At 37.1% G+C, this 144,179-nt stretch overlaps 1 protein-coding gene across 1 annotated transcript; it reads right to left on the bottom strand.

Annotated features, from left to right (window-relative positions):
- Positions 1-25,809: 25,809 nt before the first annotated feature.
- Positions 25,810-129,733, bottom strand: CD2AP (CD2 associated protein). Its single transcript, XM_024766207.1, has 18 exons — positions 129,494-129,733; positions 95,698-95,858; positions 88,651-88,804; positions 81,310-81,410; positions 77,890-78,010; positions 61,545-61,732; positions 59,305-59,383; positions 58,815-58,909; positions 56,261-56,365; positions 54,802-54,838; positions 53,586-53,648; positions 44,804-44,969; positions 44,076-44,218; positions 37,385-37,497; positions 36,547-36,648; positions 35,293-35,462; positions 32,666-32,729; positions 25,810-28,774 (listed from the first exon to the last, which is right to left on the bottom strand). The coding sequence occupies exons 1-18, from the start codon at positions 129,495-129,497 to the stop codon at positions 28,733-28,735; spliced, it is 1,908 nt and encodes a 635-aa protein (XP_024621975.1). The 5' UTR covers positions 129,498-129,733; the 3' UTR covers positions 25,810-28,732.
- Between the last annotated feature and the right edge of the window lie 14,446 nt (positions 129,734-144,179).

Genomic DNA, 144,179 nt, shown 5'->3' with positions numbered 1-144,179 from the left:
ATCGTGATCCAATCCCTACCTTAGCACCAAAGGTATTTTTGTTTTATTTTTTAATGACTGGCCCAAGGAGTTCTTACTGAGCCTCTACGTTGGTGCACAGCCGTGGGGAATTCAGATATGGAATTCCACTTGAGGGAAACTTCCCTCCATCTGACTTGGGACAGGGTAGCCAGTTGTATTGTCCTTCTCACCCCCACATAGTCCCACACATCCCAATTCTAGTGTCTGCCCTTTACTACCTACCTTCCTGGCCCCCCAAATTCCAAGGCAAACCTCCATTTGAATATTACCAGAGATGTTGGCATGAAGGAGAAATAAGTGAAAGGAGTTTTGTTATGTCTTTTGTAGCCATGAGGCTCGAGGAGGCGATGTTGTGGAAATAGGTCATTCCATTTTGGTCACTAGTTAAGTACTGTGTCATTTGGAAATTTAAAAAGCCAGTATCATCAGACCTTTGGTTGTGTCATCAAAGGACTTTATTAAACATATTCTACGTGCAAAGCACCTCGCTCTGCTCTTTGGACATACAAAAGTGAGTGACATAGTGAGTAACAAGAGTAATTCTGTCCCCAAGGGTTTACAGTCTTATCTGGGAAAGAAAATACATGCACACAAAAAAGCTAAAAGTAAATAAACAATATTACACAGTAAATACTGACTATACAGTGAATGGCACAGATGATAAATATTGCAGGAAATCAGTGGGGAGAATCAACACTTCTGGTTGGACAGGTCAGGGAAGACTTCACAGAGAAGGCAAAAAGTGATGCAGAACTCGGAGTGCCCTGAATATATGTACACTCTCTGACATACACTGTTTCCAGGGCAGGGAACCATATATCACAACTCTGGAAACATTGAATGAAGAGATCCTTCCACACATTTTGCTGGCTGGTAGCCCTGATGAAAGAGACTGAATCCAACACTTAACACTTTCATTTAGCTGTCAATGAACAGCTCCATGAGAGTGTCTCATCCAAACTCAGGCCAAAGGTCATGGCTGTGTGTTTGGTTGTGTGTGTGTGTGCGTGTGTGCTTGAATTCACAGGTACTCTAATAAAAACAGCTAACATTTTAATGGCCAATTATTATTTGCCAAGTACTAGTCTAAGTATTTTACCTACACTTATTCATTTAATCTTTACAACAACCCTGTGAGGTAAGCTCCATTATCCTCAGTTTCTGGTTGGGAAAACCAAAGTCCCAGAAATTTAAATAACTCTCCCGAGGATTATCAAGTACTAGGTGCTCTACCCAAGAATCTGCCTTAGACACTGTTACCACCAGTTTCTCCTTGAGCCACCTGACCAAGTCATTTCCTTGGTGAGGTGTGAATGGGACATTGCGTCTGTCTCCACCCTGGGTCTTCCATGGTCAGCCTGACCCGTGCAGTTCCTTGACACCTTTCAGGATGGGGCAGACTGGGCTGTGGGTAGCAGGAGAGAAGGCTCAGCTTCTTCAAGGGATTCCCAGATGATTCCAGAGTTTCTCTGTTAGCATCCATGAGCCTTGCTTAATTAATAATAATCCCAAGAGAGAGCGTCTTTCCCCCCATCTTCTCTTAAGGAGTGAGTACGTCTGAGCAGAGTGTGTTTTATACTAGATGTGATCGCTCAATGCACAATACAGATGAAAGGCCAACCCCTCTCTCTACCTCTCTCTCTGTCTGTCTCGTGTTCAGTGTTCCCATCTGTAAAACAAGGCAATTGGACTCAGTCTTTTCTAAAGTTTTTTCAGAGTTAAAATCCTGTAACCATTTAGCTCCATGGGATTCCATCTTCATTTCAAAATGTTGACTCAGGATAAATGACATTTCTTCATACTGAAATCTCTGCATTGAGAAAACCAGGACTGTGCCCGTCCCATTCTCTTCCCTTGAAGAGACCCTATGGAGATACTGGGAAATGTCAAATTAAAACTTCTTTCTGACTTGGTTTGGAAAGGGTGCAATTGTTGTCCCAAGAAGAGCAATCCACTTAAGATGACTCATTCTCCCGGTTTGTATATTTTTCTACCTGCTGATAAATATACTTTTGCTTTCTCAAACTTTCCTACTTAGAGGAAGTTTTTTGTCGTTAAAGAAGTGAGAGAGAGACCCTACTCATTCACAAAGTGAGTCTCCCTTTCCCATTTGTAATATTACATCATTAATGCTGGGTTCTTGGTAGGATAATTAGGGGCTACCCATTGCCCCTTTTCCTTTATCCACTAATTTTCTTCTGTTACATCTGCCTGTGTGCTGGCTTTATAAAGGAGCTTCTTCTGTTTTTTTCCTGGAAGGGTTTTTACCTATAATACTGCTTTCCTATCAGGTGGCTCCTGATTTGAATGTTGAACTTGTTCACATACAATGTTAAGGAAATGAGTAGCTCTCTACTGGAAATATAATATTTCTCCTTCCTCATCACAGGTTTCAAAACACCATATTGTTGGTAGGGGTTAATCTTACATAGTCAGCCTTGGTGGCTCCTTGGTCTTGAGGTGAAAGTCCAGGACTGGAAGCCAGCAGACTTGGGTTTCTATCTCTGGCTCAAGTCTTGATTAGCTGTTACCCATCACTCCTTAACTTAAAATAAACACACTTCTGGCTCAAAAGCTCTGTGCTTTTTGCTTGACTCACAGCCAAAGAAGTTGCATCTAAGCCCAAGCCAGGCTGACCATGCAATCAATTCAAATTTGGAAGAGTTTAACATACTGGCTCTTGGATTCCTTTTGCCAGAAGAACCAGCAATGACCTACTTAGAGTCGGCCCAACTGTCGGTGACTATTCATGAGGACCTTCCCTCAGCAACCCACAGAATCCAGCCAGCTGACATCCCAGGCCACCACTGCCAAGCTGAGCCAGAGCTCTCTTCCTGGGGATAAACGTGATTCCAACAGCAATGGAGCTAGAGACCCTGACAAGACCAAGGTTCTGCTGTCCCCCTGTGGAAACCCAGCATGGCATATATAGATGTTGACAGTGGGTAGGGGAGAAACATTAGCAGCACAGAACAGCTTAGACGGGGGGGCTTCCATCCTCTCCGCACTTCATGCCCTCCTCCATCAGCACCACTGAGAGGGAAGCTTCCTTCATGCTCCCCAGAGACAAGAAGACAGGAATCTGCGCATTTCTCCCGGGGGCCCTGCGCTCCTGAAATGTATGACCTGGTCAAGAACAGACAATCACAGCTTTAATGTACAAGCAGAAAGATCCAAAAGCCTCATGACAACTGCATCGTGGATTCACTCTTTCTTGAACAATAAGCCCCTTTGGGTAGAACCCCCTTGGCAAATGGTGAGTCCCTTACCTTTAAGTCACTTTGGAATCCAGGGAACAGCTTTGTTCTCTCATCCGCAAATGCTGAGTTACAAACCTTGTCTCTCTGCAAGCTGGACCGCGTCCTTTCCTCTTGGAAAAAGACCTCTTTTTTGTACAAGGCCCTTTTTTGTACAAGGGTTGCTGCAGAAGGTCTCAGCCACAGAGGCTGCTGGAGCCGGATGTACTGGGGTCGGGGAGGAAGGTTTTCTCTACAGCTCTCTGTCTCTGTCACTCTATGTGTCTCTGTGTGTGTTGCTCTCTCTGTTTCTTTCTGTATTTCTCTGGGTCTCTCTCTGTAACCCTCAGCCTCTCTCTGCATCTCTCTGTCTCACTGTGAAGGTGGAGGTCCCAGCGTGGGTGTCTCCATCTCCCTGTCTGGTCTTCTCTCTCTAGATCTAGAGGGAAATGGAGATAGAGGATTGGAAGACTTGGCTACGCATGTCTGGGAATCTGGTGGCTCTCTTCCAACTCTGAGTTGCCATGCCATGCCGCTAAGTGCCCCTGTCTGTTTCACCCTGTGGTTCCCTCCCTCTGTTTCTCTCTGTCTCAGACCCTCCTGCAAATGTAAATTAACTTCTACAGTATCTCCAAGGTCTCACATGGATAGTGTGTAGCATAATTCCTTGATCTTTTAACACTGGGGAAGAGAGGGGGCAACAGTGGGAAATGTGGGGATGTTGTTGATATCATGGAGGATGTCCTGGGGATGGAGAACTTAAGGGGAGGAAAAGAGGGAGCAGCTGGGTAGTGCTAGCTCATCTGCTCACTCCCCTCTCAAATACACTCAGGCTGATTTACACGCATCCTCGGACAGGCCTGACTGTTTTGCAGGGACGATAAAAATTTCAGAAGTCCAAGAATTAGAAGTGTGAATATATCTCTAACCGGAGCTAGGTGAGAGTAGGTTGCATGAGAAGAATCCTTTCAACCAAGAAAAAATCATTTCTGATTAGAATTAATCAAATTGTGATTTTTTTGAAAGAAATATCACATACAGGTCATGTATATGGGGTCGCCTTTGCTTTGTACTCAACTTCCCAAGTTAGGAGTATAGCCTGGTTTGCTAGATTGGCCCTTTGGTGGGGTGACGAGAAAAATCAGAAGAAATGTCCTGTGGAAGACAAAAGGATAACTGGATTTGTCGCTAGTAGTCTGTTTTCAATGATCACAATTACTCAAAGCACATGGAGAATTATTTCGCTAAGCACAGTATATAGGCTTCGTGAAAAAAGTCAGACAGAGAAAGACAAATGCTGTATGTTATCACTTATATGTGGAATCTAAAAAATAAAAACAAATCAGTGAATATAACGAAAAAGAAACAGACTCACAGATATAGAGAAGAAACTAGTAGTTACCAGTGGGGGGAGGGGCAAGATAGGGGTAGGGGATTAAGAGGTACAAACTACTGGGTATAAAATAAGCTATGAGAATATATTGTACAGCAAGAGGAATATAGCCATTATTTTGTAATAACTTTTTTTTTTTAAACTTTTTAAAATATTTATTTATTTATTTGGTTGCACTGGGTCTTAGTTGCAGGCTGGCTCCTTAGTTGTGGCATGTGAACTCTTAGTTGCAGCATGCATGTGGGATCTAGTTCCCTGACCAGGGATTGAACCCGGGCCCCCCGCATTGGGAGCGCAGAGTCTTAACCACTGCACCGCCAGGGAAGTCCCTGTAATAACTTTAAATGGGGGTGTGATCTATAAAAATACTGAATCACTCTGCTATACACCTGAAACATGGTATTGTATATCAACTATATCTCAATTTTTTAAAAAAAGCATATGGAGAATTGTGACCTACAGCAGTTTATTTCACGCTTTTACTTCATCCTTCTCCTTTTTTATTTTAGAACCACTGACCACATGGGAACAGGCTGGTGTGAGAGATCCTCCTCTTCCCTGGCAGAGCCTGGATCCCTCTCCTGAAGGAGTCTCTAGATTGGGAGGGAGGTGGGGAGAAGGCAGTTGAGTACCATGGAGAGAGAGAGAAACAGGAAAAGGACTCCTAGTCCTTGAAATTCTCAACAGTACCATCATCCCTTTGTGATGCCCCTGGGTCTAAAGTATCCTTGTGTTTCAGGTCTATGCTGTGGATTGGAAATATATTAACTCACTGAAGGAATTATTACCACGTGAGCATAGATTCATTCATATCGGATAGAAAATGAACTCAGACAAGTACGTTTATTATCCTAGCTTTGGGGAACTGGGAATGACACTTCCCAGGCAGGCACCCCAAGGAGAAAGAGTTAAATCTGGACTGTAGGAGATGGTGACCTAGAAGTCAGAGACCTACAAAGTAGGAGAGGAGAAGAGAGATGATAGCCTGCTTCCTCTGAGTAGGGCTAAAAACACTGACTTGCAATGGCTACAGCTAGTGGACAGAGTGAAGGAAGGATTGCAAGAAGTTAGGACAAATTTGCCTAGAACCCAGACCAGTGGTTCTTTTTTTTTTTTTTTGTTTTGGCGGACTCTCAACCACTGCGCCACCAGGGAAGCCCCTAAGCTAGGTCTCTTTCAATCAATTCGTCACTTGCTCCTTCTCTTCTTCCTTCCGCCTCAGGGATGATATCCTGGCATCAGGAGAGAGGCATGCAAGGATGTGACACCAGCCACGCCAGAGATGCACAACCACGTCTTTGGACGTCTGTGCTCAGCCCCGCTTGGCCCACACTGAAACATCTGTGTCCCACTCTCCTCTCCGGTAGCCAGGTCCACAGATATCACACTGACTCTTTTTCTCAAGGGCCAAAGACTGTCCCGATCATGCCTCATGCCTGCAACTTCACGGGGGCATGGGAAACTGCCCCTTCTTCTCCGCGTGTTCTTCCTCCTCTCTCTTCCTGCTCTGGTTCGTTCAGAAATCACAGTCTTCCTCTCTCTTAAAGTCCAGTTCTTGCTCGAGGAAGCCCAGCTCTCTTCTTGGAACCAGCTGGAACATGTCATCATGCAGCTGTTTTGTATCAGCGTCACGCATCCCTGCTTCCCCTCACCAATACAGTCCCCCCGTGCCCCGGAGCACAGACTGCCCAGTCATTGGTGACCCAATGCCCATAGAGGGGACAGGACCTCCTGTGGGTGGCTCAGGGTGCAAGGAAGGCTGAAATAGGAGGTCCACAGCATGAGGGACCATCACAATAGGTGACCATGCCCGAGCTGGCACAACAGCGATGGTGCCACTCTCTTCCAGCTATAAGACAATTTGTGACTGCGTAAGACTCAGAATTCTTGCCAGATCCTTGGCAAGAAGCAGTCCCTTCAAACAGAAGACTGAGATAGAATTTCCTACAAGACAATTATGCGCGGAGGTATGACTCAGAGCCTACTCGCTGATTTAGAGAATTTCTTTATGGAAATGTGAAATTTTAAAGACCGGATGTTTATGATGGTGGAAAATGTATACTTGCTACAACCGGAACATTATGCCTGGACATGACCGTCATGAATGGTATTTATTCCTATACATGATTTAATGCATAGCAACTTGTAAGGGCTACTTCAATACGGACAAAGTTTTGGGTTTTGTTATCAAGTATATTCCATTTGCATTTTGCTATACAAAACCTTCAAACTAACGAAGACTAAGTCTCCATCATTCCATTCTTTGAACACAATGACATAATTTGAAAAATAGCTAAAATAGGAAATAATGGCTTTGGCTTATCAACAGTCAGATATTCTCAAATGTAGCGGTTAAGGACTCAATTTGCATTTCTATTGGAGGAATACCCTGGACACCTATTACTACTACTACTATTACTATTACTATCATTAATCATTTTGCCTAGCTGACCCCTTACCCTGCCCACGCTTTTCTGGAAACTGCCTACATCTTCCAGGTTTACCATGCATGCAGCGATGCTGAACGAGGGGCCTGTCCGGAGCTGACTGGGCTAGGGGAAGGCAGCTGACCCAAGCTGGGTTGACCAGTCGTCATCCCAGGAATTTTCAGGAAAGAAATGGGACTCACTGTCTTCTAGAGAAGCTGAAAAAGACAGCAGCCCACAGCAGTAATTTCCAACTTTACACAACCAAGGTCTGGTTGTCCATGTCCAGAGCCACTGAATCAGAATTTCTGGCAGTAAGGCTCAGACACTAATATTTTTCCCAAACTTTTAATTTTGAATAATTTCATTGCTACTGAAAAGTTGAAAGAATAGTACTATAAACCCTACATACCCCTCACCTAGACTGCACTATTTGTTAACATTTAGGGATGAGTGGGCTTTTTTATTAAACTCTCAAGTGATATTACTATAATGGTATTGAGAACAACTACAGAAAGAAAAATAGCACCAAATGGAGTAGAAACACCAAGAAAAACAAAGGTTATAAAGAGCATCCTGGTGGTACTCTTTATAATCCTGTATTTATAAGATCCTGTATTTCATGCCCTGGGTTCTATGAGATACCCCAGTATCATCATCATAAAATCACCTTCAGGGCTTAAAGTAGTGTGACTTAGGAGTTTGTTTACTGCAGTCAAAAGATTCAGGAATAATATGCAGAGGTGATAAAATTCTATAACCTCATCCCTAAATTAAAAACTACAACAGAGGGTTTATTGACTTGAGAGATGAAGATTACATTAAGAGGAATATATTTTTAAAAAAACAGAAGCCATGCATTCCCAAGAGAGTGGGATTCAAGAAAGTAGACCATATGTTAAACTGTGGCTTTGTGGAAGCGTGTAGCCACTGTGTTCTAACGTAGATTGTTTTGCCACTGGTGAATTAAGTCAAATCTTGCACAAAGCAGGCGCCTTACCAGGGGATTGGGGTGGGGAGGGATGAGATTGGTTTGCCCCAGTGGGGAGGAGTATTTTATTACTGATGTGGTTTAGAATCACCAGAACTTGCTCACAATAGAAGTAGACTGACTATAAGTTACTTCTATTTTTTTAGACATATTTAGAAATATGATTATCTATAGACACTACTCCCTGTTATTGGTTATTGCCTGGACCCAGGCAAAACACTTCCACTCCCAACCCCTGTGCCTCTGCTCCCCTGTCCAATTCTAGAAACACCAGGCAGTCACCAGGCTTAGAGCTGTCCCCTGATCTCATCATATTTGAATAAGAGTCTTGGTTTCTGTTTAAAAATTTCATTTATTGGGTAAAAAGACAATGATGCCATAACTCTTTATCATGTAAATACTTTTGGAAAGGGATTTGGGTCTGTATGATCTTAGGATACAATCCCTAAAGACAGAAAATAGTTTTTGCTATCTTTTAAGTTTTGCAATTTTTAAGACTAAACATTTGCCCAGAAATGTACCTGAAATCATTTCTGCGAGCTACAAATAAGCTGATTTTTCCAAACTGTAAGAATATGCATGAACTCTGTAGGGAAAATTTAATAAATCCAAATAAGTTGAGGTCCATTCAAGCCTCACTCTTTAATCTGCAAGTTTACTTTAGAGGGGAAAAGCTCAAAATTCAAAGGATAAAAGTTTCTAAGCAGAACTAAACTTTCAAAATTCACACTCAACAAATACTGACAAAGAATCCTTCAGAAGAAAGGAAGGGATAGAGATAAGCATCAATTCCAGCAATATTTTAAGGAAGGACATGGAAGGAAATGGACAGGGAGACGTCTATGTGTCCTCCCCCACCCTCCCAGTGCAAAGAACAACGCAAGGCAGACAAGCTTATGAGCCAAGAAAAATCTCTCCAAAGTTTATATTCCTCCTGAGAAAGTCTGATCTGAGGAAAATAATGTCCAAGATCAGGAATTCTTAATGCCATAGGTTAGTATTGGAAGTGCAGGATTTGTGTATCTGTGTATGTGAAGGTGTAAAAATATTCCTCTGTATTCAAGGAGACTTTAAAGCTGGTGATGACTTGATAATAAGTCAAAATTATAGATAAAACATTACAAAGTGTGATGAGGGAAAATAATGGTTAGAAAAGTGAATTAGCTTCTGTAGTTGTACTTAATCACTTTCAGGTCATGAGAAGAAGAAAATAATTCCTTTAAAGATTCCAGTTTCCTGGACTCTGATATTTGCATGGGATCAGAGAAGCAGAGAGCAATCAGTAAAAGCAAAAATATTTTCATACGGACTAGAGCTCTTATTGAATTATGTCAAGTGCCCCCAGACTACCAAATTCCTTTTGAATACTTATTCCCTATGTTATTAACGAAAGTCCAAATTACAAAGCCTTGAGAGTGTAGAATCATAATTGGCTGCTCACCTCTGAAATTCTCCCAAGGAAGTCCTTGGAGGAGGAGGAACATGGGACTACTCACTGTGGCTAGCCAAGGACAAAGTCACTGGCAAATTCGCCCCACTTCCTGGCAGCTGGAGACGCAGGTGTCAGTGGCTTTCCTTTGCCGTATCTTACAGCAAATTAGCAGGCTGAACTCCTGTATCTCTGAGCTGTCAATTTAGCCCTGAATGGTGGCTCCCCAGGCTGAGGCATTCAGGCTGGCCTTGCTCTGGCACAGGCAGCCAGCCCCATACGCAGGGGCCCTGCAGCCTGACAGGCAAATCCTGCTTGGGAGTAGCTCCTGAGGTGGGAGGGACAGAGTACCAGAGAATGGATGAGTCACACACTGGGTGACACACGCAGACCCTCACAAATAGCCAAGGCTTCCCTTTCTGGCAAGAGATCCAGGACTATAGAGGTGGCACAAGATCTGTGGTACTTGGCCATAGCTACTAACGTCCTCATGCCTAAGCCTAAGCCTGAAAATGGGATATAGAAAACTCAAGTGTCTGTGCTTGGAGCTCTGTCTTTGGCTGGCTTTCTGGTAACTAGGATTATGGTAGCATGGTTCTCTAATTGTTTCTGGATGTCCCTAGTTCAGGTACCAGGTGGCATTGCCATTCCTAACCTCCTTGTGGTTGGAGGGGTCAGGCAAGTTGCTCTGCCATGGTGACCAGCAATTCAAAATGGTAGCCACTCCATCCTGGGTTCCTGAGGAATAAGCATGGGCCCTGCTGACCTGTGATGGGCATGAGCAAAATGTGACCCTTGATTGTTTCTAGCTGTTGAAATTTGGGGGCTATTTGTTACTTCAGCATAACCTAGCCTCTACTGACAGACACAAGGACCAAGGCTCTTGGAAGACAACATGCAGAGTGATGTGTCTTTCTAACTTTGAAACACTCACAGATCATTTCCAAATTTTTTTAGCATTCATGGACTTTCTAGCTCACTGAAGGCCATGTTTCAAAAACCACACTCACATTTAACTAAGGCATGGTAATTTTCAAAACCCACATTAAGGAGTTCTTGTAACACAGTGAGATGTGCTCCTCATTGTCAATTGCTGAGCTCCCTCATCCTCATTTTGCTTCCTGGATTGCTCTGAATCTTCTAGGGAACAACCAGAGATTTGAGAATCCCCTTTGGGGTTGAAATCCACTCAAGTCCATTCATCAGATGGAAAAATTCAATATTTTCGTTGTGTATATGCCATATACCCAGTATCCCATATGTTTGTGGATATATTGATTTATGTAAATATCACTCCTGACTTCTCAGAGCTCACAGTCTAGTTGGGAAGAAAAGAAACATAAATGTGGGGAATGTACAAGGCCTCCTCAGCTAAGAGTGGAAGCAGTAAGTCCAAAGCAGGGAAGGGTTGATGGAGGCTGGCCCAGGGCCATTTCATGGAGCCTGCAGGGCCAGGTCAGGTCTGGAAGGACAAGTCCAATTTACCCTGATGGGCAAAGTTTTGCCAACAGGAAAGACTGAGGCTTGTTCATAGTTCATTTGCTCGGTAAACTTTTCTTGAGCATCTACTAGAGACCAGGAATATAAATGACGGAGGTGTTCTTGGAGATCATCCAAGCCCAACTTCACACAGCACAAAGGAGAAAACCAGCTCATTTATTTTTACCAGGGACTCTCAACTTTTGAAAAGACAAGTACTGGCCCAAATTAAATAAAGCAGAGCTCCCCAGCGTGGCTCCAATCTCATCACCAGTCGCTCCAACCTCATCATCAGTCGCTCCCTGACTCACACATTACACACTGGTAATGCCTTGTTGAAGCTTTTTCATCGTGTTGTTTCAAGTCTCTGAAACTCCAAATCAACTGTCTCTTTCTTGAGGAAGTCTCCTCCACAGCCTGAAGTGAAGCTGAGTATCCTCCTTTTGCATACCGTCACCTTATCCCTACTTTTGTAGTGTTGGCATCAGAATGTTCCCATCTGAAGGCATCTTCACCAGGGCTGCGACCTAACCCGTCTTGTCTCGCTCTCGCTTACAAATTGGGTCACATTCCTTCTCCTTTCCATTAGCCCCTCCAGCAGCCTGAAAGGCCTCTGCCCATCTCCACCCAGAGCTTCACCTGGTGACTCATTCTTGTCCTCAGGTGTCTCCTCTGCTGTCGAAACTTCCATGACCAACTAGCCTGGCCCAGGTCCTGCCTCTACACCACCATGGTACATGGTACACAAGACCGGCACCACCTCATCACTGAGGTTTCGGTTCAAATGTCATCTCCTCAGAGAAGCATCCGCTGATTTGGTAGTCATTATTTACTTACCCAAGGTCATTCTGTCTTCTTTCTTGCCAAAAATCTAGATTTGATAACTCATCATTATTTTGAACCAACTGTGGCAATACAGGTCCTCTTTGCTGGTCACTGTAGGCAGATGACCATTTGTGTTCTATGAGCCTTAGGGGAAGTCTATTGGAAGAAAAGAGAGCTTCTAGGAGAGATTTTTCTTGACAAAATAAGGGAGCTACACTAGGAAAAAAATTAGTTATCTTGCCCCTCTTCACCTACCCCTTTCTCCCTTCTGGCTTTGGAAACTGTAGGAGGATGTAATGTCTGCAGCTATGGCAGCTATCTTGCAACCATGAGGCAACAAGCCTGAGGGAAATGTCAATATGTTGAGGATGGAGGAATAGAAGGATGGAAAAAGCCTTGGTCCTTAATGACACCACTAAATTACTGAACCCACTCTGGGATCAATAACCACTGGACTTTTAAAATAAATAATCAATGCTCCTAGGACTGCTGTGACAATTAGGTTTTCTATTACTTATAGCCAAACTGATACTCTGATTGTAGCACCCCAGTCATTCTCTATCATATTCCAATATTTTCTTCATACATATCACTAGTGCAAATGATCACACTTATTGGAATATTTTGGCTAATCGTCTTCCTCCACTAGAAGGTAAAGACCATGGGGGCAGGAACCTGGTGAATTTTATCACTGCTGTATTTCCACACCTAGAACTGTGCCTGGTGCTTTGTAGGAGCTCAATGAATACGTGTTACACAAGTGGTTGGATGAATGAACACCTCTGGTGACAATTCTTTGTTTGCTAACTGTCTCTTATAGCAGATTATAAACTCCTTTAGATCAGAGACCTAGATTTTTTTTTATTTCCTCCCAAAGTAAAAGACTGCTTGGCATACAGTAGGTAATTAATAAATATTTGATGGATGGAGACATGATTTTGGACCCTTTCTTCAATAACCATACCTCCACGTAGGACACAGCTCCTGAGCATCTAATATAGGACACCTTGGTGAAGGGATCTTGAGCTGTCATCTCATGGCAGTTAAGCTTACAAGAGAATTTTATGAGTCTTAACCTGGCAAAAGATTTTAGAGATTGGCCTCGTAGACCTAACTTCCGATGAAACACTTCTAGTAATGAAGAGCTGATCTCCTCAGAAGTCAGTGCTTACAATCACATTGCAATTATATTATTCCTCAAGTGGACTCAAATAGGTCTCTTTGTGACTGACAGCTATTGTCTTGTCTTTGAAACCCTGAAAGAAAGGCCTTCTCCACATCTACACACTAGCAGCTGAACCTGGCAGGAATAAAATTACCATATTTCACTGCTTCTAAGATGCCATTGATTAAAAGATGCCCATTGCTTTGTGGACCTCTCAGAAACAACAATGCAGGTAATTAAACTCTGAATCAATGCTAGGAAACCATGGAACAATACCAGAGTGTATCTCAATTTCAGAGGTGTGACTTACAATTGATAAAATAGAAAATATATTTATATTTATCACTTTAAAATAACGAATGCAGAATTCCACAGCCCCTTCATGGGTTGGTCAGTCTTGCTGTGATTCTCTGTCAGGCTCATTCTGCCATGATCCTGGATGACTGATGAGATACATTCGCTCTCTTCAAACCGCTGATGTAACTTCCCCCCAGTCCTCACACCATCAATCTCATCTCACGTTTTACAAAGAAAATAGAAACTTCTCACCTCCAAACCCACAAACCCACCTTCACGCAGCCCCACCTTCTCATCCTTCCCTCCTGTCATGTTAGAAGAAGCATCTGTCTTCCTGTCAACACTTGTCTCTTCCCGGGACCTCTGTCCCCATCTCCTCAGATCTTCTCTAGGGTGACATTCCATTAAATTTCCTATTTCCTGCCTCATCAACCTCTCCCTCTACAATGGATCATCCCATTAACCTTCACATATACTCAAGTCTCTTCTTTCCTAAAAGACTAGCTCTCCCTCCTACTCACTCTGCCCCACGACTTCCTTCTTAGCTAACCTTCTCCTGAGAACTGTCCACAAGGGCTGTGTCCACTTCCTAACCTTCAGTTCTCTCTCAATTTTGCTTCCTCTCTCATGCCACTGCAGCCATCTGTACAAAGGTCACCGGCGTTTGTTCTCCATCTTGGTGAACCTATGTATTAACTCTGTGTTCTCTTCTTGCTTGCTCTCTTGGCAACCCTCAACTCAGTTGACCACTTCTCCCTTTATAGAAACACCATTCTTTTTGTTTTGTTTTGTAGCTGACCCTTTTTAAAAAAATTTTTTTAAATTAAAGTGTAGTTGATTTGCAATGTTGTGTTAATTTCTGCTGTACAGAAAAGTAATTCAGTTAGACACATATATATTCTTTTTCGTATTCTTTTCCATTATGGTTTATTACAGGACATTGAATATAGTTCTCTGTGCTATACAGGAGGACCTTGTTGTTTATCCATTCTACATATAGTTTGCATCTGTTAATCCCAAACTCCCACTCCATCCCTCCCCCACTCCCCTCCCTCTTGGCAACCACAAGTCTGTTCTCTATGTCTGTGAGGCTGTTTATAGAAACACCATTCTTTTTTAAAATTGCTTTTCTTTAATTGCAATAAAGAAGGGTTATCATTTGTAAACACTGAAAAAAAATTGCTAGTGTTAAGTATATTCACATTTTTATGCCGTAGATCTCTAGAACGTTTTTACCTTGCAAAACCAAAACTCTATACCCATTGAACAATTACACCCCATTATTTGCACCCCCTCCCCTGGTAACCAACCTTCTACTTTCTGTTTCTATGAGTTTGACTTCTTTCGATATCTCGTATATGTGGAATCATACAATATTTGGCTTTTTGTGACTGGCTTCTTTCACTTAGCATAATTCCTCATGGTTCATCCACGTTGTCGCTGAATAATATTCCACTGTGTGTGTATTACTACACGTCTGTCCATTCATCTGTCAACGGACAGTGGGTTGTGTGTCCTCACCTTCTGATTTCCTCTCTGGTCTCTTCTCTAGCAACTTCTGCATGTGGAGTTACCCAAGCCAGCTCCTCTTCTCTCTGCTTCACTTCCTCTCCTCCCTCCCTTCCTCTTTCTCTTTCCCTAGAGGAGCTCATCCAGTTCCACAGCTTAGATCTCCAGCCACGTTTCTTTCCTAAGCTCCACATTCACATGTCAGCAAGTCCTACAACTTCTTCCTCAAAGGAGATCCCAACTCTGTCCATTTCTATCTACCTCCATCCGGGCCAGGTCATCTTCTCTTGCCTGCAGAAATACAAACACTTTCTTAATGTCTCCCTGATTTCACCCTCGCTCCCTTCCAATCAGTTTTGCAGAAATCTGCTCAAACATATGTTCATTCGTATCATTTCCCAGATTCAAACCTATTATCATTGCACTGAGAATGAGGGCTATGTACCTCAAGGGACCTACAAGGCCCAGCTCACCTGCGACCTCCTGCTTCTCGAGCCTCACCTTGGGGCTCTCCTCCCTCTGTCCACTCTGATCCAGATGTAAGGGCATCCTTTCAGCTCCAGAAACAGACCAACCTCTTTTCCACCTCTGGGCCACTGTGTATCCTGTTTCTTCTGCCTAGGCTCACTCTTCTATGACTCTTTCTCCCCAGCCCCTCACCCCACTGCCTTCTTCAACACACACACACACACACACACACACACACACACACACACACACACACCGGTCCCTGTGAGACTGGCTATTTCTCCTCCCCCAAGGTGAGGAAAGAGAGGCACCTGGGAGCAAATCTTAAGGAGGCTCTCGATCTCAGGGCCATGAAAGTGTCGAACCTACACTTACATAAACCTGAGAAGGAGGGTCTCAAATTTTGTGTCCTAGACTACTCTCCTGTTTCACCTTTGTCCAGCCTTGCCCTCTCTGAGGTCTTAGCTCCAGTAAGCCTTTCAGGGAGGGCTTCTTTGACCATCTTCTCTAAATAAGTCCCTTCATCCTTCTACCTACCAACCCCATCATCTTAAATTAATGCCCCTTGTTTGTATCTCTCGGTTCATTTCTTTCCAATTTCTAATTATCTACAATTATACAATTATAATTATACAATAGTATAATTGTATACAATTATACCATTATAATTATCTATATCTATCTATTCATTGATTTGGAGGTTGTCTGTTCCTCCTTTTCCAGGAAAACAAGCACTGTGCTTGTTTTCAACAACAATATACAGTAAATGTTTGGTTTTGAATGCATTTAATAGCCATAGGTACTTCAACCATCCTTGAAGGTGCATGGCCTCAAATTCAAATCGGTCCCTGGTCACCTTCTTCTGCCTTCTGGGGGTGGGAGGAGAGGGAAGAAGGAAGGAGGGTAAGAGTTGCCACAGGACTGATATGGGAAATAAAGCTTCTGAGCTTTTTGAATTTTCAAGGCTGAAAAGAATTCAAGTATTACTAGATCCAAAATTTTTGGAAGGATCCAAAGAAATCTTGACAATTAACACAAGATTCAAAATGTAAAGGCAATTTGGTATGACATAGCGGCCTCATTTCTGACAAGTTATAATAAAACCTTTGTTTCATAGCTTAGAGCAACACTTCATTTTTGACAACTGCCCAAAAGACCACCAGAAAACTCCATTGATCGAGCAGTGCTAAGACAATTACACCCATTATACATAGTAGGAGAACACCAATTTGATGGCCTTCATAGGTGTCAAAAGAAGGAAGTCAGGGGAGGATATTTATAGGGTTGTTAGGTCTTTAAAAAATTTAGGAACTGGTTGAGAGTGGGCACAGTTTGTAGTCCAATGGCTTGGCTAGGTGGACAAGACCAAAGTCTTCAGCAAGTCTTGAAGAGCAAGAGGTTACTCTTGATAAAAAGCTCTTTTACAAGGTTCAGGGCTTATCTTCCAGGAATAAATATTTCCTGGAGAGCAAGGTCTTAATCTATTTTTGTGTATTTTCTGAGTTATTTCACATCAGGACAGGAAAGAATGCTCAGTTCCAGTACTGTTTAACATGGGAAGGTACATTGCTTTGAATTCTCAGCCATCTGGGGATTCCCTGGCAGTCCAGTGGTTAGGATTCCACGTTTTCATTGCAGGGGACCAGGTTCAATCCCCGGTCGGGGAACTAAAGTCCCACAAGCTGCACAGTGTGGCCAAAACCAAAAACCACAACAAAAAACTTACTTGTAAAGTTCTAAATCTCACCCTCCCAGTTTTCACTTACATCCCCTCTTCCTTGCCCACCCCTCACCTTTGCTCAATTCCATCATTTAAGTAGTCAACAACTTCATTTCCCATCTTAATCACTAAATAGGCTTTTAGGCTCAAATTTGATCTGCAGGCGATCTTGTCATCTTTCTCTTCCAGTGTTATTCTCCATCCCAGAATAAGCCTGCTGGCTAACTCTAAGAGTCTGATTGCTGGAACAGACTGTGATGGTGAATTACTCCCAGGAGCAAATTATTTCCTTTTCATTGTATTCATCAATTTACCTCAAAGCCACTTCCTGCTTTCTTTTTTAAAGGACTAGTCCTTTCAGCTCAGTTCCTGTGGTTGACGGGAAATAAACAATAAACAATCTATAATAAGAATAGAAAAGAATTTTATTCAAGCCAAACTGGGGACTACAGCCCAGGAGACACAGATTCAAGAAGCACTTGAATTGTGTTCCGCTGGACTACAAAACAGCAGAGGCTTATATAGGCAAAAACCACAAGGTTACATAAATTGTTTGTCAAGAATTAGGACTGGAACTGACAAGATGCTTGTAAAGTAAGGATTGGTTGGAGTCCAAAATGGTTGTGTAGTTACAAGGGGAGATCTTGAGACCATAAGATTGTAGCTGGCAGCTGCTAGCAGACATTGTTTCCAGAATGGCTGGTGGTGTCCTTGATTCTGAAACAGTTCAGAAAATTCAAGTTCTCAGTGATGCAGGAATGTGTCTGAAATCACATCCACAAAGGCCATCCAGCTCCATTTTGAATGCCTGAACCATAGTTAGTCCATTTTGATTTTTCAATGTATTGTCTTCTTGAATGGTTAAAGCAGATGTACAATGCATATGGTTTAACAGGCCATAAGACAGGCTGTTCTAATTTACATAAAATTCAAGTCAAATCATGTGTAAGCCAGAATTACTTCTCCATATCTCAATATATGAACATTTCTTCCACCACTGTGTGGTTTAATATTTATTGGCCCCTCCTGTGGAGAAAAAGGGAACCTCCTACACTGTTGGTGGGAATGTAAATTGATACAGCCACTATGGAGAACAGTATGGAGGTTCCTTAAAATAATAAAAAAAGAACTACCACATAACTCAGCAATCCCACTCCTGGGCATGTATCTGGAAGAAAACCATAATTCGAAAAGACATATGCATCCCAATGTTCATTGCATCACTATTTACAGTAGCCAGGTCATGGAAGCAACCTAAATGCCCATCAACAGAGGAATGGATAAGGAAGATGTGGTACATATATACAATGGAATATTACTTGGCCATAAAAAAGAACGAAATAATGCCATTTGCAGCAACATGGATGGACCTGGAGATCGTCATACTGAGTGAAGTAAGTCAGACAAAGACAAATATCATATGATATCGTTTATATGTGGAATCTAAAAGTGGCACAAAAGAACTTATTTACAAAACAGAAACAGAGTCACAGATGTAGAAAACAAACATGGTTATCAAGGGGGCAAGAGGGGAGGGATAAATTGGGAGATTGGTATTGACATATATACACTACAGTATATAAAATAGGTAACTAATAAGAACCTACTGTGTAGCCCAGGGAACTTTACTCAATACTCTATAATGACCTATATGGGAAAAGAATCTAAAAAAGAGTGGATATATGTATATGTATAACTGATCCACTTTGCTGTACACCAGAAACTAACACAACATTGAAAATCAACTATACTCCAATAAAATTAATTTTAAAAAATTTACTGGCTGCTCCAATTCTGTTTCACTTCCGGACTTATGTCCCAGCACCTTTATTCAGTGTGGATGCTATTGTTTTCCTGGAGCCCTGTGGTTTTTGGTCTCAGGTGAAGGGCTCTAGACGCACCTACTTCCCTGCCTTTGCAAGAGCTGGTGGCCTCGTAGGTAGACATCACTGACTGTGGAAGCCCTCTTCAAGCTTAGACAACAGTAACCCCCTAAAGAGGAGAAAGTACCAACTGTTCATGTACGTGGCACCAAGGACAAGAAGGTGTAACACTAAACACACTGCTTTTGTAATCTGTATCTAGAACGTTAGAACTGCTATTAAAATTCAAGATCCTAATTTTTCAGTTGAAAAAACAGACCCAAAGATGTGATGAAATTTACCCAAGTTTCCTGAGTGGGGGAATACAAGCCCAGGTTAGAATCCAAATCTCAACTCTTTTCCCCTAGTTCAAGAGTGGAAAAAACTACTCAATAGTGAATAAAAATACTGAAATTCAACTTTCCTTTGCCCTTTGCATTGTCTATAGACCCTCTCTTACAAAAACTTATTTTATAAGAAAAAGAAGACAGTTCTTATTAATTCAATTTAGTGCCATTCAGGCCCCCAGGGGGTTGTTTTTTCTCATAATCCAGGACCTTTGTTGCCATTAAGAATCATAGATAATCACTAGTTCTCACCTGCTCAAAATAAGCCCTGAGCCTTTCCCAGCTGATACCAGCCAATGTGGAACGTTTTGCTTCTCCCGAAAGCCCACTGCAGGGGCCTGGCTGTTCTGTGACTTGTTGGTGGGAAGAGCTGTGTGATGCTGTCGCACCCTGGCCTCCTACACTGCATGTTCTACATCTTCAAGTCCTTCAGGTGACTATGCCCTTTCTGGGGTAGTACTGTTCCCTGCTTCTGTGACCCTGTAGTCATGTCATCAACCACAAGATGGACATTTTGACCCCCTTTTGGAGAGAAAAGTCATCTTCTGCTTAGAATTCGAGCTGAATCTGGATTTGCTTTTTCAGTCAGGGTCATGGCACCATGGACTCCCCACTGACCACCTGCTCTGGGCTGTCATGTCGGACCCCAACTCTGTGTGAATTGTACGAGGCCCTTGGGGAGAAGACAGATGGCAAAATGAGAGAGATTGTACCATAATATCTTTAAGAAGCCCACAGCACAAGCTCACTATTTTGTGAGCTTGTTACATAAGTGACCCTGGAGGGAATTTGATCTGGTAGATATCAGAACACATTGCAGGAAAAAATGGAGCAACAGGAGCAGTTCCCAGAGAACCAAGGGCAGGAAATGACCAATCAGGTTTGAGGAAGGGCCAAGGATATGGCAGCAACCAGGAGTCAAAGGAGCATCACCATCCAACAAGGAATGACAAACAGAGCAGAATGGTTTTGTTGCTGCTGTTGTGACGTGGTTATTCTCTTAGAGGAAAAAAATGTGAAGCACCTGGTGCCCCCTTTCTCTCTCTTCTCTGAGTACACGATCAGAGGGAAAGGCTTTATTTATTTATTTGGTTGTGCCGGGGCTTAGTTGTGGCAGGCGGGCTCCTTAGTTGCAGCACGTGGGCTCCTTAGTTGCAGCAGGTGGACTCTTTAGTCATGGCGTGCGAACTCTTAGTCGCGGCATGCATGTGGGATCTAGTTCCCTGACCAGGGATCGAACCTGGGTCCCCTGTGTTGGGAGCATGGAGGCTTATCCACTGCGCCACCAGGGAAGTCACGGGAAAGGCTTTAAACTGTAGCAATGATTTTTTTTTTTTTTTTTTAGATCTCTTATAGATAAGGGAAGTGACAAGATTTGAGTGGCTTGCCAAGTTCACATGGCTACTGACTCTAAGAGCCAGTTTTCAAAGCCAGATCTGTCGGATTCCAAAGCATCAACCCTTTTCAGTCTGTCATGTGGAACTTAGCGGGGAGGGAGCTAGGGGAGTGCAGTGGCTGTGTCCCAGTTCCGGGTGAATTCAGTGGGTTGGAACCTTCTGCAATTGTTATTTGCCGCTTCTACCTGTATTTGAGGTTTACTCAAGCTGCTCCGGAGAAGCTGAACTTCATCTGACTGCCATCTAGTGGTCATTTAATCTCTGTAGGGAATCTAAGTAGAGTTTTTGTTTCTCATGTCTGCTGAAGAGCCATGAAAATCATTTAAATTTGCAAAGATGTACATCAAGAAACAAAGAATGTTCCCCCAAATCTTATGTCACACAGAGACATCTAAACAGACTATGAGATCACTGAAAATGAACTTTGTAAATTATTTAGTCTAACTCTTTACTGATAGGAAAATTTGATACTCAAAAGAAATATAAAGGATTACAAAGAATGTTCTCTACACATTATCTATGTAAAGAGAGCATATGATCAAAAGCACAGGCTTCAGAATTGGCCTGCCTAGGTTTAGCTCCATCCCTTATTAGCTGGGTGGCCTTGGCCAAGTTGCTTAACCTCTCTGAGCCTGTTTCCTCATATGTGAAAGGGTAACAGAGAAGAACAAACTGACTCCATACTGGATCTATTCCTTTAGCTCTAACCCTTGTGCTCTGTAGCCTGTGCTTACTCATGTTGGCTTTGCACCTTTTGTAAAAGAATGTTGCCTATAGCCTGAAATATACAGGATAGCCTAGTCTCAGGGCTCTGACCTTTAAAGTTATAACACTTTTCCATTAAACATTTGCAGAACAGAGAATAATATTTGTCCTGTTGGAGGTTTATAGGAACATTATGACCAGACCTATGTGCACAGCTGCTAGAACAAAGGATTCCAGCACCAAGAAGTTTGCAGCTACCAGCCACACCCCCTCCCCTTTTAGTATAAAAGAAGCCTGAATTCTAACTCAGGTAAGATGGTTCTTTGGGACACTAGTCCACCATCTTCTCTGTCTGCTGGTTTTCTGAATAAAGTCTCTATTCCTTGTCCCAACACCTCATCTCTCCTGATTTATTGGCCTGTTTTGTGGGGAGCAGTACAAGCTTGGACTCAGTAACAAGAGATAATAATAGTATCTATGACATCAAATTGTTGAGATAGTTAGATATATAGATACACAGGTAGATTTAGATGGAGATTACATGCAACAGTGCTTGGTACATGGTAAGCACAATACATACATGCCTATTTTTAGACTAAAGATAAGTTTATTATAAACCTTAGGGTAATTAAACTGACTACTTAAAGCCCAGTATAACAAATGTGTTAAAAGCATTTTAAGAGCATAATACAGAGCCTCTGGAAGCATGGCTATTTCATAATAATTGACGTGATAGTGGTTAGTCCTGGGAAGCTATTTCAACTTGAATCCTTAAATAGTTGAAGAAGAAAGAAAAGGCAGGAAGAGTGAGTGGTACCGAACTATCTTTGTATTCCCTGCACCGCACTCCCAGCAAAGGACATGCTCGGCCCTACCCCACCCTGCTCTGTCAGTATGACCACTTTTTTTAAAATTAATTTATTTTATTTTGTTGCGTCAGCTCCCTAACTGTGGCATGCATGTGGGATCTTCCCTGACCAGGACCCCCTGCATTGGGAGCACGGAGTCCCAACCAGGGAAGTCCCAGTATGACCATTTTTAACTCATCATTTCATGTAATGCATTAAGGTTGATAAATCTCCTCACACCAAATCTTTACAAGTGAGATTGGTCTGTGGTGATCGGGTTTAGATATTAAAGTTACACTAGATTCATAAAATAAATTGGGGAAGTTTCCACCTACAGTTTTGACTAGTTTAAATCAAGCAGTTAAAACACAGCTATGATCCCCTCTGGCCTTGCTGTCTTTTTTCGTGGTAGAGCCTTAATTACATTTCCTATTTATGGTGGAATTAGTCAATTAAAATTTCTATTTCTTTTTGGGCAAATATTCATTCTTTATCCTAAAGTTTCGTAACTTAACAAAAATGTGTCTTGGTGTTATAAATCTTGTCAATCCTCCCTCCCCCCCGCAGGACATAGGGATTTTTGTTTGCAAAATCAAGCCTTCGTTTCAGGACAATTTTTTTTTTTTTTTTTTTTTTTGCGGTACATGGGCCTCTCACTGTTGTGTCCTCTCCGGTTGTGGAGCACAGGCCCAGCCGCTCCGCGGCATGTGGGATCTTCCCGGACCGGGGCACGAACCCGTGTCCCCTGCATCGGCAGGCGGACTCGCAACCACTGCGTCACCAGGGAAGCCCCAGGACAATTTTTTAAAAATACATTTAACTATAACACACGCACCTATAAAGATGCTTGTGTGTGGTGCCTGATCGCTCACCTTTGACTGGTGTCAGTTATTTGCTGACTAGAGCAGAGGAGCAGGAGATAACGATAGCTTTAATTCAGGACCGTTACCTAAAACACCCTGTCATCAAACCTGTTATCTTTCCTGGGAGCCCCTCGGTTTTCAGCCTTCAAGTTAGTAGGGCTTACAGCTGGTGTGGCTTCCTTTTCAGTGCCACAGCTCCATTCTGTTGTAGAGGATTCGGGTCTAAGACCATCAGATGGACATTTCAGAGAATCAGCATCTGGAATGAGGTCTGGGGAGCCTTATGTCAGACTTCAGGCTGTCCTCATTTTGTTCCAAATCTCAAAGCATTTGGGAGGTATTTTTATTATAAATTGTTGTTGTTTCCTTATTTGAGAAACAGATTTCCTTAAATCTCTTTCAATCTATCAAGTCGATTTTTCATTCTATTCATTGTCTTTATAGTCAGTTTCAAGGGAGAGGATAAGAGTAAAAATGTCATGTCAGATTGTATTTGCATTCTGTTAATGTTTAGTAATATTTCTAAAAATGCACTATACCATGAAATGTTAACAACTGCCCTTATTAAAGAATTGAGTTACTCAGTGCACTTAAAATATAGTTTTACTTTTCATAACTTTATTCACACAATTTTCTAGGAACTGAAATGTAGCTAATAAAGACCACTTACAAGCTGATAGAAAAGAATACCACCCAATAGTCGCAAAATGAAAACCACAACACATTCTGTGATAACAAAAAAAATTATTGGCTCTATACAAAAAATATTGTTGCCTATTTCTAAATTTATTTTCCTTTTATACAAGCATATTCACAATAAAGGTGTCAGTGGTAAAAATAAAAGCAATAATTGTTAGGATTCAGAAAAACATTTTCACACCCCAACACAGTCTAGTCTCTTGAACCTTGATTGGCAAGTCGAATAGACCCATGTGAGTTCAGCTTTTACTTCCTACAATGGGGCTAAATCTGAAAATTGTTCCTTCAGACAAAACCATCTGCACAGGCATTAGACAATCTCTAAAGTCCCTCAAACACTAAAACTCTACAATCCAAAACTTTACCATCATTTGCCTGCAAGGCTTAATTTATGCCCAGTGTTTGTAAAAGCCAATAAAAAGCAAGTAGAAATTTTCAAACTACATTTTTTTTAACTTAAACGACTTGCCACACTTATTTTCCATAGTGCTGTCTTATTCCTTTCCATGATTCAAATCTTCCCGATTTCTAGAAAGCGTGGAGTCATGTATGTGCTCAGCAAGAGTACATGGGCCTTGATGTCTTCCAGACTCTACAGTGGTGCCCCCTTATGCGCGGTCTTGCTTTCTGCAGTTCCAGTTACGTGCAGTCAATTGCAGTCCAAAAGTATGAAACGAAATGTTCCAGAAATAAACAACTCATAACCTTTAAAGTGCACGCCGCTTGGAGTAGCATGATCCCACGCCGTCCAGCTCTGGATGTGAATCACCCCTTTGTCCAGCGTGTCCCGCCCATTAGCCACTTAGGAGACTAGCAGAATCACAGTGCTTGTGTTAAGTAACCCTTGTTTTACTTAATAATGGTCCCAGAGCACAAGAGTAGTGATGTTGGCAATTCAGGTATGACAAACAGTGCTTCCTTTAAGTGAAAAAGTGAAAGCTCTCGACAATAAGAAAAAAAATCACATGCTGAGGTTGCTAAGACCTATGGCAAGAATCTTCTGTCCACGAAATTGGGAAGAAAACAAATTTGGGCTAGTTGCGCTGTCGCACCTCAAGCTGCAAAAGTTAGGGCCACGGTGTGTGGCAAGTGCTTAGTTAGGATGGAGAAAGCATTATATTTGTAAGATACTTAGAGAGAAACCACATTCACATAACTTTTACTAGAGTATTTGTTATAATTGTTCTATTTTGTTATTAGTTGTTAATCTGTGTCTTATTTATAAACTTTATCACAGGTATGTATAGGAGAAAACATAGTATTATGTGAGGTTCAGTACTGTCTGCGGTTCCGGGCATCCTCTGGGGGTCTTGGAATGTACCTGCCGTGGATAAGGGGGGATGACTGTATCTTGTTTTTTGTATTATATTTACCACGACATCCAGTCGCAAGTTCAGAAACCAAAAAGTTTATGTGCAAGTTTATGCTTAAGGAACCAAGCAATGGGTGGGTAGTGGGGCTTCAGGAATGACTGTCATCAGTCTTAAAATCCTTCTGAATTCTGTGTCCATATCTTTATACTCTATTTAGTTCTTCCAAATCAGCTTTTTCCAGATGACAGAAAAATGTAACTGTGGAGAGCTCCCATGCTGAGACTAGCTCTTTGTTTCAAATGTTTAAAATCTCAGTCTCTGAGTCAATAATTCAATTTGCACAAAGTACTCTCAGCTCCATTTCGAATATCATACAAATGAAAGCAGTATCTCCTCCAAAGAAAGGGATGCTGTATTCAAAACCAAGGGGAGAGGACATACTATGCCTTTTCTCTTAATCTCACGTGCCTAATTTACATCATATCCATCACCACAGGGTGCTTTTGAGAAAAGTAAATCAGCAGCTTCCATTAAAAAAAAAATCGACTCTATGGCAAGATAAGGTACTTTATATAAATCATTTCAAATTCTCCCAATAATCCTGTGAGGTGGGAATTATCATCTCACAGTTCCAGGTAGAAAGAAAAGACTCACAAAGGTTCAGTAAATGTCACATAGGTCTAGAACTTCGAATGCTTTTATTTTACTATTTACATTGTTTCTTTTATTTGGAAAACTCAAAGTAATATAAAATAATTTTCATCATACTCTGCAATCAGCATATGCTGAAGTTAATGAAAAATAACCAATAAAGACTGACACAACTGGCAATACTATTCTTTATTTTCTTTTTGAGGGAGAAGCATGCTTTACAGCACCTGTAAACAAGTCAGTGAAGTATACTGTTTTGAGTTTCTCCATAAATATATATTATTCTTTTTTTGGAATGTTAGAATACCACAACACCAACTGCATTACAGAACAGTTACTGAAGGCAAGTCAGGCTACAACAAGGATAAAATTTTATGGCTAAAAATATTCATAGCAGCAACTTTTAAAAGATGATTTTATTAAATCAAGTCATTGCACTTGGTCATTTTATTGCTACAGCAAAACAAGGCCATTAAATTTTAACACTTCTCATTTCTGATTTGAACTGATTGTCTCATTCTTTTCGTACATTTCAAGTTTAAATGCAAGCATAAAATGTTTACCAACACATCTAGAGAGCACTTGGGTTTATTTTTTTCTGTCATCACAGTAAGAAGCATAAAAAGAGAATCCTCTGTTACACCAGGCCCATTCTCTCTTCCTATCTTCAGACTTAGATTTTGTAAGGAGGTAACAGCTTTATAGTATGACCAAAGCTTGGTGGTCGCACGCACACACACACAGTACTCCTAATATTGAAATATAATTAGGAAAATTAGTAATATTATGTTTTTCAAAGAATAGCAAACATTCACTACCAATTTGGCAATGACAGATGCCATGCTGTTCACCTCTACTCTGTAATTTATACTCATTCACTAAAAAAAAAAAAAAAAAGATTTACCCCCAAGTAAAAGCTATATAATTACATAGCATTTTATGATATGAACTTTATAAACAGGAATTAATAAAATTCCTATATCAAGAGCAAATACTGGTAAATTGCTAAAGTCATCATTTTTCCCTTTGATTTTGGTTTTCTTTACTATTTGGTCAAGGGCAAGAAAATAGAGACACAGTACTTGAATTACTTTTCAATTCTGACTGAGGAGTATACAAGCAAACACTTTAAATGTCTCTCAGTACTCATGACCATCTTGATTTTATGCACTGGTGAGAAAATGACCAACAAAAACTTTAAGAACAGCCTGAAATCTGCTGGTAACTCCCCTACCCTGTTATTAGGGTGAGGAGGGAGCACTTAATCAGATCTTCCAGTCATAAAGCTGGAGGGTGATTTCCAGGGTACATTGTTTTTATTTCTACCTGAAGACTTTCATGTTAAAATAAGACCTAATTTATTTAAGAAGAAAGAAATCATTCATTTGACAAGTCATTTAAAAACAGTAGAACCGGAATAAACAATTTGGTTCAGCAGTGACCTCATCAGAAGAGCCCAAGGACTTTAAGAAGTTAGAATGTACATACTTAATGCACAGATTTCCCCAAAAGCACTAATTTAAGTTGTGAATTTACCATTAAGTACTTATGTGTTGGAGTTTCTATTATTTTCTATTTCACTTTTATTTGAAACAATATGACAAAATTTCATTAACACAAGATTTCAGTATTTTAAAACTAAAATTTAAAGGAAAAATATTGGTTTGGGGGTTTAAAGAACACAAATAGAAGCATGATAGGTGGCACTCAAAATCTGAAAGCCATTTGCTATAATAAAGCTTAAAATCTAATTTTTTTTTCAAAAAAAGATCAAATTTTCTACTTTCAATATAAACCCACATATTTTGAGACATATTATCTGTAGATAACATTTTAAAAAGTTCAATTGTTCATAAGCGGCCGTGACGAAACTGCTATTCACCCACTTTGTGAAAATGCATTTTGAATATGGCCAACTATTTGGTTTTAAATAAGCTGTGATGTTACGTTTTGTGACCTACTAAACACTCTTTATAAAGCTGGTTACCTAAATGACAGCCCCAAATATCTCCACCAGTTAGTTTAGTCTAGTAGGTAAATTACACAATGTAAAACCTGAGTATTTACATAATGATAACTTGTCAAAGTATGAAACTGCATACTGAAGTTCTGAAAGTTCTGGAGTTTTGTTTTTCTAACATTACCATTATTAAAAATCAAATGGAGGGGCATGAAGAATTAAATCACAAGATTATGAAATGAGTAATATTTGAGCCTGTAAAATAAACAGAAAAGTACAGCAATAAGGCTGGTGTTTGCATATTATATGTGCTGTAGTTTCTAGGCACAACAAGTTAAGGGTTAAATTGACATTTTTAGTTCCTTAGACCTAATGAATTTAAAATATAGCTCATATTTTCCCCAATACATTTAACAATCCAATACATTTTAACTAAATTCCTTTATGAATCCTATAGTGCAAGCAATAAAAAAATATTCCAAAAGTTGAAGAAATTATTTTGATTAGTTCATTACAGTTATTACTATATGCACGGGTGAGTAATCTGGTTTGTAGCTAGGAAACTCCTATTTCATCACCCAGAGTATCACAAACTGCAAACAAACAGGCACATCAGTGTAATCCTGGGTAAGAAGCTAAACATAAAAAATATATATATACAAAGTTTATATCCCTTATGTTTTATGGGAAAAGTAGTGACTATAGTTACTATAAAGCTAAACTGTCCCTCTCAAATGGTATATTTTACAGATTATTCGTAAAGATATCACCATATTTATAGTATAGATCTCTTTAAAAATAATACTACAAGTTTCAATTAAAAAAAACTATTGTGAATTTTCTTTCCTTTTTATACAGATTCAGTAGTATCTTCAAGCAAACTAAACAAAAGAGTTTGCAATCCCAGCACATAAGAAATAAGGCCTCTTTTTTTTCATATTGGCAAAACAAAATATATAAAAAAAAATTCACCCTCCCCCTACATTTTTCTATAGATATAATAGTTCATATACGCATATTTCTTTATCACGACATCAGCATTTGTTATTTTTAAGTAACAAGTCAGTTGAAGTTCATAGTGTTGCTTCTGAATCCCTGGAACACTGAGAACACTGGGTGCACGTCACTTCAAGAAGACATGATTGCTATTTTCAGCTTCTCTATTTCCACCTAAATGGCAACAGATAAAATATCTTTACTTTAGAAGTTTATTTATTTTATCCTATGTCATGAAGATCTGATCATAATTTCAAGCCTCCAGATTTTGATTTCCATTCTAAAATCCAATTTCCAATGGTGTAATAAATATTTTAAAAGTTCAACAGATGAAAATGTCACAATGCAAGTTCCTAAATGACAGGTGACAACAACAAAAAAGCAGCTACAGTTGTTTCACCCAGAACAATATTAAATAACGTGAGCATTTGAAAGATCTGTGAGAAAATCAGCCCTACAAAAAACAAGAGTATCCTTGAAACCAAAATAAGAAATGTACCCGTACCTATAATTAAACAAACGGGGCAACACAGAATGTTGTTTTTTTTTAAAAGGACCAGTTTAGTTCTATGTTTTTCACTTACTGCTTAGGTGATATCAGTAAGCCACTTAACCTCACTTGGTCTCAACTTTCTCAACTGTAAACAGTATGTTCTAGATTAAATTGCCTTTAAAGCCCAGGAATATATATAAAATGCAGTCAATGTGTGAAAAATAGTTCCACTGTTAGGTAGAAGACATTCTTCACTTAACAGAAGTTCACAATTTAAGAAACGTTAGAAGAAAATTAGAAAAATTCATTAAATTTTCACAATAACTACAGAGTTATTTAACTTTGACATATTACAAATAACTAAGTTGAGGATCAAAGAGATTAAACACCATGCTAGTGGTTCCATGCCGAACTTGTACTGGTAAGGTCTAAGGCTTTAAAGGCCACAGTTTTTGTACTCTCTTCCCAATTATATGGTATTTTGATCATCTCTGACCTTGAATTACATGTAGAAACATTTAGGCTTTACCTTCTCCTGATAGCATCATCCCTCTCCCCAACAATGCATACAAATAATACGTGTTATGGCTAACTTCTGACAAATAGATCACTACTAAATGATGAGCATTTTGCTACAGTCAAAAAGTATAATTTCAATAAGCTCACAATCTCCTAAGGGATCCTAACCATTCAAGAATGGTTTGCTAATTCCAGGATCTTTCCTAATATTATTCTTTGACTAATATGATTATTAGCCAAACATGTTAGTAGCATTGGATTGAGACAAAATACCTTCAATCTTCAGCGTGATGTGCTATTATCATCTCTATTCCAAATACATTAACCACTGCATGAATTTTAGTGCGCAAGGATGCACAGAGAACAGAAAGAAAAAAAAATTGGTAGAAGAGGGAGTGCGGGCGGGATGAAGGTCAGGGTGGAGAATAACCCTGCACGCAGTCAGTAATACTCCTCACAGACTGCTGCTGGCCACATACATTTGGCAAATACTTGCATTGCTGGAGTTTCTCTTCTAGCATGTTTATGTTCATTGTTCATCATTAGTCCTCTGTACCACTCCTCAGTATAATATAATACTATATAATGTTAATGTTATAGTAGTTCAAAGTATTACTTTTAATTTGGGGGGAAATATAATTTCTCTTTTAAACATATGATCCTAAGACTCTAATGCCTTATTAAGTGTATTAAGTATCGAACATTTCCCACCAAAAAAAAAATTTATAATACAGGTCAGTGAGAGGCTAAGTAACAGCTGGTCTTGCTGGGAAAATATAATCAAATGAAATTCTTCAAAAAAGAAACAAATAATTCATTTGACTCTTTCCATGATTTTTATGACAAATTAAGTCATACATACAAATTTAGTATTGTATTAGTTCCTCTTGCTAACCTTATTACTTTATTTTCATATATGAATGTGTTATGTATAAATATAAGGAATGAAAGTCAAGAAACATTTGTTTTTAATTTTTCAATTTCTACCATGTTGCACACTGGGAATTTAACATATATTTAGAAAATATATTTTTAATATCTATCTTCTAACATTTATTAGTTTGACAAAAATTTGTTAGCAATCTAATATATATATAGCACTGTGCTAGGAGCTATGGGCAAAGATGAAACAGAAAAAGATCCCACCTCCAACAGTATAGAAGATGGGCAAAATAAGTACATAATGTGAATAGTGATATGACAGAAAATTATTACTTATTCATCTCTTACAAAACTAAACAACATGAATTTGAATTAATCAGAAGACTGGTGGCCAACTCAGTGAATGTGATGGAGCAGGGCCTTGAGAATCTACAGAACTTGGGCATGATAAGTGAGACAAAAGGAAAATCCATGAAAATACAGTAAGAGTAAAAATTCAGACAAATTAACTGTAAGGGACAATTGAGGATTAGCAAGTGAGGAAAGAAAGATAAACTAGGACCAGGACATAAGAGACCTCATTTGCCAAGTCAAGAAGTTTGAACTTCATTCAGCAAGTAATAGAAAGTTTTCGAAAGTACTGAGCAAGGGAAGACAAGATACGAATGAGAGAAACAAACAAGCTAAACAGAAGATAAGAGCATAAGAAAAGGACAGAAACAGTGAGAATAAAGAGAAAAAGGTTAGGGAGTACAGCCAGTAGGCCTACAAGTTAGTGGAATTAGAAGAGACAGAAGTCCCACATCTGCATGACCAGAAGCGAAACAAACTTTCAACACAGACAGAAAATCAGAATCTGAAAAGGTGCTATGTGTGACAGGGGACATGCTAAGTCTAAGTTCACAGTGGAACATCCAGGGAGTCTAATAGCTGGAAACTCAGGACAGAAGCTGGGAAAAGAACTAGATTTCAATGGCAAATGCACCAGAGCTAATTATGATACTCCTGGACACAGGTGAGCAAAGAGTGGATGCACAGAGAAGAGGCCTAAGCACAACACTGAAGGAACACCTCACTTAGGTGAGAAGAGATGGAGAAGTCAGACAGAAGAATGCAGGGTCACGTAAACCAAGACATACTTTGAAAAGGTGGCGATGGTAAAAACGTGAAGTGCTGCAGAAACCAAAGAGACATAGGAGTTGCCATCAGTAAACCCAAAATGCAAGGGGTTAAGGACTGAACTAAAAGTGAAGAATTAGTGACTGTAAATGTATGCTTTTCTTGTTTTTTGTTTGTTTTGTTTTGTTTTCTTTTTTGCAACAAATGAACTGCAAATGAAAAGAGAATACAGATCAAGAGGGCAGCTAGACCTAAAAGGGGGCTTTTTATTTTTTGAATCAAGGGGAAAATTGAGTATTTTCAGAGAAAGAAAGGAGAGTGCCAATAAAGGTTATGTGTCAGGTATAAGAATAAAAATGGAGTTTAGATAATCTGCCAAATACCTTCACACATATTATCTCAACAACTAAAGCTAAACGAGGTTAAGTGACTTCTTCGTTCAAATGGTGTAACTTAATCCCTAAGAGCAAAGGTTCTGGAGTCTGGCTGCTTTTATTAAAAATGGTAGCTCCACTGCTGACTTAATCATTCTAAACCCTAGCTTCCTCACTCTGAAACTGTCAGTCAACAGCAGAGAGTGAAGACGATGACATTAGCTACAAAGTAAACTCAATTCAGTGAGAAATTAAAGCCAGCAAATCTATAGCCATCCCAGTACCATCACCACCCCTGCCCCCAGGCAAAAAAAAAGAAAAAAAGTTGAACTGTGAAGAAAAGAGAACTATAGCTCAAGAAAGAAGGAGTGTTGAGTGCAAAAGATCTAAAACTAGACACTTTTAAGAGGCAAGAACCATGTTTGCTTTATTCATGAGTGTATATACCTTGTGCCCCGTGTCTATGAGAGTGAGTGCTCAAAAAACATTTGCCGAATGAATGAATGGAATGTGGCAGGGAGTCAACAAGAGATTAATTAAATGGCGACAAAGCTGTAGGGAGTGTCCACCTAAAGCAGGATAGCATAATTTGTGGCGGAACCAATCACCCAGTTGGGTTGGAAAAAACATGTCTAGTTTATGCTGACTACAATCTCAGTGCTGGAAGAAATGAATTACCTCTAGATTACTTCTCATTGCCTTCTCTTCTTCCAAATCTTTTCGTAGTTTTTCCAGTTCTTTCCTAAAAACAAAGTATTTATTATTGTTAAGTCTTTTGATTAAACAATATATATTTGACTAAGGTTAATAGAATCTGTTGCCTGATATCCCAGAACATAGGGAAAACTTTGAAAGGAAATAGCCATATTGACTGAGAAAAAATTCAAATTCTCTAGTTGAAATGATTCAATACAACAGTTAAAAAACATGGCAAAATCATGGCAAACCTGAGATAAAGAAATTTTTAAGTGAATACAGGTAATTTTCCATATTCAGTTATCATCCATTTCCAAGGCAGGACACACAGCCCAAATAATTTGGGAAAATGAATGTGAAAATATGTCACAATGCAAGGCAAATTATAATTTTTAATACAATAACCTGGACTTTACATATCTTTCTCTGTTTTTTTAATTAACTATTACATTAAAATCCAAACCAATAAACAAAAAACTGCAGCCAACAATCCCTCTTCTGTAACTCATGTTTTCATTTTTCTAGGTTCCCTTGTATATTTTTATATAGTCATTTTCCCCTCCATTTCATTTTCCAAGAGGAACTCAAGACTTTTAAAATACTCTTTGGAAAGAATTCTAAAATATCTGATAAATAATATATGTAAGTCATTAATATCTTTATTCATTCTACAGCTTATTTAAGAGCACCTATGGGCAATTTGTATGTGGATTTATTCTTTCATTATAGCATACTTGGTATCAAAAATGCAAAATGTCAAAATTAACAAATCAGATTGTTCTCTAACTGGTACCTGAGAGATGCTCAATAAATATTTACTAGATAAATGAACTTATAGTTTATAATGTGCTTACTGCAGAAACTGTGGATAAATCTGCCAAACCTAAACCAAGGTAAACTGAAGAATTCAAGAAATATCATGTATCAAATTTCCTCTCTCTATATGATATAAATGTGCACAATGTATGTTTTTTAAGTAGGCATTCAAGATAACTTTATGTTTCTATCTAAGAGATGTTTGTAGAAGTGCTCTGCGAACTACAAATACATCATGTTGTTAATCTCAATATTTTCTTAAATAAATAATCCAATGTCAACAAAGAATTGGAGGAGAAACAGTGAATTCAAAATCAGTGGTAACACGGTCTCTGGCGATGAGTATTATACCAGATTCCATATTCCATGAGATACTCTTAGAGGCCAGAGAAGAAGCTGGAGTAGGGGAGGAGCACCTGAACCCTCACCCTCAGTTTAGTTAGATTAGCTGATCTTTGATCTATTTTACCTACTGGGCTTTTGCGGAAGTATGTTTAAAATGTTAACACATTTTAAAATTCACATAATAACGTTTATAAGAAAAGATCTCTAAATCAATAGAAGATCCAAGTTTGAGTTCTAGCTCTACCACTTAAGAGCTGTGTGATCTTACATAATTAGCTTTACCTCTCTAAACCTTTATTTCTTCATCTAAAAGAAGGGAGGGGACTATAGCAGGTGATCTTTTAAATTTATTTTAGCTCTAAAAAGTCCCTAACTTTTACTTAGGCATGCCTCACCATATACCATTATCAAAAACTTTCAGAGTTAAGAGAAAGGCCTTACAAATCACCTATCCCAACCCATTTGTTTTATAAATATCCAACTCAACCCCAGCAGAAACAGTGATCAAAGTCCTCTGAGAAGAAAACCAAATGTATATATAGATACACCACAGATCCAAAATAAAATGGCTTTTCCTAATACTTTTAAGACCAATTAACCCATGTTTGACATTTCTAGCCTCAAATTATGTGTTTAAGGTTCATCTATGATATAACATGTATTAGTATTTCATTTCTTTTTACGGCTGAATAACATTCTATTGTATGGATGTACCACATCTTGTTTATCTATTCATCAGTTGATGGACAGTTGGGTTGTTTGAACTTTTTGGCTATTATGAATAATACTATAAACATCTATGTACAAGTTTTTGTTTGAACACTTGTTTTCAATTCTCTTGTACCTTGGCGAGGAATTGCTGGGTCATATGAGAACATAAGATTTAACTTTTGGAGTAACTGCCAGACTGTTTTCCAGAGTAGCTGTACCATTTTACATGCCCACCAGCAAGGCACGAGGGTTCCAATTTCTCACATCCTTGCCAACACTTGTATTGTTCGTATTTTTTATTATAGCCATCCTAGTGGGTGCGAAGTAGTATTTCATTGTGGTTTTGATTTGCATGTGCTAATGACTAATGATGTTGAACATCTTTTCATGTGCCTATTAGCCATTTTTCTATAATCAAGCTACTAGAACCAATTCTATAATCGAGCTACTACTTTCTGATTTACCTGGTTTGCCTTTTTCATAATTGGGCTGGGTTTTCTTATCCAAGCTTTCCAATTCCTAATTAGAATAACTAGAATTAATAGAGTTTCTAATTATTATGTTTTCTAATTCAAGCTTTTTTGCCTAGAGAGACACTATCAATAAAAATTTCTTTGAAAACAAACTTGCTCATACTAGAAACTTGGCAGATTACTTCTTTACTTGATATAATTTGAAAGAATTCTTTACACATGTGTTAAGTAGTGCTCAGAGAAGATAATAAGGGCTACACTTACCCATGATCCTTTTTTAGTGCTTCCACAACACACAGCAATTCAACAATCTGAGCTTTAAGTTCATCCAAAGAATTTTCTGTTTCTAGCTTAGCTTTGATTTCTAATGGAGTTAGAAAAGCAGCTGTATTTGGTTTAGAAGCACTTGAAGGTGTTGAAAGGTAAACAGACGGCTGAAAACATATAATAAACAGAAAATTTGTATTTACATTTAATATTACATTATAAATTCAAAAGATTTTTACTGCAAGGAGATAAAGTAATACTTCCAAGATAAATAAAAAAATTCAAAATCCAAAAAGCAGTTTGACGTTCATAACTGGAAAAACCACTAAACGACCAAAGAATAAACTTGTAATTACTAAGGGTTTTTGTGAGAAATGTCACGGGCTTTATTTAAAAAAAAAAAAGAGAGAAAAGAAGATCCATTAGATTTATCTTATGGTTTACCTAGTGGAACATCTAGAAGCAAGAATATAAAAGCATTATTAAGGTACTGCTTTGATCCTTCATATTAAATAGTTATTATTTAGAATATCCAGAGAGCTCCAATTAAAAGCAATTATGAAGGATTTAGTAAGTCCATAGAAGAGGCATTAAAATGGATCCATGGCCTGACATTCTTTTAACATTTCACTTAGGTAACAGCAAGTAAAATTTCAATAGACTGCTAACAGCTGAGAGAATTCAGATTAAGTGTATCTGATAAAATGAATAGCAGTCAAATGCCTTGAAATGAATTTGAGGAACAGGCATGATCTTCTCAAATATAAGATGTGTGTCAGTTGTGGTAATACTATCTTAAATTAAAATGGCAAGGGCTTAGCAAAGACTCTTAACACCACGTAACAGACGGAAGAATCCATGTATTCTACCATTCCTTCCAGTGTGTATTCAGTGCTTATTATGGTGCCAAGCACCACGTTACATAAGGAGTAAAAGAGTGATGGCTTCTGCCTAAGGAGTGCATGTTTAACGGGAAATGAAACAAATGTATATCGATCTATGCCTTAAAAAATATGAAACATGTAACATTTGTATTACTCATTTAAAATAATGTGACTCTCCTAAAAAAGATCTACAGAGAATAATGTAACTTAAGTTTAATAGTAATTATTTTATTTAGTTTTAGTAGGAATTATTTTATTTCCTGGCAGAAGAAATAATTCTTCCTGAAGGACATGTTAAATTCCACAATTTTGATGTTCAAAAAGAACGCTACAAATTATACAAATCTTAGACCAAAATGCACCTTACCTTTGGAGAGTAGCATGAATCCTTCTTAAATTCAGATGGCTTTAGGTTGGCACTATCATCTTCTTTTGGTAACTTCAGGATTTTTTCTGGGCTTTGAGTTGGCTGAATGATTTTTTTTTTTAAATCAAGAAACAGAAAACACCAAAGAAAGAAAAGGCAGTAAGCATCTAGATAATAAAGTAAGTAACTTTTATCACTGTTTTCAGCAGATACTGTTCCAGATATTCCATTATTGTTAACAGGATTTTACATAATTTCATGCTGAATAACACACTTGCATATCTTGAGGGCGGAAAAACAGCTTGCCTATTAGCAACAAAAATTTTCCCTACTTAGGTAATTTAAAAGCACAATAGTACTTAAGAGCTAATGTATTAACACTGAAGTACTACCAGTATCCCAGGCAATATACTGAGAGCATAAAAAGAAGTTACACATTTAGAGACCAGGATTAGTACTACAAAAAAACACTGACTATTTCAGGGGGAAAAAAAATGTTCTCATTCTTTCTTGAAGTGAATATGTACAACTCAATTCTAATTACTGCTTGTGGACAAGTATATTGCACAGGTCCCCTGTCCCCTCTCGACACTGTGCTCTGTGGTTATGGTCTTAGGACAACTCTGCTTCTGATTCTGTAACCTTCCATTCCACGTCCTGTGGAAATGAACAGGTCTCTTCCCCATATCTCTTAAATACAACCCTTGGCCACTTGAGTATAGTTACCTTCCTGATTTTTAAACTTCAGTGGAGCTATAAATCCTCCCTCATTCTTATCTTCGGAAGGACTCTGGATTTACTAAATTCTCTGTGTTTTATAATACTAAATGTAACTCACAGAATGTCCACCATTGAAGCGGCCAGGCAATCTTCTTCCAGGCATCTTCGGTCTATTTGCAGTGAGATGTAGCAAGTTTTCTGATGAAGCTATATCATCAAAATTTACAAGATCTGGAGAATAAAAGTAAACATATCTATTAAGAGATAACTGCACATTTTAAAAGGCAAAAAAGAACGTCTCTGATTTTTAACAAACTATAAAATTAAAAAGAACACCACCAAGACTCACAAGTTGACCTGTGCTTTTCATATGCATTTGGAAAACAACACTCACCCTCAAAAACTAACATCCTCTTTACCTGATACATTTTATATATTAACAATATAAAGTTCATGTTTTTAACAGAGACTTAGACCTCAACAAAAGTTCTTACTGAAAGATATAAATCTGTACCACAAGTTGTAGTAGTATGAAAAAGCAGTCATCTTAAGTTCTTGCTTATAAAAAAAAACATGATCTACTTCTTCAACTCAAAATTAATTACAACATATCAAAAAACTAACTTATGAAATGTGTTTTAAAGTTCGAGTAATATCCTAATATTAGAATTTTTTAAACTCAATTTTATCTGGGACCCTGCTGCTTTCCAATTGCATTTCTTAATGTAAAGTGAAAGTGTAATTTAATGTGTCTTCATATATGTATGTGCATAGTATACTGTAGCTGGGACTCGACCTGTTTATAGTTCACTGTACCTCTGCTTAGACATTATCATGTGTAGGAATCAGACGATAGTTATAAATCTAAGGCAAATTAAATACCAAGGGAAAATGCTACATAAATCATCCATTTGCTTCCCCACCATCAAAGGCTGGTTGACCTTTGATCCAATAACTTGAGTTTAAGGACAAATCTAGGTAATTTCTATCTCTGAAACAATAGTATATAATACCTTCCCTTTTTCTAGATGGTCCAGAAAACCTTGCTGAAGGAGCTGGTCTTTAATTTTGAAGCCCAGATATCTATAAGTGGTAATAAGAACCCTAAGGTTAATTCCTGGCACTTCCACTATCATTATAATTTTCCTTTGGCCCAGGTTCCAAACTAAGATTATTAATCACAGTCAATATGCCGTCACTCATTATGGCAGCAGGTATCTTTTGCCTTGTCTTCCAGGTATGGAATCATTCTTCACGTTGCCATTGCTTGGAAGTTTATAATGCTTTCTGTCAAATATTTAGATGTCCAAACTCAGAGAATTGTTCTTTCTTAAAAGAAATCTAAAGATACTTATCATTACTGCCCTTAAAGCTTACTCATCAAATTTCATATTCGAAGTAATTTATTTAGAGAATTTTTTTTAAAGGGATGGAGGACACAAAGGTAAAACAGGAAGAGGTTACCACTAACTGGCAATATACATTTTGTAACAACTTTAAGTATTTGTTGACCTCTGTTAATTCTTTTCCATCTTCACATTCTGGGATTACTTTGTACGTTCTATCTTGGATGTAGTCACTAGGCTAATATACCACAACAGGCAATCTAATGGGCTTGGATTAATTTTTGTGTTGAGTTGTTCAATAATTGTCTATAAATAATTATAATATACAACAAACCACAATAAGAAACACAGTGGCTTTAATGGAGAAAGCATTATATAATGTGAAAGACCTTGAGCTTAAACATATATTTAAATATCTCATTTGTTAATTTCATAAACAAAGAAAACAATATTTTAAAAGATGTTAAAAATATGCTATAGTTTGAAGGGTTAAAAATTGTTTTTACATCGATAAATATGTATTGACAACCTACAAAAAAAACCTTGAAAAGTACAGTCCATTTTGGCCTGTGGAGATTATTTTCAAATGCATATTTAAGCAACTTTTAAAAAGAAAAAGAAACAAACAAAAACAAAGGAAGAGATGAAGATAAATTAAAAGGGTAAATAAAAGGAAGATTTACAAAATTATACACCATGCTCATGTAAAAATGTCTTCTGTATGTCCAGTTTTGGGCCACAACACCAAGACAAGTAATTTTACTATTCTAAAACTCTCTCAGGTCCTCCACTTAAGTCATTAGGTTAGTAAAATGAAATAGTGCACATTTCTGACTCATGATATACTTGAATGCTTTTAAATTTACCTATGAGTGGTATCAGTGGATTTATATTTTACACACGGCATAAAAGGCATGACAATCACTTAACTCTTGCCATCACATTGTCACTCTGCCAGCCATTTACATGTCTACACATTGCCTAAGACATGGAATTTTTAAATATCAAAGTAAATATAAAATTTTGGGAGAAAAAACCTGACTTTTATGGTTGTCAACTAAAATAACCTTGTATCAAAAGAATATTTTAAACTATCAAGAAAAAATTTCCAATATGAATTTCATTTTATTTTAAAATGGAAAACCAAAAGGGTTAGAATAGACAGACAAACACGTACACTTTAGTAAAATTACAAAGAAAAATCAATGTGCACCACCTACTCATATTGACTATATTATTTTTATTTCTTTTATAAATTGTCATCTTACCAAAATGGAGAAAGGTAGGATAATTTCCTGACACGTAAGAAGGGAAACATGGCAAACAGGCTAGGAAACAAAATCTGGAAAGAAAAGTCAAGGATAGGAATGTCTAGAAAAAAGACTAAACCAAAAAAATTATTTTACAAAGCAGGAAAAAGGAACAGTTGTAGAATGAATAGAACCATTTTAATGTTTAGCAGACATTGCAGTTTATCTAAACTTACATTAAGATGTGTATTAGATTTTAGATTTATTCTTTTGTCTTTCAAAAGGAAAAATTATGATTAGTATTAATTTCAATATACATTAAACTAGAAAGAAGTCTTTTTTAAATTACTCACTGAACACCAAGACAACTTCTAAAAGAATGTTTTAGTACTAAAATTAGAGGTCAGAGTAATAAATCAACATATTAACAACTCATTGATATAGTTATAACTGAAATTAAACCACCTTCATTCAAAGTTTTGGTCCTCAGCACATGATAGTAGTTACAATAAAAGAGGCAATTTTAATTCTGGTATGGTATAATAGGAAAAAAAATATGCCAAATATTATTTTTAAATATCCCACTATAAAAATACAGTAGTGCCTTAAATGATACTCTCTATAATGATATTATCAAGGAAATTATTATTAGAAAATAAAAATTTTAATTACTGCTCTTATTTCCCAGGTAAATTCTACCTTTTGGGGTATGGTATTTTGTTTTGTTTTAATACTAGTTTAGATACAGGCTCGCTTTTTATAGTGTCTACCACTCAACAGGTAAACCCTGTATTCAAAAAATCTCACCATAAATTCTTTCTGGAAGAAATAAATGAATAAATATCAGGAAATTAATTCAAACAAAATAGATCAATTATTAAATAGAAATGAAGAGAAAGAATGTTGCCCTATTTAACAATGAAGGTTTTCAGATCAAATAACGTATCTCTAAAAATTTCCTTTAATCCAAGAAGAATTTATCACAAAAGATAATGAGAAAGGATAAGATACTACACTCTAAGAATACTTCATCAACTGTGCTTTCTTAATGAAATAGCTATGTTTCCACTAAGTTTTCTGTCTTGTAGTTTAAAACTAATTGTAAACCAATTTTACTTCCTGGAAAATTTACTATTTTAGAAATACTTAGACTATGTGAACTTTACAATTAACCTGTAGTAGCAATGAGACTATCTTAAACCAATTTTTGATGAAGTGTTGGAAAAAGAGAAAAAAATTAAAGCATGGTCTGATAGCTCTGCAATTTATAGTACTATCTTGTATCATATATGAGAATATTTATGAAAAATCTTAAAAAAATGAAACAAACTGAGTATTCTAGGAATGTTTTTCTTATGAACAAAAAGACTGTATTTATACACATGAATATATATGTTTATATATGGGTTTGTATACAATCATATCAGAGAGTAACGAAAGGAATTTACATCCTTAATAGATAAGAGCAGAAACAGAGTTAAGAAGTGATTAACAGTAGAGGAGGGGAAGAAGGGAAATTACATTTTATAACAACTTCCATGTCAGGTTTTCTAATAGGTATCATAGATATGATGGATCATTCAATTGTTAGTTAAGTGAGAAAATAAGCAAAACATGCCAATGACCAATTAGCTAATAATTTAAAACTCACATTTTTTTAACAGCAAATTCTACTATATCATTTTGCCTCAAATTATTCTTTTACAAAATAATTAAACTCTAAGGAGATTTTCATGTATGTTTTAAACTTTCTGAAACTTACGTTAAAGGGCTAGTTTCATATGTCATTTAAAAAATTTAAAACTTCAAACTGGGCCATATATGTAAATTAAAACATGCCTCAGTCTAATGCCAAATTTGAGGCTGTATCTAATACAGAACACAGTTTTTTTTATAAGGTGCCAACAACTCAAAGAAGAGGTAAAACACTTTTATACTACAAGTACTAAGGACATGATATTCTAATTTTAAAAAAAGGAAATAAGGAATAGTCTGAGTTGAGGTTGGAGACATAAGCTACTTGCTATCAGCAGCTATGCCTTTTATCTTAGCGAACTATTTGTGCCCAAAACACTACTGCAAATACACAGCTGCTCAGTAAATATTTGCTACTTAATATGAACTCAATTTCCAAAATTTATATTTTCTGAACTTTATAGGGTGTAAGTGCAGTACACCAAAGGCAGTGTGATAGTGGAAGATATAAAGACTGAAACTTGGAAGTCAGCTGTTAGTTTTTTGATCGTGTATGTGTCTCGGCACCTCTAAATTACTTCCTTATTTATTTAAACAAAAAAGCAAACTAGAAGTTAGAAATTTTCAAACTCTGTTCCACAAAGCCTCACATTTTTAATGAAGAATAAATAATAGCTATGGATATAAGACAAGAAATGGGACTAAAATACAAAGGAAAAAGAACTTTTCAACCACCAATAGTCTGACATTGTTACATGGTATTTAGAAATGTACCAAAGGAAATAAAGCTTGCTGGTAATCCTATATAGATAAAGTTTGGGAAAAAAAGTGAAAATTTGTTTTAACTGACTTAGATTATTTTGGTAATTTTCATGACTTTGAGAAAACTAAATAAAGCAAATGTTGAAGAATGATACAAAGTAACAAAAAATACAGAGAAAAAAAAATAAGCTCTAAATATTACCAAAGAGACTCATCAAAATTTAAGACTTCTGATAAATAAAGACTGCAGAAAATTGTGGAAATTCAAAAGATAATACCTATGGATTTTTGATATCCAGAGTTAAAGGTGTGTGCTTAAATTTTTTTTCTCTATTACTTTTGAAAACACATTTCTAGCTACATTTTAAATCAAACAGAAAACAGTAAGAACTAATAGAATTACATTTATTACCAGCAACCTCAATTTAAAAAAAATTAAAGGATATTTTTTAAAAACACTAAGTTTTTTTTTGTTTTTTATTTAACTAACAGTAAATTAGAACAATTTTCACCAAAAACATACTGGATATATTTGAGTGACTGTCTCTAAAATACAATCAGCATCTCAATTTCCAGAAATTATTGATGACTATGGCTTCATCCAGATCAGGTAGGCTCCAAATACATGATGAAAGATCTATAAGACATTCCAATTAAAAAACTGAAGGAGACTATGCTTAGGTTAGAGCTTTTGTACTGACAAACTAAAGAGAACGAAGAAAAAATCACCTAAAAAATTTGAAAGGTAATACGTAGCACATTTTACAATAGAGTGACAAAAAAAAATCTTAGTGTAACTGGCCTTCAAGTTTAAATGTAAAGAACTGTTAACTTGAAGCTAAAAAGTACGTAGACATTTTTTTTTTAAGAAAATCACAGAGAACTTTATATAAAGGGGATTTAAAGAGTTCTCTTCTTGTTTACATGATCTTGAACACTTGCTGTGTCTTTAGCTTACTTTGTTTAGATGCAAAATAGGGGAAAATGGCATCTACCTCTTAGAGTCAGTGTTAAAATAAGAATATATATGAGAAAATGCTTTTAAAATGTTAAAAAACTAAAAACGAATGCAAAGTGCTATAAAATAAGCATTACCACAAAGTAATGATGGTGCAATGCCTTTAACAGTGAGACCTTGTATCAAGACTTCTCTGAAGCAAAAAAAAGACTTTTCTGTTTCACGTATTCCATTTTACAACTGAGAAGTATAAAAAACCAGGAGACAAAGATGATTAATGGGCTGAAAAATCACTCCTAAAACTTAAGGAATAATATTTAGCTAAAGAAGTAAAGCCTGCTGAGATAGATATATACAGAGAGAGAGAGTCATAAGAAAGCCTATTTTCCAGAATTGGAAACAAAAGTATCTTGAGATTTAAGTGGGAAAATAAAAATAGTCTTCTTAAATATAATCTAGTGTTGGCACTGAAAGTCTATGTCACTCACATCTGCTTAAGTTAGATGGTATGGTCATTCCATTATAAAGGGATAGAATGATAAATGACTGATCTTTTAATATCCATCTCAGTTCTCTGACCAGTGAGAAAGTTTATGTGAACCATAAATACCTTGCCCATTTATATTCTTTCAGTTTCATTTTTCTATTTCACCTTCAGAGATTTTTTAAAATTTTAATAAATTTCCACTGTATCTATCCACACACAAATTACATGCACAACTTTCTTATTTTAAATAGTTTCTGAAAACTACATTTGCAACTTCTTTTTATGCACCACCTTTCCACATGTTAACTTACCTGTTTCTTTAGAGCTTCTAACTGTAAATGTATCTAGGTCTACTGATTTTGGTCTAAGTGGTAACTGTTCAGAATCTAGCTTTGGTTTTGATACTGGCTCAGTTTCAAATTTTGATAAAATGGTAGAAACGTCTCCATTAATCCTAAAATGAGAAAAATCAAACACATGCAAAAATCATTCGTATGTAAAGCATGACCATCTTTTAACACTGTGATTTAATGACACTAAAGAGGGACTTCCCTGGTGGTCCAGTGGTTAAGACTCCACATTCCCAATGCAGGGGGCCCGGGTTCGATCCCTGGTCAGGGAGCTAGATCCCACATGCCGCAACTAAGAGCCTGCATGCCGCCACTAAAAGATCCCACATGCCGCAACTAAGACCTGGCACAGCCAAATAAATAAATAATTTAAAAATAAAATAATAATGACACTAAAGATGTTATACCATAATACTGATTTTCTTTCTTGTCTATAAAATTATTTCCATAAACATAAACCTCTACCCTAAGACTAATCATAATAAAATAGGAAATGTAAAACAGCTTAACATGAGTATATTCACCTAGCATGAATATAAGATTAACATTTAACACAGATTACAGTCTCTACAAAAAAATATGAAAAGCAAATACTTTAAAAATTACTTTGACATTTAGAAAGGCAGTAGGGCCAATTATGTCAAAGGCAGGTAAATCAATAAACTAACTTCAAATTAGATAAAACTTACTTGGCTACAGGAGGTGGTGGAGGAACCGGTTTTTCAGGTCGCTTTGGGTACACTGTTCCAGGAGATCGCAGTAAATTATTGGCTTTGGCGGGTGGAGTAGGCTTCTTGGGTGGGACTTGTGGAGCAGCTGGTTTAGAAGGCTTCTGTTCCAGCACTGACTTTTCATCTGATTATTTAAAAATATTTACTAGGTTACTAACAATCAGAACTGTTTAGGTTTTCCTATTTCTTAAAGCTAATGTCAGGCTGGAAAGGTGTGAAACAGAAAGAGACACTATTCGTGTATATGTGCACTGTTTTAAAATTATAATTTAATAATCTTAACTATCCTTTAAAAAAAACTCTACTTTGGTGGGAAGGAGGACCACTAATAAGCTTCTGATCAACAAATAATGCCTACTTCTTACTGTCTTCCCACCACCCCCTTTGCTTTTAGGGCTGGTATTCTACTCAAATATAATCATGTATGATTTTACTCTAAGCAGAGAACAATATTATCTAGACTTATATCTAGATCATTTTCTGAAACTGAAGTATAGAGAACTAAAAATGAGTAGGAACTCTAGTGCCATTTAATGTACTTATTTAAAAATAATCATGATGACAAAAAAAATTTTTTAAGAGAAACTGAGGCTAGATTGATTAGTCACAGATGAAAAAATTACAGGCTTATATTTATAACTCTTATCATTGTATTAGGAATTTTATTAGTACCATTTCATTTAATAATTCTATGAAATAGATAAGAAAATATGCTGGGAAAAAAACATTAAGGACAATGTCATGCCATGTTAATAAAAACAATTTTATCACCAAAAAGGCATAGTTCTATACATAATGACATACTTAGTTCCTGATCTTTCAGGAACTAAGAATGGGTATTAAATCTGACACGTGTGCACACATATGAGATATTCATGATACAGCAGTCAGCAAAAATATATTATAAGGCATATATGCAAAAATAAGAAAGCTCCCAAGAGCAATACTGAGTGCTTTTCAAGATTTACTAGGTCTTTGAAAAGAATGTCTATCACAGGACCACAAATAATTTCATGAGATTTCTTATCAATCAGAAACCAGTAATTATGAATCTTGAACAAACACTGAAGGCCAGGGGCTTCCCTGGTGGCACAGCGGTTAAGAATCCACCTGCCAATGCAGGGGACACGGGTTCGAGCTCTGGTCTGGGAAGATCTCACATGCCAAGGAGCAACTAAGCCCATGTGCCACAACTACTGAGTCTCTGCTCTAGAGCCCGTGAGCCACAACTAACTGAGCCTGCGTGCAACTAATGAAGCCCACGTGTCTAGAGCCCGTGCTGCACAACAAGAGAAGCCACCACAATGAGAAGCCTGAGCATCACAACAAAGAGTAGCCCCTGCTTGCTGCCAACTAGAGAAAGCCCGCGCACAGCAACCAAGACCCAACAGCAGCCAAATGAATAAATAAAATAAATTAAAAAAAAAGAAAGTACTTGGCAAAAACCAAACAGCAGTCAAAACTGATAAAAGGCCAAATTTAAAACAAAACAGAACAAAACAAAAAAACACTGAAGGCCAGGGGTAAGCCCCTTGTTAAAAATATCTGATTTTATCTAACAACAATGAAAATACAAAATGCTGTTGTTTCAGTTTTATCATTTATGTACAGCTTCCTTGGATCGTTTGAAAATATAGCTTAGTCTTTTAAACCCTCATCATTTGGTACAAAAATCCATCTCTATATGGCTTCAAATTGTACAAGCACATCACGTAATTACACCACCAGAAGTGAAAGCCAACTCCCCAATTCTAACTATAAGCCGATAGAGCCATCATTATCAGAATTATAACAGTTAACCAAACTTATTTCTAGAAAATATTAAAAGAAAGATATTTTATATAAATCAGGGAAAATGTTAAATGATAAATAGAAGTTCACTGATTAAATGAATATACTTCTTTAACAGATATGTAAATAACAGCTTGTGGAATTCCCTGGTGGGCCAATGGTTAGGACTCTGTTTTCCACTGCAGAGGGCAAGGGTTCGATCCCTGGTCTGGGAATTAAGATCCGGCATACTGTGAGTCGCAGCCAAATAAATAAATAAATAATAGCTTGAAATCAATTCAATTCCTATAGGTTAGTCTAAAACAAAAGAACACATTCAATACTGCTGGAAATCAAAGGTGACAAAAATAAGATTCACCATTCCAGGTACATCCATAACTAAACCAACTACTACTATATGTTGATTTATTATATAACTAATATATGATGGCAGTGTGTTTGAGTACCAGATTTATTTATTTTTATTGAGGCTACATTTACCTAATGTAAAATTAACCATTTTAAAGTGAACAACTCAGTGCCATTTAGTACATTCACAATGTTATGCAACCACCACCTCTATCTAGTTCCAAAACCCTTTCATCACCCCGAAAGAAAATTCTGTTCCCATTAATCAGCTACTCCCCATTCCCTCCTCTACCAGGGCCACAAGGGGTCCAATTTCTCCACATCCTTGCCAATACTTGTTATTTTCAGTTTTTATTGTTATTACAGACATCCTAGTGGGTGTGAAGTGGTAGCTCAATGCGGTCCTGGTTTGCATTTCTAATGACTGATGATGAACATCTTGCCATATGCTTGGTAGTCATTTAGAAAAATTCTATTTCAGTTCTTTGCACATTTTTTGATTGGACTGTTTATCTTTCTGTTGGTGAGCTATAATAGTTCTTTATATATTCCAGATACTGGACCCTTTTCATACTTCAGATATTGGATATAGGGCTTGTAAATATTTTCTCCCATTCTGTAGTTTGTCTTTTTACTTCCTTGATAATATCCTTTGCTGTACAAAAGTTTTTAATTTTTAATAAAATCCAATTTAACTATTTTTCTTTTGTTTCTGTGCTTTTGGTGTCATAGCTAAGAACCCACTGCCAAACCCAAGACCACGAAGAATTACCCCTATATTTTTTCCTAAAAGTTTTAGTTTTATACCTCTTATATTTAGGTGAATGATCAATTTTTAGTAAAATTTTGTATATGGTATGAGGCAGGGGTTCAACTTTTTTCTTTTACATGTGGATATCCAACTGTGCATAGAACTTAAGTTTAGCTAGAGACTGGCGAAAAAAACAAAAGGAAATTTGGATTTAAGGAAAACATTCTTATGTTAGCTATCCAAATGCCCAAAAGAAGACATATGTAAGATACAGATGTTATGATAACTTAACATACATAAAATTATAAGCATATAATTTTTTATTAAAACAACAAAAATATATGACAGTTAACAAAATACAGCAAAATAACAAATATGCCCTATCTTATTTACTACAAAATATAGCAATACATTACTAACACTATACATACTAGGTTAATCCATTCATTAATTCAGATTAGGGTTAGTTCCTTGCTGCATGAATAAGAATTTAAAAATAAGTAATAATACTGGTACTAAAGCATGAATGATTACAAGTCCATAAATTCTGACTAAAAAGTCAAATATTCCATTCTTTATCACTGGTCGTTTGGAGATACATTAGAGAAAAACACAGTACTATGCAAAAAGTAGCAAGTATGTTCTTAACTGAATCTATTTTCCTAATATTTTAGAAAAATTCAGGACAAAACAAAATCTACCCATATTTATCTCACTGAAGTGACTTAAACTGTAATATAATGTATTTTCAAAAGCCTAAGTACAAAGTTCAAGAAGTTATCATCACAGGAACACAACTGAGTAACCACCACTCCGGCCAAGAACTGAACCTTAGCCACATTAAGTTCCTTCCCCTCATGCCTCTTCCCAGTCACTACCTCAATGCTCCCATCCAAAGGTATCTTCTAACACTATAGATCACTTTTGAATATTTTAATTTTACACCACTGAAACCATAATATGCTGCTGTGTGAAACTCTATCTCATTCATTTGTTGCTACGCTATATATATAGTATGCTGGCATATGAATATACTTCAATTTTTTTATCCATTTAACTACTGATGGACGTTTGTGTTGTTTCCAATTGACGGTCAGTGTAAATAATACTATGATAAACTTTCTTATTTGAGTCTTTTGGTGTACATATGGAACATACATTTCTTGTGAGTATATAATTAGGAGTAAAAGTGCTGGGTAACAGGGTATATAGATTTATTCAACTTTAGTTCTCAAGAGTAGATAAAACAGCTTACATTCCCACCTACAGTGTATAAGAGTTCTGAGAATCTGTATCCTCACCAACATTTCGTATTGTTAGTCTTTTTAAAAATTTCACCCATTTTGGTGAGAATCTTACTTTGGTTTAAAATTATATTCCCTTGCTGAGTAATGAATTTGAATAACTTTTACATACATTGGTAAGAATGAAGCAGGCTACTGAAAGGTATGTCCAAGAAAGTCTTCCCCAAAAGCAGGAGAAAAACTTGTGCTCCAAACTGTTGCTGTCATTACTCTCCTGAGGGGCAACATGCATGGCAAGCACTTGAGGTACCTCTGAGGAAACAGTGAGAATGACACTGCTAAGCAGATTTGAGAAAACCCATGCGGTGGCTTGGACAGCGAGTAGACAGTGAGGATTTAAACTCCATTCTTATGACTTGGGAAAGTATCCCATGAAATAATGGGGCGTCACCTAAGAATCAAGGGCAATAGGGTGATTCGTTTCATGTTTTCTACTAGCTCTTTTTTAATCCTCCTCAATATAGCAGGGCTTTTCAAAGGACATACTCTGTGAAACTGAGATCAAAAGAGAGAGAAAAGTAATGAACGCACACACTGGCGGCATACACCGTTTCTCCTGTAAGAAGGCTTAAGGCTCCTCAAGGTGGCCCTAGCCATGGTTTGAAAAAGCTCTGTTGACTCTGGAACAAGAGAGAGATAAACTTATGTTTATTTTTAAAGAAATAACTTAATCTATGCCAATAATATTCAGACCCTCTGACCTTGAAATGACAGTGGCTCTCTCCCCCAATGCCCATTAACAGGCAATGCCTGACACTTTTCTTATTTCTTGCACCAGATCTATTAAAGCCATGTCAGGTTAATGAGAACATTTTGACAATATTAAGAATTGCTTCCCTTGTTATATTTGTCTTGTTTCACTTATTTAAAAACTGCTTACATTTGCACACCTAAACTTTGAAATCAACACTTTATAGTAAGTTTTAAAATCTTTCAAGTGAAGAGTTTTGGTGGTGGTGTTAAGATTTAGAAATAAGGGGAAAAAGGTCTTTTCTATTTACTCACATATTTACTTCTGGCATTCTTCATTACTTTGTATACATCCAAATGCCAAAACAGCATCATTTTCCTTCTGCCAAAAGGAACCTCTGTTAACATTCCCTGTGTAGTACATACAGGTCTACTAGTAAAGAATTCTCTCCGATTTTGTCTGAAAGTTTTCGTTTTGCCTCCATTGCCTGAAAAGTATTTTTGCCAGGTAGAGAATTCAAGGTTGACGATTATTTTCTTGCAGACTTTATGTTTTTTTCTTTATCATTGCTTTTCATAGAATTTATGATGATGTGCCTTAAGGTGATTTCCTTTATGTTTTTTCTGCTTGGAGTTCACTGAGCTCCTTGGATCTGTGGGCTTAAAATCTGCACCAAATCTAAAGATTTTTCAACCATTATTTCTTCACATAGTTTTTCTGTCTCCTCTCTTCATTTCCTCAGGGACTCCATTTACACGTAAAACTGCTTGATATTGTCACTGAGGTCACTGATGCGTTGTTCATTTTTTTCTAGTCTTTTTTCTATATATTTTTAGATAGCTTCTATTGCTATGTCTTCCAGTTCACTAATATTTCCTTCTGTAGTCTCCAAACTGCTGGTAATTCCATCCAGTGTCTTTCATTTCAGATGCTGTATTCTTTGTCTGCAAAATTTCAATTTGGGTCTTTTTTATATTTTCCATTTCTCTCACCATCATGTTTGCGTTTTCTTCTACTTTACTGAACACATGGGCTACATTTATAATAGCTATTTTAATGTTCTTTCTGCTATTTCCATCATTTCTTGATATTTCTGGGTCTGTTTAAATTGACTGACTTCTCTTTTGGTTGCTATTTTCTTGCTTCTTTCCATGTCTGATAATTTTTGATCAGATAATGGGCATTGTGAATTCTATCCTCTTGGGTGCTAGATTTTGTTATATTATAATGTAAAGCATTCTGGAATTAGACTGATCTGTTTCCAAGGTAGGCCTTTAGTCTAAGCTGATACACCCTTTTATGGACTTCAATGCATTATGAGGTCTTGTGGCTCATGGGAACATGAACTATTTGTGAGTTCCAGAAACCCTTTCAGCAAATGTCTTCCAGCAGTTATTTCTCCAGCTATGGAAGATTTCTTTTCAGAGGTATGTAATTCAGTACTCGGCCAAAGCCTCATGGTAAGCCCTGTAGAGCTCTCTCAGTGCTCTATGCAGTTCCTTCCATTCTGGCACTCTGTCCCACAAACTATAGCTGCCTTGGCCTCCCTAAACTCCTATTACCTCAACTCTCTATGAATACTGGGCTCTGTTTGGCTTTCTCCTTTCTGCTGCCTGAAAACTGCTTCTAGACAATAAGCTAGGGGTAATTTTAGGGTTTGCCTCATTGATTTCAGTGATAACAGTCCTATGCTACCTGTTGTCTGATGTCTAAAACCACTGTTGTATGTATTTTGTCCAGTTTTCTAATTGTCTAACTTGGGGACAAATTCAGTCCCTGACACTTCATCATGACCAGGATTTTGAGCAAATAAATGTAATACAAATGCATTACCTTCCATTTTATTTATAAGATCAAATGACTGATTTCAGGGAATATAAGAAGCCATATTCTTAATTTTAACAAAACCCTTACCTATTTGATGAAGGGGACTATAAAAGAAATATCATAATGAAGATAATAAAGCCAGCAACATACTTCTTACATTTGGTTCTATGTATCTTTGTATGATGAGTTTTTCATGTAGGAGATATTATAACCAAGTACCAAAATAAACTGATCCAAGACTTGGACCTAACAACAGCTATATCACAAAGGACTAATCTGAGATCAAGAAATACCTTTATTAAATATAAATTGTTTTTGCATCTAAATTTAAAAATCTCAAATGCAAAAACAAGGGGAGTTGGGGATATAAAAACTTTCCATGCTGAGCACAGATCATGAGAGATAAAGCTATGAAGGTGTATGATATTCAGAGTCAAGAGTGTGGTTGCTACATTTAGTGAATGAAAAGAGTAGAAGATGATACCAAAAATGTACCGAATAATTTGGGATCAGTTCCTGCCAACACCAAATGCTGACCAGGATGTGGAGCAACAGGAACTCTCATTCTTTGCTGGTGGGAATGCAAAATGGTGCAGACACTTTGGAAGACAATTTAGCAATTTCTTACAAAACTAAACATACTCTTACCATATGAACAAGCAATTACATTCCTTGGTATTTACCCAAGTGAACTGAAAACTTAGTACACACAATAAGTATGCAAGGTTTATAGCAGCATTATTCATAACTGCCAAAGCCTGAAAGCAACCAAGATGTCCTTCAGTAAGTGAATGGATAAACTGTGATACATCTGGACACTGCAATATTAATCAACACTGAAAAGAAATGAGCTATTAAGCCATGAAAATACATGGATAAACCTTAAATGCATATTACAAAGTGAAAGAAGACAATGTGTAAAAGCTACATAGTGTATGACTCCAACTCTATGACATTCTGAAAAAGCAAAACTATGGAGAAAATAAAAAGATCAGTGGCTGTCAGGGGTTGGGGGAAGAGAGGGATGAAAGCACAGAACACAGGAATTTTAAAGAGATGAGACTATTCTGTATGATATTACAATTATACATTTGTCCAAACTCATGAAATGTACAACCCCATAAGTGACCCCTAATGTACACTATGGACTCTGAATGGTAATGGTGCGTCAATGGAGGTGCGCTGACTGTAACAAGTGCACCACTATCATGCAGGATGCTGACGGTGGGGGAGGCTGTGCATGTGTGGGGCAGCAAGAATACGGGAACTCTGTACTTTCTGCTCAGTTTTGCTGTGAATCTGAAACTTCTGAAAAACAGTTTCTAAAAAATGAATCTGAAATAGAAGCCAGACAGGGAACTAAAATGAGAGAATACAGTAACACTTTAAGCAAGAGACAAGGATAGGAAGTAGAAACAACAAAGGCAGTAGAAACAAAAGTATTCTGCAACAGTATTCAAGTTTTTACAGGAATATATAACCTAATCTATTAGATACAGCCACTGCAGATCTTTGTGTACAAAGAGAAGGAGGTGTTAACAATAACAAGTAATGTTTTCAAACAAAATACATATGTTGGAATACCTTTCCAAGTTTATATGACAAATGTATGCAGTGAAAATTAAATAATACATAATAAATCACTTACATGTTTTAAGTAAGAACTCACTCTTATACCTAAGAAAAAAATTTTAAATGTATTTCAACTTGGACACTATGAAAATAATAAGAGTATAACTGTTTAATGCTTAGTTTTCTTACACATTATTTGAAATAACATTAAATACTACATCCTTACTGAGGTGATGGTGTAACTTTTTCATGAATGTAAACTGGTATCAGTTTGAATAAAAATCTTAATTTCCTATTGATCTTGACAAACTCCCTCTTTGAAATCCCCAAGCACTACATAGTAAATAATGAACACTTGTTAAAAATCAGCGTGAATGACTCAGTGTGGAGATATGTTTTTCTTTACACTGACAATGAAAGGAATTATTTTTCTGACAGTAGAAGAATCTGCCTCACCTTTTTCTTCAGGCTTTGTAGGAAAATACTTCTTCTCTGCACCTGTCAGCTCAGGCTTTGGAGCTGAGGGGAAAAAAACGTTAATACATTAAAAAAAAAAAAAAAAAGTTTTAGAGCACAAAGATAATTTTACTCCTAAAAAGCAAAGGTTTAAAAAATAACATCAGATGAAAATATGGTTTAAAAGAATGAACAATATACCAGAATCACTGAGCTCAACATATAATCTTGCACCTGCCACGATCACCTTAGTAAGTGATAGCTCTGTGGTCTCAGTTCCTTCCTTATCAAATGAAGGAGTTCACATTCTCTACAATACCGCTGTCCAGTAGAACTTGCTGTGATGATGGAAATATTCTGTTTTTGTGTGGTTCAATACTGTCCATTGAGACTTGAAATGCTGCTACTGCAACTACAGAATTAACTTTTTAATTTTATTTAATTTTAATTAATTTTAAAAGCCCAGTATGACTAGTGGCTAAAAAGGCTCCAATTCCAACTTCCATAAAAATTACTTTTAACTTATGCTTGCTCTCAGATAAGGTTAGCAAACACAAAGCTGAAACTATGGAGGAGGGAAGGACTTGCATTATTCTAAAAAAAGAGCAAATCTTTCAAGGAAAACAAAAATTGGACAGCACATTTAAAAATCAGAAATTAAGGGCTAGAACTTATAGAAATAGAGTCAGATGACAAAACTCTAACTCTGGAAAACTCTTCTAGGGACTCCATCATTTATTCCACTGTTTAAAAAGGAAAAACTAAACTCTTCTAGTTTGCTTAAGCCTTATCACACTCTCTGAAGGAAGAGTATATAAAAAAATCAGTATTTGTTTGCGGCATTAAAAAATGGATTGCATCTGAAAAGGCAGAATAACTTATTAACTAGGTAAATATATTGTCTTCTTTTTTAATATATTGTTTTCCATAGATTTAAGCTTAGTCAATTTTCTTAACTCAAAACGCCATATAACAAAAATATCCAAATTATTTTCAAGATTCCTATTTTATACAGTTTGTACTTTAAAAAAAAATACTGACAGATATTAATACACGTGAACATTCAATTTTTATATATTTTTTAAAATTATATATAGCACCATAATATTTAATTTTTGCTAAAAGAAAATAAATGATTTACAGGAGACCCAATTTCACTATTTTAGAACTTAAAAATATGAAAAATAGCCATCTGAATAATTTGTTTCGTACTTACCTGGACCCTTCGCAGGTGGTGGTGGTTTCTTTGGTTTCTATTAAAATAATAATTGTGAAAACAGTAAAACACTTACATATTAAATATTTATAGTTAAAGTAAACTCTGATCATAAATGATCTAAGTTACATAAACATCTCTCCTCATCCCATCCCTGTCAAAAATTATAAAATCATAAGATTCAAACAACTCCACAAAAGGTCACAGATGAAAAATATATTCTATTAGAACAAATGCCTCTTTGATAAAATTCAAATATTTCAAAAATATCACTGAGTTAGATAAATTAAAAAAAATCTTAATGATGAGCAAAAATATTCTCTCCTGCCTTCCCTATTTTAAGATTCCTATGCACCATTTTACCACTCTTTAACAGCTGAGTTTTTTTGTCGGGGGGAAGGAGGGGTGGCAGGGAAAGGGAGAGAGAAAGAGACTTTGTTTAAAAAGAATAGGAGTAGCTAATAAATATATCTAGCTTTCACCCTTGGTTACTCAGCACTCTCAAAAAGAAGATTAAAGGCAAAGGTCTGTTTTTCAGTTTATTAAAATTCTCTTGGGTTTACTCATTCACTCATTTTTGCCTTAAAAAACTTGAGACACATTTCTAAGTATGTGAATTTCGTTTTTCCAAATTAAAAAATAACTGATAATCAATACTGCATAAACACCTAATAAAAACCAAAAAAAGAAAATGTGTTCATTAACAAGAATATAAAAATAAAGCACACCCGAAGGCTGTTGAATTAATACTGAACGAAATCTAGCAAAGGAAGAATCTCAGAGAGTGTAAGCCTTCTTACATTATCCTCTTGTAATTTACTTTAAATGAAAGACTGCAAAGGTTAGAGATTTCTGCATTGACTTAAATCAAATATAGTAGACTGTCTTGCTGGGGTGTGTCTGTTCTCTGTATAACTCTTTCCCTCTAATTTGAAAACTCAATTAGATTCATCCCTCCATAGGTGATCAAGCTGTAGAAAAGCAAAAGATCACTGATGAATGACTCAGTGTCACTTTATTCACTGTGAGACATGAGATAGATACATTAAATCCTGTAAGCAGGCAAAGCCTTCTCACTCTCCCAAAAATGCAGTGACAGAGTAATAGTAATCAATAGGACCTTAAAATAAAAATTTTCAACAAAATTAAATAAAAATATAATTTTTCTTACAGTCAAGTGCTAATTTGTCTAAATAGTATGGGCAGCCTTTTTTCTTTTAATTATAATAAAGTAATAAAGACTAGGTTAATTTTTAGTTAGGGGGAAAGGAAAACAGGAATAAAGCACAGAACTGATACATTGTTTTGTTTTACCATAATTCAGATAACTTTCACCTGATTATATAAATCTTAAATCCCCTCAGAAAATTATTGTTACTATGTAAAAAACTTGTTTTTTAAGAAATATTGGCAAAAGGTTTTTTAAAATTATTATCATCACTGAAAAAGAAAAGCTTACAGGTAAGTCCTTATCCAGTTCATTTATCTGAACAGCAAAATTGTCTGGAAATACTCCTTCTTTACCATTAAGTTCACCCTTCCACCAGCCAGCTTCTCCAGTCTCCTAAACCGCAAAATGAAGAATAAAGATAATAGGAGTTATCTCTAAATAAGAAAAAAGTTAGCAACAAAATAGGAAAATACTAAATTTCATTGTTGCTACAAGGAAAAATAAAGACCTAACAGACTTTGAGGTCCTCCTAAAAAAATATATTGCCCACACATTACTTCAAGCAGCAGTTATAAAATTAAGTTTAATTTCTTAATTAGTCAAATAATTTAAAAATTCAGGGGACTTCCCCAGTGGGTCAGTCGGTAAGACTCCACACTCCCAATGCAGGGGGCCTGGGTTCGATCCCTGGTCAGAGAACTAGATCCTGCAAGCATGCTGCAACTAAGAGTCTGCATGCCTCAACTAAGAAATCCGCATGTCGCAACTCAGAAGACTGCATGCCACAACTAAAGATCCCACGTGCCACAGTGAAGATCCTGCATGCTGCAATGAAGATCCCGTGTGCCACAACTAAGACCCAGGGCAGCCATAAATAAATAAATAAACAAATAATTTTTTAAAAAATTCACTTTACAAGGATAAAAAAGAGAGGGAAGAGAAAGGAAGTAGAAGAGGAGGGTGGTGACAGAATATAAATTTCCAAACTGTATCTTAACATTCTTTTCAATACTTTATACACCAAAAATTAATCACATTATTCATTTGCTTTAGAAGTTAACAGAATCTTCTACAATTCCTTCCAAATACCCTTCCATGAGAAATTAGTTGTTATCAATCCAATCTCCATGTGTATTAAAAATTGTATGAACTGGGGGGGGCTAGTCAAGATGACAGAGTAAGCAGACCCTGAGCTCACCCTCTCCAAAATTAAAACTATTTACAGTAGAGCAACTATCAATGCGAATGACTAGCAGAAAAAAATTTCCACAATTAAAGATATAAAGAAGGAACCACAATGAAACAGGCTGGAGGGGCAGACAGACAGTATAATCAAGACCCACACCCCTGGGGAGGTCATGCACAAAGGTCAGGATAATCACAACTGCAACACATAACAAGTGTTGGGGAAGATGTGGAGAAAAGAGAACCCTCGTGCACTTTTGGTAGGAATGTAAATTTGTGCAGCTGCTGTGTAAAACAGAATGGAGACCTCTCAAAAATTAAAAATAGAACTATCATATGATCCAGCAACTCTAATTCTTTGTATTTTTCCAAAAACAAAAACACTAATTTGAAAAGATATGCACCTTTATGTTCACGGCAACATTCTTTACAATAGCCCAGATATGTAATATGTAAGCAACTTTTGGCAGGCGGACTCTCAACCACTGCGCCACCAGGGAAGCCCTATATATATGTTTTATATGTATATAATGTATATTACAATGTAATATGACTGACACAAAAAAGAATAAAATGTTGCCATTTGTGACAACATGCATGGACCTCAAGGGTATTATGCTAAGTGAAATAAGACAGAAAGACAAATACCATCTCACTTATATGTGGAATCTATAAAACAAAAGGAATGAACAAACATAATAAAACAGAAACAGGCTCACAGATACAGAAAACATACCGGTGGGTGGCAGAGGAGAAGAGGTTGGGAGGGATGAGTAAAAGAGGTGAGGGAGCTTAAGAGGTACAAATTTCCAGTTACAAAATAAATGAGTCACAGGGATGAAATGTACAACATTGGGAGCATAGTCAATAATATTGCAATAACTTTGTCTGGTGACAGATGGTAACTAGAAATAACAGATGTATAGAAATATCAAACCACTATGTTGTACACTTGGAACTAACATAGTGTGGTAGGTCAATTATACTTCAATGAAAAAACTTCTTTTAATTACATACACTAAACAATCTGTTAAGTCAATTTAAAACAATGGGAGAAATTTCAAAAATTACTTTAAAGGGATATAGCAAAAACAAATACTTTAATATTTCTCTATTACAGTTATTACAGGACTCTGCCCACACCCCAATACTGTAGGGTTTTCTTTTTCCTTAATTTATTCCAAGTTATAAAACTACCTCATTCTTTGAAATAGCTGCATCATTTTCCATAGTATGACATGTCATAACCATTTATATATTGATGGACATTTAAGTTGTTTCCCTATTTTTCTTCTTTTTCTTTTTATATTACAAACACTACAATGAACATTAGATGGGGCAAAAAAATGCAATGAGGTAAAACAGGAAATGAGAACAGAACCCTGGCGGGGGCGGGGGGTGATATGGTTAGAGAAAAAACACAACTTGATGGTAAAAATAATTTCCAATACATCAATTATAACAAAGACAGACAATAAACATTTGCTTAAAAAACCTTTCTGATCACTTACTATGTGCCAGGTTCTCAGGTCACAGAAATAAACAAGACAAAGTCACAGCCTTTCTAGAGCTTACATTCTAGTGGGAATGCGAGACTACTGAAAAATATTTCTATGAATAAATTAAGTGATTCACTGAAAACTGAGAAAAGTCTTACCTTACTTATCAACTGTATTATCTCCCCTTCTTTAAAAGTAAGTTCATCTTCATTAGTACCCACATAGGCAAACAACGTTCTACAATATTCTTTAGCTAAAATGAAAAATGTAAATAATGAAGCTTCTATAAATTGGTTCTTTCAGCAAATACTTTTAAGCCTCTACTTTGTCTAAAGAAATGTACACTAGAAGCTTCTAGAGATGATTTCAATAATTTTGGCCAATACTATATGTTGAATTAAGTAACAATTTCATTAATCATTCATTCAAATAGTTACTACATGCCTACTATGTTCCAGGCACAGTTCTAACTGTATCAGATACATCAGTGTCCAAAGCATACAAAAATCCTTGACCTCATGGTGCTTACATCTAGGAGGATTTAACACTCCGATGAAGTAGTACAATGTAACTAATGTCTTCAACAAATCTAATAATATATTTGAGCATGCTTCATTCTTAATATGAAAATTTCATTCAAACACTTACCTTTAATTTTACTTTCAGTGTCTGTTTTTGTTACCTCCACACTCTGAGTTTTGGAACCTAGTGACTGTGTGATTAAGGGCTAGAATAGAAAGGATGGTGTCAATTATTTTAAGTTAGAACAAAGCTAATAATGTTAAACAAAATTTCCATTAACAGTTATCTAGCTCTCCCTAATGGTACTTATAGCCAGGTTAGTAATGTGACTGAAAACTGCCATGAAAAATATAAATATCTGAAAAGCTACTTAAATGATAGCCCAGAACGTCTAGTTTTTAAAACTCCTTATCTTAAGGATAATAAACATACTCTGATACCCATAATACTGTGATTTATTTTAGAACCTCTAAAATAAATAAAAATAGCATTTGAAAATTTACCATGTACCAATCTCTGAGCTAATAAGCACTTTACATACATTGTAACTTAATCCTTAGAACAATCTGCATAAAGTAGGCACTATCATCCACTCCTTTCATGGGTTAGGAGGCAGTTAGGTAACTTGCCCACAATAAAAATAATTTAGTAGTGGTGCCCAGATTTGAACCTAGAAGTCTGACTCCAGAAGGTGGACTCTTAAAACAACTGCATTAAACTTCCTTACAATGAGACAGAGTATAAAATAAAGTCTTTATACTTACTGCTGCTATCAGAATGAAAACATTTAGGTAATGTTACAACCCTTTTTAACAATATATAGTCTAGTAGGCAATTTTCCATTGTAATTGACTACAGGAAGCCCTTCATCTTGTACTAGTGTTTCCTTGAGTTCTGTCCTTAGAAGTAACACTACATTTGACCCTGGATTTCATTAGTTAAAAATCTGAACATACTGCTAATTTACCTATCATTCTGTGTTCTAGTTATCTTTTAAGATGCTCACTTTAATTTCTCCTAATTTTAACCATCATATCTTCCAATCTGGTCCTACAAACATAGCAAATGTGCTCCCTACTTTATCAATTCCTACATCAGTGATCAAAGAAAGCCTTCCAAGGCCATCCTATACGGTAACCCTGAGGCTACTCTCATTAACAACAACTCTTTAGTGGACATTAAAAATGGCAAATGAAAGATTACTGGTGTAATCATTAATCAAATAAAGTTATTCAATATAACCATAAGCTTCAGAGTTAGAAAGCGACCCCAGATCATCTAGCTTAACGTCCCTCATAATGCAGACATTGCTTCTAGACATTCCTAGCTATTACATGACTATACAGCACTATTCCAACAACGAGAACTCTAATCTCTACCTTTAAAACCAAGAATTAATTAATAATCTTAATGCCAGACAGTCACAGGGCTAGGAGAGGGCAGGACAGAAAGTACAAGTTCTCTTTCCTAAACCCAAATTATTATTACATGAGAAAATATGTAACAAGCTGGGAAAGGAAAAAAAAAATGTTGAAACTAACCATTTTAGGAGAAAACATCAGAATATATTTCACCAACCAAAACAGTCTTCTAAGTGAAATGTAACTAAAAAAGGCAAGTAAATACTAAAATATTTTAAAATCTTACGAGTTAAATAAGACATACAAATGAGCACTACAAGGGAAACAATGCTTTAAAAGTCAAGGGACAAGCCACCTATGTGAAGTACTCAATCTGATCTCCAAGGTGTTAACACCAGGAAGACTATATTCTAAAGATTGTAGCTATTTCCCCCACAAAACAGAAACTTAACAGTTTATTTTAAAATCTCTTATTAGTATGGTACATTCACTTTGATTTACTTCACAACGCCAGTGAAATGCTAATAAAAAATAAAGTTCTCCATACATCTAGGGCTAGCGATTAGATTTCACCATTGCTGACAATCCAGAGTAAAGTTAAGCAGTGCCTAATTAACTTAATATCTCACTGAGAATTCACTTCAAAATGGCCCATTTAAAGCCTACTTCAAATTGAAAGAAAAACATATAAGTTTAGCTTTAAAAGGAAAACAAAAACTTGCCTTTTCTATTTTTACACTATAACTAAAAATTCTAAAGTTTCCACTAAGAAAAGTTTGTGTAAAATTTACCCCCCAAAATCCAATTTTATAAGAATCAAACATAAACATTAAAGTAAGTCACTTAAACTTGAAAACAATTTCTCACAGTCTTCTCATTCATAATCTATTATTGGCAATCTCAAAAAAGAAAAGGTAACAGAGTTGCAAACTACCTTTTACATTTTAAGAAAAGCTTAATGAGAGAATGAATGGGGTTAATCTAAGGAAAGCTCATCATTACTACCTTCTCTGGCTTTTTCTCTTCTGTTTCACTACTGGATGTTCTTGTCCTAAGTTTCACAGAGCCTTCTTTAAATATATCTCCAAATCCAACTCCTCGGATTTTCTTTGGCTGGGTAACTGATCCAGGTGCAGTTTCGTTCCCATTTCCCGGAGAAGGTAAAGGTGAGGTAGACCCAGTCAAAACAGTTTCTGAAAGGATGATTTGTTTTTAAAGAATGACACCTAAAATCACAAAAACCTTGACATTCCCCTTTCACAGTATCTATATTCTATACCTCCTAATAAAAAATGGTATAATATGGTATAAAATGGTATAAAAATAATAAAATGACTGAGTATTAAAATATCCCAAAAAATAAGATGCACTTTATACTGATTTTTTTTAATGCTGTTTAAAACAATTTTAGGTATTCCTAATTAGTAAAATGCTAATCAGAAATCCAGGAAAGCATAGTATACCAGGTCCTTAAGAAGAGCATATCAAAATTTACAGCTCTTGCACAAACATGAAGTAATGTAAGACAGAAACATTAAAGAGATAAAGTTAATCATTTAAAAAAGTTACATGACCCAAACTGATCAAAATTAGGGTGATTTTCTGAATATAAAAACTGGTAATATTAGCAAGTTTTTATTTTAAAAAGTCCACAGTTCAAGGCCTGTCATTTTAACTCAGGGATGAAGTAATTAATAATCTAAGAAAAAAGTTCTAGAGTAATCATCCGAGAAGATTCCAGAAACATTTCAGAATGAGGGCTGAGGGGTAGGGAAAAATACATGATTTCAGTTCATTTAATTAAGCAGTCTGTTGAAGTTTAATGGTTAAGAACAACAGAGGAAATAATAAAAATGGTAGTTACCATTTATTCAGGGCTTAATCTGTGCCAGCTATTTGCTGAGCACTATACATGAATTATATCTAATTTACATAATCACCTACAGGCTTAACATTAAGCACTATTATTCCTCATTTTCAAAATAAGTAAAATGGGCAGTTATTCAGAACTTTCCCAAGGCCATACAAGTAGTAACAAAGCCAACATTTGAACTGAATTCCAGATGACCCCAAAACCAGTCCTAAATATTTTAACATAATGACTCAGACAACAAAAGCCTCTAATCACACATTTGAAACTATCTGAGAATAAGTTAACAGAAACTACTTTTATGAACTTAAGAAATGTAATGCTAACAAGTACAGTGATCTACCCTAACCACTTGCAACATTAGCCCAAGCCACATATATTTTTGGTGATATATTTTTAAATAAATTTTACTCAAGGAAAGTTTACATACAGTAAAATGAACCCATTTTAAATGGATATTACAATAAATTTTGACAAATGTATGCACCATGTAACCACAATAATCCAGATACAGAATATCCCTGTCACCCTGAAAAGGACACTTACACACGATCCCAGTCAATTCTTACTACCCTCAAGTCTCAAGAAACTTCAGATCTTCATTCCGTCAGTATAGATATGTCCTTTTTAAAAGTTTCATATAAATTAAACATACAGCACATAAGTCTTTTGTGTCTCCTACTTTTGCTAAGTATAATATGTGTTCCATGCATCAACACTTCATTCCTTTTTATCACTAATAGGTATTCCATCAGACAGGTATATCACTATTTACCTACCATTAAGAACGTTAGCTGGTTCTTCATAGATGAACTTTATCCAATTTAGAAAGTTCCCTTCTGTTGCTATTATGAAGAGTTTTTATCATAAGTGTTGAATATGTAAAAATCTTTCTGCATCTACTGAGATGACCATATGGTTTTTCTCCTTTAAACTTTTTAATATGTTAGATTATATCAACTTTTGAATGCATAGATTAAACCACATTAGTCATAATGTATTAACATTTATATATTTTGCTAGATTTGATGTGCTAATATTTTGTTGAGGATTTCTGTGTTTATCTTCATGACATAAAGTGTTATAATTCCTAAAGTCATACAGACCTAAGAAATCTGAAAGAATTTGTGGAAGATTAAATGCTTGACAGAATTCAGGAGTGAAACCACATAGGGAATTTTCTTTGTGTGAAGATTTTTTTTCTCTTTTTAACATCTTTATTGGAGTATAATTGCTTTACAGTGTTAAGTTTCTGCTGTATAACAAAGTGAATCAGCTATACGTATACATATATCCCCATGTCCCCTCCCTCAAATCCTCCTTATCCCACTCCTCTAGGTGGTCGCAAAGCACCAAGCTGATCTCCCTATGACATGCAGCTGCTTCCCACTAGCTATCTATTTTACATTTGGTAGTGTATATGTGTCAGTGCTACTCTCTCACTTCATTCCAGCTTACCCTTCCCCCTCCCCATGTCCTCAAGTTCATTCTCTACGTCTGTGTCTTTATTCCTATCCTGCCCCTACATTCATCAGAACATTTTTTTTTTTTAAGATTCCGTATATATGTTAGCATATGGTATTTGTTTTTCTCTTTCTGGACTTACTTAACTCTATATGAAAGACTCTAGGTCCATCCACCTCCCTACAAATAACTAAATTTCGTTTCTTTTTATGGCTGAGTAATATTCCATTGTATATATGTACCACATCTTCTTTATCCATTCATCTGTTGATAGACACTTAGGCTGCTTCCATGTGCTGGCTACTGTAAATAGTGCTGCAAAGAACATTGTGGTACATGACTCTTTTTGAATTATGGTTTTCTCAGCGTATATGCCCAGTAGTGGGATTGCGGGGTCATTTGGTAGTTCTATTTTTAGTTTTGTAAGGAACCTCCATACTGTTCTCCATAGTGGCTTTATCAATTTACATTCCCACCAGTGCAAGAGGGTTCCCTTTTCTCCACACCCTCTCCAACATTCATTGTTTGTAGATTTTTTGATGATGGCCATTCTGACCACTGTGAGATGATAACTCATTGTAGTTTTGATTTGCATTTCTCTAATGATGAGTGATGTTGAGCATCTTTCCATGTGTTTATTGGCAATCTGTATATCTTCTTTAGAGAAATGTCTATTTAGGTCTTCTGCCCATTTTTGCGTTGTATTGTTTGTTTTTTTTGATATTGAGCTGCATGAGCTGCTTGTATATTTTGGAGATTAATCCTTTGTCAGTTGATTTGTTTGCAAGTATTTTCTCCCATTCTGAGGGTTTTTTTTTTGTCTTTTTATGGTGCCCTTTGCTGTGCAAAAGCTTTTAAGTTTCATTAGGTCCCATTTGCTTATTTTTGTTTTTATTTCCATTTCTCTAGGAGGTGGGTCAAAAAGGACCTTGCTGGGATTTATGTCAGAGTGTTCTGCCTATGCTTTCCTCTAAGAATTTTACAGTGCCTGGCCTTACATTTAGGTCTTTAATCCATTTTGAGTTTATTTTTGTGTATGATGTTAGGGAGTATTGTAATTTTGTTCTTTTACATGTAGCTGTCCAGTTTTCCTAGCACCACTTACTGAAGAGGCTGCCTTTTCTCCATTGTATATTCTTGCCTCCTTTAACAAAAATAAGGTGACCATATGTGCATGGGGTTATCTCTGGGCTTTCTATCCTGTTCCACTGATCTATATTTCTGTTTCTGTGCCTTGATTACTGTAGCTTTGTAGTATATAGTCTGATGTCCAGGAGCCTGATTCCTCCAGTTCTGTTTTTCTTTCTCAAGATTGTTTTGGCTATTAGGTGTCTAAGAATTTGTTCATTTCTTCCAGGTTGTCCATTTTATTAGCATATAATTGCTTGTAGTAATCTCTCATTATCCTTTGTATTTCTGCAGTGTCAGTTGTTACTTCTCCTTTTTCATTTCTAATTCTAGTGATTTGACTCCTCTCGCTTTTTTTCTTGGTGAGTCTGGCTAATGGTTTATCAATTTTGTTTATCTTCTCAAAGAACTAGCTTTTAGTTTTATTGATCTGTGCTACTGTTTCCTTCATTTCTTTTACATTTATTTCTGATCTGATCTTTATGATTTCTTTCCTTCCTCAACTTTGGGGATTTTTGGTTCTTCTTTCTCTAATTGCTTTAGGTTTAAGGTTAGGTTATCTATTTGAGATGTTCCTTGTTTCTTGAGGTAGGATTGTATTGCTGTAAACTTCCCTCATAGAACTGCTTTTGCTGCATCCCACAGGTTTTGGGTCATCGTGTTTTCATTGTCATTTGTTTCTAGGTATTTTTTGATTTCTTCAGTGATCTCTTGGTTATTTAGTAGTGTATTGTTTAGCCTCCATGTGTTTGTATTTTTTACAGATTTTTTCCCCATAATTGGTATGTAGTCTCATAGCATTGTGGTCGGAAAGGATACTTGATACGATTTCAATTTTCTTAAATTTACCAAGGCTTGATTTGTGACCCATGATATGATCTATCCTGGACAATGTTCCATGAGCACCTGAGAAGAAAGTGTATTCTATTGTTTTTGGATGGAATGTCGTATAAATATCAATTAAGCCCATTTGTTTAATGTGTCTTTTAAAGCTTGTGTTTCCTTATTTTCATTTTGGCTGATCTGTCGATTGGTGAAAGTGGGGTGTTAAAGTCCCCTACTGTGATTGTGTTACTGTCGATTTTCCCTTTTATGGTTGTTAGCATTTGCCTTATGTATTGAGGTGCTCCTATGTTGGGTGCATCAGTATTTACAATTGTTATATCATCTTCTTGGATTGACCCCTTGATCATTATGTAGTGTCCTTCTTTGTCTCTTGTAATATTCTTTACTTTAAAGTCTATTTTGTCTGATGATATGAGAATTGCTACTCCAGCTTTCTTTTGATTTCCATTTGCATGGAATATCTTTTTCCATCCCCTCACTTTCAGTCTGTATGCGTCCCTAGGTCTGAAGTGGGTCTCTTGTAGACAGCAGTTGTATGGTTCTTGTTTTTGTATATATTTAAGGTAATTATCAATATATATGTTCCTATGACCATTTTCTTAATTGTTTTGGGTTTTGTTTTTTTTTTTGCGGTACGCGGGCCTCTCACCACTGTGGCCTCTCCCGCTGCAGAGCACAGGCTCCGGACGCGCAGGCTCAGCGGCCATGGCTCACGGGCCTAGCCACTCCGTGGCACGTGGGATCCTCTTGGACCGGGTCACAAACCCACGTCCCCTGCGTCAGCAGGCGGACTCTCAAGCACTGTGCCACCCGGGAAGCCCTGGGTTTGTTTTTGTAGGTCTTTTCCTTCTCTTGTGTTTCCTGCCTAGAGAAGTTCCTTTACCGTTTGTTGTAAAGCTGGTTTGGTGGTACTGAATTCTCTTAACTTTTGCTTATCGGTAAATTTCTCCATTGAATCTGAACAAGATCTTTGCTGGGTAGAGTAATCTTGGTTGTAGGTTTTTCCCTTTCATCACTTTAAATATGTCCTGCCACTCCCTTCTGGCTTGCAGAGTTTCTACTGAAAAATCAGCTGTTAACCTTATGGGGATTCCCTTGTATGCTATTTGTTGCTTTTCCCTTGCTGCTTTTAATATTTTTTCTTTGTATTTAATTTTTGATAGTTTGATTACTATGTATCTCAGCATGTTTCTCTTTGGGTTTATCCTGTATGGTACTCTCTGTGCTTCCTGGACTTGACTCTTTCCTTTCCCACATTAGGGAAGTTTTCGACTATAATCTCTTCAAATATTTTCTGAGACCCTTTTTTTTTCTCTTATTCTTCTGGGACCCCTAAAATTCAAATGTTGGTGCATTTAATGTTTTCCCAGAGGTCTCTGAAACTATCCTCAATTCTTTTCATTCTTTTTTTATTTATTCTGCTCCCTGGCTGTTATTTCTACCATTTTATCTTCCAGCTCACTTATCCTTTCTTCTGCTTCTGAGACGTCCAGCACTGGAGTTTACAGGCAGTTAGATAGAGCTGGGTCTTGGTGCTGAGATGAGGACTTCTGGGAGACCTCACTCTAATTGGTATTCCCTGGGATCTAAGGTTCTCTGTTAGTCCAGTGGTTTGGACTCAGAGCTCCCACCACAGGAGCTTGGGCCCGACCTCTAGCCTGGGAACCAAGATCCTGCAAGCTTCGTTGTGCCGTTAAAAAAAAAAAAAAGGAAGAAAGAAAAAAAGGAGCAGTACGATATCAAAGAATAAAAAACAATAAAATAGAAAGGTAAAAAATATATTAGGAAAAATAAAACTATAATTGAAACAACTGCAACAAGGTAAAATAAAACCACAGCAGAAAAAAGAAAAAAGGTGGGGGGAGGGGAGAACAAGCCAAAAGGAGAGATCACCAGTCACTGGGGTTTCCTCCCATACCCTTAGGTGTCTGTGGTCTACCACAGGTGCCTGGTAGGTGCCCTAGTTGTGAGGAGACACGAATTCCGCGTCCTCCTAGTATGCCATCTTGACTACACCTCCTGTGTGAAGATTTTTGATAATCAATTATGAATCAGCAGATGATTCTAAGGTGCAATTATCAGTTTGAGTATTTGATTATAGCCATAAAATAAACAGTTTGTTTTAGATTTAGTGATTCTAAACTTTACTACAGTCATTAAAGCATGTATCATTAAAATAAATGCATAGATATTTCAATTATCGAGTACTAATGGATAGGCTAATTGCTTTTGAACTCTAGAGTTAAACCTTCTTGATCCATAGCTCACCTCTTCCACTGTATATGCCCAGTTTCTTCACCTGCAAAATGGGATACTTCATAGGATTGTTATGAGAATTAAATCAGTTGATTCCTATAAAGCACTTAAAACAGTGCCTGGCTCAGGGCCTATTACTTTTAACAAGTTTAAAGATGTATTATTGAAAACTATTCAAGTGGGAAAGAGCATGATCACATAGAAGGAGCAAAAAATAAAAGGGCAACATAGACACTAGAAGGAAGAAAGCAGAGGGTCGGGGGAGAAGGCAGGGACAAAGGAGGAGAAAAGAACAAAAGAATGGAGAGAAAGGGTAAACAGAAGGTCTCATAATCAGACAAAACAGAAATCTTACCCTATAAGGTATTTCTAATATTTTTATGCCCATGTTTTATCCATCAGAGATTGTCCTTGCATTGCTAAGCTTTAAAAAAAATTATATTTGCATCTTATGTATGGCACTGTCAGTCATAAAACCTAACAGCAAATCTTCCTATTAAACCTAAAACTCTCCCTTCCTCCCTTTCTCATGAAATCTCTACAGCAAAAACTACTTGATGACTTGCACCTCCATATAAAATGGCTTAAAACCACCAAGAGCCCCAAAATACAACTACTTTTTGAAAAAACAAACAAGAATCATTATGTGAACTGCACTGAGTGCTAAAGAAAAATAATATAAAGTAAGAAACCTGATGAAAATACAAAGCACTTAATGGAAGCAATCCAAGTTCACTATTAAAGTGAATGGGTCTTACATTAAGGTAAAACATGTAAACCAAGTAGAAGAACTTGGAATCTACTTTAGTTGCTGGCATAAATTCCCCCTCTTTTTACTCCAGAGAAGAATATCTTTCACCATCATTCAAAGATTTTTATGATACTCCTGCATTTCCTAAGAAAATGTTGTGTTTGTGTGTTATGGACTTAAAACCTGTATTCCTTAGTTCCTAAAAAGAATCATTTAGAAAGAGCATCTGGCTCCAACAACAACTTGTAAAGACTCATATAACATATTACCAGTAAAAGCACTGAAGCCCCAGAACATTCTTCCTTACAAAGCTGCTCACCAGGAGAAGGAGTTCAAGGTGAAAGCTAATGTGAGATTAGACACCAAAGTAAATCGTGCACCACCTTAACTCCTGGAGACTAGGCTGCAGATCACCAAATTTCTATCCACCACCTTTAGCACACCCAGGGTCCATCACCATTCTACAAGGAGCCTGTGCCCCACTAGCAATAAGCATCATCTTCCTTTTCAGAGCCTGAATACTGAAATGAAACCTCAGATTGACTCCTCCGAAGAGAATGAACATAAGACACGAGAACTCCTAAAGAACAATCTGTCAGAGTTTCTTAAACATTCTGTGCAATGTATCCCTCTAGTAGCCCGGTAAAGCCCAGAGGTATACATGGCTCAAGTCATTTAACAATCCCTGTTGGGACCTTTTTAGTCTCCTCAAAATTCTGACCTCTCCACTCTGCACCTCATTCTTCTCTTCTCTCCTTTCTTATCGAAGAAATTAAAGGTCAGGTTATCTCGCCCTCAGCTTCTGGGCACTAACTCTGAAGTACCCCCAATAAATTGAAACTAATCATGATACCTATAATGTAAATCTCATGTCCTCCCACCTCCTGAGTAAATCCTGTTCTGCTGATAAGTCCCATTCTTCTGAATTTGCATCTTCAGCTTCTCCCTCTCTACTTGTCCTCTGCCATTAGCATCTGAAAATGATCAAGACTTTTCCTTCTTAAGAAAAGAAGGAAAACATTCTGGAGTATATGTTGCTACACTGCTTTACACTTACCAATCACCTCTTCACTGCTTTTGTCCAGGTCATTAATGATTTCTTCAACCCTAAATCAGGATTACATTTTATTTCTTACCTCACTTATCTTATTTAACCTTGCAGCAGCATCTGACACTACTGTCCATGTCCTCCCTGAAACACTCCCTTCCCATGATGACCACTCACTCACAGGTTGCCTCCTGGCTCTCTCTCTGTGCCTTCTTGGTCTTCTTTTTAGTTACTCTGTCTTGGCCTAGACCATAAATGTTGCTACGCAGGATTCTATCTTAGGCTGTATTCCTTTTTCACCCTAGACATCCTCCCTAGGTAATCTCATCTAACTCCATGGTTTCTTGTATCACCTAACATACTTTCAAGCCTCAATTTTGGACATCCACCCCAAATTTCTTTTCAAGGTTTCAGACACACACATACAACTGACTACCAAATATCTTCACTTGGATGCCCTGACACCCCCACAGGACTCAAAGTCAACATCTCCAAAAGTGAATTCATCATCTTCTCCCAAAACTTATCCCTTCTCTGCAAATGACATCATCTACCCAGCTTACTGACCAAAGATCTGGTAGCCTCGACTCTTCTTTCTCAGTTATTCCCCATCATCCCATCATCACAAGGTGCAGTTCTTTATACTGCCTATTTAGCACAGGAATGCTACCCATGTTTCTCCATTCACATGATCACTCCTCTAGTTTAGGTTAATACTATTTCTACCTAAATTATCAAAACATTCTCAACTGGTCTCGCTACCCCAATCTTATTCTCCTCCAATCCACTCTTGACACTGCAACCAAACCACTCTATCTAAAAGGTAATCTGGGGCTTCCCTGGTGGCACAGTGGTTGAGAAACTGCCTGCCAATGCAGGGGACATGGGTTTGAGCCCTGGTCTGGGAAGATGCCACATGCTGCAGAGCAACTAAACCTGTGTGCCACAACTACTGAGCCTGTGCTCCAGAGCCCATGAGCCACAACTACTGAGCCCACATGTCTAGAGCCCATGCTCCACAAAAAAAGAAGCCACTGCAATGAGAAGCCCGTCCACTGCAACGAAGAGTAGCCCCCGCTCGCCACAACTAGAGAAAAGCCCATGCGCAGCAACAAAGACCCAAAGCAGCCAAAAAATAAATAAAATAAATTTATATAAATAAAGTAATCTGATCATTTCTCTCCCCTCTAAGGCTTCTCTGTGACTTGACTACCAGTCCTGTAATGCCTTCTTAAGCCTGACCCAACAATTTCTCTAGCCTCAAAACTTACCACATCCAACTATACACTCTATAATCCCTCTGAATTGACTCTCTTTCAGGATCTTGAAACTGCTCTGCTCATTCTTTACCCTCTGCCACAAACCTGCCTAGGGATCTCCTACCCATTCTGAGATCTCAATCTTTAACTTCCTATGGGGCGCATTCCCTTACATCCTTCTCAGTCTGAGTTAGCTCTTTACACATCTATAGCACCCTGAATCTTCCTGCCACAAATATTTCTCATGCTGAATTATAATCACTTGTCTAATATTCTTTTCTTTCTCCATGGACCAAAAGCTTCAAATATGGGGAATAATCATGACTATGTTGCTCATCATTGTATTCCCATAAACATGCACAATATGCTCAACAATAAGCACTCAATATACTGAATGAACAAACATATGAATGTTGAATTAACTAAATAATAGTATTTATATTTAGAATTTCACTTCAACTTTTAAATTTCAGATCTGGGAATGCACTGAGTCCGTGGGAAATGCCGTCGAACCCACATATTACTGCTCTATTTCTCACAGGGGTGAAAGTACACGAAAAGACAGTTCTATAGGCATGACTGACATGCAAACACATGAGCTAAAACAGTGAGAATTACCTAACAGCCTCACCCCCATATGTTAAATAAAATAGTAAAGTAAAAAGATCCAAAGAAGAGAATTCCAGTTGTGATTTTACCACTCGGTGGTTAAATAATCTGAGTTATAATTTCTTCACCTTTAAAGTGGAGGTGACACTAACTTCAAAAATTATGAGGATTTAACATGACAAAGTATTTGAAAAGTTCTCTGTACGCCTCAAACCACTATGCATTCATTCATCCACTGAGCAACACTGCGACACTGTTTTAGAAACTAGGTATGCAGCAGTGAACAAAACAAAATCTATATTCTACTATGGGGGTAGACAGACAATAAGAAAATAAATAAGAAATAATAACAAATGTATCAAAGAAGATAAGGGAATTAAAGAATGGAAGATAGAAGCTTTTTGCTGTTTTATACAGAGTTATTAGGAAAGGCCTCACTGAAAAGGTGATTTCTGAGGAGAATCCTGAAATCAAACTGAAAGCCATTAAGGATATCTCAAAGAACATTCAGAGCAAATGTATACAGCAAGTACAAAGGCTGTGAGACAGAAATGTTCCTGACATCTTTAAAAACAGTAAGAAGACTAATGAGAACAAAGGGGATGGTTAAGTAGGATATAAAGTCAGAGAGGCGGGGGTGAGACATTTGGTGGTGCCAGATCTTGGAGGGTTCTATAGCCAATTTAAGAAGACTGGCTTTTACTCTAAGTAAAATGGACAGCTACTGGAAAGTAAGCACTTTAACATTCAGTAGGGAGGTAGTGGCAAATAACAGATTTTGCAATTATACAGGAAAAGATAACTTACACCAGGGTAGCAGCTGTTGAGGTGGTAAAAGAAAACAGATTCTGTACATTTATTTAGTAGGTGACAAAATCTGTTACTGAATCAAGTATAGAGTGTGGTATTATAAAGAGTAAAAGGTGAATCCAATTCTTTGGTCTAAGTAAAAGAAGGATGGAGTTGCCATTAGCTCAGATGAAGAAGACTGTACAGAGCAAATTTGGGTACAGAGAAAAGAAGATCAGTTTTGACCATCTTAGTTCAAGATGCCTGTTTAGACATCAAACTGGAAATTTTTGTTAAAAAATAAATTTATTTATTTATTTTTGGCCACGTTGGGTCTTCGTTGCTGTGAGCAGGTTTCTCTGTTTGCGGTGAGCGGGGGCTACTCTTCGATGTGGTGTGCGGGCTTCTAATTGTGGTGGCTTCTCTTTGTTGCGGAGCACAGGCTCTGGCGTACAGGCTTTAGTAGTTGTGGCACATGGGCTCAGTAGTTGTGGTGCACTGGCTTTGTTGCTCCATGGCATGTGGGATCTTCCCGGACCAGGGCTTGAACCCGTGTCCCCCGCATTGGCAGGCGGATTCTTAACCACTGCACCACCACAGAAGTCCAAAAATGGAGATTTTTATAGGCTTAATGTGGGGAGAAGACTTAACAAGGGATAAAATACCAGTAGATATAGTCACTGGCTTTATTAAAAAGAAGGAAAACTGAAAGCAAGTCCTACTTAGGAAATAAGTGGAATCTGAAAGGTGACAAAAAGACACTCTAAACAAGAAAGGCTAAGAATATTTGACAAAATGAAAGGGCAGTCATTTCATTATAAAAACAGAAACATCACACTTCCCTAGAGAAGCAAAGCTTTTCCTGAAATTGACTACTAAAAAGATACTAATCTTGAGATTTTATATAGAAACAACTGAGTAATAGAATCGATTATAAGTTTACCACATTCCTAAATATAATAGGGGCTTTTTTTTTTATAGCTTTTATACCACCGTTCTTCAATGAAAACTGAGGGCATAAAAATAAGTTACCCTAAGGCTCAGGTAATACTGTCAACCTACTGTCTAGAGTCAGAATTATCTTCTTAGCAGTAATAGCTAGAATTTAACTGGTCAAACCATGAACATCATCCTATATACTTCAGTTTATTTATTAAAAGAAGAGAAGAGCTCTACTAAATGTAAAGGAGTGTAAGAAGAAACTATGTAAAATAAACAAATGCAGTGGATATGGCATTCTAATACTATAAGCAAAAAACAAATTTAAAAATTTATTATGTACAGTTGGTAATTCTTATAACAGTTACCAGAAACATACACCATTTTACTGACTAAAAAAGACTATCAAAACACCAGTTATACATAGAAGATGTTATATTTTGTTAGGACACAGGAATAGTGGACATGAATTCTCTAAGTCATAATGCATAAGATATCAAACTCTTACATTAAAACTTAAAGGACTCTATGCCTTTATCACTAAAGTTCTAAAGACCTTATAAAGTACTCACTTCCTGGCATTTACATCAATCTGCAAAAACTTTCTGCCTAAAAATTAGAGTTAAAAAAAAAAGGAATTACAGTGTACTTCAACCACTGACTTCCCACCCCATAATCACAAAGCTCCACATTTAGAATGCACTGCTATTGGAAAGGGGTTAAGCAAGCAAGGAAGTACATTTTTAACAGATATGATTCTGCAAGGTTACTAAAATTCAAAGAAGGCTGAATGCTGCAAGGAATGCCCAAAGTTTTATAATTATGAAAGTAATGAACTACATCCAAATTTAAATTTGTCTTTTGCTAGTGGTTCCATATGGACTTTAAATTTTGTACATATTTTAAGGGCTCCGTTTACAAGGCATCATAAAGATGATAGAAATGTCCTGTACATTTATTGTGGTAGTGGTTTTCATGGATGTATACAGTTGTCAAAATCATCAAATTATATATTTTACATATACACAGTTTACCGTATGTAAATTGTATTTCCAATAAGGTTAATTTTTTTAAATGTCACAGAAACTAGTTTGAAGGCTCTCTCACTGGCCAAACCTGGCAGTATCAAAATAAATAATAATGGCAATAATAGATTAATACCTAGTGAATAAAAAAGAAACAACTGATGAGTCCACGCTGATTTAAAAAAAAAAAAACAACTGGGGAGAAAGCAAAATTCTTCTCTATAGAAGAATGTCAAGTAATAAACAGATGGGATGATGGAATTAGAAAATCATCATTTTGCAACTATCACAGTAAAAACTGATTCAGGCAAAATTTATCTGTGGATGCTTTAACTGCTGAGTGAGTCTGATGAGGAATAAGATATTTACATAGTCTCAAAGTACCTCCCCACAAGACACTTATCAATTAGAAGGAAAAAAACAGTAAACTTACAGTAGCAGCACAGCTTTAACCAAGTAATCAAATTTAACATCACCAGTAATAAAAGACACAAAGCACATGTGTCCTCCATACAATACAATGAGACATCATCATTCTGTAGCCCTATCAGTAAAATATAACCTGAAACTCCAAACTGGGATACATTATACAAAATAACTAGCCTAAACTCTTTAAAAATGTCAAGGTCAAGAAAAACAGAAAGGTTGGGGATCTATTCTAAACAAAAGAAACTTAAATAAATTCTCTGCATGGTCTTGTCTAGGAGAAAAAAATAGCTATGTAAAGTATACTAGAACAATTAAGAATTCTGTATATGGACTGTGAATTAAACAGTACTGGTAATATTAAATATCTTGATTTTGATAACTGTACTGTAGTTATAAGAGACTGCCCTTGTTCTTAGGAAATACACACTGAAGTACTTAAAGGTAAAGGAAAAAAGACCCCCAGATTTTTTTTTTTTTTTTGCGGTACGCGGGCCTCTCACTGTTGTGGCCTCTCCCGTTGCGGAGCACAGGCTCCGGATGCGCAGGCTCAGCGGCCATGGCTTACGGGCCCAGCCGCTCCGCGGCATGTGGGATCTTCCCGGACCGGGGCACGAACCCGTGTCCCCTGCATCGGCAGGCGGACTCTCAACCACTGTGCCACCAGGGAAGCCTTCCCCCAGATTTTTGAATAGAAATTGAGTAATAAATTAGCAAACGAGGCAAAATGTTAACAATTGGTGGTGAATCTGGATAAAGGGTACTATGGGACCTCCCTATTTTTGCAATGTTGCTCCAAGTTAAAAAAAAAAGTTTCAAAAAAAAATCACTGTACTGCAGTTTAAAGGATGGACCCATAAAGTGAGAGGTAGTGCACAAAAGTACACAGGAATGAGATCAGAAACAGAAAATTCTTAGAAGTCTTGAGTCTTCTAAGAATATGTATGTAGAGTAATATTAAGTGGTAATTTCTAAAAGTTTTAGGTTTCTCTGTTACAGAATGAGAGGGTGGTACTAGGACTTTGTAGCTCTAAACCTAGATGTCTGTGAGCTTGCTCTATCATTTCATGCCCTATTCTACCATTTCATTACTTGACTCTTTTCAAAGCTCAACACTTTCTTCAGAAGGAGAAAAAAACTGCATAAATCTTTCATGTGCAAACAAACCATAATTATGGATGAGGATAAAAATTTCAGAGAACTTTCTTTATAAGGTTTAAAATGGTAGAACTAAAAATGCATCACAAAAACTTCAGGAATTATCTCAACAATGATTTCTAGATACCTTTTATAAATTATGTTTAATATTACCATCTATTAAATGTAAAATGATTTAATTTTTTTCTCTAAAATTTTTTCCCTCACCATTGAGGACAGTGAGACTTACAAATTGCATTTGCTACACATAACAACCTTATAATGCTTTCCTATTTAATTTCAAAATACTGAAGGTACTGACAAAAAGAAGCAAAAGAAACTAGGTTCAAGACAGTCTGCAATGTTGCAAGCATTATGCTTAGAAACTATCTTGCTAGTTCACAGAACAGTCCTCTTAGGTAAAAATTATTATTCCCATTTTGCACACTAAGAAACTACAGATAAGCAAAGATGACCAAACCACACTCCATGCCATCATGGAGCCCAACATCCTAGACAGATTAAAAAACAGTAGTGTCCACTGGAATGCAATATGAAGTACTAAGTACAGAAACAGTCTGGACAACCTTAAGACTTCATCTCATTGTTTTGAATGATATATAGTTGCTATGGTCTGCAAATTTGTGTCCCTGCAAAATTCCTAGGCTGAAATCCTAACCCCACAAATTAAGAGGTGGGGCTTTTGAGAGGTGATTAGGTCATGAGGGCAGAACCCTCAGGAATGGGATTAGTGCCTTACAAAAGAGGCTCCAGAGAGATCCCTTGTCTCTTCCACCATGTGAGGACAAAGTGAGAAGTCACCAACCATGCATCAGGAAGAGGGCCTCACTAGAAGTCAACTATGCTGGCTCGCCTTGATCTTGGACTTCCCAGCCTCCAGAACTGTGAGAAATAAATTTCTGTTGTTTATGCTACCCAGTCTGTGGTGTTTTGTTATAGCCGCCCTAATGGACTAAAACAATAGTCTTCATATCTTGACATTACACTGTCTTTGAAAAAAAAGGCGATACTGGCAACCCTAAGGTTGTATGTCTATACCTCAATATCTGAATCTATCTAACCATTATAAAACTGCCAAATAATACTAGTTAATGCAAGTACAAAACCCTGAACATTCTCATTACACATACTTTTCCATAAAGAAAAAGATCTACTTATCCCTACACTACTACTTATGAATTTAGTTTCTCTTAAAAAAAAAAAAAAATTCTCCTAAATCCCACAGCAATTCACAGACGTAAAAAAAATTAAATCTAGCTTTGGGATAAAATCTTTTTCAATCGTACTTTTGAATAGTGAACAAATTTAAGATTAATTTATAGGTGAGTCTCTAAATGACAGAGATCACAAAATAATTTAAATGACATTCTGGCTGCACATGGAAAACAAAATCTATTGTGTGAATATAGAAAATAACCAGAGGAAGATTTTTTTTAAACTTCTACTATTTCTGAAGTAGTTCAGCCATCTGCAAACTCTGGGCAAAATTGTATATAAGTAGGTCTTAAGTGGAAAGAAATGAGATAACATAAGTAGTATTGTTTCATAATAAGGGTACTATACGTTTACTTCAGGTTGAAGCAGACATTGGAAGGAAAAATAGTAAATTCTTTGCCTAGATATTTAGGCAAATACTCACTTTAAGTCCCTGTCATAAAGTGCTTTTTTAAGGTAGATAAGATAAAGCTCTTAGTTCAAAAGTAAGACTAGAGTTTTTAAAAATAAACACTAGATCAAATATAAAGTTTATTTAAATCTATTCAAATTTTTTAAATAGTCTACCTGAATCATCCTGGGCTTCATGAGCTTCACCATCATCTGTTACCTCTAACTCTTTCACAAAATTTGAGGGGAACAGTCCCAACTTGTTGTTCAGGGTTCCACTCCACCAGCCTTCTTCTACCTGAAAGAGTTCACAACTCAAAGATAATAAAAATTTCTCTTAAGTCTTCACTTCCCCCACAGAAAAACTGAGCTATAGAAGTGAATGAGCACAAAGTTAGTGATGCAAAATAATCCCTTTAAATCTACAAGAAAACACAAAGGGAAAAAATATATTTTGAGTAGATTAAATCTGTGTGGATTGGATTAATCGTCTATGGGATTAATCATATATCAATAGCACTTTGCAACACTTAACAACGAGAATTTATGATCAACTGTAATCTATGAAGCAAGTAATTTTCATGAAAGTATCAGATAACCAAGAACAATGTATTAACAGCAACAAGGAGATAGCTCTCTTCTGGAATGTCACTGTTTTAAACACTATGGAGCCTCTGTCTGTAGTTATACATTATTTAAGCATCTGAAAATTTCTGATTTGGAAAAAGTTTTATGAATATAAGAATATAACTTCCTAAATGGCACAAAAAATTACTAAGTAATTTATCTATTTTACTTGAACAGTGAGTCTTAACCCAAGTATGAAAAAGAATCACTTATTTTTAAAAGTCCAGATGCCAGGCTCAACTGAACACTCCCAACCCCAACCAGAAATATTCTCAGGAACGAAACTCCTTAGAAAAATGTTTACATTCACAAATAATGAGGCTTATTATTATTTAATAATAATAAGTTATGAAGTTATTTAATGATATTAATAACTTTTAAAATGTATAATTTCTTCTAAGGATGGTAAGAGGTCTTAATAAGTAAAAATAATTTTTTAAAGAGTAAACTATTTACTATCAAAATTTACTTGACAGCAGTACATGCAATATCATAGCTAGAAAAGGCTCTTTTTTCTGTTTAAAATATTTAAAAAAATTTTTTCATCTCATCACAGTTACAAAGGAAAATTTAATAAGTTATTCATCCAACAGGCCCTATGTACAAGTCATGGTGTTAACTGATATGAAAATATTCAAATTTGCACATGAGAAATCTCTGTCCTTGAATAAAACAATCTAAAGAAGAAAACAAACAATGAGCAGATAGTTACAATATAATGTGAGAGGTGTTATAGCAAAAGTGTGAACAAAATGCTGTAGGAGCACAAAGGAAAGGCATATACGAATCAAAAAACGCTCCCCTAAAAGCAAATGGCAAAAGAGCTGGACAGTTAAGGCTAAATGAGAGTTTACCAGACACAAAGCATGTGAAAAATGTGGTACCATAAAAATAAAGGACTTATTAATGGAATATATAGCTGAAATACGAGGTGCCTAGAATACATGCTATTTAAGAGAGAAATATAAGGCAGTAAATATGAAGAGTTTAGAATTTTTAGCAGACTTAAGGAGGCACCAAAGGATTGAGAGTTCTTCAAACCAGGTGTGATGGAAATACGTAGAACAAACTGGAACGGGTACAACTAAGGGAACATCATCAAACTGTTAACTACACCTGAAATCCCAAATTGACAGCAATTGGGTAGTTAGGGTAAATAACTATAAAATTCCTATTAATTAAGGAATTCTTAAAAGGCAGGGTAGTATAGTGGTAAAGAGCACCGACTCAAAAACAAATTGTGTGGGTTCAGATTCTGGTGCTCTGCACGCCAGGCATATGAACTTGCATAAAAATACCTGAAACAAGATCACCTAACCCACATGCTCATCTACACGTAATCTTGACAGTCCTCCCACCGATTAAGTGGCAGGCTTTGTCCCCACTCCCTTCAATCTTGCTGGCTTATGACTTTCTTGTAACCAACAGAATGTGGTGAAAGTGATACTATCACTTTCAAGGTTGGATTATAAAAGGCTATCACTGTGTTCACTGAAATGCTTACACTTAGAGCCCTGAACTGCCATGTAATAAGTCCTACTATCCTGAGACACCTGAGAGCCCAATACAGTGAGAAAGCCAAGCCAAATGGAGAGGTTACATAATGGCTTTCCATAGGGAGTCCTGGTCTTTGAGGCTTCTAGACACTAGACATGTCAGTGAAGGAGCCTTCCTATGATTCTACCTGTACCCAACTTTGAACCTTTCCAGTTGAGGCCCCCAGACACCACAGAACAGAGACAAGCCATCCCTCCGTGCCCTATCTGAATTCTGGACCCACACAACTAACAAACCTAACAAAACAGTTGTTTTTTGCCACAAAATTTGGAATGGCGTGTCATGCAGCAACAGTAGATAAGCCAATCACTTATCTCTGTGATTCAGTCTCTTGTTTGTAAAATAGGGGTAAAAATTCCTATCTCCTTAAGTTGTTTAGAAACTTAAAGGAAATAATAAGTGTGAAACACTTAGAATGGTGCTTCAGACATAATAGAGGCTCGATAAACACTATTATTATTGCCACCTGGTAGAAATAAACCAGAACTGCCTTTTGTCTAAACACATTGGAGTTTAACATAACAAGTGATAAATTACATATTAGCACACAAAATCAATCTCAGTGGCAATACATGATATCAAAACATACACTCTGAAAATGGCATCTTTAGCTGCTAAAAAAAACTTTAATATTTCTTTAATGGTAAAAGCAGAGATATGAAAGGTTATTTTTTTTAATATTTTAAAATCTCATTCTAAGATACTAAGATGAGGGAAAGTGCTTTTGGGTTAATATTTGAATGTGATAATTCAAACAAGACAAAACTTTTTTTTTTTTTTTTTTTTTTTTTTTTTTTCCGGTACACGGGCCTCTCCCTGTTGTGGCCTCTCCCATTGCAGAGCACAGGCTCCGGCCGCGCAGGCTCAGCGGCCATGGCTCACGGCCCCAGCCACTCCGCGGCATGTGGGATCTTCCCGGACCGGGGCACGAACCCGTGTCCCCTGCATCGGCAGGCGGACTCTCAACCACTGCGCCACCAGGGAAGCCCAAGACAAAACTTTTTAAAACATTCTGCTTTCGTATACCTTTGCTTTGCAAAAAGTAAAAACTCCTTCTATTTTTATGGCTTGTACCTAAAGTGAATTAAGAATCAAAGAAAAGGTTTATATTCTTAGCTACTTAGATTATATTAACTTGAGCTAAAAAAAAAGCTTATTCTTAAAGTCAACAGATACAAATTCAGTACACAAATACAGGCATAGCAAGGATGAATAAAGCTTTATTTCTACAGATAAGACAGCCTTACTTTAAGTTATTAAAGATCCATTTTAAAGTCTGTATCTTAAAATTAAAAAAAAAAAGAAACTGGAAAAATAAATTTAACAAATTAATATTCTTACAAAGCATTTTTCTAATCCCCAGAGCATCAATTCCAATTGCTGCTTTATCTCTAAAACATGTTTTTGCCTTACCTCTTCACTAATATCAATAGTATCTCCCACTTTCAGCTCCAGTTCATCCTCATTTTGTGGAATGTATTCAAAGAGAACTTTACACTGACGCTTCTTGGTCTCTAAAGGAGGTAACATAAAAAAATTAAGAAAAATCATGAAAACAAACAGTAGCAACTTTATTTACATACTGTGCTTATCGTCATAGGATTTGCATGTATGAATAAAAACAGTACGTGGAAGCACTCTCAACAGCTAACCACAATCTACTCTGGCTGGCTTTCCACCTTGTCCCCACGTTACTATCTCTTCATCCTAAAATAAATTCACACCGACTACAAATAAGGTGGGCTCCCAGCAGTGAAATCTATTTATGTATCTGATCCCACTGATTATACAAAAGTAAAATACCCACTGCTAATTTTGAGACTGGAAACAGAGACAATAAAAGACACTGTTGGCACAACAAATTTATCACAGTCAAGTCCTCCAAGCCAGTGATTTTCAGACTACTTCCTGATCAAAGCTACAGATACTTCAAATGCACTAATTTAAAAGTAGCTGTGTCAAAAAAAAAGACAAAATGCACAAATCTAAAATGTATTTTATCTTCTTTAAGCTCTATTTTCTGACATAAAAATCAAACTCAGGTGAAGGTAAAAATAATTTTACTTTAGCTTTTCAAACAAGCTTTATTTATTCAGACAAGTAATGTTTAGGAAATGTAGGCCTTTAAAAAATGTAACGATTCTTTTTAATGAGTATCTTTTTAAATGAGTTAAAGTGAAGAAAGAGTATTAATTAGCCTCCTGCCCCCAAGCATATATATCAATTAGCTTTGAACAACCTAGTTATATTTTTTTCTGTGAAAACACTGAAATTTTATTGATATACTGCAAAAGACATTCACACCAAAATTTACCAAGTATGTGAACAATTTTAGAAGCATAGAGACGAAAGTATTTTTACCATGCATTTCAGAAATTTCCCCAAAACATGAAATCAGTACATATTTATAGTACAGAACAAAAAAAGTAATTCGTAATTGTTTACATTTCACAAGCCAGTGTCCTATGTCTTATAAAATGCTCTTCAGAACTTCAAATAATAGTAAATGTAAATGTCTGAAAATTGAAATTTAAACATGTACCCTCCTCTGCCCAATACTTTCATTTAAGCTGTTAGTGAACCACACAAGAGAATCAGTATTAAATCTTCTCTGAGAGTAGGTCCCCCACCATTTGTACATGGGCAACACACATTTGTGCAGCTCTTTTGCTTGCTGTTATTATGTGCAATGTTTTATGAAAGAGACAATACAACTGAGCACACACTGCAGGTGGCCAACAATCTCAGGGAAAGCCAGTGCAGCTCAGGAGGCCTGGCCGCCGAGCCAAAGCCCCCCCACCAGTGGAAGCAAAAGCTGTATCTACAGAAATGGACACCGGATGAGGACATTTAAAAGAGCTTTGCAGAATCAGAACCTTTGCCAGCAAAGACACCAGAACTTCACACTTCCCAAAGAGCCTGCCCTATTTAGCCAAGAAAAAGGAAAATCACTCCCCGTACACTTCATGTGCCAATCGGACACCTGCCAGTTAAACCAACGGGAGTCACGGCAGCAGCAAGGATGCGCTCCTGGCAGCTGTCCAGGCTGGATGCCGCGTCCTCCCACCAGAGGACAGCGGCCTGACCCCGCCCAGCAGCGCTCTGGGCCCCTGAGGCCCCGTGAGGCCCCACAAGGAGCTGAATGTCTTATTTTACAGATGAGGAAACTGACAGCCAGAGGGTGATCCACGCCTGCTCACGGGACACAACACTTGACAACAGAGTTTACTTCTCATTTAGGTGGCGGTTTATACCTGGGACATACACAAACTTGGGCACCTGTGCTTTCTGATGTATAAAAAGAATAAAGATCTTGGGGTCAGTCCCAACAGTCATGTCCTATCAATGCTCTCTTTTCCACTTAAAACCTAGTTATAGTCTAATCAAAAGCTTTGTTTTTGTTGTTTTTCCTTTCACACTAGCATAATTCTCCAGAGTCTCTTCTTCCAAAATAATGTGCAAAATTATCTGAAAAGGAATTTTTCATTTTTCAAAGGAAAATCCACATTGGATAAAAACATCTAAACAGCCCCTACTATTGCTATAAAATGTGAGTCATTTATTTAAAAAAGAAAAAGTTTTCATATGATTCCATATTTTTATATGGTTCACTCATAAGTTAAGGCGAGTGCCTATATTAAACTTATCTATTAATTGGCAACACAATTAAAGGAATATGGAGATTCTTCACATTTCAAATGGCACATACAATGTCTACCCATACATATTGGTCAATAAATATTCACTGAATTTCTAAAATGTATCAGAACCTTTACCAAGCAGAAAAGAAAATGCATGCAAGAGTAGAACTGTCAATAAAAGGATATGCAAAATTCAATTTTTTAAAATAACTATAACGAGTATTTCCTTAAGTAAACTCCATATAGCTTTTCAGATCTACAAAGAAATTAATGATAAAGTTTTGTGGGTTTCTTTGTGGTACGCGGGCCTCTCACTGTTGTGGCCTCTCCCATTGCAGAGCACAGGCTCAGCAGCCATGGCTCATGGGCCCAGCCTCTCCCCGGCATGTGGGATCTTCCCGGACCGGGGCACGAACCCGCGTCCCCTGCATCGGCAGGCGGACTTTCAACCACTGCGCCACCAGGGAAGCCCTCAAGTTTTTTTTTTTAATCAGTATTTTATAAATAAACCCATTAATAAGGAAGAGGATAAACAAAGTACAACAAAGACAGGGACATATGTTCGTCTTTTATGTACCAGTACCACTCCAAGTCCTTCACAAACATCTCCCACACAAAAGGTCATAAAAACTTGTTATACATATCATTTTACCAGTGAGAAACAGGAACTCAGCAGGAATTGTCCAAGACTGCAAGAAAGAGGCAAAACTAGAAGACACTCACTTCTGACTCCTAAGCCTTTTATCTTCCCACTGTATCGGGCTGTCTCCTTTACAGATTAGAGTGCTTTAACAAAGCTCATGCACTCTAGTCACGTTGGATCCTTACTCCCTGAAAATACCATGGACTTACTTATCTCCGTGGGTCTTCCAAGGGCTGCAATTCTAACTAGAATAGAAGTCCATACTCCCCAATCTTTACGTAAATGATATGTCCTACCTAAAGAAGAGCTTAAATACACCTTGCTCAATGACTCCAGTATAGAACTGCCCTTTCATTTGAATCTTAACTGCACATTATATATATCTCTAGTATGGTTCTTAATAGTATAAAACACTATAATAATAATTACAAACATTTATCGAGCACTTCTTATAATATTTACTTAATGTGTTAATACCTCTAAAACCCTATGAGGTATAATCATTACTATCACCCCTGTATTACAGTAACTTGATGTTTTCCTCTGTTAAACTGTGAGTTTTAAATCATTATCCATACCCAGCTTTATTTGGCAGATTTGACTGTCCATACTAACATTGCTCTTATGGTCTTCATACCCACAGGTATTATGGTATTCAACACATAAATGTCAAATAACTTCAGAAAAACCTTTTAAAAATATTTTATATTTTTTGAAAAACAAAACCAAATTGTGTGAAATTACACACTAAAGTGACCTTCCTTGTTGTTTCTACTAAAACAGAAAATCCTGTATTTTCAAATGTAGGTCATCAAAAATGGCAAGTATTTCATGGTTCTAAAAAATAGATCTAAATATTCAGATCAAACAGAGTTCTTAAACTGTGGAACTATTTCTTATTGAAGAATAGTTTTAATTTTTCCAGCAAATGCTAAAATAAAAAGCATACCACACTCAGAAGCTGGGAGGTTGAATGCTAAAATTTCAGAGATAGCAACAAAAAGATTTCTGATCCATTTTTGGTTTCATTTGGTTCTGGAAAGTATATCTTCAGATTTTATTATAGCATTTAAAATTTTCTAATATAAAAAAATATTTTTTTAATCAATTTTTTCTCCAGTAAGCAAAGATAATCATCAAGAGTTAAGAAACATTAAGACTGAGCCATTTGCTACATGGCTGAATCTTCTTTAAAATTTTTTTCTTATTCTCAGCAATAAAAAAATCATATTACTTAGGCCATTAAGTGAAAAATTCAAGCTATTCAAGATTCTAGCTATACTGCTGATATACCACTTAAGATAATCAAAATCTTAGAAAACATGATCGTCACAGTCACGAATAAAAAAAAAACTCATGTGCTTAGGGATGAAGTATCGTGTCTACAATATACTTTCAACTGATTTAGTTTAAAAATGTATTTATACATGTATATAGAGATAAAGCCAATATAACGAAATGTTAACAGCAAGCTTAGGTGAAGAATATACCATGTTTACTGTACAATTATTATTTCAACTTTTCTGTAAGATTTTAAGTTTTTCAAAATAAAATACAAAATCAAAACACCCTACCCCATTCACTTATTTGAGAGGCCACAGCTGGGGAGGAGTCATTTGAGTGAGTCATTTTCCCCTTGTAAGTCAGAATATTTTAATGTCAAAGAGCAGAGCCTGAAATAATATGCCCCCCCTTTTTGTAATGTATGCTGTAAAGATGTATAGTCAGTGACCATATTTTGATGATATTCAGAACTTTCATTATCTTCTTCAAAAATGACTCAGAATTGGGAGGCATGCTACCAATTGTTCTCTGAGAATGAAACACTGTGTAGATTAGCATTTTAGTCAACTAATTTTTCATGTATCATTTTTTTCTGTATAACTACTAGTGATCTATCAGTATCAATCTAAATGTATCTTTTACATTCAAAACAATTATTAACTAGGTGAAAAATCACTTCTGTAGCATGAGTTCCCACTAATAAGGAATACAAAGTTACAAGCACTGATGTCTTCCCTCACACATGCCTTAAGTAGATTCACATCTGGCATCAATTTTTTTCCAAAAGTAAAGTGAAATATCTACTAATATTCCATACTGTATGTTATATAGAACTGTGATGCTGAAAGATGTCATTTATTAATGCAAGTAAACTACACCATTATCTTTGTGCCTGATTTTACAAGGGTCTCAGCAGTAATGTCATTTGTACATGTTTTTGCTATGAGAAGTGTAAATAGGTTCTTTTCTGTAACTTTAGCAACTTATTGCAATCAACTTTATCCTGGAAAATTTTCTGTGCTCACTCTAGAAAATACCTGTCTTACTAAAGAGGATATCATAGTTAACTTACACACAATAGCAAAAGTTTCAATGGTTTTGTGACTAGACTTTGCAAAAAGGCCAACACTTTTTGGCTTTGGAGACTAGAGAAAAATAGCTAACAATTCCAGTCTCCAGATATCATACTATCTATTTGAACTTCTCCTTTTAGTTGCTTAGACAAAATTCAACACACATGCAGATTCACCTGTCTTGGCACACAAAGATTTGAAATGAACCTTCACAATGCAGGCTTTATCATTACCAACCTTTAAAATGTTTTTTTTTTTAAATATTAATGGTATTGATTAAAAGGGTATATACTATTATTTAACATTACAATGAACGGCTTTTGAATAACTGATCTATTCCATAAATTAAGGATATGATTCAAACTAACAGTAACAAAAATAAAAAATCTGATAAAGAAAAAAAAAAAACATTAGCTGCTTTTCCTGGAAAAGTAATCTGAAAGCAAAAACAACCTGCATCCTGTTTTAAATGTTAGCTAGCACCAAATGACCAATTCAGTCTTTGCAGCACATGTACTTAAAAACACATTATGGAGGATCCTTAGGAAAAAGCCTAAGCCTCCTGGCACCAACTATATAATGGTTTCTCTTTCTTACAGGAAAATGAATTATGACCAGGGTTCTCAAGGAAGGTAAAATTTAGAGTCCTTTCCCATTAGGAGACAAAATAACCTTGATGTCCTTTGTCCAGCCTCTACTTAAGATGAAATTTGTCCCTTTATAGCTCAGTAAAGCTAAAGAAAGTAGTAAATAAGTTTTACAACAGAGGTCACAAATAACCCTTTTGTGGGTCAAAAATTCTCCTTGTGCATAGAAATTCTATATAGAGATTCACCTGTAGGATGTGGAAATACTGTTATCTATCCCCCAATCCCCAAACAGAGTTAAAGAGTCGAGGACAACTAGAACTAGTAAACTGCCCACCCTCAGGCAGTACGCTGACAGCAGTATGGGTAATATCTAAATATTGTTTGTACATTGCATTTACTGGGAAACAAAGAACACCTATAACCCTTTATTGGTCTGTCTCAGTGTCATGAAACCTGTTTTTTATGAAAATCTGTTTTCATTTTATGAAAATAATCAAAGGGTGATATAACCCAGAAAGTGGACGTTTCCCCAAATTCATAGACAGTAGCACAGAAAGTAACAGGTTGAGATATGAGGACAATATAAAAATCATAAATAGTCTTACATTTGTGAAATGTATGTAAACAAAATTTCTTTATATTATAGACTACTTGGCACATAAGGCATTTTAGTACCAACATCAAGCACAAGGGACCACAACATCAAAGACACTGATCGAAGATAAATGTGGTTAAATACTCATTTATAACATATTAAATCAAATTGAACATAGTAGTCAGTATTCAGTCTCTCAAGGGGCTGCAGGTTGACTATGTTAAAACACTATCCGCTCCCATAAATGTAGTACTTCTTTGTATATGTTTAATGCTTTTTTGAGTAACAGTCTTTCCAAGACTAAGTTTTTGAGAACAGCAATATTACCAGTCTTTTTTTCTTACAACTTTCTCACCAGCAGTAAAATAAAACTCAAGAGTTTAAGTGATCTAAGGTTGTAAGACAGACTCAAATTCATGTCCGATTTTAAACATGGTGCTCTCTCTCTATGCTAAACTGTTCTCTTAGCATATTTACACTGAATACTTAAAACGCACTCTGCTGGGCCAGCCACCTTGGAAAACTGAATGTACATGTTCAGATGGCTAACCACTAAAGAAAACGTTTTATCAAATGCTTACATCTATACTGCTTAAGGATGAGCATTTTAGCATCCCATTAAATAAATGATATTAAAGTAAATTTAAGGCAAAGTGCTAACTATTTAATAGAGTGTGTAAGACTAATAAGAAAACAATGCCTTATATCTTAATTTCCAATCCCTACAGACGGCTGTCGGCAGCTCATGCTGGATTACCAGATGAAGACTGAATACATGGGCCAATAAGTAGTAACATGAGAATAAGCAGGAAGTTTTTGTACTCTGTTACAAAAGGTTGAGCTAATTTTTCTTACTATAACTTATGGACTGTTATAAAACAACATTCTCTTTTGATTTAAATAAACAGGAAAAAAATTATTTACATACTCTTCTTAATGTTTTTGATTTGTGGATGTGGCTGAATTCCTCCGGCTAGAAGTCCATAGGTGCTTATTCGTTGTACAAGACTTGCTACATTCCCTTGCCTTTCCCGTTTGATGGGCAAATTGTCATCCTTGGATTCTGTCTCTCTCTTAATTTCCTACAAAAGGGGAAATCAGCAAATAGGCAAATTAAGTTGTATTTTATTAAATTCTCAAATGTAAAATACCAAAACCAGGTACAGTGATTATTATATAAAACATAATATCAACAGTTTTCAACCTTTTTCTCTGCCCACACATATCTAAAGAATATAACACACTTTGGTAACAATGACTTATTAGGAGTTTAAGTCTTATCAGAACTAGAGATAGAGGTAAACCAAGTGAGGCTGAAACACCACCTCTATCCCAACACACAAAGAAACCCTGCAATCATAAACAAACAATAAGACAAACAATAATTCTAAGTCAGGGAACTGGGCAAACTTTTTCTATAATAGGCTAGATAGTAAAATATTTTAGGATTTGCAAGCCATACAATCTCTGTTGCAACAATGAACTCTGCCATTTGTAGTGCAAAAGCAGTCATATACTTAAATGAATGAACAGAGCTATGCTCCAACAAAATTTTATTTATGAACACTAAAATTTCAATTTCATATAATTTTTCTCATGTCATTAAATACTGTTCTTCACTCAAATTTTTCCAACTATTTGTATAATTCTTAGCTAGCATTCTCAGCTCATGGACACTATAAAAACAAGTGGTGTTTAGATCTGGCCCATGGGCTGTAGTTTGATAAACCCTAAGTCATAGGTCTAACAGAAGATAGGTGAATCTTCATGAAAAGAAGTATGAAGTTTTATTGGAAGACATAAAAGAAGACATATGAAAGAGAAGTCATGCCATGTTCAGTGACTGAAAACTCATTATCATAAAGATAGCATTTTCCCTTAAAACTGATGCAATGATACAATGCAACTGAATAAATATATCACAGATTTGGGAGAGCAATTAAAAAAACTGGTTCTAAATTTGTAGAGAAGAACGAAAGACCAAGAACACCCAAAATACTTCAGTGAAAAGAAAGTGAGGGGACTTTTCTTTTAACCAAGATATAAAGAAAAACTGTATGATACTATAAATTAGTGTGTACTGGCATATAAAAAGACATACTGATAATGAAACAAAATAAAGAGTCCATAAACAGACAAACTTGATTTACAACTGGCAAAAAGTGAGGGGAAAAAACTGAATCTTAAAACACATGGTGCTTATAATGCTCCACATTTAGGGAGTAGGGAGTGAAACTGGATTCCTACTTCACACATTTGATATTAAAATTAACAGTTTCCGTTCATTAAAAGTAACCATGGAAAATAAAGCAAATCACTAACCAGGAGGTATTTTTCACATATAAAGTTAACAAAGAATCTGTATCTCCAGGTGTTTATGTCTACTGCAATGTTAACTAGTTGTTACTCTCTAGCTGGTAGGATTTCAGATTACTTTGACTTCTTTATACTGTTCAGAAGTGTTTGATGCTTGCTTTGTTTGTGTTTTTTAACAAGGCATATCATTTTGCAAACAGAAAAAAAGTTTTCTATTTTGGGAAAACTGTTAAGTTGGTGAAAAATTCTGAAAATTATTAAAGTACAAATCATAGAAGACACACAAGACAGCAGACAGGCTTCATTTTTATTGGTAATGTACTTAAGGAAAAACACTTCAATTTTCTATTAATACATGACACACCATATGAAAACCTCACGGTTTTCAGACTGCACTAAATATTTTTCAATCTAATGAAAATATGAAATCTATGTAAAAACTGGTAGTTACAAACCTCAACATGCCAAGGAGTATTCATTTTGGATTCTCCGGAACATCTCATGAGCCACCTACATTTTATTTATTTATTTTTAACATCTTTATTGAAGTATAATTGCTTTACAATGTTGTGTTAGTTTCTGCCGTACAACAAAGTGAATCAGCTATATGTACACATATATCCCCAAATCCCTTCCCTCTTGTGTCTCCCACCCTCCCTATCCCAACCCTCTAGGTGGTCACAAAGCATGGAGCTGATCTCCCTGTGCTATGTGGCTGTTTTCCACTAGCTATCTGTTTTACATTTGGTAGTATATATATGTCCATGCCACTCTCTCACTTCGTCCTAGTTTACCCTTCCCCCTCCCCGTGTCCTCAAGTCCATTCTCTATGTCTGCGTCTTTATTCCTGTCCTGCCCCTAGGTTCTTCAGAAACTTTTTTTTTAGATTCTATATATGTGTGTTAGCATACAGTATTTGTTTCTCTCTTTCTGACTTACTTCACTTTGATGACAGACTCTAGGTCCATCCACCTCACTACAAATGACTCAATTCCATTTCTTTTTATGGCTGAGTAATATTCCATTGTATATATGTGCCACATCTTCTGTATCCATTCATCTGTCGATGGACACTTAGGTTGCTTCCATGTCCTGGCTATTGTAAACAGAGCTGCAATGAACATTGTGATACTTGACTCTTTTTGAATTATGGTTTTCTCAGGGTATATGCCCTCTTGCACTGTTGGTGGGAATGTAAAGTGATACAGCCACCATGGAGAACAGTATGGAGGTTCCTTAAAAAACTAAAAATAGAACTATCATACGGCCCAGCAATCCCACTACTGGGCTACCTACATTTTAAAAAGATTAAATAAAAACTAAAAAAGCTGAAAGCTATTGGTACAGGAGACCAAGAACTTGGCTTGATATTCAAATCTTATTCCTCTAGGAAAAGAATTCCAATCTGACCAAATGTGAGACAGCAGACAGGTTCAAGAGACAAGATGACCTGGGTATAAATCTTGGTTCTATCCTGTTGGCTAGCTAAATAACTAGATATTTGTGTTATCTTTTAATAAAAATTAACCACATAAACAAGTATGATATATTAATACAATGACAATGTCTCCCGCTTCTAAAAATATTAATTTACAACATATTGCTCAAGATCTAGAAACATTTTGTGGACCTTCAATATTCACTGAGACACAATCAAATCCATGAATATTAGGTATAATAAATCTTCTGAGGACAAAAAACACAAAAGGGGAAGGAAAACAAAATTAAAATATATACAGTCTACACTGAATAGGGAAAACTCAGGTTTACAGCCTTCCAAATACATTGTGCCAACTAAGATGTTATCAAAAGTATCAAGCAACTTTCAGCTCTAAGCAAAATTACAAATAAGGTAAAGTCTGCTTTAGGCTCCACCCCCTCCGCCTCTGGAACCTCTCCCTGCTACAATCTACTACCACCAGATACACACACACACACACACACACACACACAAACTCTCTCTCTCTCTCTCTCTCTCTCTGATCAACCTATTCTCTTCCCTCGTTCCTGGATGCACAGTACCTCCAAATTACTCTTTGGCTATCATCTAAAATAGCAATTATATTGAGTACCTACGAAGTGTTACTAAGGCTTCCAGTGTTTCTTCCTTCCTCTGCCCTTTGTTTCCTTTTACCTAGTCAGCCAGTAAATAAAATACATATTAACATTATAGCATCTCTTTCCTACAAACTTTGCTTCCTTTACTGACTTTGAAAATGACTCCAGGAGATGCAGTAAAAGAGGTGTCTTCACTTGAGAAAGTATCATGTATTGAGAAAGCAAACTCAAAAAAACTAAATCTCATTCTACAAATGAGGGAAGCCTCCTACACAACAGGTAATGTCAATACAAAATTGGCCAAGAAAAAAATACATTGTGGATAATCTCCATATAGATAAGAATGTACTATATTGATTTGCTTGGTTTCAGAAGGATAAGAAAGTAGGATAAGGAGTATGAAGTAGCAAATTAAAGGAAAAGACAAAAAATATAAGCAAATGAGGGGTAGCTTTAAAAAGGTTGGAGAAGATATAGTTACTCTCCATCTACTAAAGTAATCAAATATACTTAATTCTGATTACACTAACCAAAAACAGATAAAAGGTTAATCAATAAGATTCACAAACCACTAACTTCATGTTGAAATATATCTATTTTACAATTTGGTTATTTGATCATGGCCAGTACATGACCATGATCTGAAAATAGAAAGCAATTACCCCCTACAACCTAGAAGCAAAGGTCACAAAGAATAATAAAAACCAGATTAGATGGCAAGAGCTTCCTTTTACTTCTCAAATGGAATAGACAGATATCTTAATCACCAAATCCCTAAACAGAGTTACAGTCCTGCTTATGCTAATTAAAATCTGAGGAATACAGTAGTCCCTCCTTATCCACAGGGTCCCAAGACCCCCAGTGGATGCCTGGAAATGCAGACAGTACTGAGTCTTACATATACTGTGGTTTTTCCTATATATACATACCTAAGATAAAGTTTAATTTATAAATTAGACACAGTAAGAGATTAACAACTGATAATAAAATAGAGCAATTATAACAATATACTCTAATAAAAGTTATGTGAATGTCATTTCTGTCTTTCAAAAAATCTTACAAATATAATGCCTTTTCCATCTTAACTAAGCATCTATCACACACCGTGACCATAACTTTTCCAGTTTGAGGTGAGACAGCAAAACTAGTATGAATTCCTTTTTTCTTCTTCACAATTTCACAGACAGAAGATTCATTCTTACCATAGATCTTAGCAACCTCAGCACATGATTTTTTTTCTTTCCTTATTAAGCTTTCATCTTTTCACTTAAAGGAAGCACTTTACAGCTTCCGTTCACATACCTGAAAGGTCAGCATCACTATTCTTAAGCTTTGGGGCCATTATTAAGTAAAATAAGGGTTACCTGAATGTAAGCACTGCAGTACTGTGACAGTTGATCTGATAATCAAGAGGGCTACTACTAAGTGATGGGTAGGATATGCTGGACAAAGGGATGATTCACATCCTAGGCAGAAGGGCATGCAATTTAAAACTTATGAATTGTTTATTTCTGGAATTTTCTGTTTTAATATTTTCAGGCCACAGTTGACTGTGGGTAACTGAGGCTTCGGAAAGCAAAACCATGAATGAGTGGGGGGGACTACACTTATTTTTAATTTAACATTCAGGATTTCCAGAAGTGTTATATAAAACTAGTGCTTCCACTTTACAGAAGCATAAATCAGAAGATATGGAAGAGTGATATTACTAAAGAAAAGAAAAATAAGCAGGATTAAATATTTATATGATACATGTCCACTGTTTTAGCTTTGATTGAGTCAATATTAGACCCACAATTGAAAAATTAGGTTTCCAACATAACAAAGTGGTTTACCTCATTCCTAAAATTTTCATTTTGTTTTTCGGAATATAAGTGATAGTATATAAGGTATGATCCAGAGGAACTACCTTGAGTCATTAGATTTTCATTTTCATTACAATTAAATTAAATAGATATCCACAAAAAACCCTTAAGTCTAAAGAAAAATGACCAACAGGAGAAAATCTCCATAATATGAAATCAATATGTACCTTCTGAGTTGCCAACATATCAAAATTTGCAAGGAAAACAATGACAGATATAATATACCAGGGCTATTTTGCAAGTTTCTCAACTTATTCTCTCCCTCAAATATGCTATTCTCCACATAATTGCTGTCTCTCTAATTTTAACAAAGGGCCTCCCTATTTCAGCAGCCCCTCCCCAATTTGGAAAAGGCAAAAATAGGAAAGGGGGGGGAGTTATGCACATTCATTGTCAATGGCATCCTACTCCTTTCCTTTTTCTGTCACAAGAATGTTAATAAGAACCAAGTGAAGTAGAGTGGGAAAACACTAAATAAAGAACCCTTCTCTTAACCATATTCTTTCAGACACACAACACTTACTGAAGTGGACTGAAAATGCCCCCAAAGTTTATGATGGTCATACTTTTCATACTAGTTTTGGTAATTCAAGAATGTTATTTGAGCTTTCAGCCCTAGGATGAAAGAGTTTTAGGATAAGAACTGCAGGGAATGAGGGCTAGAGTACCTATGACTCAAAAGACATCAGGCCTACATGGAGACCCTTCTCTCAAAGCTGCTAGGCTCCTTGAGGTCACAGATGACAGTGACATGCAGGAAATGAGTACTGATCCACAAAGCAAAACCAGTCTAGCTTCTGACACTCAAGCTTTCCTGGTTTAAATTATTTCTACAACTTAAAATATCTTAGCAGAAAGAAATTTATTAACTCTTTAAGGGCAAAAATTAAAATTTAACTTTCCAGGTAAGTCCAAGGTAAACATTAACATGATGTATATAATAATGCCTCGAATTTAAATTTGTGGTATGAAAAACAGGATGTAAAGGGAGGAAGGGGTACAAATAATTCAGTTTAAAACATTTTCTAGGGGCTTCCCTGGTGGCGCAGTGGTTGTACCGCAAAAAAAAAAAAAAAAAAGCCTGAAACACATTATCAAGCCCCGAGAACTCTTCAAAAGGGACCAAAATTCCACTTTAAATTTAAAAATATAAGGAAAAGCAATTCACTTACCAGCACCTGAGACATCTTCTGTAAACATACTCACTTATTTTTTAAAGCACTAAAGTAAAAACACTGTAACAATAACAGATCATATAATAACCTGTAGCATCTCCAGAATCAGTATGAAGCTCATAAAAAAGCTGCTTCAAAGCTCAAACACTGGGCTTCCCTGGTGGCACAGTGGTTAAGAATCTGCCTGCCAATGCAGGGGACACAGGTTCGAGCCCTGGTCCAGGAAGATCCCACATGCCACGGAATAACTAAGCCCGTGCACCACAACTACTGAGCCTGTGCTCTACAGCCTGCAAGCCACAACTACTGAGCCCGCATGCTTCAACTACTGAAGCCCCTGTGCCTAGAGCCCGTGCTCTGCAACAAGAGAAGCCACCACAGTGAGAAGCCCGCGCACCGCAATGAAGAGTAGCCCCCGCTCGCCGCAACTAGAGAAAGCCCGTGCACAGCAACGAAGACCCAACGACCCAGCACAGCCATAAATAAATAAATAGATAGATAAATGAATGAATGAATGAATCCTGTGAAGCAACAGCTAGGAATTTAACTGAGAATGCTTACCTTAACAAAATTATCAGGAAACATTCCTCTTCTCCCATTTAGTTCTCCTTCTAGCCATCCTTCCTCCTGTAGTTTTCTCACGTTCCTGATGATTTCCCCAACTCGAATAGTTAACTCATCATCATGTACAGCATCATAGTCATACTCCACAATATAGTCAACTAAAAAAAAAAAGAAACATCTAAAGCTTAATTCATGAAATACTATTAACCATGTTAATGAACTTAAAGCTAAGGAAACTGTTTAGCAATGATCATTAATATTACAAAGGTACCATCAAAGCTTACCTGTTTTAAATATTTGGCTACATCAGCAAATCTCCTGATTGCCTGAGTATAATGCACAGCACCAGTTTTAAGCAGGAACCTCAACACAACGTGCAGTTTACATCGTCACTTTGTTTCCAATCAGCTAGAGATCCTTTGTGACACACTCTAAAGTGGCTCCCATGATCCCCATCTCTTGATATTCGTGTCCTTATGTAATTCTCTCTCCTTAAGTGTGGATATGACCTATGACTGACTTCTAACCCACAGAATATGACCAAGAGGATGGATCTGTATGTGATTACATAAGATTGTAACGTCCACCTTGCTAGGAAACTCTGTCACTTGCTGGCTCTGAAGATGCAAGATGCTTTATTGAGCTGGCCTATGGAGAGGACGGCATGCAAGCAACTGGGGAGGCCTCTGGCTGACAGCCAGCAAAAAACTGAGGCCTTCAGTCCAACAGCCCACAGGGAACTGAGTGATGCCAACAACCACGTGAGCTTGGAAGCAGAGCCTTCCCCAGTTGAGAACCCAGCCCTGATCAATACACTGACTGCAGCCTTGTGAGGGACTCAGCCATGCCCAGACTGGTGAATCACGAAAACTGTGAGATAATAAATGTATATTGTTTTAAGTTGCTAAGTTTGTGGCAATATTCTTCACAGAACAGTAGAAAATGAATACACCCTGAAATGAAGACTCTTAAGGATCCATTTCACCTCTTTTAAGTATAAGATTTTAGGTTATAATAGGACATCATATACACATAGCATTAACATTTTCACAAGCCATACCTCCATTCATCTTTTCTTCCTCCTATAAAAATGATAAGAAAAAAGAACACTCACACACTACAACCAAAAAAAAAGGAAAGGGAGTATGGGCAGACACTGCTGGCTGCCAAACCAACAGCCATTCCCACACTGACTCCTCTTCCTTCGTCCTTTCTCACTGAAACTTGATTTTGTTCAGGTATATGGAGACCCTGTACTTTTACAAATGAGGCTTCTCTCTCAGTCCTAGGGGGTTAAATCTTAACTATTCTAGACCAGCACTTCTCAAACACTAATGTACAATCAAGTCATCCTGTTGACTTGGGAATCTTGCTTAAACGCAGACTGACTAACTAGGTCCTAGGATACCTAACGCTGCTGGTCAGAGGCAAAGGTCTAAAGATAGTTGATTTATAGTTAATTCCATTCATATTCCCTCTCCCTCTCCCTCTCCCCCCCCACACCCCGCCACACACAGACTGGTTTTCTAATACATATGCGATGGATCGACTGACCAATACAATGTAAGCAGGGGTTCTGGGAAGGTTTCATTTGACCCTATAAACAAAACACAAGGAAGGAATGTACTTCTGCAGACTCTGGATGTTCTTCAGTGAGAATGTAATGGACAAAACTGCTACAACTAGTTGAGACAAGAGAAACAGCAGATCTGATTAGAAGAGAAGAAAGATGAAAATGGCCTGGATCTTTGCTAGATTCATTAAACTGCTAAGTTAACCAACCCTATATCTCCAATACCTTTAGATTTCTTGTTATAGAAGTAGTTTTTTCTTAACTTTTAAATAAATTCTAGATGGGACTGTATTTGCAGCTGAAAACATCCCAACCTGAGAAGGGAACTAGTGAGAAATTTTTTAAATTTGTGAAAATGTATCCATAACTGATAAAGCCAGAAGCCCAGAGAACTTAAGGAAACTATAACTGAGACATCAAACTGCTCTCCAGAACCCCAGAAAGGCTAGAAATTCAGAAAAGGAGTGCTCATAGGAAATGTAGAACTGAAAACAGGGAAATTAATATCTGTATGGAAGAGCTGACACCCATTATCAACCACAATAACTCTGAGACAATAATGCTATATAGGCAGGTATTTTTTTCGAAGGTAAAAAACTAAAGGGTTCATCTCACACACACACACACACACACACACACACACACACACACACACACAATAGTTTGGGGAAACTAGTATAGCTACTATGGATGAGTGATGGTTTCTTAGAAAAATGACTACTGATTTCCAGAATTTAGAGGTCTCCAGAGCAATGGGCAGCTCCCAACCTACTAATTCTAAAATAAAACTTAAGTCCTACCCACATAAACAGAGTTCCCAATTGGCTTTTTATTTATTGTTTATTCATAAATATGAATAGTACACAATAGTTAATCATGAAAGACCATGATAAATTGAAAAATTACTCCTGGATGAAATATACACCCACTGCTCCCCTTCCAGAATTATTCAGTCTTAAAGTTATTAGGTGTAGAAAAGCATAGTGCGGGGAGAGGAGGCCAAGGTTGGGAAGGAGTCTGAGAAGGTGTGAGAAGACAGGGGCCAAAAAGAGCAAAGAAGGTATCCAAAGCTGGGGGAGGGGTGGTAGTGATGCTATCAGAGCCAAAGTAGGGTGAGAAGGGTGTCCATCTATGGAGGCTCCCCTAGTGCAGTCTATCAGAACTCTAAGGTAGGGTGAGGAAGGCATTCATGCAGAGGCAACATGATATGGTGTGCCAGCAACCAATCACAGTGGTGAGGGCATCCAAGCTGAAGGGCAGCTTAATGAGAAATATCAGAGGCCAAATGGTGTTGGGGGTAGGGCCAGACTTCCATGCCGAGATGTGGGAGGGTGGAGGCAACCTAGAGTGGGGACTAACAGCCCACACAGAAGAAAAGAGTGTCCATATAAGGGTGGGGTGACAGCAGAGATAGAAGACTGATTACATCCAGGGGAATTAATCAAATAAGTAAATATATTAAGAATAATGGAAGCCAAGTTTCTCTATGAAAGGGAGTTACAAATATAAAGGGAAAAGGCTTCATTTGATCCTGTGATATTAAATGGGAATGAGAAGTATCATCATGAACTCATGGTTTTCAATATATAGACATTCACATATATATAAAACACACACACACCCCACACACACACCCCCCACACACAAGCTCTGTCCACTGAAAGGGCCTGAAACCGCAACATTCCAATGGCAATGAGCAAACCTAATGCCGAGATCTTCTAAAAACCATTTTCTACTGAAAGGAACCAGGAATCCTTGGGAAGACAGGCAATTCCAGGGCTAAGGCAGGAAAAGTACAAAGTAAGCCTGAAACATGGTGTTGTGGCAGAAAGCAAAGAAGTTCTCAAAAAAAGATAAGGTGATGCCAAAGGACACAGAGAAGTGATATCAGAAGGGCTCCTACTCACCAAGTCAGGACAATCTGAGCATCAAAGTAAATAATGACTGTAATAGAATATACCCCACTGAATAAAGTAAGAAACTATAAACAAATGTTAACTTCTTAAATTTTATAACTGAATTGTGATTAAGTAGGAGAAGATCCTGATTTGTAGAAAATACTAAAATATTCAGGAGAAAGGCATAAGTCAGGAAAAAATTCTTTGTACTGTACTTTAAACATTTCTACACCTTAATGTTTAAAAATTAAAAAGGATTTAAACATGTACAAATTTTTATCTTCAAGAGATGTAATAAAGTTCATAAAATCAGAATAGAATGCTATGAAAAAAGAAATGAGAAAATAAAAAGCATCTGAAAATGCATCTTCCAAAATGTCTTTTTTTTTTTGCAGAGGTGGCGACAAACCCAAAAACCTTTACAAAAAAAGGTAAAGGAAAGAGACATAAAGAAAATATGAAAGCAAATGTGACACAGATGATCAATCCAGACAATTCAACATCCAATTAACAGTTCTAGGGGGGAAAAAAAGAGAAAAATAGAGAATAGACAATGAAATAATACAAGAAAAGATTCCAAAGCTATATGAAACATATCTTCAAATAGAAAGAGGTCGGTGAGAGTCCAGTACAATGAACAAGTAAAAAAGTAAGTACTCACATCTAGGTGAAATTTCACAACAAAGATAAATATATCCTAGAAAGCTCTCTGAGAGAGTTCCATCTACAAAAGAATGAGAATCATATTAGGAGACTTCTCATTGGCAATACCAGATTCTAGAAGAAGAAAAATAAAAAGGCAAAGCCACTTAAGTACTGAAGGAAAATGAATTCCATACTCAGTCAAATCAACAGACAAGTATAGGTTATAACATTTTCACACAGACAAGGACAAAGAAAATTAACTCCTACATATGCAATTACATGATGTTATCCAGTAAGGACCAAAACAGAGGAGGATACAAAATTCAAGAAATAGTGGAGTCAGGCTTAGAGTCAGAAAAGTTCTAAGATAGCAATTGTGCAACAAATCTAAGGAACAAACAGTCTAGATTAAGCAAGAGACAGAAAGTTCTAGGAGGTATTTGGTGGCAAAAAGAAATGAGAGACAGACTGTGAAGTTTTATACTATCCTGAAGAATCTGGAACTCAAAGAGACAATACAGCTAGATAAGGAGAGGAAAAACTAAAGATGATTACAAACTCCTGGAAAGGCAAAGAGCTATACAATGTTGAAAATATAGTCATCATATATACTATTTGGCTGCACAGTAAAAAATATTTACGTGGTCATAATAAAAATAATAACTAGTTTCTGAGTTAACATTGAAAATCAATCTCTAACAAAATAAAAAGACTAAATTATGGTTACAGAAGAAAATATAAATGTTAACAAGCCTTCACATTATAGTATAAAGTAAAGATTAGGGAGGTTGATAAAGAGAAGGATAGAGGTACTAATATCTTCACCATACAAAGTGCTAAGTCCAGAAATACTATCTTACTTGCTGAAAAGAAAAATAAGAGTAGAACTATATACTCAGGATTTAGAAAGGTAACCAAGAGAGAAATAAAACCATATAGAGATAAATGGAAAACAGATGTGAGATTACAATAAGCTAAATCGTTACCTATCATATCAGAAAGTTAAAAAATGAAAGTATCAAACCAAAAAACAGCTATAGAAACTTGGGAAACTTGTTATTTAGAAATACAAAAGCCAAAAAAATTAAAACTGAAAGATAAGATAGTTCAAAGTTGTTTCCCTCTGAAGAATGGGAATAGAAGTAGAGAACAGTGAGGCAAGGAAATGCTATTTTTTCATTATAAGTCTTTTAATACTTTTGTATTTTTATAGCATATATAGATATTATTTGGATAAGATTTTTTTTTAAAAAAGCACTAAGTATTAAAGTGGCTTGTCCAATATTATTGCAAATATGTTTATAACTCATGATTCTATGTGTTATAATTTAAAAGTTTACTGAGTCAAAGATAATTTATTTCTCCTAAAGAAAACACCATATGGTAAATAAGGTTAAATTCTTGCCCTTTTAAACATTCATAATTAGGCTTGCAATACAATGTTAAATAAGAAAGGATATAAAACATAGGTATAGTAACAACATATTTTTGTAAAAAAGGAAGAAACAAAAATATGCATAGAAAAATATAAAGAGTTACATTCCAAAATGTTAATGGATGCCTGAAGGGATCTAAGATGCTGTTTGTTATCTCCTTTTCTTTCATCTTTAGTAAAGAATTAAAAGGGGTGGGTAGATTGGGAGTTTGGGATTGACACGTATACACTGCTGTATTTAAGACAGATAACCAACAAGGACCACTGCACAGAGGCAGGGAACTCTGCTCGGTATTCTGTAATAACCTAAATGAGGTAAGTATGTGAAAAAGAACTGATACTGAATCACTTTGCAGTATACCTGAAACTAACACAACACTGTTAATCAACTATACTCCAATATTTAAAACAAAAAAGAATTAATCTCAGCCAAAAGAGAGGTTAGGAATTGGCCCCATCCTGATCTCTAGGAAGAGTGTTTTTGTTTATTTAAGGACTCTGGAGTTCCTTAGGCACCTCTGTTTACCTGAGGACTTTACCAAACAAGGTCATTATCTTGGGGGCTTCACACCATGCAGCATCTGTTCTACCTCTGGAAGGGCTAGACACTAAAGGTCAGTCACATGGGCAGTCAACTACATCTTCTCTATAAAACTCTGGACACCAAGACTCAAGTGAGCTTCTCTGGTTGGCAATACTCTGCATGTTGTCATACATCATCACCAGGAGTTAATGCTGTTCAAGACTTCAGAGAGAGAGAATGACATCACACCTGGAACCTTCCTGGACTCTGTCTCATGCTTCTCTCCCCTTGGCCAATTTGCGGTACGCGGGCCTCACTGTTGTGGCCTCCCCCATTGCGGAGCACAGGCTCCAGACACGCAGGCTCAGCAGCCACGGCTCACGGGCCCAGCCGCGCTGCGGCATGTGGGATCCTCCCAGACCAGGGCACGAACCCGTGTCCCCTGCATCAGCAGGCGGACCCTCAACCACTGTGCCACCAGGGAAGCCCCCCTTGGCCAATTTTAATCTGTATCCTTTTACTATAATAAACCATACCCAAGAGTATAACAGCTTTCAATGAGTTCTGCAAGCCCTTCCAGCAAATTGTCAAACATGAGGGCAGTCGTGGGAACCCCCCAAATCTGCAGTTGTCAGAAGTAAGGGCATTCTTATAAACAATAACCCACACCTTGGCATTTTTCTACAATAAACATATAATAATTGGGTAAACATAAGTTACTAAAAACACTGATGCTCACTAGACAGTATGTAAAAATTGTATTTACAGAAAAGTTAAAACTGTTTAAATAAAAACTCATTTAATTCATGGGTTTGCTATACAAACTAGCATGCAGGCCATCATTCCAAGAATCAGCACCCTCCATATTGTGCAAACTCAAAAAACTCATTCTTTCATTGAAAACTGGTACATTGCAAAGCAAATTAAACTTTTATATTTCAAACTAAACAAAACTCTTCCACCATTTAAAACAATTGTGTTTGACTGACTAATTCTCTTCACTTTAAGTGCTTGCTTAAAGTGAAGAAATAAATGTTGACGAAAAGCATTTGGGAGGAAAAGAAAAAAAAGAAAATGTGTACATCCTGAAAAACACTCTAGGATGTATAAGGTATACAGACCCTTGTCTATCACTAATGGCTCTTTCTACCTGACCTACTCTCTATGAAACCCATCATTTAAGATTACACATTTTGTTTGTGGATTATTCATCTTTCATTTCAAATGTGACTACCAATGAAAGAGAAAGTAAAATTTAAATTACTTTAGCTACTTAACAGTTTATTTTTATAGTGTGAAGAAAGCAACCCAAGTTAATCACATATCATATTTTAGGATTTATGTGATCTGCAGAGTAATAAAGATTTAAAAATATGGCATCAAAAAAGACTCAAAATAAAAGAACACTAGATAATTTGGACCAACCCTCACAGGAAGACAACTAAAAAAGCTGGATGCAATATAAAAATCACCTTCTTAGACAGACTAAATTACTAAAAATATATGTTATCAGGTGAAACTGAAGTGAGAACTGGAACCCAGAGAAGTAACTACGATACTGAGGCTACTTTCGCTCTGGAAGGTATTTGCCAATTCTAAAGACATGACAGAGGCTAAGCAGCACTTTCAGCAGCTTTGCCGTTCTAGGATTTGAGAGTGGAGTTCAGGAACTATCGAGGGTGGTAACTCTGAGAATCTACATGCACACTTTGGGAAAGGACCCTAAATAACTGCACCCAAGCACCGTAGCCCAATGTTATGTGGATGACTCAAGAAACCTCATACCATTCAAGTGGTTCAAGACAAAAGAGAAGTAACCGGAATCCTCTCTGGGAGAAGATAACCTAGACATAAAATTATGTCAAGAAATATTTTTAGTCTACAACATCCAGAGACAAGGAAACATAACCAGGCACGTAAAATGCAAAAACATCATAAATAAGTACCTAGAGAAACAAGAAACAACAGAAACATTTCAATGAACTCCATATACTGAACTTATCAGACACAGACTTTAAAACAATAACATTTACCATGTTCAAAGATATAAATTACAGATTGAAAAACTGACACAAAGTTCAGTACTACAGACAGTGAGAAAACAAACTTGAACCACACAGGTATTCTAGAACTAAGAAAGACAATAACCAAAAATAGGAACTCAATGGATGAGTTTAAAAGTATATTACATACAGCTTCAGAAAACTAGCTAAAGGGCAGACAGGTAAATATCAACAGAAACTAACCAAAATGCAGTCAAGAGGGACAAAAATATAGAAAATATAGATGAGAATGTAACAGACATAGAAGATATACTAAAACAGTCTACCATGTTTAATTGGAATCCCAGAAGGAGAAAATAAAAACTATCTGAAAAGTTAATAGCTATGAACTCACCAAACTGATAAAAGACATCAATCCATGGAGTCAAGAAGTCTAAGCAATTCCAAATGGAATAAATAAAAAGAAATCTGCAACTCAACATAGTAAAATTGCAAAATATCAAAAAGGAAACAAATTCTTAAAAGGTTACCAAAGAAGCAACACTTAAATGGGCTTCTCGGCAGCAACAGCAGGAGCCAGAAAGCAGCAGTTTTGTATTTTCAAAATGCAGAAAGAAAATAACTGCAAATCGTGAAGTCTGTAGCAGAGAAAATATCCTTCAAAACAAAAGCAAAAAGATAAGCATGGGCATCATCAGAAAATCTACAAACAACAAATGCTGGAGAGGGTGTGGAGGAAAGGGAACCCTCTTGCACTGTTGATGAGAATGTAAATTGATACAGCCACTATGGAGAACAGTATGGAAGTTCCTTAAGAAACTAAAAATAGAATTACCATATGACCCAGATATCCCACTACTGGGCATATACCCAGAGGAAACCATAATTCAAAAAGACACATGCACCACAATGTTCATTGCAGCATTATTTACAATAGCCAGGTCATGGAAGCAACCTAAATGCCCACTGACAGACAAATGGATAAAGAAGATGTGGTACACATATACAATGGAATATTACTCGGCCATAAAAAGGAACGAATTTGGGTCATTTGTAGAGATGTGGATGGATCCAGAGACTGTCATACAGAATGAAGTAAGTCAGAAAGAGAAAAACAAATATCGTATATTAACGTATATATGTGGAATCTAGAAAAATGGTACAGATGAACCAGTTTGCAAGGCAGAAATAGAGACACAGATGTAGAACAAACATGGACACCAAGTGGGGAAAGTGATGGTGGGGGGGGGGTGGTGAGATGAACTGAGAGATTGGGACTGACATGTATACACTAACATGTATAAAATAGACAACTAATAAGAACCTGCTGTATACAAAATAAATAAAATTAAATTAAATTAAATTTAAAAAGACGAACAAAAAGCGGAGTTTGCCACACTGAAAGAAACTCTGAAGGTGTTTTCTGAGCACAGCAGGAAAAGAGGAACACATCCAATATCCAGAAAAAGATGCACAAAGGAAAGTAGCAAAAGAGTGGTAAATATATAGATATATAAACACTGAGTAAAATAAGAAAAAATTAACTCAAGATGGATTAAAGACTTAAACTTAAAACCTGAAAGCACAAAACTCCTAGAAGAAAACATAGGCAGTAAGCTCCTTGTCATTGGTCCTGGGGATGATTTTTTGGATTTGACATCAAAAGGAAAGGCAACAAAAGGAAAAATAAACAAGCGGAACTACATCAAACTAAAAACTTCTGCACAGAAAGGAACCCATGAACAAAATGAAAAGACGACCTACAGAATGGGAGAATATATTTGCAAATCATATATCTTATAAGGGGTTTGTAAGAACTCATACAACTTAATAGCAAAAGAAAAAAAAGAAAAAAACCAGTCTGATTTAAAAATGGACAGAGAATCAGAATAAACTTTTTTCCAGAGATTTCATACGGATAGTCAACTGGTACATGAAAAGATACTTAACATCACTAATCATCAGGGAAATGAAAATCAAAACTTCCAGCTATAAAATAAGTCCTGGGGATGTAATGTACAGCATGGCGACTATAGTTAATAAAACTATATTGCATACTGCAAAGTTGCTAAGACAGTAAATCTTTTAAAAGTTCTCATCACACACACAAAAAATTGTAACTATGTATGGTGACGGATGCTAACTAGACTTACTGTGGTGATCATTTCTCAAAACATATAAATTTCAAATCATTATGTTGTACACCTGAAACTAATATACTGCTATATGACAGTTATACCCCAACAACAACAACAACAAAATCATAAATAAGAAGATGAAAAAGGAGGAGGAGGAAGAGCAAGGGGGAGGATGTAGAAATTTTAAATATTAGGAAGATTAACAACAGCTATATAAATCAGGAGTTAAAGTATTCTAAGATCCCTGTATGGTACAGAAGGAGAGTAAAGGTAGCAATTAATATCAGATTTTTAAAAGTGAAAAAGGCATGTGGTAATCACTAAAATAATACAGTATAAAAATGCTAGACACAAACAAACAAACAAACAAACCTGACTTGCAGTTTCAGCTAAAACATGGAAGAAGCTTGGAAACTGTCACTCCCACCCTTACAAGAAGAAAAGTTAAACAAATGGAAAATCAGTGACTTCCCTTGGACGCATCAGAGAATTGAGGACACAGGGCAAACCACCACCTCAAGATACGGAGAGACAGGCATATCCAGAGAGTCACAGCTAAGATCTACTAGATCATCTCAAGTAGAAACCACTGGAGTCATAAACTGGTAAGAACACTGTACTAGTTTCCCAGGGCTGTCATAACAAACTATTACAAACTAGGTGACTTAAAACAATAAAACTATTTTATTCTCTCATAGTTATAGCTTTGGTGGCCAAAGTACAAAATCAAGGTATCATCAGGGTTGGATCTTTCTAAAGACTGATGTAGAATTGCTCCACACCTCTATCTTGGCTTCTAGGGGCTGCCAGCAACCTCTGGTATTCCTTGGCTTGCATAATTCCAACCTCTGCCTCCATGGCCCTCCCCTTCTGTGTCTCTGTCTCCAACCTCCTTCTCCTTACTCTTCATAAGTACACCAGTCACTGGATTTATGGCCAATCCTAAATCTAGGATATCATTTTAAGATCCTTAGCTACATCTGCAAAGACTCTATTTCCAAATAACGTCACATTCATACGTACCAGGACTTAGGACTTAGACATAACATTTTGGGGGCAAAAAGTCAATCTACTACAAAAACTGAAAACAAAACCTTTGATGAATTGCTGGAGGCTAAGTATGGAATAGCATGAGAGTAGAAAACTTCTGGGGACCACAGTCTCAGGGGAGCCCCCACCCTTTTGTGGGTTTTACTTCCAGGAACCCCACCAGGTTCTCACAGTGAAGAGCCTATAAAGATCTCCTTGTGGTTCTGGCAGAGAGAAAAGGGAAAGTAATCATTGTGAAATAACCAGTACACAAAACACAGACCTACTCTCCAGGAAAAAGACTTCACCAGGTCCTGATCCCACCTGTGGAAAGGGTATAAGGGCATTTCTCTGATTCCAGTCCCCTCTTACCTTTCTGTCTCACATGGAGAGGTGGAGGGGTGGGGAAATAAGAAAGACATCACAGTCCCAGGACACAGACCCACCAGTAGTTTGAGATTTAATTGTAAGATTATAGGATGCTTCCTCTTCCCAGCACCTTACAACCATACCCATGGCGCTCCATTATAATAAGTTAATTACCACTGAAAGAGTTACATAATGCAGATTCTATCTGAGAAGGAGTTCTTAGGTAAACCAAAAGGCAGCAGGGGAGACAAAAACAAGGACACTAAAGAAATTTGATGCCTCTGGCACCTACAGCTAGAACAAATATTAAAAACAGTACACTCCTAGCCAGATTAATATAAAACCTCACACTAGGGACTTCCCTGGTGGTACAGTGGCTAAGAATCTGCCTTCCAATGCAGGGGACGCAGGTTCTATCCCTGGGTCAGGGAACTAAGACCTCACATGCTGCAGGGCAACAAAGCCCGCAGGCTCTAGAGCCCGTGTGCCACAACTAGAGGGTCTGCGCGCCGCAACTACTGAGCCCGCGCGCCACAACTAGAGAGAAGCCCGCATGCCACAGAGACCCCACATGCTGCAACTAAGACCCAATGCAGCCAAATAAATAAATTTTTAAAAAAACCTCACACTAAAGACCTATTGATCTCAGCTCCTTTTACCTAATACATCATGTCCAATTTTCAACAAAAAATTACACGTCATGCTTTTAGAAGGCAAGAAAAACACAGAGCCAGACTCAAGTATACATGCATTTTTGAAATCAAACAGGGAATTGTAAATAACTATATGTTAAGGGTGATAATGGAATAAAACAGATAACATGCAAGAACAGATGTATAAGGTAAGCAGATAGAGACTCTAAGATAAACAATCAAAAGGAAATGCTAGAAATCAAAAAACACTGTAACAGAAATAAAGGATGCCATTGGTGGGCTCATCTACCAACTAGACACCACCAAGGACAGATTCAAGAAGCTTGAAGGTAGGTCAACAGAAACTTCTTGAACTAAAATACAAAAAATAATAATTTTTGAAAAAACAAAACAGAACATCCAAGAACTGTCGAACAATTCCAGAAGATATAGGGACTCCCCTGGTGGCGCAGTGGATAAGACTCCACGCTCCCAATGCAGGGGGCCTGGGTTCGATCCCTGGTCAGGGAACTAGATCCCACATGCATGATGCGACTAAGAGTTCACATGCCACAGCTAAGGAGCCCACGTGCCGCAACTAAGACCTGGTGCAACCAAATAAGTAAATATTAAAAAAAAAAAAAAAGATACACATGAAGAAAACCTCAAAGTTTTGGTAGTTTGGTAGTTTGATATAATCTGAATAACTATTTTTTAAATTGAGTTTGTAGTTTAAAAACCTTCCAAAACAAGAAATCCCAAGGCCCAGATGTTTTCCCTGGCAAATTCTACCAAACGTTTAAAGAAGAAATCTGCCAATTCTACATGGTGAGATACTACTACACACCTATTAGAATGACTAAAATACCACAAAGATGTGAAGCAACTGACACTCTAATATATTGCTAGTGACAATAAAAAACAACAACAGGTATAGACACTCAGGAAAAGAGTTTGGCAGTTTCACATAAAGTTAAACATACACTTACGATATGACTCCTAGCTACACATACTCTGGAGAAGTAAAACTTAGGCTGACATAAAAACCTAGGCACAAATGTTTACAGCAGCTCTGTTCTTAACTGCCACAAACTAGAAAAATCCCAATGCCCTTCAATGGACAAACGGACTAAAAAAAAAAAAAAACCTGGTACAGTCATACAATGCAATCCTACCCATACGAAGTGCCTCTGGTAATGCTGGAAATGCTCCCAAGAAACAGAGAAAAGGCTGAATTGCTTGATAGGTATCAATACACTGATTGAGGTCTGCAGCTGCAGTTGACTGCCATTTCAAGATAACTGAATCCAGGGTAAGAACTATTGTTAAATTTAAAAAAAAAAAAAGGAAATTTGTGAAGCTGTCACTGCAGCTGTGCCAGCATAGCGAAAATCATGCACTTTTTATTTCATACTGAAAATACAAGTTTTAATTCAGGATTGCTATAAGAAAAGCATACCTATAGACTCTAATAAGATTCAAGAAAAAAAGCAAAGCCATTACATGACAACTTAAAGCAAGAGGAAGGTGAAGGATCGAAAGCTGGAGAATTTAATGCCAGCAAAGGATGGTTTGTTAATTTTAGAAAGAGGTTTGCCTTTAAAAATGCCAAGATAACAGGAGAAACAGCTTCTGTTGACCAAGAGACAGCAGAAGAGTTCCCAAATGCCATTAACAAAATAATTTAGGGGGCTTCCCTGGTGGTGCAGTGGTTGAGAGTCCGCCTGCCAATGCAGGGGACACAGGTTCATGCCCCGTAAAAAAAAAAAAAAAAAAAAAAAAAAAAAAAAATTTAGGAGAAAGGGTATGTCTGAAAAGGTTTTTAATGCAGACAAAGGTGCCCTATTCTGGGGAAAAAAAGTCACAGAGGACATTTATTAGTGAAAAAAAAGAGAGAGAGAAACGACCACCAAGATTTAAGGCAGGAAGGGATAGGCTGACACTACTGTTTTGTGCAAATGCAGTCGGGTTTATGGTCAGGATTGCTCTCATCTATAAAGCTGCTAACTCCCGAGCCTCGAGGAAAAAGATTAAACACAAGCTGCCAATCTTTTGGTTATAAAACAAGAAGGCCTGGATGAGACTGCAATCCAGAAAAAGGACTGGGGACTTCCCTGGTGGCGCAGTGGTTAAGAATCCACCTGCCAATGCAGAAGACATGGGTTTGAGCCCTAATCCGGGAAGATCCCATATGCCGCGGAGCAGCTAAGTCCGTGCGCCACAACTACTGAGCCTGCACTCTAGAGCCCGCAAGCCACAACTACTGAAGCCTGCGTGCCTAGAGCCCATGCTCCGCAACAAGAGAAGTTTAGGGAGGGAGGGAGGGAGGGAGGGAGGGAGAAAGCAAGAAAGCAATCTTGTCAGTAAAGGACTACTTTTTTTTTTAACATCTTTATTGGAGTATTACAGTGTTGTGTTAGTTAATAACGTATATACTAACATACGTATATATGCATACGTATATCCCCATGTCCCCTCCCCCTCATGCGTCTCCCTCCCACTCTCCTTATCCCACCCCTCTAGGTGGTGGCAAAGCACTGAGCTGATCTCCCTGTGCCAAGCAAGGACTACTTTTTAAAGTTCTTTTGATATTAGACAATGTCCCCTGGCCACCCAGAACCCCATGAGTTCAACAACAAAGGCATCAGAGTTACCTACTTGCCCCTGAACACAATGGCTCCAATTCAGCCTCTAGATCAGGAAGTCAAAGGACCTTTAAGGCTCATCACACATAGTACTCGACAGAAAAGACTGTCAATACTTATCGAAGAGGACCTCCATAGAGAGATCATGAAAGTCTGTAGTGGCACCAATGAAGATGCTATTGTTGTTATTAAAAAAAAAAAAAAAAAAAGCTGTGAAAGCCATCAAGCCCAAAACAATAAATTCCCACTGGAGAAAACTGTGTCCAGTTGTTGTACATGACTTCACAGCATTTACAACAGAGCCAGTCAAGGAAATGATGAAAGAGTACAGATCTGGCAAGAAAAGGTGGAGGGTGAAGGGTTTCAAGGTATGGATCTTGGAGAAATTCAAGAGCTAACAGACACCACACCAGAGGAATTTAACAGAAGATGACTTGAAGGAGATGAATGCTTCCAAACGAAACAATGAGAAAGATGACATAAAAACAGCAGTGCCAGAAAACAAACTGACCAATTTGTTTACTGATAATCTGGCAGAAGGGTTCTGATTATTCAAGACTGCTTTTGACTTCTTTTACAAGATGGATCCTTCTATGATACAGGCACTGAAACTAAAGCAAACTGTGGAAGAACGACTGGTACCTACAGAAACATTTTTAGAAAAAGCAAAAAAAGTCACACAAAAATTATATTTCTGGGGCTTCCCTGGTTGCGCAGTGGTTGAGAGTCTGCCTGCCGATGCAGGGGACACGGGTTTGTGCCCCGGTCCGGGAAGATCCCACATGCCGCGGAGCGGCTGGGCCCGCGAGCCATGGCCACTGAGCCTGCGCGTCCGGAGCCTGTGCTCCGCAACGGGAGAGGCCACAACAGTGAGAGGCCCGCGTACCGCAAAAAAAAAGAAAAAATTTCTGTAATGTTATACCAAGCGTTCCTGCCTCTCCTGCATCCCCTTCCAACTCTTCCGTCTCTGCCACCCAAGCCAGCAAGATCAACTGCTCTTCCTCCACCTCCTCACAGCCTACCCAACGTGAAAAGAAGGATAAGGACCTTTATGACTATCCACTTCCACTTAATGAACAGTAAATAATCATCATGCCTTACAGTTAATAAACTTAACTGTTGTGTGTGTCTTCATGTGAAAAATCTCGTAACTGTACAGCAAGAAATGTATGAGACGTTTCTGTTTCATCATCATCATCACCTAAGTATTCATCATGTAGAACATCGTGTGCAAGACTTGTATTGAAGTAGAGAGCCAGTCCTTACATAGGCATGGGTGATATTTAATATAAAGCTAATGTCTTAGTTTTCTTACTGTTTTATAACTTGGCTTTCAAAGAATTACATTACCATACAGTACATCTATCTCTCTCATAATTGGAGAAACTGTATATTAGCCTATCATCACAGGTGTTTTTTTAAAATGTAACAATATTTACATACTGTATTGTGAATACGACTGCAATATTGTATGCCATCATTTTATAACAATTCATTCACTAGTGTAAAGGCTAGGCTACCATGAAGCAACCATATCAATTATACTAGGCTACCATAAAGCATTAATATTGCTGCTTCTTTATTATCAATGTATGAATCATAATACCTATAAATACGAATTCATTTTTCACATTATCTTTTCATTTTTGATGTCTAGTGTTAGTAATACCTATAACATCTACAGTGTTTTGTATCATATAAGACAATATTGACTTAGCTACTGATAGACAATTCATCTTGTAAGCCAATGACATAAATTTATATCAATAAATACAGTACAGTACTAATAAATGTATTTTCTCTTCTTTATGATTTTCTTAATAACATTTTCTTTTCCCTAGCTTACTTTATTATAAAAATGCAGTATGTAGTACATATAACATATAAAATATGTGAAAATAAACTTTATGTTATTTGTAGAGCTCCCAGTCAACAGCAAGCTATTAGTAAAGTTTGGGGGGAGTCAAAAGTTATATGCAGATTTTCAACTTTGCAGGGGGTCAGCGCCCCTAACCCCCGCACTGTTCAAGAGTCAACTGTATATGTGAAGTATGAACCAAATCTGTAAAATGTATTTATTTTTTAAGACCTAAAACACATCAAAATAACTGTTCACTCTGTAGAAGTTTATGGGTCATTTTTGTCATTCTTTATCCTCCCTGTATTTTCTAAACTTCCTAAGATGAACAGTTTTATAATCAGAAAGATGTCACTAACGTTAGTATCCCATAGTGGACTGTATATACAGAATGTTACTGTGTCAGAACCCCAAATATACAAAACAGTGTTCCTTATTGTAATGTCACTCTTTCTCAGTGAGGGTTTCATTCCAAGGTGATACAGGAGGGTATCTGATGTTTTGTCCCACAATACACACCAAAACATTTCACCTAGTTGTAGAGTCAGTCAGAGCCATGTGGGATATGTTTCAACCATAAAGGAATCATTAAAAAGTCATAAATCCCATCCGCCCTACTCTCTGATAGAATTCTATAATTCTGTTACCAAACCAAACTCAATACAAAAAAGTTAACACCAATTTTCCAATATCACCTTATTATCTTAGAAACCACAGATTCCATAAAACAAGTCATACGGAACAAGAAATCCTGACTTACAAATGCACTGTTTTTCAAGTTCCTGACTATTTGCTCAATTTAAAAGTGCTATCTGCCCCTAGCCATCTATTTAATTATAATGTCTACATTCAGATGTAAGAATTGTTAAGTACTTCAGTGTATTTTATAATATCTTCACATACAATATGCATATATACAATATACACAATATATACTACATAAATTATACAAAATGTTCCTCAAAATATTAGAGTAAGTTATAAAAGTTTTGGCAAAAAATATGTTCCAGCAGTAAATATCAGTTCAGTACAATGAATTCCTCCTTAAATAAAATTAAATTATTCTTTATTTTGCTCATCTTGCAGAATTATACTGAGTTAACTTTCATATATTTTATCCACTTTAACGAAACCTTTATTCGAAAGTCCAACTTTCATTTCAACACAGTCCATGTTTTTTCCAGTAAAATTAACTTATTCATTAAAAATCAGTTTGTTGTAAGAGCTAATTTTATATACGTTAGAGTAGCATTCTATTTGTAATTTTTCTCAGATAATCAAACTATATTTAAAAAACACTAACATCTCACTTATTAGAGCTAAATAAACCAGATCCTTCTGAAGTCAGTAAACTTCAAAATAAATTCATCCTAGATATTTGGGGCTATTTTTGCCAATATATGAATAACCGTCCTAATACCAAAGACCGAAATTGTATATATTTAACTGATCAGTTCTGCTAAGTGATCTCAAACGGCACTAGCACTTGCATGATTAACTCATCCAGCAATCCATTTCCAAAGCATCTCAAAAGATTTAATACTTCAAAGAAGCCTCATCAGGATGAGCAATGAAAAATCAACTGGAGCCACAAGAGATTACAGAATACACAAAGAGATCTGCCAATTCAACATTCTAAAAAGAGATGCTGCAGAGTTGGGTCAGACTCAGCAGCCCAGAGGCATGTGAGAACTTACGAAACTAGGCTGGTTCTTGGAGAGGCTATAAAGTTCCAAGCCTAAAAATCTCAATGAAATGGATAAATTTCTATTTTAAAGAAAAACTAATTACTCAAGAGATTTTTTAAAATCAACAGATCAATAACCCAGGAATAAAATCAGAGAGTGATCTAAAAAAAAATGACCTCAAAAAAAGTTACCAAAAATAGTTTGTTTTAAAGGTTAATTCTTTCAAAACTACTATAGAACACAAAACAAGCCCACAAAGGTTCACTATTTTAAAATAATCAGTATTTGAAACAATTTGAATGTTATCAAGACCAAAGACTGCACCCAGAAATGTACTCTCAAATAGATAATGTTCTAAATAAAATGTCAACAAATGGAATTCAAATGCATAGTTAATTAGCTACCACAACTAAGCAAGGTTTATCATGGGATAGATTTAATCTTGGAAAATCTAATTTATCATATAAATAGATGTAATACGAGAAACCACATGATCCACAGATTCTAAAATAAGCATTCAATAAAAATTAACCTTTGTGTGTGTCTGTGTGAACCAGATCCCTCTCATCACAGTAAAAAGCCTATATAGCATGAGATCTTAACCTCAAGCTTTGCCCTAGAAAACATAAGCTTTGAGGCTAAAATAGCAATTCAGTTTCTCTCAGGATAACTAGATTTAGAACATGTAAATTCAGAACTAATTTATATTAGGGTAATGGTTCTCAACCAAGATAATCCTGCCCCATAGGGGACACTTTGGAATGTCTGGAGACATTTTTGGTTGTTACAACTCAGGGAATTCTACTGGCATCTACTGGGTAGAGGTTGGGGATGCTGCTAAGCACCAATGAAAACACAGGACAGCCCCTCAACAAGTAATTTCTGGCCCAAAATGTCAACACAAAACTGCCAGTGTTGAAAAGCTATGTAAAAGGGGAACATGCTACATACAGATTTTCATCTCATACCATATCCCACAAATTCTAATTGAATAAAAAAGAACACAGTACACACACACACAAACACACACACACACTTTCAAACAAAAGGTTAGGAAGTGGACAGGAGGGAGGGAAGGAAATGAAAGTGAATATCAAAATTATGGAGAAAAAAGAAATTTCTAAACTAAAGCAAACGAAATTTCAAAGCAAACAAGTTGAAAACTGGGAATAAATATTTGTAGCAAACAAGACAAAGAATTAAGAGTATCTGTTAGAACCGAAAAGAAAAATATGAAAACCTAGAATGAAAAACAAGTAAAAGAAAGTGAAGTATTTAAAAAGTACACTAAGCCACTCTAAGAACTTAACCCTTACTTTAAAACAAAACAAAACAAAACAAAACAAAAAAACATTTTTACCTAACAAATTGGCTGCAGGAAGGGATGGGGGGTAGTGCCCATGGAGTATTTTTTTTAAACACAATTTTTTTTCAACATCTTTATTGGAATGTAATTGCTTTACAATGGTGGGTTAGTTTCTGCTTTATAACAAAGTGAATCAGCTATACGTACACATATATCCCCATATCCCCTCCCTCTTGCATCTCCCTCCCACCCTCCCTATCCCACCCCTGTAAGTGGTCACAAAGCATGGAGCTGATCTCCCTGTGCTATGCAGCTGCTTCCCACTAGCTGTCTATTTTACATTTGGTAGTGTGTATATGTCAATGCTACTCTCTCACTTTGTCCCAGCTTACCCTTCCCCCTCCCCGTGCCCTCAAGTCCATTCTCTATGTCTGCATCTTTATTCCTGTCTTGCCCCTAGGTTCATCAGAACCTTTTCTTTTTATTCCATATATATGTGTTAGCATACGCTATTTGTGTTTCTCTTTCTGACTTACTTCATTCTGTATGACAGACTCTAGGTCCATCCACCTCACTACAAATAACTCAATTTCATTTCTTTTTATGGCTGAGTAATATTCCATTGTATATATGTGCCACATCTTCTGTATCCATTCATCTGTCGATGGACACTTAGGTTGCTTCCATGTGCTGGCTACTGTAAACAGTGCTACAATGAACATTGTGGTAGGTGACTCTTTTTGAATTATGGTTAAACACTTAATTTAAAAATAGTGATCTTTTAAAAAATAAAAATGTCTGAAAACCAGGCTTAAAAATCTTAAAATTCAGAATTTTTTAAAAAGATCATGCACAAAAATATTAATGGCAGTACTATAAAAGTTTTGACTGTTCTACCTTCATAAACACATATTTTTTGGATAATGAAATATCACCTAATGAAAAAATAATGTAAACAATTTACACAAATTCCAAATAGGTTTGAGTTGTATGAGCAGCCACTAGGGAATGTTTACTTTGGTTTGGGTCAATACAATACAGATAAATAGCACAATGGCATCTAATTGGGTGTGTCAAATTCACCTTATTTCTATTATAGCACTGGTTACATCAGACCACTGAGAATTAACTGGTGTTCATTATAGCAAAGGTCAAAATATAGAAAGTTATACAAAAATTAACAAAAATATACTCCAATATAAGCTTTATTGCCAAAGTAGTAGTTATAATAATAAAAAACACTTTAATGCTTCCACCTCTTATTTCCTATTTAAAAAAAGGTTTTTTAAAAATATTTTTATTTTCAGGATTAAATATTTTTACCATAAACCAAAAATTTTTACCAGAAATTTATTTCCAGGACTAACTTTACCATAAATGGAGAAATGAAAAACTGATGAGCATTGCTTAATGTCATTAACCAGACATTTCATTATTTAGGTCCCCTACAGTTACCCAGAGCTATTAGTCAAAACACTAATTACAAGCACAGGATCATCCCTAAAGTTCTTTTAGCTATATGTATAATATTAGAATTTCTGTCATTTACTTCCTCAAGCTTGTTAAACACAGAACTGATAAGCATAACATTTCTTATGTTTTTCAGCAGAGATAAGTAAATCCAGTCATTCTTAAGATATCATATAGAAAACCCACCCCTCCTTTCTGTGTTTCAAATAGAGTGTGAAAGTTTGCAAAGTACCATATACTCTTACCACATATTCAAAAAGAAGAAAAGCAAATGTGGTATGAGGAAGTTTTTACACAGTATTACATTCCTTTAAACATTACTAAATCAGATCAATAGGTGACAGATATCCACAAAAATACCTTAAGCAAAGTTCAAAAATGAAAAAGGATTTAATCTCACAAAAACTGATTAAGAATTAGCCCAAAACAAAGAAATTACCATATACATGTGATTAATGTCTCCTCCCAAAATAATAAATCCTAAAAACAACAAACATACAAAATCTATCTAAAAAGCAAATAAGTTGGAAAACTCAATTAAATATTCCTCAGATTTTTAATCCACTATTAACTCTGAAAAAACACTAGAACTTAGTTTTAAGCACATTTCAAGCCAGATTTTTAAAAATACCAATGAATATTTGTCATGAAGTTTTATAGAACTCACCAAAAAAAAAAAAAGAATCCTATTATACCCTACTAGATAAATGAGTAAAAGACCAATGTGTAACACACAGTTAAAATTTGTTGTCTTTTAAGAGAAAATAGTTGCCCCAATACATGAACAATGTGTAACACCAACTCACAATTTTCAGGTAATAAATATTTAAGGTTCATTTTTAAACCACACTAAGACATAATCATTTCAATTTATGTTACTTGCTCTGTCTAGCTCAACATTTTTCTCCTTTCCCAAAACGTTTTAAAAAATAATTAAGAGGAAATGCTTTGATCAATGCAAGTTTGATTCTGCCTTCTCCATATCCTGTCTGACCTTGGGTGAGTAACAATCTCTTTAACTTTAATTTCTGAATCTGAAGAATGGGAACAATGATATTTTACCCCAGAATGCTCTTGTGGGATTAAATGTTCAATAAAATGTCTAGCATTGGAAGCATTTCCTAAATGATAATAATTAACAAAATATCAGCTAAAAAGGAATATTAAGCTTACCAAAAAGTGGGAAGTTGCTATAAAAGACAATTTTACTCACTTTCTAAGCAGACTTTAAAAACATAATGAAGTTATGCAGACAAATGCAAGAACCTATAAGAATAATCAGAATCAAGAAAAAATATGAAGTAATTATTTGAATTTCTCTAAGCATCCACCAAAATCTCTAAGCATCTTATGTTTCTAAGCATTCACCAAAAATAAATGCATGCATACAAAAAACAATAATTTAAATTCTTAGAATCAAAGAAGTGCTAAATGCAAATGATCCCCAAACACTATCTGGCCAGGACTGAGAGCAGGGGACTATGTTTCACTCAACTTTGTATTCCCAAACCCCATCACAATGCCTGACATACAGTATGCACTCAACGGCTATGTGGAGCATTGAAATGAAAGCTATTACATTGTCTAAAATTTTAAACTCTTATTTGGGGACTTCCCTGGTGGTCCAGTGGTTAAGACTCTGTGCTCCCAATGCTAGGGGGCACGGGTTCGATCCCTGGTCAGGGAACTAGATCCTGCATGCTGCAACTAAGACCTTGTGCACCCAAATAAATAAATAAATAAATATTCAAAAAACAACGTCTTATTTAGGCACAAGTAAAATCATACTCAACATTCATTCAGGGCTTCCCTGGTGGTGCAGTGGTTAAGAATCCATCTGCCAATGCAGGGGACACAGGTTCGAGCCCTGGTCCGGGAAGATCCCACATGCCGCGGAGCAACTAAGCCCCTGTGCCACAACTACTGAGCCTGCACTCTGAAGCCTGCGAGCCACAACTACTGAGCCCACGTGCTGCAACTACGGAAGCCCCCGCGCCTGGCACCCATGCTCTGCAACAAGAGAAGCCACTGCAATGAGAAGCCCGCCCACCGCAATGGAGAGTAGCCCCTGCTCGCCGCAACTAGAGAGAGAAAGCCCACGCGCAGCAACAAAGACCCAACGCAGCCAAAAAAAAAAAAAAAAAAAATTCATTCAGCAAATACTGGAGTAGCTGCTACTAAAAGGCACTTGTTCTAGGACCTGGATACACCAAAAAAAACAGCAGGGCAGGATAAGGAGGATCAGAAATACCTATTTTCCATAACCCAAAGGACATCTCTCAGAGGAACAGTTAGGAGTTCGTTCTACATTTTATAGTGATTAAGAGTACCTGGATTCAGTATTTATTACTTTCTACTTCTGTGCTTGCTTCCTAATCTGTAAAATGAGAAAAATAACAGTACACAAAAATGTATATAGATTTGTTGTGAGAATTAAATGAGATGATGCTTATAAAGTGCCTAAAACTGTGCCTTAAACAGAAGTACCTAATAAATATTCACTAAATGTTAACACCTGTCATAATATACTACAATCTCCCAACTAACGATTAAGCAACAGGAGTGTGAGGATCTTGCCCACCTTCTTATTGAGTGCTTCTGTCTGTGCTGATAGATACAGACATCTCAAGAAACATTGTCCAATTTAAACCAAAGTATTTACTGACAAGATAGAATTATAATTATTATTATTATGGAAAAAACAATTAGTGTGGAATATGATTAAAAAACTAGAAACGTTAGAATGTAGGGGGGTAAAAAAATCACAAAATAGCTATTTAACAGTCCTTCAGAACTTTTTTCTGATCACAGACCTCACTGAAAATCCAACAAAAGATATAGACACTTTACCCAGAACAATGCCATCACATAGGTCCCTGCAAAATTTTACATGTTTAAAACTGACAGGCTTCTGAAATATTTTTCCTGTGTCATTTCTGAGAACTTATTCCCCAATAATTATGTCTGTATTTTTCTTTTGAGCTCTTACCAACAGCATTCATGTCTGTGAAATGTCACACTTAAATCTTACTTATCTCTGAAGTTAAGCATTATAAACTGAAAGAACAGCTCTCTTATTACTAAGGCCAAATTATACACTCAAGTCATTCAAATGTCAAACCAAATGTCATTCAAAAGCTTCAAATTCTCCAATATACCAACAGGCCGACTGCCAAAAAATCAGTTTATTTAGAAGAAGAACTAAACGTCAAGCTTATTACACGCAATCTATTAAACTGAGCATTTTTTTCCATGAGAAAATATACTTGTTATTTAATTACAATAAATTATTTATCCAAGATAAATAATTAAATATCTAATACAAAACTAATCAGATAAGGCCAAAAATGGTTTATTTACCATTAACAAACCCTAAAATAGTTCAATTCCTTACGTAACAATTTAAACTACATAATACTTTAAAAATATTTTAATATATACTCTCGTGAGATTCACAAAAACCCTTAAGATTTACATTCTAAAATTGCATTTGCCAGCTGGTAACCACCAGCCACAGGTGACTACAGAGCATGTGAATTACGGCTAGTCCAAACTAAGATGTTTTATATATATGTAAAATACACACCAGATTCCAAAAACAGAAAAAAAAATATACTAATTAATAAGTTTTTATAGTGAACATGTTGAAATAATGTATTTTCTTTAAAACAACATACCCATAATATTCAAATTAATTTCACCTTTGCTGTATATTTAACATGGCTATAGAAACATTTTAATTATACATGTAATTTATCAATTTAGTATGCCTCAAAGACCATATGTATACTTGCTTCATGATACCCATTTAATATTATATAATTTTACAGTTCAACAACATTGTTCAAATTATTTTAAACAAACTTTCTGGAGCAAATTAAGCCTTTATGCCTAAATTTATTTAACAGGATTAAATTGGAGAATCATACAGAACTCTCATATGCAAAAGTAATTTCCCCTTTATTTATTAGAAGTATGTAACATCAATGTAACATACATGGAGTAGGCAATCTGCAGATCCCCATGACAAGATGTTTAATATCCCAGATTACTGATTCTCTACTAAAGGGACTTAAGAGTCTCAATGAGTCATACAGAAAGGGTTAAAGAGTTCACAGTTGACCCTTGAACAACATGGGGGTTAGAGGCGCCAACCCTCCTCACAGTTGAAAATTCAAATATAATTTACAGTCGGCCCTTCGGACAGGGCAGTTCTGCATTCACAAATTCAACCAACCACAGATCCTATAGTACTATGGTATTTACTACTGAAAAAAATCCACATATAGGTGGACCTGTGAAGTTCAAACCTGTGTTATCCAATGGTCAACTGTACCTGTAAAAAGAAAGTTAGACCTCATCCACCCCAATTACTCCAAAGTAAAATATTATTGAATCACAGACTTAGTGGACACACAGCAAGCTCCCAATTTTCTGCTAGTTACTAAAGTGTTCACTTTTTTAGAATAAAATAAGTGATGGGGTCTCTGGCATCCATAAGCTCAGGGCAAGTAAAGTTATTACATATGAAAAAAAAGAATAACAAAGGAATTTTTATTTAGGCTTTAAACTGTGAGATTTAATCATAAGTTCAGTTGGGTTGTATAGAATATAAAGAATACAAGAAATTTATGCGGGAAAGAGGTTATCTTGAAATTTAAAGTATAGCCTTTAGGTTTCCATTTGACATTCATTCTGAAAATTCTGAACTCTCAACAGATTTACTGTCATCATTTAAGGTAATTTTAAAAATTTTTATTGGAGTATAGTTGATTTACAAAGTTGTGTTAGTTTCTGCTGTACTAAGGTAATTTTTTTAACTGCTTCATAAAATGTGTTTGACAAGAATGTTCTAATTGGTAAGTAAGTAAAAATGCAGTCTTCATCTTAAATAGCTTGCACACACGCACATATGCACACACATACACACCCCACAAGAGCAAGGCGAAATACTCATCAGGGTATTCTGCTGCAGCAGAGTAGGAGTTTTAATTAAAGTCTAATAAAAAACTTTGATAGTAAAACACATTTCTAACTAATTAAAAGTGTAACAAAGAATTAGAAAAAACAAACATGCAGAAAAATATACATTTGAAAGACCAACTTGAAATATGTTTCCGAAAAACATTACATGCTACTTTAGCCAGGACTGTATGGTCTCAATTTTACAAATATATGAACTTCTGTACTTATAATCCAAAACAAACAATTTGGCACTTGATTATTACGATAATCATGATAAATGCAAATACTCTAGGAATGGCACTCTTATAGTTAATAAGGTCAGTCTAGGTGTTAGGTAAAGTTCTGGCCTCCTCAGTACTGGGGCACTGATAGACACTAAGAAGGTTAGGACACTTTGAATATTTCAGGTAAAAGGATCTTGAAAGTACCAGTTCAAATGAAGGTGTGCTTCACTCTAAAGACAGTACCAGGAGCAGAGAAAAAAATATCTTGGCTACTGCCAAGTACTCACCAGGTCACTGGTCAAACTTAGAGATGAACAAATCCTATTTGCCTTCCAATGCAGGAATCTATATCCTGATCTTCCTTATACTTCTCTTATTACATTTTAACATTTCTGACACTGGAATATATTTTCTTAATGTACTATGTTCCCTTTTCTTATTTGGATTTCTGATGATTCACATGTTAAGTTTTATTCCTACCGTGTTAATTCTTATTCCTATCACAACACTCTTAGCCATCCCAACACTCTGATGACACTCATCAACAACTGTAGGTAAGGAGACATGAGAGCATTTACATCAGAATCTCCTGTGTGAAATTTTTTAAAATCCAGATGATTCTAATAATATGCCCAACCTGCAACACTGTTGTAAACTATCTGAGGCACCAAAATTTATATTTGTCCTAATTCTCCTAGCACCTAGCATGGCATTAATCACATTCCTCACATTAAGGCAAATACTTCTTGATTAATCTCTCATCCGGAGCTCCTTTCCTTGACAATGTGACCTTGTGATAGAACCTTTCTCTTAACGTTGGTGGTAACTGTTATTGTTACCATACTTAAAGTATTTTTCTCCTAGAAACTCCTAGTGATTAGATGCCACACAGTCACCCTCTGAGAATTACCTGGACACTGAATCATTAAAAACAACCTGAGGGACTTCCCTGGTGGCACAGTGGTTAAGAATACACCTGCCAATGCAAGGAATACGGGTTCGAGCCCTGGTCCAGGAAGATCCCACATGCTGCAGAGCAACTAAGCCCGTGCGCCACAACTACTGAGCCCACGTGCCACAACTACTGAAGCCCGCGCTCCTAGAGCCTGTGCTCTGTGACAAGAGAAGCCACCGCAATGAGAAGCCCGTGCACGGCAACAAAGAGTAGCCCCTGCTCGCCATAACTAGAGAAAGCCCACACGCAGCAACGAAGACCCAACACAGCCATAAATAAATAAAACTAAAAAGAACCTGAGCTATGTGGCACTAAAATAGATACGGGAATTCAGGATCCCATGTTAGTCATCTCTGGTTTGCAAATTAGTAGAGAAACAGTATGTGATCATGATGGAAAGTTGAATAAAGTATACAAAATTTTAAAGATTAAAAATGCAAGTCTAAAAAAAAAATTCAAGTCTATGGAGGCACTGGAAAGGAATGATGTGGTATAAAGAGGTTCTAGGAAAAAAGAGTCCATAACATGGCCATATCTGACACTAGATCAACATTTTAGGCTAGATATCAATTTAGAATAATGAATTTTTAAAAAGCAGAGTTTCTTATTAGAATAAAAGCTCCTTTAAGTACAAACAACCAATAAATACACTTTCAGTTGAAAGAAAAGAGTAAGTATGAGGATAGAACATTCAGGCAACTGAGGTCTTCAGAAACTATGAAACAAAAACCAAATAACAAAAAAGAGGTAAAGTTAAATTTAGCCCAAAGGAGGAAATATTTAGGAGCCCAGAAAGAAAATACCTAACTCACTTGGCGCTAAAACCAAGGTTAGAACTGAAAATTGAAAGTACAGCACAGGGACTTCCCTAGTGGTACAGTGGTTAAGAATCCACCTGCCAATGCAGGGGACACGGGTTCGAGCCCTGGTCCGGGAAGATCCCACATGCCGCAGAGCAACTAAGTCCGTGCACCCGTGCACCACAGCTACTGAAGCCCGCGTGCTCTAGAGCCCGTGCTCTGAAACAAGAGAAGCCACCGCAATGAGAAGCCTGCACACCACAACAAAGCACGCAGCAACGAAGACCGGAGGGAGGGAGGGAGGGAGGGAGGGAGAGAAGCACAATCTTGGGTCTGAAAAGCCCTAGTAAGATTATGAAGGGAATTCTATCCGCTTAATAGTAGCAATAAATGACCCTGTGAACTAGTCTGAACATCTATCTAACAGAACATCTATCTAACATAAATCTAAAAGAAAGCTGTGGGTAGTATGGTGTGGGGGGAGTATGTGGGAGGACTGATAAGGGCAGGTATACTATCCAAAAAACAAACGAACAAAAAAACAACTAAGAAAGCTCTCTCTAATAACCAGCCTAATAACTAGCCTAACACAACTTCAGTGAAATTGTTCAGGGATCAAAAATTAGTAGAACTTTCAAGTTTCTTATGCCTTACTTGCCCATTTATTATTATATTGGCAGTTATGACTGTTTAACACTGTTAAGAATTGTGCACTTGTTTCTGAGACAGAAGGGTATGCTGAAACTTTGTAATCTGCTTTGCCTTGGGTGTGAAAGGAGAAGAACAGGTGAAAAATAAATAGCTGCAAAGAGCAGATGTATCAAATCCCTGAGACCAAATAAACAGAGGGAGCGCCAGACTGTGAGCAAGAAATATCCTCAAGCATTGAGACAGAGAATCTCCTTTCACCCCAGTTACCCAGGGCCACTTGTAACACACATATAGATCCAGCTACCAACGCAGTGCCAAGCAGAAAATATATAAGCTCTACAGCTTAGGAGCTCAGTATCTTGTCAATATTACTGCTTGCCACATCCTAAACAATTCCAATAACCAAGCTCACTTTTGTTCCTGGAAACAAATAGCTACCTTGTATCTCTCATAAGAAATCTGGACCCTGTCTGGTTCTGCTTCCCGGTTCCGAGGTCTTCAAGGCCTACTGCTAAAACTCATTTCCTCCCTTTTCCAAGATGCCAGCCTGAACCTCTACCTAGTACATGCTACCCACCACCGTCCCACTCCCACACCAACCTGGCCAACTCCACCTGTCTGCACACTGTCTTTTGCTACTCTTATCCCTCATGCTGAGAGGCTAACTATAGTACCTCCATCCAGATTTCCAGGCCAGTGTTCTGGCCTCTCCATCTAGAAAGAGCTAATCCTGCTTGAGGTAAACCTACCTAGTAGTTGGATATCAAATTCTACCAAGTCACAGATCCATCATGATGATTACCAATTTACCTAAATTTCAATCACATCATATCAGGTTTTATTCCCTCTTTCTTTTCTGAACAGAAACTCTGAAAACTTTCAGATCTTTCACAACTTACACCAGTTTACCTAGGAACTGCTTCTGCAGCTGTCCTGTTCTCACACATATCAAGAATCATTACACCTTTCTTTGCCTATCTTCAACCTCTTGACATGACACCACTTTTTAAATACATTAGAAAATGGTATCATACTTAAAATACACTTAATGGAGGAAAATATTCCATGACACAGGAGAAGAGGGAAAAAAAAATCACAGATTGGATTACTTATAAATAAAAATTTGAAGGTATTTTCAATTGGCAATATGGAATGAACTGAAGGCACTTCATGCTTTTCTTAACTTTCTTATCTTAAATGCCTTAAAATTTAGATCATCTTATTAAGTGAATAAGACATCATTTTACTTTGCTAACCCCTCATTTATGAGAGATATATGGCAAACTTCAGGCTAATTTCTATAGGAAAATATAATACATTATGAATGTGAATTTTCACCCTAAATGTGATTTTATGGAATTATAACTATTCAAAACCCTTGGAAAAATCTGATCACGAGTACTTACTAATTAAGGAACACAACTGATTATTAGATTTGCTAGTGATCCAACTTCATTTCTTTTTTAAATTAATTAATTAATTTTTTGGGTGCATTGGGTCTTCGTTGCTGCACATGGACTTTCTCTAGTTGCAGCAAGCGGGGGCTTCTCATTGTGCTGTCTTCTCTTGTTGCAAAGACATGGACTCTAGACTCGTGGGCTTCGGAAGTCATGGCACGCAGGCTCGGTAGTTGTGGAGCACGGACTTAGTTGCTCCACGGCATGTGGGATCTTCCTGGACCAGGGCTCAAACCCGTGTCTCCTGCATTGGCAGATGGATTCTTAACCACTGCACCACCAGGAAAGTCCAATCCAACTTTGAAACAAAAATTTCCTAATATTCCTCTTTCATGCTCAGGATTAGTTTAATTGAAGTAAATCCTGAAATTGAAAGGTGAGCCGCCAGGAGGCAATCTCCAGTTGCCACTACTTATTTGTATGAATCAAGATTTTATCCAAAGAGTGAATCAAAGAAAAGAAATAAATCACTGTACTACAGAAGTACACATATTATCTCTAAACCAAGTATATATTTCTGCCCATTAACTGCTTCATAATTTAAACATGTTGACTTATTATATGTGAGGTGGTAAAAAATAATTTAAACTAAAAAGTTCATAACCTTATCTAAAATTAAGAGAAATTCAATCCTTAAAATCTGCTTACTTTTTCAGAAATAAAAATTTATATATAGTAACACTTCGTGCCATTTGCTTTCTGTCTTATTCCACTCCAAAATGTAGATCTGTACTTTTGGAATAAGAAATATAAGTATTGTCTTACCATCTTTTTCAAGCTCTCCCCAATTCTTCCACACGGAAGGCCTCAAATTTCCTTATGATAAGCATTCTTCCACATTTAATAAATGCAGAAACTAAAAACAGTGCTTTAGTTTAAGACAACATTCAAATAAGTCTCTACTAACACTCATCCCACTTAGTTTTTCCTAAACTTACTACCAATAATGAACTTTCTCACAGTATATCAAACTTTGGAAGTTATCTTCCTGTTTCTGCATTGATACAAAATCATCTCATCCCACCGGTCCCTCAAAGACAATGTCATGCTTCTAACAAAGGTCAAACATTGAGAATTGTTTTTTCAAGGTGATGCAAGATTTAGGGAAATTTATTTGAAAATGAAAATAACAGCAACCAACATTGGCTGTTCTAAGCACTTTACAAGTATTAACTCATTCAATCCTCCTAACAACCTATAAGGTTGATAGTTTTATCCCATTTGTAGATTAAGAAACTGAAGCTCAGTCACAACAGCTAGCAGGTAGAAGAGCCAGGATTTGACCTTAAACTGTCCCAGTTCAGAGCCCAAGCACGCTCTAACTCTCTAGCTGTACCACCTAAATGTTAAGAACCATCACTTAATAGGTATCCAAGTTATTTTGAAACGAAGAAATTAAAGATTTTTCATTTCGTGATGAACCAGATAAAATACCATGTAAATATTTTAAGCTGTCGTCTTAAGTCATAAGAAATAAAAACTTCTGACAGCAAAACCAAGTATGTTAGATTAATATTAAAGAAAAAACTCCCTTTAAATGATTTTGATAATTTTATTATGAATACATGACCAATAAATTTAAAGTACGCACTCATATGACAATATCTGACAAATACCTTTCAAAAACTAACTGCAAATGCACCCAAGTAATCAACCTTTAAAACACATTCTGGGTAGTCAAGTCGAGAGTGTACAAACATCACACTTGACCAAGATAATCTGGCAACTCACCTAACCAGAACACGGCAAAGTCACTGAGAAAAGGCCTCCGAACAATCAAAATAAATACTCCAATGTCCAAGTATTGATACTCACTTTTCTCAAAAGAGGATCTCACAACTAAATAAGGGTCAACTCATTTTTACCCTTATGCAGAATTACAAATTTGATTTCTGGAGGAAAAAATGGCGTAGAAAAATTACCAGTGGGAAGGTGAAGGGGGACACCGATCACAGTGACAAGCACATCCAATAGGGAAGCAGAAAAATGCTTACTTAATAACTTCAAAACGCAAAGAAATCTGATCTACAGTCCTATATACAATCCAACAGATCCTCACGGCCCACAGTAACTGATGGTCACAAATGATGACCCTAGGTCATCAAAAGATTTAATTATATTCTGCATCCTACTTAAAACAGAAAAGAATACCATATTTAATTTTAGTATGATTTTCACTCAAAGTTGTTTTATAATTTGAAGCTAGGAGGATAAACCCTCAATTACCCAGTAAGCTCAACTAATAAATTAGAAAGAAATTCCTTGGAAAGTTCCAAGTAGCAAAGGTTTCACTGTTTCTAAGTTTAAGAGCACTATGTGTACAAAAGTTACCTGAGAGCAAAAGGGAGACAGGAGAGCACAGAAGTAGAAAGTCTAAGAAAACAAAGAAGAGCTAGGCGACTGTCTATAAACGTGCTATCCTTAAGGCATTTCCCACAAAACAGTGTGTGGGCAGTAGGTGCCACATCAGCAGTACTGTGTATTTGTCCTGCTCCTAAATCATTTGTTAGTTTCATGAATTATTAATTTCAGTTAATAGTTTGTTGAGATGAAGCAGTACCAACTCTTTCCTCAGCTGCAAGAAGTGATAGCGTCCTTCTGATTGCTCTACAAAACCAACACTGGGATTACTCTTACAGAGCATGCATATGCCTTACGGTGGCACACATTTGATTTAAAAAAAAAAAAGTTCTCTTTTAAACTGCTTTTCATTTTTAAAGGATTCAGGGAGATAGTGCCTAGCCCACACCGAACTTTGTTATCAAAAACATTGTTACACTACTCAACAAAACTCCCTTTCAAACCAGGCTGCAACACATTCTTTTCTAGCTCCAAACAAAAACTTTAAAGCACATAGTAAATAACATATAAGGCCTTGTACTTTTCTCCCCTTCTAGCGAGGAAGTCTAACTCCAAACAGGAAACTGCTTCTCAAAGGACTCAACGCAGAAATCCTACCAAACGCCAATCCAGTTCTCAGGAAGAGATTTAATATTTAAGTGCCAACACACTTGCCCAGGTAGAAACGGAGTAAATACTCAAGCTTCCCTGCCCTTGAGGCACCCCTTGGAAGTTCTAGCAGGGAAAAAAATTTTTTTGCCTTTTCTAACGAACAAACTACAAAATGCTTTAAAAGGCCAATCTATACAAAGGTTCACAGCAGATAAAGAAGTTGAAAGTGCTAGTTTGTCAAGTTTTTCGATCACCCTCCCCCATCCCACCAGGATCGGGGAGGAAAGAAGGGGCTAGGGAAGAAGGAAGGTTCGGGGCTGAGCGGAGCTAGGCGCGGGGCGAGGTGATCGGGCTCCCCCCCCATCCCCTCACCTTTCCCGGGACCAGGTAAAGAGGCAGAGAGGAAAGTACGAGATGGTGCACTTCTCCGCCAGAAGAGCAAGGTGGAAGGCAGGGCTAGGAGGGGCGGCGGGGAGCGAGCAGTGTGGCCGCGCAGGGACCGACCCCCGCCCCCTCCCCGCCGAGATCGAGAAGGGGAACCGTCTCCCCAAATCGGGAGCGTCCTCGAGTCCCTTACCCATGCTGGGGGCTCCCGCGGGGAGCAGCCCGGCGCCCGCCGCTCCTCCTCCGGCTGCTCGCGCGGCCGCTCCGGCGGCAGGAGGCGGGCCCTCCGCTCGGCTCTAGCCCGGCTGAGCTCAGACGGGGCAAGAAGGCGCCTCCATCCGCCCGCGGCGTTCCCTGGCCAGTCCCGTCCGCGCCACCCGTGAGGAACAGGCGGCGGCCGCTCCTCACTCGCGGCGGCTGGAGCGCCCTCCCCCGCCCGCCCAGCCGGCGGCTTCCCCACCCCCGGTCGCTCCCGCCACTGGGTGGGACCTGCCGGTTCGTCGTGGCCGCCGGCTCCAACCCGGAGCGCCAGCCCAGCCCCGGAGCCCGCCCCCCCGCCGCTCCCTCGGCGCCTGCAGTCCTCTAACGCGACGCCAGAGACTGAGGTGGAGACCGGGACAGAGGCCGGGAAGGTGCTGGGAGCTGGGCCGGGAGGAGGAAAATCTCGCGAGAATCCTCGATCCTCCCTGCCCCGCCCCCGCCGCGTTCCGGCTCACCGCCTGCCCCCGGCGGCTGCCAGGTGCGGTGACGTCATGGCCAGGGGTCGCTCGCCGCCCGCGTCCAGGTGCGCGGAGCGGATGGGGTAGCCGTGCGGCAAAGCTGCGACAGGTCCTCCGCCCTGAAGTGCGAAGCTGCTGGGACAGGCGTGTTGTGTGGTTTGTCGCTTCAGATGGATACAAAGAGTTTTTGCTGATAGGCAAATGAGCCTGGGTTGCCCCACTTTGCAGTGTTGCTGCAGCAGGCTTTGGGGAACCTAAAAGAAAAGAGACCGCGAGAGAGAGATGCAAGAGGACAGAAATAGAGAGAAAAGCCGTTTGCTTTCGAACTTTAGAGGTCCAGCTGCAATCAGAACCCGCGGCTTACCTTGCAAAGTTCCGCATGAATCAGAAGCATTTTTTAGTCGGAAAAAAATCCTAGGCACAGAGTAAATTCTATTTTACAGGATTAGATTATTGGGTTCCTTTAGTCTCTGTCCGCTGAAGACCACTTTCTAAATCCCTTTTCTCCTTCGAAAGTATAGTTTAAATTGTTACCTGATGGGGAGGGGGGAGCAGATCGGGATAGTCATGATTTGAGAGATTGCCTGGCATTTTTTTCTAGCCTGAATATGAAAAAGAGCATAGGATTATTGTAATCAGACATGACACTTTCTTAGAGTTAGAAATATATATAATTAATTCAGCCAGGGACTTCCCTGGCGGTCCAGTGGTTAAGACTCTGTGCTTCCATTGCAGGGGTCATGGGTTCCATCCCCGGTAGGGGAACTAATAACCCACATGCCAAACAGCTCAAAAAGAAAAAAAAAAGTTCAGCCAACTTTTTTCCTCTACTGTTCAAGCAAACCCAGTTCCCGGACAGATGCGTGTGAGAGCAACATTTGTTGGTGCTTTTTAAAGCTTTGTCATTTAATTCTCACAAACATCCAGGCAAACCCGAGTTTCTGAAACTCAGCACAGCCATTTATTTTTTGTGGGACTTTGGATAAATTAACCTTGCTGGATTTCAGTTTCTTGAGTCTGTCGAAAGAAATCTTTATAGTGCAAAGCACAGTATCTGGCACATAGTAGCAACTTTGTAAATATCCATTTCCACTATCTCCTATAGGCCTGCATTTGCCATCCTTTAATCTTTTATTTCTAAAAAGATTACATAGGGTACCTTTTTAACAGGAATTGTCCATTACAATCAGAGACCAAAAAGGATAAAAGAAAAATATTTAATATGCACACCCAAAAAGATGTACATATTGGCTATGTTGTACTGAAACCATGAAACATATTGTGACTTTTTTCAGTCAACAAATAGTTGTTATTATGTTAATTGTCCCCTTCTAAGCAAACAAATAAACAAACCAAAAAAGCTGAAGTCCAGCCCTTACCCTCAAAGATTTTGAATTCTAACCAGGAAGTGAGACATGAACAGATAGTTTATTAACAGTATGAGGTAGAGAGAGTCAAATTCCTGAAAATTTAAAGGAAAATTACTATTGGCAAGGCAAGCTTCAGGGGAAAAGTATAAATTGAACTAAAGCGTGGAGGAAGGCAATAATTTCAACCTGGAAGAATCCTAGAAGGAGTGAAAGTGGAAATGCAAACGGAATATCCCTGAAACCTGTGTGGCTCCTGCAACCCATAAGAAAGCAAACAATTTAAACTTTGAAAAAATGAGGCTGATGGGAGGCAAAAGAGGATTCATGGAAGGAGGTCAAGAAAAATATAAGATATTGGAAGAGAACTAAATACCTTGGTCTCTAGGATCCTAGATATCTTAAGAAGAAAGGCCAATGAATAGAAACGAAGAGAGGGTAAGGAAAACAAACAGAAGAAAGGAAAAGAGAACTCTGGATTTGACAATAAGGTTACCTTTGAAAGTATAACTTCAGAATATACGTGACAGAATGTGTAATATATATAGCTGCATATATTTAGAATATATAGAATAGAAAAGTTAAAAGTTAGTTAAAGGTTTCAGTGACTAAATGAGCGATTAAGAAGTGAGGCCATGGGTTTCCCTGGCGGCGCAATGGTTGAGAGTCCACCTGCCGATGCAGGGGACACGTGTTCGTGCCCCGGTCCGGGAAGATACCACATGCCGCGGAGCGGCTGGGCCCGTGAGCCATGGCAGCTGAGCCTGCGCGTCCAGAGCCTGTGCTCCGCAATAAAAAAAAAAAAAAAAAAAAAAAAAAAGTGAGGCCACAAGTAGATAAGGTAAACATATTATTTTAACCAAAAGTCAGGTCACATAATCTGAAAAGATAAAGTATCTATCAGTACAATCAGTTATAGCCTAGAAATCTCAGGATCTGTATTATTTCCACCATAAACCATGTATTTTAGAAGTCTGAAAATTAAAATAAGCAAAATCACTTTGGAAATTCAGAGGGCAATACCCCATTGAGGTGACGTTGACATATTGGATCATAAAAGAAATTGGAAAGATCAGGGAATAGGACAATAAGAAAGGTTGAGAAAACTGAACTAAAGCTAGGAAGTAATCACAATCCCGGAGTTAATGCTGTCTTTCAGAGGTGAAGACAAAGGACATCCCAATGGAAGAATGAAATCTAGAAATGTATTTTTTAAACTTACAAAATGGTATGTGAAACTATGTTCTAAATTTGTGAGTACTGAGCAAATGTTAGCTATTAATTACTCCATGGAGCTCGTTTCATCTTATAAGTCTTACCCCCTCAATGAGGCCTTTAAAGTGTGGCACTATGTGTTATACATTTTTATGTAACTAGCACATTGCTCAGCTCAAAACACTGCTTTCCTCAGTAGTAACTATTAGTTGGATGATAAAAAAATATGGTGAGATGATAATCTCATCATATATTTAGATTTAACCTCAAATTCCTTTCAGCTAAAAACAAATTACCTTTTCTTTTAGTCTTTATTTCCTTTATCTTGTAATGAATTAGGATTTATTTATCCATCTATCCTCACCCTTCTTTGTATTCTAAGACAAATGAACTAATACCATTCTTTTTTTCTTTTCTTTTTTTTTTGGCCATGCCATGCGGCTTGTGGGATCTTAGTTCCCCGACCAGGGATTGAACCCAGGCCCTTGGCAGTGAGACTGCTGAGTCCTAACCACTGAACCACCAGGGAAGTCCTGACTAATACCATTCTAATGACTCACTTTCTTTTTTTTTCTGCTGAATATTGATCTGGTATGAAAGAGAATATTACAATTTCTGTGAGAATGACATAATTTCCACCAATCTAATTCATTCTAGACTGCCATCATGTCTTCCTGATGTTTTCTTAGGAATTTATCAGAAGATATCTATATTGAAAAAACCATCTACCTTCATTCCTTCTGGTGAAAGCTATTCTAACCAGGAAGATTATTCTAAAGAAAATTAAATATTAACTTGATTGTGTTATTTTTAAAACACTGATTTAGCTCAAATCTTAGAGACAACTAATTCTTTTCTTTATTCTCAGTTCCACAGAGCTAGATTTCCTAGCCAGCATTCTTATGGTTATTTTGTTTTGCCTTGGCTAGTTTACTGTATACTTAAGCACAAATTACATCAATGTATAACCTGAATTTTTAAAAATCATTCTTTAGAAAATAATTGAAGGAAATAATACTTTCAAACACAATGCCTATACTGTGAGGTTAGTGAAGCTAGAAAATGTCCCTGCTCAAACTGGACCCATCAGCTTCTAACAAACTCCTGCTACTCTGTTAGCAATTTGGGGCATGTGCTCAAACATATGGTCTCTCTAAGCACTTTTCATTATTGCAAATAAGAAAAAATTTAGTTAAAAACATGATGAGGGACTTCCCTGGTGACAGTGGTTAAGAATCCGCCTGCCAGTGCAGGGGACATGGGTTCAAGCCCTGGTCCAGGAAGATCTCACATGCCGTGTAGCAACTAAGCCCATGCACAACAACTACTGAGCCCGCGCTCTAGAGCCCGTGAGCCACAACTACTGAGCCCGTCTGCCACAACTACTGAAGCCCACGTGCCTAGAGCCTGTGCTCCGCAACAAGAGAAGCCACTGCAATGAGAAGCCCGCGTCCCGCAACGAAGAGTAGCCCCCGCTCGCCGCAACTAGAAAAAGCCCGCACGAAGCAACAAAGACCCAATGCAGCCAAAATTAATTAATTTTAAAAATAGGCACTATTACCAATAAATAAATAAATAAATAATAAAAACATGATGAGCCCATCCAAATGAATCACTACTTTGCAAACTGAAAGGACCTTTTAAATAATGTTATTTGTACTTTATTCGGATGGTAGTGTCATTACAGAGCTGGTGGTTGGTAGGTAAGTCATAGAGCCTTGTTCTAAGTCCTCAAAGAGAGTCTCTTTCAAGAAGCATTACTTTTTCAAAATGTTAAAGCTAGTCTCCTTTGAAGGGTCAGATATTTTAAGCAATTCCAAATGACAAATGCATTTGCATTTTTCAAATATCAGGCAATTCAATTATATACACAATATCATGTGAAGAATTTCTGGCCCTGAGTACACATTTATTCAACTCAACGGACATTTACTGACCACCCATTATAGATCAGCACCTGCTCTGTCATAAATATAGAGATAGAAAATATAGGGACTTCCCTGATGGGCCAGTGGGTAAGAATCCATGCTCCCAATGCAGGGGGCCCAGGTTTGATCCCTGGTGGGGAAACTAGATCCCACATGCATGCTGCAACTAAGACCCAGTGTAGCCTAAATAAATAAATACTAAAAAAAAAGAAAATATAGTCCCTGCTTTTTTTTTTTACACTTAGGTTGCTTCCATATATTTTTTAAATTTTATTTTATTTATTTTTTATACAGCAGGTTCTTATTAGTTATCTATTTTATACATATTAGTGTATATATGTCAATCGTAATCTCCCAATTCATCCCACCACCCCCATCCCACAATAGTTCCTGCTCTTAAAAGAGCAAGTATTGGGGAGCTTTAGGGGGTATATTGGAGTTGCTCAATAAGGACAAGGAAGTGTATTTAGACAGCGAGAACAACAGGCAGGTATACTATTGAAAGCCTGGGATACCTTTGGCGGGGGGTCAGGCCGGGAGAACCACAGTCAAACACAGAGAGTTCATGTGTTATGGAAATGATTTGAGGTCTTATCCTAGAAGTTATAGGTAGTTAATGAAGGATTTTAAGTAGGCAATTGCTTTGCTCTTTCAGCCACAGGAAAAATTTCACATGTCTCAAAAAATTAGGTACAAAAAAATTTGGTTATATAAGCATTGATTAAGCCCCACTACCCTCAACCAATTAATAAATATGTTTTTCACTAATATTAAAAAAAAACATTTAAACTAACATAATAGACAAGACACTATGTATGCTGGGCACTGTGAAAACAGCAGCTCTGCCTTTAAGGACTGTGATTTCCAGCTAAGAGATGCTTAACTGTTTTGAACTTACATTTATTTAAATAAAATTGGCCTTTTTTGCAGACATGGCACAAATGAATAAACTGGGTACATTCTCGTTTTAGTATGAATTTAGTAATGAATTAGTATTCTTATTTAGATCTCTTTGCAAATTCTAAACAGTAAATGCAAATAACTTGTTTCCCCCAAATAAGAAGATATTTATACCTATCACAAGTTACTGTACCACGTTTCAAAAAAGAGATTTTTGAAAACAGAAATATTAGTGATCTATGTTTTCTTCACTTGTGAGCTTTTATAAATGACAAATAATGAATTATTATTATTTTTTTAAATAACCCAAAGGAACATCCAGAAGAAGACTACATCATTATCCCTTGGGCAATACCATTTCTGTGTCTGCCTAATGTGACACTAAAAGGCACTCATCAAACTGTTATATGTCTATGCTTCTTCTTATCTACCATGAATTGTTTCTGAAACAAGAAGTGGAAACTATATTTCAAATCCCTACTTAACTTCCTTAAGGGCACAGATGGCAACAAGGGTTATGTCCCATCTGAGACTGGAGTGTTTAAACTGCCTGCTTTGACATTCTTTTTTTTTTTTTTTTTTTTTTTTTTTTTTTTGGTGGTACGCGGGCCTCTCACTGTTGTGGCCTCTCCCGTTGCGGAGCACAGGCTCCGGACGTGCAGGCTCAGCGGCCATGGCTCACGGGCCCAGCCGCTCCGCGGCATGTGGGATCTTCCCAGACAAGGGCACGAACCCGTGTCCCCTGCATCGGCAGGCGGACTCTCGACCACTGCGCCATCAGGGAAGCCCTCTGACATTCTTTTGAAACCCACGATTAAATACCTGCCAAAGCAAAAGGCGTTCCTCTCTGCATATTCCTGAGAATTCACATACCGTTCTGCCGGTTTCTGAGCCACGTCACCACTCCCACAACTGCACCACATCCTGTATGTGGCTCCTAAGGAGATCTCCTCCATCTCCTGGTCAGCCCACTCCTCCTCACCCAGCATTTGCCTTTTCTCACATCTGCTTAAATATCTGAGGGTAAATTCCAGTGACACATACTACACCTCAGCCTCCTTACTCCTGAGGCTTATATCAATACCTCCAGTTTATAAGAAGGGAACCCGAGTCTTTCTAAATGATCTCCTGCACACCATGCCTACCTTCTTCATTCTAGAATTGATGCTTTAACAGGACTCTGTCCCCTTCTTTTCTCTCAACAGTCATATCTCTGATGTGCCCTCTCATAATTTTATATTTGAGCTACCTTTTTTTTACCCTTAATTTCCTAGATGAAATCCCCCTCCCTTTTCACTCTTCCATCCCCACCCTTTCCATCTTATACCATCTCTCTCTTAACACTGACCTTTGATTGCCAATCCAGTTTGTCCGGTCTAGTAAACTCTACATACATAGCCTTTCTGATCTCCTAACCCTCCCTGGCCACCAAATATCTTTTCGCAGAGTAATCTTAGATCTTATTGAGACCTTATTGTTACAGTTTTAAGGTAACAAAGTTTTTACACATTAATAGCACGTAATCTCAACGTATTCCTTAAAATAAATCAGTAAACTAGGTGATGCTATTTCTTGTTTTGCAATATTAGCAACAAAAGTAGCATTAATAACAGCTAACAGCATCTGACCATTTTTAAGTCTCGGGCACTGACCTACCTACACACTTCATATCCCTCACCTCGTACGGTCCTCACTACAATGCTATGAATCATGGTATTATCATCCTCATTTTAAAGAGCAGGAAACTGAGACCAGTAATTACCTTGCCTAAGATCACATAACTATTAAATGGCAGAGCCTACGCTTGAACGCAGAGCTAACTCCACAGCTAATGTTTCAGTTTATCTCAAGTCAATTTGCTCCTTAAGCCATAATTTCTTTTTTTGCTTAAAGAGAGAATATAAAGGAATATATAAAGGATATAAAGGAATCCTTCTTCCATGGTTTGTTATAAAGATCAAACAGGAAAGGGCCTGGGACAGAGTAGGCACTGGATGCTAATCTCTTTTCCCATCTTTATGCATTCATTGAGGACCTACTCTGTGCTGGGAGGTATACAAGGTGCTTGTGTAGATGGGTGTAGAGAAGTGATAAAGGAGACGTGGGCCCTACCCTCATGGAACTTGTGGTCTAAGGGAAGAAGTTGCATTGCCCAAGTACACAATGTAAATCATCTATATTATTTCTCACGTGCCACCTCCCACATGACCCCTTCTTTCTTAAATGTGTTCTCTCCTTCCTCAGAAACACTGTGCTTATACCTCTCCTGGAACATTTGGTATATTTTCTTTTGTAGTACAGCTATTATCCTACAACTTGCATTTCCTGTTATGATGGTGATGGCCTTGAGACTGGGACTCTGTCCTCCCTATCTTTGCATTCTTGCCAACCACTAACACAAAGGAGGCTCTCAATAATTGTGTACTAAGTTCAACAATAGAAAGACATCATAAAATTATGTCTCTACATCCTGAAGATTTCAAATCAAGGAGTTATGACCTCACTGATTTGGTCAGATTCTTCTTATGAATGCTGTCTTATAAATGGATTATTTGCCATTCTGTGGCAAACTTTTCCTGGAGATGATTAGCCAAGATGTGATTACTTAGGTATATGCTTGACTAAGTGGTCCCTTATCTTTTGTAGTGAAGACAGTTCCTGTTAAACTGTCATAATTTTCAGTTAATTTTTACATACCAGAATTTTGGTAGAAATATTATTTCAAAAAAGCTGAAGATGTATATTCAGGATAAATTCATTCTATTTATTACGAGGTCATAGTTTTTTCTAAGAATTATGGGGAGGGAGGGAGGAGTGAAATAAATGCTGGTAACGTGAGAGAAATGCTGGAAAAATCTTATCTACCCTGTGGTCTGCATCAGCGCAGCCACTCCTCGCAGGTGATGTCTGGGTTTCATCAGCCCCGCCTCTGCACAAAACGCATATTTGTGTTTACACGCATACGGTATTCCCTTTCCCACGTGCAATCATCACCTTCTTCAAACCTTACCTCTCATCCCTAAAATGTATACAAAGGATGAAGAAATCCGAGATATTACGACACTACAAGGTCATGCTCGAAACATGTTAAAGAGTCATGCCCTGCTGATTAAGAAATTAGTCACCACCCGTGTGCGATGTCACCTCACATCAGGTGGAAACGAGAACCCAGGATTGGGAGCCGTACTCCATGTTTCAGAAGCCGATTAAACAATTCAATAAAACATTTACAAAACAGAAAGATGTTGCGATCACCACACAACAGAGTTGTGTTAAAAGACCATCAGTTTTCCAAGGCCCAGGGAAATGATATGCCAAGAGAAACAGCCTCAGAGGAATTTCCATTTCTGGTTAAATTCACTTAAGGATCGCTCTTCCCCAAATGAAAGTGTTAGTTAGTGGGTCTATTTGAAGATTACTTAAACCATAATGAAAGGGAAAGGATCTTCATGGCAGACACCTTGTAGAGACAGGAATTGAAAGCCAGTGAGGACAGTTTCATTTGTAGGGGAAGAAGCCTGAGAAAGAGGAACTCTTTAAACAAATTTCTTGAGAGACAGAGACAGAGACAGAAATATCAGACGATGAAAGGCCTGAGAGAAAATCTTTCTTAATTATTCATTCCTTCATTCATTCATCCATTCATTTTCGGAGGAGAATGTTTTAGTCATGACTCAGGATGAGCTTTTTTTTTTTATGAAGTGATAAATTGAAATCAAATTTATCCGGTACAAATAAAAACTTGGCCTATTCTTAAATCCATATATTAATCATGCACATTTTTATGCTTTTCTTCTGATTATGTAAAAAATGCTTGCTGTACAAAATTCAAACAAACCGAAATGTGTAAAGTAAAAGGGGAAAGTCCCAAAGAAGCCCATGTCTCAGAACAACCTCTATTAACAGTTCGCTTTATATTAACCAGTAGTTTTGTTCATTTTCTTACATGTAAATTACTTATAACTACACTATACATATTGCTCTGCAACTGTGCTTTTCCTATCTAATCAATGGATGCCTCTCCATGCCAATGTATTTATTTCCATATCAAGTCATTGCTTCAAATGGTGCATTCCATTGTTTTACTGATTCATGACCAATTTTATATTAATGAGTATTTGAATTACTTCCAGGTTTTTGTATTTTTTGGTACCATAAATCTGCCTCAGTGAACATCTTTGTATGTAAATCTTTGTACACTATTGTGAAATTTTTCATAGAAGTGCAATTGCTAGATCAAAAGTCATCCAAAAATGTTGTGCCAATGATTCATTTTCCACAGTTTACACTATCACCAAAACTGAGTATTTAACGATCTTTTGAATTTAGTCCATATGGTAGGAGAAATATTATAGCTCGTTGTTTCAACTTATATTAGGGAGGCTGAGAATCTTTGTAGATTGACTACTTTTATTCCTTTGTCTAAAATTGCTAGCCCGGGGACTTCCCTGGTGATCCAGCGGTTAGGACTCCAGGCTTCCATTGCAGCGGCCACGGGTTCGATCTCTGGTCGGGGAACTAAGATCCCTCAAGCTGTGCGGCACAGCCAGAACTAAATAAATAAAATAAAATTGCCAGCCCTCCAGCCCATATGCTTGGCTCATCTTCCTATTTTTATTTATTATTTTCTCAATGATTTATAAAAGCTCTTTATTCTAGAGATGTTTGTCATTTTTCTGGGTAACCATGTGGAAGGCAGAATAATGGCCCTTCGAAGATGCCTAGGTCCTAATCCCTGGAACCTATGAACATGTGATGTTACATGGCAAAAGGGAATTGAGTTGCAGACAGCATTATGTTTGCAAAATCATCTGACCCTAAAATAAGGCGAGCATCCTGCGTTATCCAGGTGGATTCAATGTAGTCATAAGGATCCCTAAAAGTGGAAGAGGGGAGCCAGAGCAGGAGAACCAGAGAGACGGTAGTATAAGGACTTGAGGAGTCATTGCTAGTTTTGAAGATGAGGAAGGGGCCATACCCAAGGCTTCTAGCCTCTAGAAGCTAGAAAAGCCAAGGAAACAGATTCTCTTCTAGAGCCTCCAGAAAGAAATACAGCCCTGCTGACCATTGTTTTTAGCCCACTGAGGCCTGTTTCAGACTTCTGAACACCAGAACTGTAAAATCATAAGTTTGTGCTGTTTTAAGCCACATAATTTGCAGTGATTTGTTATAGCAGCAATGGGAAACTAATACAGAGGGCCAGAGAAAGGGATAATCTACCCCCACCACCTACCTCAAGCAGCATCTCCAGCATCCACTACTGTCCGCTGACATGGTTTTGGCTTCAGCTAGTTGATCTTGGCCCCTGAGCTCTGGGAACACCACATCTTCCCCTTCCCTCTCCTGTTTAGGAGCTAGAAGGTTACCTGCTGTTGATAACTTCCAAGGTGTTTACCATCCTCTTTCTTTTCCTTTAACTTTTAAAAATAGAAGTATAGTTGATTTATAATGTTTTGTTAATTTCTGCTGTACAGAAAAGTGATTCAGTTATACATGTATATACATTTTAAAATTTTTATTTATTTATATATTTTTTGGCTGCGTTGGGTCTTCTTTGCTGCGTGCGGGCTTTCTCTAGTTGCGGTGAGAGGGGGCTACGCTTCATTGTGGTGGGTGGGCTTCTCATTGCAGTGGCTTCTCTTGTTGCGGAGCATGGGCTCTAGGCGTGTGGGCTTTAGTAGTTGTGGCATGAGGGCTCAGTAGTTGTGACTTGCGGGCTCTAGAGAGCAGGCTCAGTAGTTGTGGCACACGGACTTTGTTGCTCCGCGGCATGTGGGATCTTCCTGGACCAGGGCTCGAACCTGTATCCCCTGCATTGGCAGGCAGATTCTTAACCACTGCGCCACCAGAGAAGTCCCTATATACACTTTTAATATTCTTTTCCACTATGGTTTATTATAGGATATTGAATATAGTTCTCTGTGCTATACAGTAGGACCTTATTGTATATATACGCACATTCTATATATAAAAGCTTACATCTGTTAATCCCAACCCCTCACTCCATTCCTCCCCCAACCCCCTCTCCCTTGGCAACCGCAAGTCTGTTCTCTATGTCTGTGAGTCTGTTTCTGATTTGTAGATAGGTTCATTTGTGTCATATTTTAGATTCCACCTATAAGTGATATCATATGGTATTTGTCTTTCCCTTTCTGAGTTACTTCACTTAGTATGATAATCTCTAGCTGCATCCATGTTGCTACAAATGGCATTTTTTCATTCTTTTTTATGGCTGAGTAGTATTCCGTTGTATATATGTATCACATCTTCTTTACCCATTCATCTGTTTCATGGACATTTAGGTTGCCTTGGTTATTGTAAATAGTGCTGCTATGAACACAGGGGTGCATGTATCTTTTTGAATTAAAGTTTTGTCTGGATATGTGCCCAGGACTGGGATTGCTGGATCATATGGTAATTCTATTTTTAGTTTTCTGAGGAACTTCCACACTGTTTTCCATAGTGACTGCACCACTTTACATTCCCACCAACAGTGTAGGAGGGTTCCTTTTTCTCCACATCTTCTCCAGCATTTGTTCTTGCCAACCTCTGTTTGGTTTTTCACCCCTTCCATAACCGATGAAGACAAGTCCTGTATTAGTTTCTGTTTACAATGTTTAGGGATATCTTTTCCTGGGTGGACCTTGCCTGATAGAGTCTGTCCAAAGTGTTGCAAATATGTTTTCCCAATCTGATGTTTGTTTTTTACTTTTGATAGTGCTTATTTCATGTCTGGTAATGTTTTAATAGTGTTTAAACTTGCATGCAGTTAACCATCAATCTTTTGTAATGACATTTGAGTTTTATGTTACCATTGAAAGGCCTTTTTTCCTCCAAAATTTTATTTCCTCCAAAAATAAATAACCTATCTGGGACTCCCCTGGTGGTTCAGTGGTTAAGAATCTGCCTGCCAATACAGGGGACACGGGTTCCATCCCTGGTCCAGGAGGATCCCACATGCCACGAAGCACCTAAGCCCATGCACCACAACTACTGAGCCTGTGCTCTAGAGCCCACGAGCCACAACTACTGAGCCCTCCTGCCACAACTACTGAAGTCCACGTACCTAGAGCCTGTGCTCCGCAACAAGAGAAGTCACCGCAATGAGAAGCACGTGCACTGCAGCTAAGAGTAGCCCCCGCTCGCCGCAACTAGAGGAAGCCTGTGGGCAGCAACGAAGACCCAACACAGCCAAAAATAAATTAATTAAATAAATAAATTTACATATATATATATAAATAACCTATCACTTTATCTAGTTTTGAAATGTTTGTTGATAATATATAATCGCAAAGTATATGTATCATAAGTGTACAGCTTGCTAAATTTTCACAAACTAAGAACTTCTGTTCATATTATAATTTCACTTTTTGCATTTAAAGTGATATATTTGGATTTGATTTAGGGTTGATGGAGTAAGATTGGAATTCAGGTTTGTTTTTCCTTCAGTGAGTAGTTATCATAATGTTTGAGAGCAGTAATCCGTACTTCTACAGATTTGAAATGCCAACTTTATCATATGCTTAATCCTGTTTGTACCTGATCAGTATTTGGAGTCTGATCTATTCCCATGTTTTTATTTCGCTATTTCTTAATGTTTTAATATAAAATTGTGCAAAACACTTCCCTTTATCCTAATTACTCATACTCAGAATATAAACTCTTCTAAATGTTTAGAATTACAAAAGGACCCTGCCTCTGCAAGAAAGAGTGATTCAATATCAAAAATACGCTCTAGGGGCTTCCCTGGTGGCGCAGTGGTTAAGAATCCACCTGCCAATGCGGGAGACATGGGTTCGAGCCCTGGTCTGGGAAGATCCCGCACGCCGCGGAGCAACTAAGCCCATATGCCACAACTACTGAGCCTGCACTCTAGAACCTGAAAGCCACAATTACTGAGCCGTCCTGCCACAACTCCTGAAGTCCACATGCCTAGAGCCCATGCCCCGCAACAAGAGAAGTCACCGCAATGAGAAGCACGTGCACCACAACGAAGAGTAGCCCCTGCTCGCTGCAACTAGAGAAAGCCCGTGCACAGCAACGAAGACCCAATACAGCCAAAATTAAAAATAATGATAAAAAAAAAAAAGCTCTAGGCCAGAAAACGTAGTCAAAAAATTGTCTTGTGTAAGCATGAGTAGATATTTATCTTTCTGCTGCCAGGTTAGCCAGGACCTGGCATATGTAATATTCAGTAAATAAGTGGTTCCTGACTGAGCATTAAAAGTATGTCAAGCACACATTTTGACTAAATTGAGTATTAAAAATTAATCTCCATCAGAACTCCTCATCAGGGACTTCCCTGGTGGTGCAGTGGTTAAGAATCGGCCTGCCAATGCAGGGGACTGATCCCTGGTCCGGGAAGATCCCATGTGCCGAGGGACAACTAAGCCCGTGCGCCACAACTACTGAAGCCCACGTGCCTAGAGCCCGTGCTCTGCAAGAAGAGAAGCCACCACAATGAGAAGCCCGTGCACAGCAAGGAAGAGTAGCCACCGCTCGCCACAGCTAGAGAAAGCCCGCACACAGCAACAAAGACCCAGCACAGCCAAAAATCAATAAATAAAAAATAAGTTCATTAAAAATCAAACAAACAAAAAAAGAACTCATGATCAGAGCTAGATATTGCCATCGTAGGTTGAAATTCTGGCATACAAGAATAAATCTGAGCTTTTCATTAAAAAGTATTATTCCAATTTTATTTAAAATTTTATAAGTTGAATTTTTGTTTGGTATTACAGAGCAGGAAC

Source organism: Neophocaena asiaeorientalis, unplaced genomic scaffold (genome assembly GCF_003031525.2).
Source record: "Neophocaena asiaeorientalis asiaeorientalis breed wild unplaced genomic scaffold, Neophocaena_asiaeorientalis_V1.1 scaffold46, whole genome shotgun sequence".
Lineage (NCBI taxonomy): Eukaryota > Metazoa > Chordata > Mammalia > Artiodactyla > Phocoenidae > Neophocaena > Neophocaena asiaeorientalis.
The sequence above is the reverse complement of the archived record's forward strand: the minus strand, read 5'-3'. Positions and strand labels throughout refer to the sequence as shown.

Excerpts from the sequence above, each read along its gene's own strand:
- CD2AP (XM_024766207.1), bottom strand. Across the intron at positions 78,011-81,309 it reads CTATTGATATTAGTGAAGAG|GTAGAAGAAGGCTGGTGGAG; the intron begins GTAAGGCAAAAA and ends GAACTCTTTCAG. Across the intron at positions 28,775-32,665 it reads CAATGAGAAGTAATCTAGAG|GTGGAAATAGAGAAGCTGAA; the intron begins GTAATTCATTTC and ends GTTGCCATTTAG.